Source organism: Lagopus leucura, unplaced genomic scaffold, assembly GCF_019238085.1.
Source record: "Lagopus leucura isolate 7727_CA_CO unplaced genomic scaffold, USGS_WTPT01 Super-Scaffold_73, whole genome shotgun sequence".
Lineage (NCBI taxonomy): Eukaryota > Metazoa > Chordata > Aves > Galliformes > Phasianidae > Lagopus > Lagopus leucura.
The window spans coordinates 46,148,105-46,262,788 of NW_024962252.1; the positions used below are offsets into that span (position 1 = coordinate 46,148,105).

At 37.6% G+C, this 114,684-nt stretch overlaps 1 protein-coding gene across 5 annotated transcripts; it reads left to right on the top strand.

Annotated features, from left to right (window-relative positions):
- The first annotated feature begins 35,896 nt into the window (after positions 1–35,896).
- Positions 35,897–90,531, top strand: TMEM200A (transmembrane protein 200A). 5 transcript variants are annotated; one of them, XM_042895297.1, is made up of 3 exons: positions 35,925–35,948; positions 53,675–53,744; positions 86,235–90,531. In XM_042895297.1, exon 3 carries the CDS (start codon positions 86,251–86,253, stop codon positions 87,718–87,720), a length of 1,470 nt encoding a protein of 489 aa, XP_042751231.1. In that variant the 5' UTR covers positions 35,925–35,948; positions 53,675–53,744; positions 86,235–86,250; the 3' UTR covers positions 87,721–90,531. The 5 variants fall into 5 exon arrangements, with proteins under 5 accessions (XP_042751232.1, XP_042751231.1, XP_042751233.1 ...); XM_042895299.1 differs by lacking the exons at positions 35,925–35,948; positions 53,675–53,744 and adding exons at positions 38,347–38,455; positions 39,645–39,759; XM_042895296.1 differs by lacking the exon at positions 35,925–35,948 and adding an exon at positions 44,417–44,508.
- Positions 90,532–114,684: the final 24,153 nt, after the last annotated feature.

A 114,684-nucleotide genomic window follows, 5' to 3' on the forward strand; every position in this document is an offset into this window, starting at 1 on the left:
GGAAAAAAAAAAAAGGTGTGAAATTCACCACCATCACGCTCATCGGGAAACGGTTGACATCTTAAAGAAAGACACACACAGACACAAAGACAACCAAAAACATCGGATAAAAGTCTGTCGCTTGTGCGCTTATAGAACATCAGGCACATTAAGCCCCTCTGCACAACCAATAGGTAGCCAGGCAAACACTTAACGGCCAATTAACAACAATTAGAAGAACTAAAGCTGACGGAGCGGGGAGGGAACAGCTCCTACTGGCAGCCTCTGGTCTCATTCCTCAGGCAACAGCAAATCATACAGGCAAGATTTTTCAGATGTGAACATGCCTGTCTGAAATTGTCAGCCAAGTACTTCCTTGCTCAAAACGAGTTCATGCTCAAAACACAACCTGGTTTACCAGCTCCTAGGTTACCTAGTGTTGTGGTTGGTGCCCCATCCCGGAGACTTTCAAGGTGAGGCTGGATCAGGCCCTGGGGTATCTGATCCAGCTGTGGTGCCCCTGTGCATTGCAGAGGAGTTGGATTAGGTGGCTCTCAGAGGTCTCTTTCAACTCGAAGGATTCTATGATTCTATGCCTGCGCACACCCAGGACCTGCTGTCAGAGCAACGTTTGTAAACCCTTGTAAACCTCAGCGGGACCTACTCCATTGAACTACCAAGAAAAAAATTAGTAGCACAGCATCATTTCCCTTCAACAGCAGAGATCCCCAAGACAGACACATTCAGATTATGCTGGTACACTTCAGTTACTTTATAGGGTTAAGTTTAAGGGGAATGTCTTGCTGAATTACACAAGTGGATTTAATTTGATATGACAACAGTAGCCATACAACTCCTCCCCCAGGCTAAGCAGCAATAACAGGGTGTGAAAAGTCATTATTTGCTGAGAACTCTGGTGTAAATTAGAAATCACACCTTCTTGTCACACTTTTTACTTCATTGCAAAGAATAGGACTCAAAAAGTCTCAAAAAAACAAAAACAAAAAAAAAACCAAACAGATCTTGAAATATAAAACCTAATGCAAAGCAGAATTGTACTTGCCTTACTAACCAGTAAAAAAAGTAAAGAGATACATTAAAATGGTGGAAAGGTCATTGCTCCACTCTAGAAGAAGGTTTGCATCCTGGAGCATTTCTTGCTAAAGCAGACATGGAGATGTTAACATTCCAAAAAGTGTCAAGCAAACAACAGCCATGCAAAGCCACATATACTTTTATCACTATGTGACCAACTCTACAGCACAATGTCCATTTGCACATGGAAATGTAGGTTGTGCACTTTAGGGGGAATAAAGTGCTGACAGTTTAGAAGTTTATTTAAAGAACTTAATATTAAGGGTCAATACACGCAAACTTCAAAATGTGTTTCAAAAGTGCTTGCTCAATTCCTAGCAAATATTCCAGGCACAGGAGCTAGGAAAATAGCACTCTAGTCTTCCATCAGCATTTGCTTGTGAGAAAGAATCTATGGCATTGCAGACTACAGATACATTAATCCTTAACAGACCTCTACATGACTGTCAATGAGGTCACAATGAAAGTTTTAGTGCATTTTAGGACAAGAGTGAGGAATGTGATGTGTGCACTCCTATATGTCACAAATATGTGACAAATTTTGCACAGAGTCAGATCTCAGCATTGCAAGTGTAAAGTTTAGGAGTTGATGCATATCATGAATAAAACTAAAGTGTTCCCTGTGTGTATTTTTGAATTCTATCTCAAGTCATTTTTATCTTTGTATGCATTACAGAGACGTATTATTTTCCTTCCACTTATTCTCAAACTACTACAGCCATTTAATATAATTAAATCCAAGCTACAATATGGAAAGCAGAATGTCTAATCTTGGATACAGTACATGGAAATGTGGTAAGTTAGCAGGACATCAGTTATCCACTGACCCTTTTAATAGTATAAAGGGAAATACTCTATGAGGAGCACCTCTGCAACTCTCCCAACAACTAGGAAAATAGCAACAGTTTATTGCTGGTGGTTATCAGGTACATGCTAGCACAAAGCATCCATCTGAATTCTTACAGGAACAATTAAATGAAGCGATGTGAGAGAAGGGAAAGAAAATTCAAGTATCAGTGCAGGAATAAATCTCAAAGTGCACACTTCTGTTCTCTTTCCCGTGCTCTATTGTAGGATAGGTAGCTGCAACACATACTTAAGAGCAGACACAACAAAAAATCTGCATCAATTCACAATACACCTGTTTGAGAAGTTCTTGGAAGAAAATTTGCACAACCATAATGCAGATGCAGATGAAGGGGTAAAAGCCAGACAACACTTCTAAACCCTGATCGGAGCTAAAAAGAACACAAAGATTACTGGACTTGTCTGTCAACTGAGCTGACAAAATCCTCTGCTCTAGGAATTAGTTCTGAAAAAATATTTAAAAACCAACTCTCTCCGTATTGTACTTGCTTCTGATTAAATATGAAGCTTCTGCTATCCACATTTGCACTAGATGATCTTTAAAAGTAATTTTATCTATGTTATCTACGGTGTTACTGGAAAAATGTCACACTTCAACTCAAGTACCAAGTTCTCTCTGTTAGACCTGTGCAAGTTATTTGGCAATTTGAAAGCAATAAAAGAACGTTAACTCGACTTGTTTTAAGGTGATTTAATACTCTACAGACAAGACTCTGTCCAATCTATTGCTGGCAGCACTGCACAAGCCATAAAAGAAAAATATTTTATTTTTTATGAATGCAACTTCTGCAAATAAAGCCACTGTAACATAAGATCCATCTTTTTCAACTTAAAAAAAAAAAAAAAAACTTACCAAATTAAAATACAAGGTTACTGCATATTGAGAACAAGAAAAGATCAAGTAATTGTTAAAAATTCATAAACCTCAAAAATGAAATCTCATATATCACAGAAAATGTGATCGGCCTGAAGGTACTCAGAACAATACAGGAACTGCTTCGAAAAGATAAAGAAAAAAGTCATTTATTCTTGTAAGAGAAATCACACTGACTTCTTTTCCCTCAGAGTAGAAGTATGAATTTCTCACCAGGACCACCAGTACTTTCGATGGTGTCACCGTTTGTCTTCGCAAAGGACTTCATCATCTATCCCTGAGCAGCGCAGAGACTTCTGACATATACACCTTGCAACAGAATTCCATAGAAATCTAATTGACAGCTGTCATAATCCTGTCTCTTCTTTGCAGTTGTTCATAGGCTCATGCAATCGGAAGTTCAGGCTGAAAATATATGTGTACGTATATATTCTTATATGGACAGCTTTCAGATGGATCAGTCCCTCTAACTCCCACAACAGATGGGTGAAAATAAGTGGCGTATCCTTAGATTCACTTAGAAGTTGTATAGGTAAAAAATGCATTATAGCAATTGAAGTTTCTGTTTTAATGAAACGTTGATTTATAAAATTAGGCCATCATCCCAAGTTGTGAGTAACATGAACCTCAGTGAAGTTTTTGAGCTCTCCTGGTGTTTTTGATCAGCTGCATGAATCAGAAGACAGAGAAGGGGTGAAAGTTACAGTGAAGACAAATGAGAACACCCTGAAAATGAGTGAATTGCAGTCACTGGTAAAGACAGATGGCTGTACGCAGTCAGTATACGGTCAGTGACATCTTGCCCAGAGGTCCCTTTCAGGTAACCATTACATAACTGGGAAACCTAAAGATTGCTGCACTTTATGAATTGACAGAATGCTCAAAGCTTGTCGGCTCTTTGAAAGAGTCTGTGTTTAAGACACAGGAAAACAGGTCTGAGTAAGTCTGGTGCATCTCTCATTTTTGTTTGTGTGTTGGGTGCAACACACAAGGTAAAATCTTGGGGCTTTTGTCTGTCCCAAACAAAGAGGGCAGGGTATCAGGAAACAACCTGTGGAGCCTGCTGAGGATGGTTGGGTGTGGACAGGCTTGCAGCACCCTGACCTTGGGCCTGGAAGCTTTGAAGAGCTTGGGCATGACTGTGCTCCTCATTCTGCATGGATGGGCAGCAAGGGACATGTGAAATACAAAGCTGCCTGAGCAGTGTGCGGTCTGGAGATCTCCCGCAAATCATCTTTGCCCCTGTTTTGCCAACTTATTTTAGGAGCTGAGAGTGGGGTTGCAGCACTGAGCTGTGCATATCGCCTCCTGTATCTTTGACTTGCTATTTTAGCATCACCAAGGATTGCTGAATTATGTGATTACTAGCTGCTGACAGCACTCCTCCTCCACTTTATTTATCATATGAAGACGATGATGAATAACTGGGTTTTAACACATTTCACGATGCACATTTTTTTGTTTTGCTTTCTACAGTTAACTCCTAATGACTGTTTCGGTCACAGGTTTTTGTCCCAAGGAGTTTTGTTGGCATGTTAAACCAGGTGAGTTGATATGATGAAGTTGAATAGTAAAAATAAAACAGGCTGTCACACTGGCCTATATTACACACCAGAAACAGCACCAGAAGCAGTGCTCTAATTTGGCACCCTTTGCCACAAACTCTTTAAATAAGGGCATTCTAAAGGATGGACCAAGAAATGTATTGGATTTATTTGGCTAATTTATGTCTAGGGTGTACACAGCTCACTTCTTCAGGTTGTAGCCCTTATGGTTAACCAGCCATGACCACAACAAACCAGTGCCCACAGCCCGAGTGTTATTGTCTTGTTGCATACAGCTGATGAAGCCACAACTGATACAAGAGCTTTAGCTGAAACCACCAGTGGAAACACAATCAGCCATTTCAATCTGCAAGATCGAAGGAGGAAACTGGGAAGTTTGAACATCACTGTTTGGGTTATGACAGTGTAAGCAGGATATAAGTAAAAGAATTCACAAAGCTTCTTTAGAGGACTGCTTCATCCTACTTGTCCCCTTTTCATCGGCAGCTTATTTATGATCAACTCAAAAACCAACAGCCCAACCAAAACAAAGAAAAGGTCCCATACATAAGGACTGTATATAATCAATCATTTGTTTTAGTGACAGTGGTTTATATTTCCCAGTCTAAAGATATCCTGGCATTGTATTTTTAGATTTGCCTGTCTCAACTGGCAAATCTTCAGGAGAGGTTTCAGTGGTGGAAATTTCAAGGGAAAGTTAGCACTTCATCCCAGGCTGTAGATTGCTAAAAAGAGCACATTCAGCCCTGTATCCTTCATGTTATTGTCACCTAATGATGTTAAACTTTTTCCAAAAGGCTAGAAGATCTGTGGTTCAGCCTCAGGCAGTTACGAGGCATGTGGGAAAAGGTAAGAGTTCAATGATTTCACTTTGTTTCACTCACTCTGTGCCTCCTAAACCTACACATTTTATAAATAAATCTTTTCTGAGTGTAGGTCTTGTTTGCATTGCACTCAGTCAGACTGAAGCAATACAACACCAAAAGAGGTGTGAAATTCTTTAGGACGTCTTAAGTAGACTGTTAATTTCAAAACATCATTTCACTTTTAAAATGCTAGTAATTTTAAATAAATACATATTCCAAACAGCAATACATGAGTTATATGTATTTAGTTATACACCCTGGTCAAATACATAAAAAGATATTTTGGTCTTGAAAATATAAAACGCGAAGTATTACAGTGCTAGTCGATAAAAAATATCTAGATGAGTAAATTTCACATTTTCAGTTTTGAAAGTGGCTTACATTCCTTTATTTCTGCCCTGCCTCTCTGTATAACTGATCATAAAGCAGACTTCTATTTCAACTCTAGTGCTGATATGGAAAAAAAAGACCTTTTACTGAATTTGTACAAACTTTGATAGTCTGTTTGTTCAAATCCCTAAACTGGTCATGTTCACATGGCTCAGCAGTCAAGGGGAAGTCATATATCAAAAGCTCTTTCTTCACTTTTTATTTTTAATCCAAAGCCTTTGTCACATAGGCTGTCTTAAGCAAAACCATGAATTTTAAAAAGAATAATAATGCTAAAACACTCTGCTTCCACTGCCAGTCACTTTTCCACTCAGCAGACAACCCAGGGCAGCTTATTTGAGACAAGGTCAGTGTTGCCACGTTCATCTGCTTTTCATCTTTCTCTTCCAGGACCCAGAAACATTTTTTTGAAATAATTTTTCCTTCCTAAACATAAATCAGTATACTGATATTCCAGTCATTCTTTTCACATTTGTGTTATCTTTGACATAATACCAAAGGAGAGTGTGGGCTAGTAGTTGCCCACATGCAGTGCGTTTCTTTGCCACAAAGACATGTTAATGAGCATTTATAGATGCAGTAGTATACAAGTAGATGTGCAGGCTCAAATTCATATTTAGGAAACTATAAATTCATAACTTTTATGATCAGAATTAAAATTGTTCTGTTTTCATATTTGAATGGAAGAGTAGAAGAATAATTTCCTGTAAGACCTAAGATCTCAGTAAAAATATTATTTTAACTTGATGTAAGTAAGCTTCTTTGGAATTGTTATTTCTGTGTCTCAGCATATGTGTTAATAACAGTAACTACCAATTACAGCTCAGATGAATACTGAAAACAACATTTATGAGACACACTGCGACATGGAAACCATGCTTATTGAAGAAAGATGTTCAAAGATGAACATGTTTTTGATCCAAGACCGTGTGATAGTTCACAAAACAATTAAAAAATAAAACTCTTATTCCTTTTCTCATTGTTGGATTAAAGAATGAGTCCTCTGTAGTCCCTTTTCTTGGTGGCTTCCTTCTGGATGCTCTGTTGCTCAGATGATGTAAGCACTGAGGTGCTGTTCAGAACCAAGCCACAAAAAAGAACTGTCCTTTTTCCCCAGTGCTACCTCCTCATATTCCCTGCTCCCACTGTCCCTATCCCTCTTGTCACTCTGTATAACCAAGATGTTATAATTGCAATATAATCAAAAGAGTAAGGCAAAAGCAAACAAGGATCGCAAAAGAGAATAAGTAGAAGAGCTTACCCTTGGGTTGAGCTCACTAGAAGATACCAAAAGAGGAGGATCTCCAGAAGAGATCCTTCCCCTGTGGTAGCCAGCTCTTAAATAGGTCCAGGAGGGGTGGAGCCAGGCTCCACCCCTTCCGGCAGCACAGGTGAATTGCCTTCACCTGTGCTCCTCTGGCTGACTCAAGGCTCACCTCAGGTGATTAATCAGAGGTTCAGGCCGTGACTCAGCAGTTCCCATACACACTCCAAGCTCTCTATGATCCTATGAGCCCCACAGGGGACAAACACAATCAAAAACTCAGCAGATGGTTAGTTTTCTGTCAAGTCTGGCCCTTGTCCAGTTCATTGTAGAGACAAAAACAGCTCTACTGATAAAAAGAAGGTGGTGACACAAAAATGGCAATGAGTTACAAGGGGTTTATGTGGGAAGACTTCTTCATTTGGTAGCAGTGTTGGCTTGAAAAACTCCTGCCTGATTTTAATAAGGATATAGACAAACAGCAATTTGGAAAGGAGATGCCCTGATGTGAAACACTACCTCCAGCCACTTACTGTTGCTTGGCAGGAAAGATGTTAAACCCAAGCTGTCTGCGTATTCCAATATATCATTTCAGCTATGCAGTAAGTAATCATTGGCACAGTGTGTGTGGTACCTTAAATTATCACAGCTGTCTTTACAGTGACTCTGATCAAATCTTAACATGCCAAGGTGATGAGTTTTGATCATATATGGAGTCATCCACATCTCCATATTTCCAGTAATTCTTACAGATAACATTGGTGGAAAAGTCTACTAAGTGTGGAATGCAGAAAAGCTAGGCCTTCTGCAGACTTGGGTCTGATTTGCCTGTGAGATCCAATGGAGAGTTCATCCTACCTGTTCCTGGTTGTTTCTGCAGTCCTGGCAATGGCTGGTGTCACAATATTTCTGCTTTTTTGAGAGTGACAGTGCTGCTGCTGTCTGCTCATACTAAAACTTCTGAAAACAGCATTCAGCAGATTCTAGTTCAAAGCAGAACAGACTCAGTCTTTAGGCTTGAGGTGAGTCGTTGGGGCTATATTTAAACATTTGCACCATAAATGGAGTTCAGTGCTTCAGCTGTGTTTCCTGCAGTTTAGGAATTGATTGGCTCATTACTCCCCTGTCTAAGACAGTCAGTGGTAGAGAATGTGTTTGTGACCCTTGATGGATTACACTAACATGAAACCATGGCTCAAATCCTCTTAGTTTAATCCAAGCTGCTGGACTTTGTACTGATATGCTAAAGGTAGGCACACAGGTTTCCTTACCATTTTGATGTGGATGAGATTGTCTTTAACGATAGGTGAGGAAAGGAGATAGAAATCAGCACGACTAAACAACCTGAATACTTTGTCTGCTGGTATTTGGAATTTCTCACATTACACTTGCAAATCTTGTAAGTATGGACAAATGTATATGTTTTTAAATTGTTGTTATTCTTCCCCACATTTTTTTTTCCTCCTTAAATGCAGTTGGAAGTTTAAGGTTTTTACTATCTTCAAATTCTTGAGCTGTCCTCCTGCCACAATGTGGGTGCTGGAGGTCAGACATCCTATCATAACTCTGTGCCAGTGTAAAGTTTTGTCTAGGACACAGCACAGGATGGATTCTTTGTGTACAGTGTGATTCTCTGCAGGAAACAGAAGTGTGTTGCGCTTCATTTGGCATGACCCACCAGTGTTGCCAACCAGCCTGTGCTCTGGAGTCCGAGGTGAACGTGGGGAAGATTCAGCACTGTCTTTGTCCTTTGGTCTGGCACTGAGCAGGGAGATGTTAGGGGAAGAACAGCTGCACAAGTAGCCTCCAATCAGGTCATAACATTTACCTGTGGTCTCTTTCTTTTTGCATGGAAAATCTAACAATATTAATATGGTTTTGTCTATTGCATTGCCTTACTCTATGTCAGCTGTTGAATGTGTGTGTTTTTTCTTGCCACTGGTATAGATACATCACTGGCAAGTAAGGTTAGATGGTTGAATGTATCCTTCCAACCTTAAATCTTATGAAATATCTAAAACTCAGCTATATCTTAAAAGGCTTAAAATAATCAATGTTATGACTTAATGTAATTAAAAAGTGTAATTAAGGCAGTCAAAGTATAGCACAGTGATTGACTGCTAAATGAATTTTCAAATGCTTCCATACAGCAATATTTCTATCATATTTATTCCATAATTTTTCAAAATGCTGGTAGATATGAGGTATATTATCAATTAGAAAGCTGTGCTTTTAGAAAGCTGTGCAAATCCAGTTTTACTGAGAGGAAATGATTAGCTAAATTCCAGACTTTGTCTCTTAGGATCTCTTGACATTAAAGAATTACACCAAACAACTCCAAAGAGATTAACAGCTCATCAGTTTTTTTTTAATGCGTGTCCCTGATAGGATGATGAATTCTGAAAGCAAGCCACCACTAATCCTGCAATACTTTAAAATACTGTGAGCTATAAGCTTGGTTAGTTTAAGAACCGTTTCACAATCACTTCTACTTTCTTTGCTGTGCAGACAACAAATTTCAGAAAATTGACCCCTAAAAACCTATCCAGCTGTCTGTGATTATTTGTGTGTGTAACATTGTTATACAATCTTACTTGCAGTAAGAGTTTTTGGAAATAACTGGATATCATTCTGTATTTGGAAGGATAAAGTAAGGTAACTGGAATCAAATAAAGATTTGGGCAGGAGAGAATGTGAAATTTGGTCCCAGTACATGGGCTGCAATAGGACAAACCCAATGACTGAGGCTAACAGGAACGAAAAGAACAACTGTGAATGTTCAAAAACAAAACAGCAACGCAGAACAGAACTTTTAAAAATAATTGCAGTATAGCCAAGAATGTTAACATACTCATTTGTGCCAAACATGTCTGTCATGGTTTTATGATTTTTGGTCATCAGTATTCCACACCATAACATCATGTAATGCACTGGGGGTGGGGTTTGATATCTGCCGAATGTTCGTCCGTCGGAGAAGAACTACATTTCCCCAGGAGACTTTGCGGTCAGCAAGGGGATATAACTCCAAGCAAGGTCACCTGATTCTTCTTCTTCGCCTGCTCTTCGCTGTCTGCGCTTCGCCATCTGCACTTCGCCGTCTGTACTTCAGTCACATAACTGGACTGCACTTCTCACCCCAGCATTGTGGTGAGGTCTATACAATTCAAACAGACTCTCTCTCTCTCTCTCTCTCATTGTATTTTACTAATACTATATTTAGTAAAATCATTTGTTCCACCTCAGATCAGTGCTGTTGTTTTCAAGTATTTTGGGGTCCCCTGCTTCCCCTTTCCCAGAGGCGCGGATCCGCAGATCCCTCCACCCTGCTGGTCACGGAACTGGGCCGGACCAGCCCATAAACCGTTGACACATGTCTTAAGCCTATTGTTAGCTTTGAACAAGCAGTGATAAAATTTTACAGAATTTTAGCATAAGAAAACGTATCATAGAACGCTGTTGGAGATCACTGCCATATTCAACATAAGCAGGTGGTAACAAAACAGGTTTTCTATTGAAGTTTTTATGGATAATGAATTCCTATTAGCTATTTTTCCTCCATTTCTGATATTGTATAGTTGAAGGGCACTTTTGTGTTTTTTGAAAGTGACAGCAATAATAAACTGCTGGGCTCCATGGATTTTTATGCAAGAAAATAAACTAGCTTCTCATATCTACCTGCTGGATCCTCTCCTGACAGAAAGCCACCCTTTATTTTATAAATATTTTTTAAAAATAGAATGTGTAATTGCTCTGGTGAAGCTTTCTAAATGAAAGTCACTGCCAATTAGCAAAAATATCTTATATTCATCTCTTGTTGAATACTATGCTTTACAGGCTTCAGAAAAGCTGTGTTAAAGAAAAAAGCAAAAGATTGGAAGTGTTGTGCTAGCTTATGTATTGAATGTAGCCAAACTGTTTTTACTAAAAAAAAAAAATATTATTATTATGGTATATTTTTGATACAGCTGAGAATTTGGATTCTAGCATGGCAACACTGAAGTAACACCATGCAATCTCCATGGCACAGGTAAGGTGATGTCAGTAGCACTGTTTTGAAGGCCCTATGGCTATACCTCATGCACCATGTGTAAGAGTTTTAGCTTTTCACATATCCTGGCCTATGGGAAGGGGAGGGAACTAATGGAATGTTTGAGGGGATATTCTGGATAGCTGTCTCAGTCTGGTCAGGAACAATCAGTACAGAGTTAGCTTTAAGCTTGTTGATAGCAGTCTGTGGAGATATCTTCATCTGATACCTAGCATGATTTACTCACTGTATAGGAGACCAGGATATTTATCTCAGCTAGGGATTTTATACCAAAATGCTTTGTTTAGGAGTTAAGTGTGCAAGAACTTGTAGCGAAGCAGTTGACCTTGGTGTGAAATCATGGCAACTGATAGCAGCATTTATGGGGGGATAGACTTTCCTCCTTACTTTTATTTGAAAATTTCAACCCATGCAAACATAAACTTCAGAGCAAATCTAGTCCTTCAGTGGCATAAAGTGTGTCTAAGGGGTTGTACTAATAGTTATCTTGCTGGGTAGATGGAGAGGGAAGATCTAAATTTTAAAATACAGATTCTTCAAGTATACATAGATAAAAACTTTCTCTTAAGTTACACTCTTCCGATACAAGGACTACAGTCTATTGCTTGAACGAGTGGAGATTAGTTCTATAGCAGTACCAGTAGTTACAGATAAAACTACATCTGAAACAATAGAACCACAGAATATCCCAAGTTAGGGTACCCTAAGGATCACTGAATCCAACTTCTCCAAATGTTTTAGTTAAATTTATTACTAACATAATACTAGCAGGTCACGGGAACTGATCCAGTAAACTGGTAAAAGAAAATGTTAACTAAGCCATCTGTCAGCATGATAAAGATTTGAATGCAGGACACTTGCCAGTTATCCTTTCTATGTCTGACATTTTCCTAATTCCATGCAAAATTATGCATTAAATATTTTTGCTATAATCTCAGTGGGTTGCTAATAGCATTTATTTGTTTATTTATATGCAAGCTAAGACATCAATGTTAGCCAAAACAATTTGTTGTTATTTGCACAGATTTGCCAAAACTCCTGGGTTTTTGTAGCTTTCATTTACTTGTTTTTCAGAATTTGTGATTCACTTTCAGGCCAAGGATAGCGTATTCAATTAACATTTAACAAACTTATACCAGTAATTCTATATCTGGAAAAAACTGACATACAGAATGTCTATTCTCAAATAATCTTGATATTAAATCAGATGAGGGATTAAATTTATTTCAAATAAATACAAAATATATATCTCTGTAAAAAAAATTGATGACTACTTCAGAAAATGGCTTTTCAAAGAAGCAGATTTTAAAAGATTATCTGAAATTCAGTGAAGCAGTAGTATTGATAGATGATGTGCCTTTTCCACTTCAGTGATAAAAAGCCTTACTTGCTTTTTGTACGTCTGTTTTTCTTTACATTTCTTGCTGATAGTAAATTTTTTTTTAGGAACTTCTTACTAAATTCGAAGTAAAACTAGTCACGATAAGTTGTTTTAAGCCTTTATGTTTCGGCTTGGGTGTAGCACACTCTTCCAAGTCAACCATCTAATATATAGACAATGGACAGGTAAGTGTTTAAATTAAAAAATGTATTACCTTTTACAAAGGAAATGACACAGTGTCTTTATAAAACACTTTCTTTCTTCTGGTGACAATCATGATCATGCCACTTTTATACATGTTTTATTACAAACAGGTTTCTAAATTTATCACCTGATTAGAAAATTCATCATTCTTCTGAGTTTATTACCAGGTTTTGTAGCCCACATTTCTTGCCAAATTCTTGTTCAACCTCTAAAAATCATTTTTAAAATATTAAACAGTGAAATACATTGTCTAGTATCACATCTTGGAAATATTTTCTGCTTTTTAACATATCAGCTATGACATTTCTTAGCAATTTTCTTGGTTTCACCTTAACCCATTAAGTTAAATTCTCCTGAGCAGAGCAAAGTTAGTGCTGTAGATCTCAAGTCCTGTGGATTTCACAGAGTATAATCAACTTCAAATTGGATATGAGTGGAGGAAAAGTGAAAAGTGTAACATGTTTCAAGAAAAAAATATTTTTATTAAAAAACAAAGCCCAAAGTACTGGATTCAGCGATTAAAAATTTTTGCTCAGTATATCCTTAAAAATCTTTTTGATAATTTGGGTCCTCTAATTCTGTTAAGTTGATATGGCCTGTAAGACGCAAATTGATATATTATGAAGAAAATTAAAATTGACAAATAGAATGCACAACTTTCTTTCCAGGGCACATTAACAAGAGATTATTCAAGCAAAGGGACCTATGGTAAACTTCTGGAAAGGAAATACATATTCTGTAACCTGTCTGAAGGGATACAAACTTCATTGTGCATTAACTTGGCTTACATTTGCAATGGCTGCCCTTTTGGAAGTATTCCAGCCTTGCATCCTCACATGATTGGCTGCTTGGTTTGCCTATGTGGACCCTGCTGTAATGGGGCTGGCTAGATAAATATCTGGAAAACTCTCTCTGCAGTTAAAAGCACTCAAATTTGGGGGTATAACATATGGACAAGAAACACAGCTAAAACAGAGCAGCACACCACCAGTCTCCTTGTCTTCTGGGAAGAGGTGATCACATTAGAACAAACTTCATTGCAAAAACCTTTACAAAATTGCCACCAGCAGGGTTCATTTAACCAGGTCATGTCTGTCCTGCAGCATGGAGCCACAGGGGAAAGTCCAGTACAGTCTTCCCATCTACTCTGAGAACAGTGCAGATTTTGAAGCATGATAGTTGCTGTATTTATCTGAAAACTTGGTCTTTGCTCTTTTAAGAGCACATCATAAAGCTCTGTGAAATCATATGATATAGTATAGCATAATAATACAATCTTTGAAGTTGAATATAGTCCAAGCATAGCATTTATGACAACTGGTGCATACTTAATGAGTGATGGTGTCTCACAGAAAACTAGCAACTCTTGAATTGAACACATAAGCATGCAAAGTAAGATGTTAAGATGGCAAGCTCAGGTCACTGCACCTTCTAAGATTTTCAGAAGTTGCTGCGATTCTATTCATGTCATTGTGTGCATGCCCACAGGAGGTGAAACATGGAACTTTCGTGCATAAAAATACTCTTGTAGCTCTGGCATCAGAAAGAGAGCTGCTATGTTTTCCACATCAGAATAGGTATATCTAACCTTTCATCCCTGAAGAACATCAGGTAGGACCATTCTGGTGAGTTATGTCAATGCATACCTTGCATGAGAAAACTTGCAATTACACTTCCATGATCCATATGGCTGAAAGACCATTTTTTGTAAACTCACAATAGTAGCACTGGACCTGCTTTACCAGGTAGTCTTGGAAAAAATTTCTTCTAAGGATCCTGACAGGACTATTTAGAAACAGTAACATGGTTTTGCATTCTTTCTGGCCTCAGCTTTCCTATCCTTAGGCCTACTCAGTGAATTCTCAATGCAGAAAGGATTCTGTGATGTTTGGATGACTGTGAAGGAGATCACACGTGATTGACTGTTCCCCACTTCACTAGAAGAGCATCTGGATCTGCACAAATATCACCTGACTTACATCACTAGGAAATTTTACTGGCACCTTCAGGTCACAAGCATATCACTCTGCCATACTACAATCTCCATTAAATCCTCACTGAAATTTTACCGCCACCAATCCAAATAGTCATCTGGACTAGAATAATCTTCCTCCAGGACTTTATACTTGCAGTTTCTCTGATACTTACCTGCTACTGCCATTGGGCTACCAGACTGCCTAAATGTTGATTCTGGTGGTGGATCCACATATCATGCTTCACTAGCATCCTTATTTTTAAGATACAATTTTGATTCTATTTTAGAAAGATTAGAAATAAAACCAACTTTATGCAGCTGTGTCTGCAAGAGCAAAATGATTATATATAGCACCATATATACTTCAAAGAAACAGAGATTATGAAGCCAAGCACACAAGGTCCTTAGGAATAATGTGCCTGCAGAACTTCATGTCATGGAAAGCATCTGTGTAAGACACTATTATTAATAAAATAACATCACTGTAGACGTATTCAAAAGTATCCCATAGTGAACTGAGATAGCAGTGAATGTGGAGTAGCTTCGACTTTCTGCTCGGATATTGCTGCTAATTAACAGCTTTCTGAAGTGCAGGGGCGTTTCTTGCTGAAGTAGGAAATGAATGTCATATTATATGGGATTATTATAAGCCATTTCTTTAGTTCACAGGATCTCATGTAATTCCACATTAAGGATTACATACCACATTCTACTACTGATCTACCAGAAATAAAAGCAGATAATTGCCTACTGGAAAATAGCAGGTCTAGAAGAGCTTACTTTATGTACTGAGGGCTCCCAAATGTTTGACAAAGTACACAAGAATTGCTCATTCTCCTATTCCTGTTTTAACATCTTTGAACAGAAAAAAAGGTCTTTATTCACAGAATAAAGCCTTTTTTACAACATTTTTTACAACATTTTTTAATACTGCAGACATTTTTTAACAGAGGTGAGATGAAAAAGTATCTCTTTCAGTTGAAACTTTTATTAGGATAAATTCTAGGATATACTGATTAGCAACAACTCTTACAAAAATGAACTGCAAAGTATTTAAAGACTACAGGTGCTCAAGTTCTTTATTCTACATCTGATATAGAAAATGATATGCTATTTAGTCTCAATAAAGTAGAGGTGTAATTTTCCTCTCAGATTCATTCCAATGCAGGTTTTCTTTATTGTGTGGTTTTTCACAGTCATCTTCACCTGATCAGGCTGATCCGAATGGAGCATTTCCATTCTCCTCCACATTCTCATCTTTGCAATCTTGTCTTCTCCTTTTGGGCTTGGTTTTGCAGCTCTGAAAGCAGTAGATCTTGTTGTGATCCATCTGAGGTGTAACCCTTTGGTGTGTGCTGGTTCACATGTGCTTGCTAGGGTGCTACTGGTTGCCCCTGGAGACATGGCACTGCACAGCCTCACCACCCTTGGGCTGCCAAACATTGTAGAAACCCAAAGCAGTGCTCCCCTAAACAACTGCCCCTCTCAAAAACATCTAAGCACTCAGAATGTGATCCAGGACTGTAAATATTGGATCCGCTTCTCTGAATCTAAATTTCATATATATTTCAGTGTTACGCAAGACTCAATGTCTTAAATTTCAGAGCAACTTCTACTCCCCTGCTCCTGAGTGCTAACTTGCTGTAGACATGCTTTAAACTTGGTCTTACAACACTTACGGAACATATGTGTAACTCCAGTACAAATGCTGTTACTGTGAATTACAGATGTCCCCCTGTGTTTGTACTGACGTATGCTTTGTTGATGATTGATCTGGGCATCTACATGCCTGAACTCTGATAGGATTATAAGATGGGTAGATGACATCCAGACTTGGACCAACCCCCCAGCATTTCAGGCCTGCCAATTCTGTTCCTTCTCTACCCTGTCTGTGCTTAACTAAATGAAAAACACAGATCAACAGCATGCAATGACTTATCTAAGAAACTGGGCTTAGACTGTCTGCAGTCAGAAGGTGATGGGACTACCAGACTGTGGAGCAGCCTGGTGTAAGACTCTTCCAGCATACATCAGACCAAGCCTTTGCTACTGGAGCTGACTCTTCATTGTGAAAGTAGAACACAATTTTATGGAGACAAAGAGCAAACGAGGCAAATCTAACTGCAGGCTGGAAACAAGGAAGCCTATTATATGGGCTTACAATCAGCCTGTTCTCTGTATTTTCCCAGAATTATTTTGCTATATTCATGGAGAATAAGAGTATAGGATGAGGAATTTCAGGATATATTTACAAGATACGAGCAGGACATTTAGGTTGCATAGATTCCATGTAATTATTCACTTATCTGGGAAAGATGCTAAATGTTAGACGACAAAAGGTTATGCTGTGAGTTTCCTCATGTATTGCTGTTTGTAAGAATTGATCTCACTGTGGATTAACTGCTGTTGCTCCTCAGTAATTTACTTAGCACAACATGAAAAAAAAAAAAGGAAGAAGAAAAAAGTCAAGCCTGGTGAAAGCGTGATTTTCTTAGATGAATTACAAGCAATCTTTCCTTCTTAAAAATGTGTTTGCAAACGGGCTGATAAGCTTGTAGGACAGATGATTTCTATTAAAAACAGTTTGGCAAACATATGGATTAAGTCTTGCAGCGACAGAAGAAACCCAGTTCAATTAAAGTAAATGGCAAGTACATTGATTTTAGTTGCACTGGAATACACCCAGGACAGTAGGTAAAACAGTGACATTTTAACTATTAGAGAGAACATATTGAAAGCAAATGTTTACATGTACAGTGAACTTACACCTTAGGAAAATGATTAGTTGTAAGCCGACCCTACATGAGAAGAATATTTAATGATTAACAACTGTGCCCTAATTCAGTGCACATGCACTTTTTAATACTTGTATTTGTCAATCTTAAACCAAATGCTAAATAAAATTGTAATAAATTACATGCTTTTCTTATTTTATTGAAGAAATTCAGTAAAAGTTTTTCTGCCCTCAAAGCAGAGTGAAATCTCTTGATGAGCAGAAGTATTATCTGAGACAGTACAAATTCACTAGGTGGCAGCATAGCTAGCAATTTTCTAAAAAACTTACTTCCAAGTTTGTGCATGTTTTAGGTACGTCTTGACCAATCTAGACATGAAAACAGACAGAGAAATATTCTTTTAGAAAGCTAACATTAATAAAATCTAACCATTGTAAGGGTGGTGTTCTTTCAAAACACATTAATTTCAGGTTATGTTCTGCATCTGAAGCAAATGACGCATATGTATTATGATGTAAGGAAACAAAACAAAGAGAATGAAATTCCTCAAAAGGGATCATATCAGAGCTTTTAATTAGGTCTATAGCAGACAAAATTCAAATCACAGCTTCAGATGGTAAAAACATAATAACCAGCTATTAACAGGTATTATTGGTGATCTGAGTTGACCCTAACCAAGGAAAATATTTAGTCAAGATTGCATTGAACACGGCACAGGGCAAACACATGGTGCCAAGTGGAAGAGAGGAGGGAGTAGAGCAGGAAGCTTACTTTCTTGGCTGACAATTTTCCAAGGAATACCGATGCTGTGAACTTGTAGCTGAACTCTCCTGTCTGGATATGAGACTGGAAATGTATTTTGTTTGCTACAAGATCCTCTCTGATTTCATGGCTTTGCTGTAAATGACAGTTTATTTTTTCCTTCAGAAAAACTAGGTTAAAAGCTTCTCAGCAGAGAAAATGTGTATGAAAATACATTGGTAAATGGACTGAAATAATTCAGTCTTCTGAACTTCAGAAATTCAGATGAACAGATCAGCCTTCCTCATCTCTATATATGCTTTACTATCAACAATAGTAAATTCAGAATGGATAATGATGATTTAATGAAATGTTCTGCAAGCAAGCCATTTCCTGGTGCAAATCAACATAATTATCCAGTACTCTTTGCTCTCCAGTGCTTCTCTCAGCCTTAGCCAGACATGCTTAATGTTTTTCGAGCATGTTTGCAACATTGCTGCTGTTTGTCCATGTGAAGCCCAGGACTGCTGCATTTAATCAGAACACGTTTTCTTTGACCGATTTCCCCTCATTAGTGACTGACAGATCAATTACTTTATATTCCAAACTTCAGGGCTTTAGATGAGAGGTTTCTTTTACAATTTTTTTCTGATGTAACTTTTCAGTAAGCTTCAGGGTGCTTCTTTTGCCATCAACAACTTTCTTTGCAACTAGGAAAGGAAGAGGAGTAGTAGGTAACACAGAGCAGATAACATCTGAGCTAAAATCCAGTCCTGGTGTTTAATCACAGGGACTGGCAATCATTCACAAAGTGCTTGAGCTGTGTATTGTCTGTTTATGACTTCAGCAATGAAACTGGTTGTGTTCAGTCAGGATTGATGCATGTTTTTATACTTTTGGCAAGCAGAAGACGTATGGCTCAGAAACGATGTATAATATGTTGTAAATGCTGCTGTTTATAATGAAATTGAACAGATTTTGTATCTTTATAGTAATTGTATATATTTCAGGGGATAAGAAGATCAGAAATACTGTATTCAAAATAACATTAGTAAATTTTTCTGTTCTGTTTTTTTGAGGAAAGTTCAATTGTTTTCCCTGAATATGGACTCAGTTGCCAAAATGTCAAGCCTGGATAATGCTCTCACTGAAATGCATCAAATTCTTGTCCTGTCCCTGCACTGGAGTGAAGTTTCTTTAGCATCTTTGATTCTCCTCTCATTAACCGGGACTTGAACACCACCTTGCCCTCTGTATCCCGAAAATCAAAGTTCTGAGGTGTCATAGGATTCAGGACAGAACTAGTGCTGCACTTAGACCACTTAGCCCACTCCCCATCATGAGAGGCATGAAATCAAGCTAGCAAAACCTAGAGCGCACCAAAAACTAGATAGGAACTGAGACAATACCAATGTATTTTCCAAAGGAGAAGGGAGGAGTAAAGAAATGCAATTCCTCTATCAGCTGTTGTAAAAGCAGAATAACTGAACACCATCAGCCTTGCAAAGGGCTTGCCAAAAGATAGGCTTTTAGATTGTATAAACAATTTGGATTAAGAAACATTAAACACATTCACACCTGCTTTCAAGCTTTAAATCTGTAGCTCTGCAAAATGTCACATATTTGAATAAAAGCGTATATTATTCTTTCAGCAAACATCTGTTTGGAAATGATAAATTTATTTTTCTGTGTGAACTTTCCTGCTTCACTTACCCATTTATCCTTCTATTACTTTAAATATACATCACTGATTAATACCTGACAGCCATAAATATCCATAAGCTATTCCACTCTTTGCCTTTTCTCCTTGGCTTAGAAGCCAAAGGTTTTTTTAACAATCTACATAAAATTGCTGAACTTTAAAACATAAACAACCTGGGAACCAAAAATAACCTGCAAATAGGTAGTAAGAGCTGGGGAAAGTATTATTTTGCTTTACCGTTAAATATAAGAAAGTCTCATTTTCCATAGAAAGCAGTCAACCTCAAAGTGAATGAAAAACAAATTCAAATTACTTACATGATTCAGAGTCTAATAAATAACAAGCCAGTGGATAAGAGTATTTGAAAGGAGATTTCATGTTATGAGCTATACAATTATAGGTAAAGTATTATATGCTCGATTTGAATCAGAGTCCCAAAGATTAAGAAAAAACAAAGTAATTCAATCAAATATTCATATTTAGAAGCTACCAGGTATTTCTTTAGAAAAGAGTGAACAAGGTAGAAAATTAATGTGACATTTAAAAGTATAAGCTCATCTTAATATTTGATGTATATTCCAAATTTAAGGTTGTGATCCTTGCAACATGTTCCAATTCAAGTAATATTTCTGAGATCAAGGGAGTTGTTTGAATAAATAAAGATACATAATTATGAGACTGTAGAACCAATAGAAAGCCACTGAGATTGTAAGATACATTCAAACTTTTGTATGGTGCATTCACTGGTGTGTAGATCTTTCCTGATGAAGCTGCTGCAAGACCACAAGTAGTGTGGAAAGCGCTGTATAGTATTTCATAACATACACATATACACATCTGCAAAAAGCACTGCTATGTTTTTGAAGAAAACTAATACAAATGGCAGAGAAAATAGAGGAGGAATTGATAATAGAGTTTAGAAACTAATGAAAATCCAAATGGATATATCATTAAGGTAGCTGCAGCTGTACTGTTACAAACATGTATTTGTAAGGTTCAGTTAAGGAACTTGATGCATCTATTCTGAGTATTTGCAATTAACTTAAATTCATAAAAAAATATATGTAGGGTGGACTATTTTTTCCTTTTTGTAAAGGATAGACTCTGGCTTGCTAGCTCAAGATGAAAAATGTCAATTAATAGGCAAGTTAAGAAAAACATTATCCTTGCTCTGTAGTGTGGACAAAAGATAGTTCTACCCATCTCCTGTCTGAGAAGTCCTTCAGTGAGTAAAACAAAGTTTACTAGAAGTCATAGCTATAGAAGCATAGAAAGACTGATGTTGGAAGGGATCTTGGAGGTCACTTGATTCAACCATTGCCCAAGAAGGGACACTCAGAGCAGAGCTCAGGCCTATGCCCAGATGGCTTCTGAAGATCTCCAAGGAGAAGGAGGTTCCACAGCCTCTCTGGGCAATTTTCTATTACACACATAGCACAGAAGTGCTACCTGATACTCGGATGGAAACTCCTGTGTTCCAGTTTGTGCTAAAAATTCTAATCGGAAACATTGGTTGCAAAAGCAGGTTCAAATTAAAATGGCAATACTTTGCGCATGTGTTGAAGACTTCATAAGGGTGACGACTGTGGAACGCCAAGATCCTGTTGTCTGTGGAGTTATGTTATACAGACTGCTGAGCAACACTCTGGGGACCCTGTACTCTAGTGAATCCATTTCCTGCACTGCACAGCTATTTCTTATCTATAATTTGCACTTAGAATGTCACAGGATGTTCATTGTCTGTAAACAAATGACTTCCTATATTTATACAGCAATTTTTACTCCCATACACTTTTAGAGCACTTCCTAAATTTGGGATATTTCCAGTACCAGCAAACCTCTATCTTTGCTGTTCCTATTGTGCAAGAAAAGGCTACCCTGGGCAGATGACAACCATCACTCTTCTGTTCCTAATCCCTGCATTTTTGAAATTATCAACTGAATCTCTTTATTAAATACTGTATGAAGAGAATAATATATGGTTGGATTAACAAGCTCCTACATTTTGACAATGAAAGTTCATTACTCCACACTATCCCAAGGAATCCTGACACAGGAGATTACTTTCTGAACTGGTAATAAATGGCTCTGGTAAAGCCCATGCAAATACCCCAGACATAGATGTCTATTACTCTTCCAAATGGGTAAAATTAACGTTTGTGGAAATATTTCACTCCTGGAGCAGGATTCTCTGTGTAGCTGGTGGATGTAGCACAAAAACAGAGCAAAAAGATCCTTGTCAACCCCCCTTATGTCGTAAAGGTGCTGCCTGTAGTGTGACTGCTTCTCAGCTAGGTTTGGAGTCATCCCTCAGCTAGGTCAACTCTCAGCCAGGTCAACCGTTGGGGCTGTTTGTCACTGTAATCCCTACTTCCTCCCACACACTCTTGATGCTGGGATTGAGGAGGACATCCAAAACAGGAATACCAGCAGGGAAAGAAACAGGACACTACAGGTACAAGGGTTTCTTGGTAGAGTGTACACACTTGGTCTCAGCCTCACAGGACCATCTCCACAGGGTCACTCCTGTGAAGAAGTTTTCCAGACCCATGGTCTTTCTCTGACTCCTCCAGCTCTATCTCCTGCTCTCCCTCTGGTAAGGACTGAAGAGTGGATGTCCCAGAGCAGAAAAACCCACTGCTTCCTGCCATCTTCTCAGCAAGTTTGATATTAAAAATGTGGTTGTTCTTCCCATCTGGGCTGAACCAATGTTTTTGACTTCTTCCTCTGCTGTGAGACTGCATGCCCTAGGGAAGGAGATGTGGCTGTGGCAAGGATCATGACAGCTTAGTCATGAAATCATACTCTCACATATCCTTCAGTCCATGACAGCCCCAAAAGTTCAGCCTAAACTTTTAGGGAAAGACACAGAATTAGGAAACATCACATCACAGCTAAGAGGATTTAATTACCAGCTTTTGGTTACCAGCAAAGTTAATGTCAAATAGATTTTTGTTTTTTTGTAAAGCAGAACCTTTTTATTTTTTAAATGAATAATATGGATTTAAGCGTCAATTGATTAGAGAAACTCTACAGAAACAGTGAGATGCACTCAGAACCCCTGGTAAATAAACTGTAGAGCTAAAATGCATCTGCTGACTGAATGAAAAACAAAGGCTCTTATGTTCTGGTCAGCAGTGTACAGCCATGCTATGTAACAACTACTGGGGAGAACAGGAGTGCTGTGACAATTGGAAACTGTAGAGGAAATCTAAGCAGAAAAAAAAGTAATTGTTTGTTCAGAAATGTAAGTAAGTGGGAGACCAAGGTTAACAGCAGTAGTTTTCTTGAGGTGGAAAAAATACCGGAAAGTGCGTGCTATTCCCCCAGGTATTTACATGAAGGCCTTTGATGACAGATGAAATAAAAACATGTACTAGTCACCTTCTCTCTGTCCACTATCCAGTGCACTAAATTAACACTAAAGTCAACATCAATTTACATGCAAATGGGTACATAATATTTTGTCCGGTCATGTATAAATAACTAACAAAACAACTCTCCCAAGGAAGATGTTATCCAGATTTGGTTAAGCTGTGAAGAAGAAATATATTTTCTGAAAAGATGATAAAATAAACAAACAGATACTGACAAAGTTCCTGATGTTTCATTTCAACACAAGGAATGAATTTATGTTTTGACAAACTACATCAACAGAGGCTCCAACTCTCCTGCTGTGAGCTCTTCTGCAGATGTGCTGAAGCAATTAACAATATGCTAAGGTAGTCAAGCTCATTCTGCATAGCATTTTGTTTCATATTATTTATTTTAACTTACGTATGTTGGGAAATTTGATTAAAAATAACTTTAAAATAACTTTTTTTTTTTGAGAGCACATTTCTCCTAGCATCAGATTAACTTGTTTTGACAAAATCCCTTCCCATCTTTAATAGTTTAATGAAGATATCAATACTTCTCTGAAAGTAATTCCACTGAAAATAATTTTGCTATAATAAACCCTGGGAGAGGTATGTAAATAACAGATAAAGAACAAGCTTCTTATCAAGCTTCTATGTTAATTACCATTTAAGTAAATCTAATATTCATAAATAACAACTCAGTTATACCCACTCATAAATGAGATCTTAGGCAAAATGATGATAAATTGAGGTTTGTGGTAGATTTATATGATTGTTACATAATTATTAATAATGGAACTTTTAAACATCGATGAATGGCTCCACCGTTATTCTTCCATAATGCTCTCTTAAACACTTTATGACATTAATTTGACAGGAAATAGGCAGCAGATTGCGTGCTCATATCTAAATCATCTCTAACACGTATGTACAATTATTTGAGGAAAACAGAGACCATATTTTTTAAAAATGCTTTCAGTGGCACCTTTGTATAAATGTTTGCCCTATCCCTAATTTTTTCCTTTTACATTTCATTTTCCGTAGCAGTCTCTTCTAAGACAATTTCCTGACATAAGTTATGCTGAGAATCTGTTATTTTCTGGATTACTAGTTTGGAATGAAAATGTTGTTTCATGGGCTTCTCAGTCATGGCTACAAAAACAATAGGCAGAAGAATGTGTTTTCAAAAGGAGATAAAAATTGTGAGGATTTCTTTCCATTTAGGTTTTATGGTTTGTTAGTGCTTTTTTTTTTTTTTTTTTTTTTTCGTTTTTTGTTTGTTTGTTTTTTCTTCCTTCTATGTTATATATTTCAGTTTGGTTTGCTTCAGTATGTAATCCTCTAAAAATAACACATCTCCTAGTATTTCTTAGTTCCCGTGGGAAAACTTAAATCCTTAAGCACTGCAAGATTGTTGTGGAATGAGGCAAAATTGAATGTAACACATTCTTTTTCAAGCAGTAATTATAATTAATGTAAATAAATATATATGTATTAAAAATCCACTACTTATAAGTACAAGAGGCCTAGCAGGGGAAAAAAAAATTCTAAGAAGCTGGGAAAAAAGTAAGTTAAAACATCATGTATATGATGGTGGGACATGAGAGTACAGAAATTTCTTGAATTTAGATCCAGATAAGGAAGGTATAAAGTCACTCTGTTCTCTTTCATTTGGGGTTCAGTATATTTCTCCTCTTGTTTATTGCATCTCCTGAGGACAGCTGAGCACCTCATTGCCAAACTGAACCAAATTCTCAAAACTACAGAACTGTAATTTTTATGTAACATTAATATTTTACTAAAACTCTGATAAAAATTAAGGCTCCAATGTTATTTTGATAGCACTAAGACCGCATAATCATTGCTGTGTCAGCTTAGCAGAATGCTAAGAATACTGTCCATGGGTTTTCCAGTTGCATTATTCACTTTAGCATTAAATATGTCTCAAACTGTTTTACTACACAGTAACAACATGCTCTGCTTCTCAAGAAGGCTCAAGCCATATTTCAGTAAAACAAATATTTGGGGTTCTGGAGTTAAAGAGAATATTACTGTCTATTTAAATATAAATGTGATATTTTTGTTAGTTCCATGGTACTTACTCCTAGTTTCACTCTTCCCTTAGTTTTAATAAAAATATAAATGACATTAAGTCCTTAAAATATTAGCAAAAATAGCAGATAGATTTGTGTTGTGTTGGATTCAAAATGCTGGATGAGGCATAAATACTATTTTCATCACGATTCTCATATTAAATATTAATTTCCTGATGTCATCAATTATTCTGCTCTAATTATCACATTTTGTCGTCTTTGTTACTGAGTTATTCATCATTTACCTTTTAGAAGTAGGCATGAAAATTAATAGAACAACCATTCACCATCTATTCCTCATGAAGTCTGGAAATTATGGCTGTCACTTTACTATATGTTCAGACCCAACCTTTAATATCTTGTGTGTCATCTTTAACTATTTGAATAAAAACTAACTTCCTCTAGTTTCCCAGTGGAACTCAGTTATCCAGGGGACTTGCACAATGTCATTACACAGAGAGTCCCTCAAGATGTAATGCAAGCACATTCATTTCTCTAGAACAGGTTCTGGTGCTATTAGCATGATGTTATCCTGAAAATCTGTCCTGACAACCTCTAAGCATAATGGGAATTTATTAAGATACTGGTTTTGTTTTTTGTTCTGGTTTTCTGTGCTGAAGATATCCTAGCATTTTTTTTTCTGGAACATGAACATTTTTCTGAAATATTTCCTATAATGTAAACATGAAGATCTAGCTCTTCAACCAAGGATGGGCAGTTAAAGCATGTGATTACAAAGGATAAAATGCTAATGAATATGAAGAAATGTACTTTCTTTGAGGCAGTTGTCACTTCATAAAATTCACGTTTTCAAGAAGCATGCACATATGGTCATATAACAAAGGGATTTTAGAACATTTGTGCTACTGCAATGAAGCTAGCTATTGTACAATTCTAGTTTCTTTTTTTTTTTTTTCTAGAAATAATAATATTTAGGAAGTGGATTGCTGGTGTCAATGGTTTACAGGCTCAGTTCCATGACCAGCGGGGTGGTGGGATTTCCCAAAATCCGCACCTTCGGAAAAAGGGAACAGGGGACCCCAAAATAATTAAAAACAGCAGCAACAATCTGAGGAGAAACAAACTAATTTACTAAATATAGTATTGGAATGCAAGATAACACACCATAATACAATATGTAGCTATGTAGCGTTTCCACCACAGCATATTCTCTCAAATAACAGATGCCTTTTTCTATATCAGAAATCTGTATCATATCATTTCTTTTTCTCAGGCATCAGATCGTCTTTGAAGGGGTATCTTTCTTTCACAGCTAACAACATCCGCTTGCAGAGGGTGAAGGCCTGGTTCTGGCATGTACAAATGCCTCTGTCAATGGCTGAGTCCCTAGCAATGCCACCCAGCTGATGAGCTTCTCTACTATCTAGCCACACACTTAACCCCATTGTCCCAACATCGAAGTAACCAGGTGACAGCAGGTTCATTTGGGTGACGTGAAAAGTCCTTTCTCAGACTTCGAATTTCATTCATTTTCAGAGATCGATCAACAATGTTAACGATATCTTGCTCACCTCTTACTCTTTCAGAACTTTGTGTTGCCCTCGTAGGCATTCGTGACCGCAGTCTTACTGAGTGCTCCTCCCTTGGACTCAGGGGTGCTTCCCCTGGATCTCGGAGCCACTTCTCTGGACCTCTTTCCTCCTCTTTCTTCTGTTCTAACTGAGTCAAGATTCGTTTCATTTTCCATCCTCTTACAGGGGCGACTGACATCAATTGTGGTGCCTCCTGTGGTTGATCAGGTTGGTCAGTTCCGATGCTCTCACCCTCCAGCTCGACTTGAAGTCTGTCTTGTCCAATTATGAGAGCATTTAGTTCAGATTGGAGAGTGCCTCACTCAGTTTGGAGGGTGTCCTGTTCAGACTGGAGGGTGTTGAGTTTGGATTGAAAGGAGTCTCACTTGGATTTGAAGGCATCTCGTCGAGATTGGAGATTCTTTCTCTCAGCTTGGAGATTTTCCCCTTTGGCTTGGAGACTTTCTTTCTCAGCTCGAAGACACTTTTGCCAGGTTTTGAGATTCTTTCTCCTGGCTAGGAGACTCTCCTTCTTATGCCGAGATTTTCTATCTCGGCTTGGAGACTCTCTCTTTGGGATTGCAGGGAGTTTCTCTCGATTTGGAGGGCATCTCTCTCGGATTGGAGGTCTTTTCTCTCAACTAGGAGACTCTCTCATTCAGCCTGGAGATTCTCCCTCTCAGCTCAGAGTCTCTCCTGGAAACTCTCCTTTTCAGCTTGGAGACTCTTGCTTATTTTGTACTGTCTTCCTGAGACTCTTCCTTTCAGCTCTCAGACACTCTCTCTCAGTTTCACAAACTCTCTCCCTCTCTGGGATACTACAGAATAAGGCCCGATAAGCATTAGCCAGACCCCAAATCATTTGTACCTCCTCAGATCTGCCTGAGCTGCAACATTCCTGTCTCAAATACGTGTTTAAGCTTTCAGGGTCTTTCAGGTGTTCAAGCGAGAAGTTCTATGACACTGAAGATGTCCATCTCCCTAAAATCTCTCCCAAGCCTCTCCACACTCCCCGCCACTCAGTATTCTCTGGCTTTGGGGAAGGTTTCCTCAAAATATGATAAATACAAATACTGAGTGAAATGATGAGCAGTACATTCAGGGAGATTAACAACGTGATCAGATGAGCATTCAAAAACTGGATAAAGGATTCAAAAGAGAGACTGGGAACCTGCTTAGAAATCCCAAGTTCTGTAAAATTAGTGGCTCCCTCTGCAAACAGGTTCAAAAGAGAAAGCGGAATCATTTCTTTTTCTCTTTACAGAAGCAAGATAGCAGTGCTCAAGTTTACAAATATCTCAGAATATTGGCAGTCCGCCTGGACTTTCAAGGTCAAGTTTTCAGTGAGCACCTGCGAAAGAGGTAAACTTTCCCAACGAAACTCTGAGAGCAGAGAGAGATTCGCTCTAAAAAGCTAAGAAGCAGCTTCTGCCCGCATTCTCCATCAAAAATGTCAATGGTTTACGGGCTGTTTCGGCCCAGTTCCGTGACCAGTGGAGTGGAGGGAATTCCCAAAATCTGCACCTCCGGAAAAAGGGAAACAAGGGACCCCAAAATAATTAAAAACAGTAGCAACAATCTGAGGAGAAACAAACTAATTTACTAAATATAGTATCGGAATGGAAGATAACACACCATAATACAATATAATTAGAATTCAAGCTAATAAATCAAATATAATGAGAGAGAGAATGGCCGAAAGGTGGATAGGCCTCACCATAACGCAGAAGTGAGATGTGCAGTCCAGTTGAGCAGCAGGGAGACGAAGAAGAGCAGATGAAGAAAAGCGCATTAGGTGACCTTGCCAGGAGTCACCTGGCAAAGCCCCTGGAGAATGTAGTTCTCTTCCAGACAGGCACCTGGAACTTGAGCATTAACAGTTAAACTCCCAGTGCACTACATGATGTTATGATGTGGAATACTGATAACCAAAAATCGTAATGACACACTTGTAAGTAATTACATATTCTACATAACAAGAATTTATTACGTAGATTTTTTTTCTGTATAGTAAGAGATAGAAGAAATAATTGAGACTTCCCTTAATAATACATCTCAATAGTGGTACAAATATTCAAATGAGAAAGTATCTCTTCAGTTTTCTTAATGGCCAATGGCTATTTCCTACAAGAGTGGTGAGAAGAATTCAAGATGGTGCAAAATAGCATGAAGGCCCAGTTTACGGTCTATCACCACAATGAAAACGACTACAGATAATTATGATTAATCACAGCTAAAATACTTCAATAGTACCTTTAAAAATTGTGAAAAAAGTGTTATGTTTTTCATTATTTAGATTTTCATTCAGAAGAACAACAATACTTTTCCCATTATATTACCCTTTCACTTGCTCCTGATTTCCTGTAAGACCACAGGCAGACAGTATGACTACTGTTCGTGCCAGCATTTGTACGAGTAGCTTACTACAAAATTTTCATGTTTAATCATGCACCGCGTGTCTTTTTGTTATCCTCCTGGAAGTATATGATGAAAAGACGGCATTTCTCTTTTTCTGGCACTACTGCTGGTATTTAATATGCAGAGATAAGCCCTTCTGCAAACAAGAAAACACACTACCTGTGGTAACAACATAGCGCCTACTTATTTTGAAGCAGCCCAAACAGAAGAGCTGTGTATTTTGGTTCCTAGTTAAGTATCAGGAAACCTTAAATGCAGAGTAGACAAGTGTTTGCTGAAAACAATTCAGTAATCTGAGAAAATAATATGTTTTCTATATATTTGCTGATTCTACCAAAATATTTCACTAATATATTATTTATTGAGGGTTCCAGCTATAGTGGACACAAAAACTTACACTTTACTTTATATTTTCTTTTCAAGATAGTACTGCAATTTAAAGATTCCAGCACAATAGAGTGTCTCAGACACAGACCAAAGCTCACAAACTGCACTGATAAACAAGAAATTGAAAATAAAACAACATCTGGAAACCTTTTTTCTTCCCTATCTCACACATTAAAAAAATAATTCCAACTCATATGCATTTCACTTTCTTTATTCATTCTATTCTTCCAGAGTTTCTTCATCTACCTGAGCATAATAAATAACAGTTCTCTTTTTAGATGAGGATTTCAGTGGTTTTTATTAGTGACTGATATTACACATTCCAGTACATATAGGTATTCACAACATTTCTGTTCAGATGAACATTTCAAATAAAGCCATAATAAGATTTCATTATACCAGTGGAAAACATTTAATGAAGTCTGATTTCTTAGATCACTTCACGACATGTTAAAACCCACTAAAATCACAGACTGTTTTCATACTTCAACTGCAAACAAGTATTCCAGCACATTCTTTATGTATGAAATGACATAAATACTTTTGATGCTGCACAGAGAGAAAAATATGGCTTCCTATTTACAGACACTACCAACATATGATCTTCAAGGATTAATTTTTTAACATATACACATTTTCATCATACTTGGAGAGCTAAGTGTTAAATCCTGTTTGTCTATTCTTTTAAAAAATGTTAGATCATATGAAAGCATAAGACGATGAAATTAAATCAGCACTATTAAGCATTGTTGACCACCTGCCAATCATTTGGAAGTAGACATTTCCATCCTGTGTTCTCACTGCCTTCAGAATCTGTTCAAGATAAAGGTCAAGCCAGTAAGTAATATATCACCTAGTATTCCATGCTATTTAATTATAGTTAACATACATAGTGATAGATACTATAATCCTTTTTTTTTATTCCAACATTTACTTGGTCCTGTATTTCTTGGCTTTATGTTGCTATTAACAAATATTTAAACAGTAATTCTGCTGAATAAGACCTGACTGTATTCAGTGTTGCACAGATGCAAATCAAAAAGATGCTATCTGCCATGGAGAGCATCTAACAGGGTAAAGATAACATATAACAGATGAGTATTGAGAGTTGCACTGGACAGCTAGAGATGCAGCAGCCCAGGCACTCCTAAGATTTTTCCTGTAAATATAGGAAGGACACTCACACTGTTGCTCTAAGGAGACCAAAGAAGTAGCTTTACTGATACTTAACAATGAGTTCTATTTAGTGCTAGGGTATAAGACATCACAACAAAAATATTAGTTTCCTGTTGAACATTTTAGCAGCTGGCTGATGGATGCTGGCACCAGGGCCTAGGAGCTGAGCTACTAGTACACATGGGATTAGGCAAGGACATTAAGACATTGCTTATAGACCTCTGAGGGTAATAATAAGGTGGTTTCTGCTTGAAGAGACAGGGAATAGGAAGTAGTGACACTGTCACAAGTTAAACCAACAGCCTATGAGGAACCATTCCTCTTTAATAATAACTTCACTGTCTCAGTTCAAAAGAAAGTTACAGAATCATAGAACTGTAGAGGTTGGAAAGGACCTCTAGAAATCCTTGAATCCAATCCCTCTGCTAAAGCAATTTCCCTACAGTAGGTTACACAGGAAAATGTCCAGATGGGTTTTGAATATCTCCATAGAAGGAGACTCCCAACCTCTCTAGGCAACCTGTTCTAGTGCTCTGACACCTTCAAAGTAAAGAAGTTCTTCCTCATTTTCAGAGAGAACTTTCAGTGTTCCAGTTTGTGTTCATTGCCCTTTGTCACTGGGCATCACCAAAAGGAGCCTGCTTCTATCCTTGTGATTTCTGCCCTTCAGATATTTATAAGCCTTGATAAGACAAGGACAGTAGTTCAAGAAAGCTCTAGATGTTCTTAAGTCCTCCCTACAGAGAGGTCAAGTGGTGTATCCAAGGCCACATGGAAAGTCCAGAAGAGCAAGAAGTTCTTGATCCCAGTTCCAAGTTTATAGGTGCCTATTGTAAGATATCATGCCTTTTAGCAGCATATTGTTAATGTTTTTCCCTTTTAGAAGTTACTGTGTTATTTAAAAATTCTGTGGTTTTTTTATGTTTGTATGTTCCAATATAACATTAAACTTGGTAAAACACAAGTTTCACTATTTACTCACCTGAGCAAAAGTAGAAGTTACCAAAAATTACTTTGTGTTTCATGGTTCAAAAATGAGTGGTGGTTTAGGACATTCAGTACCTGTAAGACATACTGCCTCTTGTTCATGCCAACCACGTATATCACTCAAATTTGAATATGGTAAGTTTGTTTTAAATTCCCGTGCAAGTGAAGATCCAGGGGAAAATATGTTGAGGCCAATGAAGTCTCTTGAGTGATGGACACTCGATCAGGGCTTGAATCCACATGGTATTACCCCAGGGTACAGCATTTACTGCAGATTACAAGTGTGTCTGTTATTGTCATTGCCTGGCCATCTGAGTCAATTGGTAAATATGTAAACAAGGATGTGAAGTAGCAAATGATGCAAATGAAACAAGAAAAAATGCATTGGGTAAATATGGGTGCAGGTTTCTATGTACATAACATGATGCACTTCACCGAGGCATATGCTTCAATATACCACCAAAAATTACTTAAACAGATCTTTGCATAACAAAACATACTGCATTTTTTTTCTATTTTATTCAGCAAAATGGATTGATCTTATTTATCAGAAATGATTTTTCATTTCAGCACAAATAAAGTATATTTATGTTCCCTGTTTTCAAAAAGAACATGGAATGAAGAGGAAGGAATAGAGCTGGGACGCAGAAAAACATGGAAGATCGCTTCAGGTGCGTATGTTAGAGAAGTATCTACACTGTTAACTCCATTTCCTTCTGGAAAACATTGGGATGATTCAGTTTTTTATTACTGAATTTTGCTTACCAGCTCATATAATCTAATTATAAGTTATAGGCTTGTGATTTAATATTAAGACACTATTCAGGTCTTGTCCATGTTTTAAAGATTTTAGACTGTATTTTTACAGACTAAAATCAGCTGTTAGCCAGAGATCTTGACATATTTTGCAGTCCCAGGATTATTAGTTATGAATTAACACTTATTATCACCACAGAACACTTGATATCTTATGGAAACTGAATTTGTACTGATAACACTGAAAAAAACTGAGCATGAATAAATGATAGACAGTAGATTTTCTCCATGTCTTAATCAGAATTAAGGGATAACAGCTTTATAAGAATATTTGAGTTTAATATTAAGTGGAAAGAAAGCTATGTAAGGTAACTGATTCACAGTATTATTTACATTAAGTCTTGGCAAAAACAATTATGTTTGTTCTTCCTGTAGTTGTCCAGATTTGACTACAGCTCTTCACAGCTCATGGGGATCCCTTCAACCTTAAATTACATTCACAATCCTAATTCACGAATTCATATTTACCACCCTAAAGCACATGACAGTTCAGTGACCCAAATTCTAACCAAATTCCAGTAGAAGTGAGTCTGGACCTTAGAAAAGCATCCTGTAAATATCTGCCTTCTTCAATGCATTCAATTTACAGATCTGCTGACCATTTAACCCACCCACTGCCTTGTTTATGGAAGCAAATGAATGATTTCATTTGATGAGCTGAAAGATGCAGGTTGGAAGGGAAACTAGAATAATGCTGCTAACATACCAATTTTCAAACAAAAGTACTCCAGGCCTTTAAGTGAATTAAAAGGAAGGATCTCACTCTTGAGGTTAATTACTGATTCTTTCTATAATCGCAGAAGCAACCACCGTCATAATTAATGCATTAACGTGTTTGTTTTACTGGGATGAGCAATATCCATGTTGACTTTTAAAGCCTGGAATATTGGTTTTGACACTGACTGACTCCAGAGATTTGCAGATGTCTGAGATCTGAAGAGCCTTATTCTCTTCTTCCTTTTCCATTGCATATAGAGAGTAAATCCCTTAAATCAATGGTCTTCAGATCATATCAAACTGATGTAAGTAGGAAAAGGAATAGGCAAGAACTGAAATGTACCAGATAAGAAGCAAAGCTGTACAAGTCAAATCCCAGTCACTAGGATGGGCAGAACTTGCTGTGCCATCATCCACGGCAAGCTCCCACAAAACATATTGCTCACATTTTAAAATCACAACTATCTTATTTTCATACATATAACCCATGGGTAATGTAGAAAAACCATGACTTTGTGGTTCAGTGGGAACAGAGGCTTTGTGCTTGTACCACACAAGGGTCTAACCCACCTCCATCTGACACAGAGATGCTCCCCACCTCGTAGCATTGCTGACACCTATCCCCTAGCCCACTGCTCTGTCCGCACAACCTTGCTGCCTCTGAACTCTCGTTAATTTTTACTTTTTGTGGAGAGGGACTGTTTGAGAGCATAAATCGTCTAAACACTTCCAAAGGACCTGAGGAGCATCTTGTGGCAGGAAAATACAAATGGAGATGATGTGGTGATGCCATACTTGGTCTGGGGTTGGAAAAAAAAAAGAAATCTGGCAGAAACAAAGACAGAGCAAGAACTGAGCAGAAATCTTTCCTCGCAGCATTACCACCCACAGCATTTCCAGGAGACCGTGGTGGAGCTGGTGCTGGCTCACATCATGCCCTTAATCCAGATGTCGTGAACTACTGGTAGAATAGGAGAGTGAAGTTTCCACACCTTTACCTCTGAGGCATTTCCCATAAATTCTAGTGGAAAAAAAAAAAAAAAAAATCTATGCAGAGATGCTGACTCTTGAAAGAGATCTGGTGTGCACAAGCATCATCCTTTCCCTCACCCCCAGGCGTGTGCAGTGGTGTCAGAGAACCTCTGTCTGCAGGATGTCCCCTCCCTTGCTGGCATCAAACACAATTGCTCTGTGATGGGCAAGCCAAAGTACAGGTCTGGTAACATCTGAGCAAACAGGCAGAAACCTGACACTTGTAAGCTGTTCTTTCCTCCTCAAATCAAAAAATGCTGAAGCTGGAAATTTGATACTTCCTACTTCTGCTGAATGTTTCTCTGCCCTTTGCTAGTCCTGCTAGGGCTGGGTGACAGCTGTCTTTTATGCAGCCATTAGGCAGGGGTGCAGTCATCATAATGTGAGCTCTGAGCTCTCTCTGCACTCTCTGCACTCAAGGTGTGAGATCTCACTGCATGGTGGTCAGGAGCACCCAGGCCGCTGCCATCTCAAGCCTCAGGTACACTTAGATATGCAGATTCCAAGTTCAACATCTTTCTGTCTTTTTAGGAGAAGCATTAAGTAGAATAACGGTATGAAAAGCAACGGCAACTTTCAGGTCCAGTCAATTTTTGAAAATCAAATAAAACCAGCTACTGACTCTAAACAGGTGCAGTTTTTTTTTTTTTTTTTTTTTTGTTTTTTGTTTTGTTTTTTTTTTTTTTCCTCACGAGATATGCCCGATGTACACGCTGGGTAAAATCCCGTGCAAGTAGGAGTTATCCCCTCGCCGATCCCATCCACTGGCTGTATCTCGCGTGGCCAGGAGATGCGAGCAGCCGGTAGCCAAACTGTCCCGCGCTGGACACCAGGAGTGAGTGGACAACAACAAATAAGCAGAAAAAAAAAGAAAAAAAGAAAAGAAAAAGAAAAAAAAAAAAGAAAAAAAAGAAAAGAGCTGAATCACAGAAGTGTTGTCGTCCCTGAGCTCTGAGGCGAAACCCACTGCAGTGAATCACTCAGCTCTGACCCCCCACCCACCCGAGCACGGCGAACCTCCCGGCCCCGACTTCCGAGCCCCCGCCCCGCGGCTCCTCCCTCGCGGCCGCGGCCCCGCAGCCCGCTGGGGCGGAACCGGACGCCCTACAAAGATCGCACCCGGCAGGGCGGGGGGCAGAGCGGCACTGGGAGGAGGAAGCGGTGCTCTTTGGGGTGGCCGCGTCCTTCTGAGAGGAGAAGGAAAGTTCTGCCCCAGCCTCGGTGCCGTCCCGCTGCGTGCTGCCTGCCCCTTTCTCCCTCCTCCTCGTCCCGAGAGGAGCGGCGGGAGATTGGAGGGGTCGTTCCCAAGGTGTCTGACCCGCAGCCGGCGGCTCAGGGAGTGAAACTTTGCTGCTGGGACCGGCGTGAGGCGGCAGAGCGCCTTTCCACGGGGCCGGCAAAGTTTCTCGTGGCTGCCGCCCTCCCACGTTCCCGGCCCCGCTGCTATGGCACCCGCCCATCGCCGCGGGGCGAGCAGCGGGCGGCCGCCTCCGGCTGTCCGCGCGGCGGCGGAGGGGGGGCGCGCAGCCCCCGGTCGGCGGGCGTCCTTCTCCGGGCGGCAGTGACCGCCCCGACGTCCGCCTGCCTCCGCCCGAGCCTCGCCGCGGATGGGGACGGGCGAGAGGAGCCTCCGCCTGAGCCAGCCGCCGCTTCACCGGAGCGGCCCCATGTCCTCCTCCCCGCGCCGCGCAGCCCCGCAGCGCTCCCCGCCGTGAGAGCGGCGGACGCCCCGCTCCTCCCCGCAGGTAAGCGCTGATGGGTGTGAGGGGTGCTCCGCGTCCCCGAACTTGCAGTGGCTCCGCGGGGAGATCGCTCCCGGCTGAGCTCCGGCGCTGGGTGGGCTGGAGGCGCTCCTGGAGCCCTGGGTGGCGAGGGGTCAAGCAGGAGGGGGAGGAGAGGCACACAGGGGAGAGGCACGGAGGGGGATTTTTTATTTTTTATTCTTTTTTTTTTTTCTCCCCGAAATAGACTTTGTTCCTCCCGCGCGGAGCCGGCGGCACGCCGGGTCTGCCGCTCCCGTGCAGCTGCTACACCCTCTTTTGTCTGCTTCGGTTCCGGAATACTTTGCGCGCTGCCACCGCCCGCAGCTCTCCGGCCTCGGCAGCTGCCTCAGGGCTTCGCACCGCTGCCTTCCCCGCCCCGAGAAGTTCCCCGTTCGCTTTTATTGCCGCCCAAGTTCGGGTTATCTTCAGCTTTGTTTGAGGAAAAATGGTGGTGTGCTGAGTGCTGGAAGGGTGAAGCGCGGGGACAGCAGGGGGGTTGCATTGCTTCCCTCGGTGGGAGCACACCTCGCTGCTCGAATAAATCTCTCCTCGGGCAGCCAGAAGCCGCTCTGGAGCAGACTTTGAAGCAGAGTGGTCAGGAGCAACTTGGGGGTGCGGAGTGGGCTCTCCTGATATCCCATTGCCACAACCATTGTTGTATTGTCGCTGTATTCAGCAGGCGCGCAGCTGAGATTGCAGGAGTGATGTCCATTGACACCTGGGACTGATTGCCATTAACCACTGCTGTCTGCTTCATACAGAGCTTATAAAAAATAAAACTGCTTTTCCTCTTTGAAGACAAGAGCGTTCAGACAAAAGTATTCTCCTAGTGTGTCGTTTTGTATAATATAAGCTTCAAAATAACCTGTGGTCATGTGGTGGACGCTGTACTTATGGTGCTTATGGGACTGAGGGCTGTATCGCTCAAGTCAGTACTGCCACTAAAGCTGATGTAGCCTCTGGCTCACCCTGTTTCAGTGTCAGTACTCTGGCAACTGCTCTGTTATTCTTCGTCTGCTAGATGATACTTTCCATTTGTGAGGGAAACCGAGTGAGTACCCAGATAGAAGCAAACAGTGCGTTTCTTCCATTAATTGTGGGTTGTTGGTTTTTTTTTTTTGTTTTGTTTTTGGTACTCCTTTGTAGAAGGTACAGAGAAAACCTGAAAATCTTATTTCCACTGAAAGTAATTTGAATTATTTAGCAATGAAGCCAAAAGGTATTTTGAGTTTGGAACATTTTAATGTTCTTCTAGCAAAATACTTGCTAGAAGATAACTTAGACAGTTTTTTTGGCAGTAATTGGAGACATGGGAAAAGATGTGTGGTAGGTAAGTAGCAGTTTAAGAAACAAAATCATATATGATTTTTATTTTCATAGCAAGTTTGTTGCTCGTTTGATTTGCAACAGTGATCCAAACGAAAGCTGGAAAAGGAATAATGATGCAGGAGTTCAGCACACTAGAATCATTTTATTCCATGTATAGAAACAGTTTCATGTACAGAAACCCAATACAGTCTCACTGGAATTGCAGCAGAATTCATTTTTATGGAAGCTCTGTAATCAGATTATAAGTGGTGGGCTGTCTGAATTTAATCCTGTAAAGTAAGGACTGAGTGAGCTCTGTTCTTGAAGCACTGCAATGTATGCTGACCCTCAAACAGGTGAGTACTACCAAGATCCATCTCTAATGATTACTGGTGGTTTAAGTTCTTTGCTTAGAACAATAGGCCAGTAACTCTATTGGTAACTCCATTGAAACTGTTCACTGGTTTAGCAGCATTACTGGACCTTTCCTGGATCAAGCTGTACTGTGATAGGTTCTGCTTCCATTTTCTTGAATACTAGGCGTGTAACACAAAACACCTATGCTATACACAAGTTATTCACCTCAGCCACGTCTTGTGGGTTATATGGTCTTGATTGACTCATGCCTTTCTGGGAACGAAAGGGGGGGAAAAAAGTGAAAATTAGATAAGGACTAGAATGTATGTAGGAAACAGCAGGAGGAGACTGTTTTCATAGTTTGTTCAGTATATTTTAGGAGACAAAAATCTGAAATGCTGAAGATCAGTGAAGACTTTGAGTAGAATCATTGAAACCAGATAAAGGTATGATGTAAGAAGTGTAAAACCTATGAGTTGCTGTCATGAATAGCTTCCTATTTTTTTTTATTTTTTTTAAGAATGCTGTCAGTCTTGTCTACGATAGCAGTAGAGCTGTAGTGGAAATAAGAGCTTGATATCTTAGGTAGTGATGATGTCTACACTTGACTTGGTGCCATTATACTTTTTTTAAAAAGATAAATTACTTTTGCCTACAGGTGTTTGATCTCGTGGTGTTGGAAGAAAGAGAAAATTGCAAATCACTTTTCAGCGTGCAGGAACAGACACTGAAACTATGATTTGTTTGTGAAAGCATGGACATCTTGTCCCAGTTTAGATCCTGTAAGATGTTTCAGATGCTGGCATGCGGCTGGCAAAGAGAATGTAAGGAGAACCTGAGCACTCATAGAAAGGCAGCTAAAGGCCAGATAGAAAATCCAATTAGATAATCTTTATGCTACCATTGTACACAGAAGCCTTTAAAAGGACTTGAATCTGTTCTGCAGAAACCTTGTAGTTAAGATTTGTGATGCTGCAATCTGATGGATGTGGGAAGATATCCCAAATATGCCATTACTGTGAGGATTCAGGGAGGTTCTTCCTGGTGTGTGTTTTCCAGCAGAATCTTTGTACTGCTTCCTGCTCTGCGCCTGCCTTATGTTGCTCAAGTAGTAACGAATAGTAATCAATAATGTAATAATTCTTAGAACCTTCTTAGAAGGTTCATACGTATCTCTTTCTTTTAGAACATATGCACATTCTTGATCCACTAGAAATGGAAGGCATTGAGTTAGTGCTTTTGTTTTAAAATAAGAATTAAGTAAGGAGAAATTTCAGCTTTTTTCACTTACTAACACATTGCCCGCACAATCTATGGGTAATTAGGTTCTTAATAAGTGGATTGTAGATTGCACAGAGAGGTGAAATGCTGACAGTGCTAGTGAATGAAACTGCTGAACAGATGTTTGGCAGAGCTGTTACCCTACCCCCTAGTTTTAGTAGTCTTCATTTTGTGGAGTTGGTGAGAATAAGCATTGTTCTCAATTTCCTTCTTGGGACTACAGTCTGACTGTACAGAAATTTTGTTCTTCTGTTCCACTCCTAGTAGCTTCTATTTCACACACGGTTCAGTACTTGCACTATCACTATATTTGTAGTCTCTTCTCATCTCAGTGTACCCCAGCAGGAGCAGATGAGGTAGACTTGATGGCTGAACACAGTACTGAAGTATTCAGGCTATACTGGCTGGTCTTCTTGTATAGATGTAATTACATTATCCTACCAGAACTTTATTGTAAGATCAGTGGTTTTAAACTTTGTGTTTTTGCTTGGCTACTTTTCCTTAAAAATCAAATGCTTTTTTTCCATAACAAAGCTGCTTGTAACCTTTCATCTACAGCACTGACACAGTGTGCTTGTATCACTTAGTATTCTTATTTTGATCTTTTGATGTTAGAAATATTACGAAGAGCATTTGGTTCTTTTTGAAAATAATTCAATAAGCAGAAGATGTGAAAAGGGAAGATGATTTTCCTTTAAGTCATCGTATCTATTTTTTCTTGTTTCATGCTAGGAAGGTTTGTTGTAGTTGAAGAAGTGTGCCAAAGATGTGCAGAGCCACCTAACCAAAACTGAGCACCTGAGGATCTTGTCATCTTCAGTGAGATCCAGCAAAGAGTTTGGGGAAGGTAATGCCAAAGCAGACTGGTGGGAAATGAAGCTGTGAACTGCTTTTATGTGCACAGTCACTGGGAGTTGTTAGGAGGAATGTTAAGCAGTTGTCGCTTCACTCTGTGGTGTCCATTCTGATAAACATCTCATTATTTGTATCCCACTGGAGTTGTACTCAATTATTCTTTTTATTTTCCTCCAATTAATTTAAGTAGAATCAAAGGGCATTTTTTTCCTACATTTTTGTTTCATTTCTATCCCACCGAGCTTCACAATGATACTCTTACTGATTCTAAGGAATGAGGATTTGATTGTTTCTACTTCAGATGCAAGCTCTAACCAAGCAGATCTTAGAAATCACCAGAGATGGATGACATAGTGTAAGTTATTCTCACCGCCACTAGTTTAAAGGCAGAGAACTCAAGAAGAAAAGTCTCCTTTTATGACTTTATTTTTTTCTTCTTAGCTGTTTCACAAAGATCATTGGACATCCCAGTTTGAAAACCCTTGAGTAAAAAGCATTAATATTTGAGCATTTTGAAACTGTATATTTCCATAAATTCACTCTGGCTGTGAAAGGGGAAGGTCATTTTCAATGAAAGTTTGATGCAGTTGGGCACTAACATCCTATGACTGGAATTGGTTAGCAGCTTTTAATTCTTTAATTCTAAGCAGGAGAGGTTTCCACTTTTTGATACTTTTGACTTATGTTGGGATCTGTGGCATCAGCTGAGGGAGCAGATATGAATTTGAAAGAAGTGGTTTAGTGATTTACAATGATGGTAGCATAACTTCCCCACTAATGGGGGAGGGGAAACTCAAAAGGTCACTTTGATTGTTTTTTTTTTTTTTTTTTTTAACCATCAAAGCAGATTAATTAGGAGGCAGTTAAGAACCTTTACTTAGTCTTGATGAATTTGGTGAGATAGTGATGCAGTAATAGAATTTGATTTTTTTTGTTTTCAGATTTTCCTTTTGAGTGTATCTGAATAAATGGTTGTGCTTATTTGTAATCAGCAGCCCATTGTTGAAGAACAAATTTATATCTAATTAATTTTATCATTTACATCTTGCTATGTATTGAATTGAAAAAGAGTGCTTTTACTTGTACTGCAACTTGCCCATCCATCTAGTTGTATGTGTAAAATTGCAATTCAAAGCACTTGTATTTTTTTCTCTCCTTTGTGTAATTCAAAATAATGAAGGCAAAAGGGTACGTTGTAATTTAAAGCAAACAAAAGAAAGACCAATCAATTTTGATTTGCCATTACTTGAAAACCGTCTATTTGCAATTTATTAGAATTCCATGTGTGAGAAACAGCAGGTAAATGAATAGCTCTCAGAGCTGCTAGAACGTTATACCATTTTTCTATGTACTGGAAAACTCATAATTAAGAATTAACTTCGTGTCAGCAAGGCTTTATCCTCATAGAAGTTGGCAGGATTGTCATGGAATCAGGATTGTCGCATACTAGCCCAGCAGTTGGCTTGAGCCAGTTACTCATTTTTTTCCTGTATCTTCCTGTCTCTGCGTGCGTACATGCACAGATACAATCTATCTTTCTCTCTTGCTCAGATAGGAAGTTCGGCTTATATTGACACTGCAGAGAAATGTAGGTTTAATGTATTACTTTCTGAAGAGGGAAAAGAGTAGCACTGTGTGTTGGGGCAGCGTTCTACTGCAGTAAAGAAGCTTTCCTAATGTAGTGTTAACTTGGAACAGGCAAAGTGTACGCAACTTGGTTGCTACAACTTGTTATTATCTTGTGCTACACAGATAGCATATAAGGTGTTAGGCTACTTCCTGGTCTTGGAATAAGATATGCACCAAGGAACCACACTGTCCTGTAGACATGGATGCCATGGTAGGATTGTTTGAGATCAACTAAATAAACTTGATACTGTGTGCGAGATTTGGTAGATGTGTACTTTGTGCCATAAATCACAGAATCATCTAGGTTGGAAGGGACCTGCATGACAGCGTATTTAACAGTTGACTTGTTTCACCTGAGGTATGACTATATTTCTGTAGGAATAAGAAAGAAAGCAAGGGGTGAGGTAAGGAGGAAAAAATAAAAGGACAGAAGAGGGAAAAAGTGAATGTCAAAAGAGAAGTTGAAGGAAAAAATGAAGGCAGAAAAATTATGAGCTTATAAGTAGCATATTTAAAGGTTAATATTGCTAGATTCAATGATGTACATGGAAATAGGCTCAAATAATAAATAGAAAATTGAAAACAGAATATATGGTGGTGTTTCTTTTCTGATGCATTCCTGTCTTTTGACTCTGAAATGAACTGAAAATGAAGAAATTGCTGTTGAAGGTGCATTTTAAGCAATTTATATTTTTCTTCATTGTGTATCAAAATATATTGATCTACAAAAATGACATTAAACAGTTCTTGCAGAAGATGCACTTAAGCTAATTTAATCAAACTATGAAGATGCTGAAGGATCTAGAGGGCAAGACATGTTGGGAGTGGCTGAGATCCATCAGTTCAGCCCAGAGCAGAGGAGACTGAAAGTCCTCATGCTGGCTGCAGCTCTTCACAAGGGTAGCAGAGGGCAGTGCTGATCTCTGCTCTCTGGTGGCAGTGACAGGATCCAAAGGAGTGGCATGGAGCTGTGTTAGGGGAGGATCAAGGTGTCAGGGTGGGAGTTAAGAAAAGGTTCTTCACCAGAGGGTGATTGGGCACTGGAGTAGGCTGCCCAAAGTACCAGACACTGCCCTAAGTGCTGGAGTTCAAGGAACGTTTGGAAAATGCTCTGATGCATAGGGTTTCAATTTTGGATGGTCCTGTGTGGAGCTGGGAGTTGAACATGACTCTCCAACTCCAAATATTTTGTGGTTCAGTGATTAAAAGAAAGATCGTCAAGGAGTACAGTATGTTTACCAAGACAGGAACTGCTAAGTAATGGCATTTCACTCTGTTCTTGTTAGTTAGGTCAGCTGTTGTTTCCTTTTGCAATCAAACAAATGCCTTGAACTCAAAAGTTGCTACTATGTAAATCTGTGTAATCTGTTTCTGTCTCACAGAAGACTAATGAGCACAATAAGAACAATGGGGACTTTCTTCAAAATAGTGGAAAATTAAATGGTGTTTATTTGAAGGGAGTGCTTAGCTACCATATACTTAGACAGATTTTTGTTTCCAGTATGGTTTTTCCAGGTCTGTATTAGAAAAATACTCAGACATAGGCCCTTTCTCTGGCCTTGAGGCCAGTGAGAGTGATCTGGTTATTTTCATTATGTTTGGATATACAGAATGCTTAGAGTTGGTGGAACATCTTGAGGCACCGCACTCCCAGATGGATTATGAGGAATTTGCTAAACAAGTTCAAACTTTCACACAAAATACATTTCTAACTGACAGTTCCTTTGTGTCACGATAATCAGTGTTGTAACAGTACCCTAGTAAAAAATGACCAACAAATATTAATAATAATGACATTCAGAAGCTTAGCAGACAGTTCAGAAACTTCTAGAGTGGTAGAATCTCTTAATGTCAATTTGGTGCCTAAGTGCTTTCCTCAGATCCTTCTGAGAACCCCTGCAAAATATTTGCTTGTTCTTTGCCAGGCAGGAAATAAATTTATTTCCAAATTATTTTGCATATTCTTATTCTGAATTTATTTCCATTCTTCTTCTAATTCAACTTTATTCTCCTGGGACATGGCCTCATGAGCTAGTGCCCATGGAGAAATAACTATCGGGTCCTACATATGCTGATGGAACATAGTTCAATGGGCTATACAATATTAGGAAGACAAGTCACTGTTTTCCAAACCAAGTTTACAAACAATACGGCTACCAATGAAATTACAGAGAGAAGCATTTATTTATTAAGAACAACCAGTGTTGTGTTTTGCAGAACTCCAGTTTGTAATTTTTTAACTGCCTGTGGAGTTAATGCAGGTAATGGAGAATGGCTTATAGTTAAGACAGAGGTTCTTTTTCATATTAGTTCCTGATATAGTGACATCTTTTTACTCAGAATTTTTTTTCTTGTGGAACCTGGAGATTCTCATGAGGTGTCATTGTGTACATTATGTAATTACTGTAAAAAAAAAAAAAAAAGTGCAGTTATCACACAGTCAGGATTAAATTATGGGAGGCTGAGCCCAGATGGAGTAGGCTTTCCATTAATGTTTTCACCAGGGTATTCCTATGCTGCCTTCAAAGCATACAAATGTTTTATTATTGTGCTTTGTGACATGACTTTGTGATGTGTGAAGTTCATTACATTTCTTGCCTTCTCCAAAGAATTTTGAGAATATTCAACCTTTGTTTTTATGGTCATTTTTTGTCAGTGTACACTATGCTAGGTGTTTACTCTATGATAGAGAAGACAGAACCCAAGAGGAGCACCTGGAGAAGATAATCTGCAGTCCTTCCTTACAAGATTTATGTTTAGAAGTATATTATTCTAATTGTTATTGTACAATGTTTTGAATAAAGCTTGACATGCATGGTTTTCAGATTTGAGTGAAGGAGGATATTTTCAGCTCAGAATATTGAGTGCTGTCGAAACAGCCTAACACTTTGCTTAATATTCAGTGAGAAGCTAGTATTAGCATCAACCACAGGTTAAATGTGTTAAACCTTGTTGAAATGATGGACTTCAAAATTGAATTCTAAGCTTTATTTCCTAATTCAGTAATTCTTCCTTTACAGTTGAAGAAGCATCTACTGGGGAAAATGGGGAAGGCAAGGAAAAAAGGAGAGAGCTCCAGTAGTGCAAGCTGTGAAATCAGATGGGGAGAAAGGTTGGTAAAACCAGAGCCAGGGTGGACAGTGGTGTTGTGGAAAGTTTGGTTTGGAGGATTTTTCTGATGAGTCATTTGTTCTGGAATTAGCTGAGGATGTTGTGCTTCAACAGTGAGACTCCATTGGGGAATACCCAAGTGGCTGAAATCCTTCTAGTACTTTTTTTTCTTTTAGTTTAGAAACAGTTATTGTTTATTGTACAGATCCATCCATTGCTTTATATTAATAATCTTGTTGCTGTGTTCTGCCTAACTGCATGGATTAGATCCAGTTGCTCATATTCAGTAGCTCTGTGCTGTACAGAAAGTTCATAGAAACTGACACAAACTATTACACTTTCTTTGCCTTACGTAAAAAACTTACGTAGTCAGTTCATTCTTTGGCAGCTTCAGGACTGAGAATATAGTGATGCTCTGAGGACAGAACTGTAGATGTAGGGGAAGATAGGTCAATACTATAGTGGTAGCCACAGACTTTAATTAATTTCTAGGGGTAAGCCCTCATTCACAAATAAAGTTGTAGACAAGTAGCTGGGAGACTTCTTTCTTATTTGAGTAACTGGAATTATGAGAAGTGGGTCTTAACATGCCATGTGGCTGGAAATGCATGTGGCATTAATATCATAGAACTGTTTCCTTTCTTTTAGTCAGTCCTTTGATGAGACCATGTGTTGTCACTTGCCACAGTTAGTAATTTAGAAGAGAAAGATGTGGTGGGGTAACACTCAGATCTTCAGCAGTGACAGCAAAGATTCTGACATATAGCAGTAAAAAAAAAGTCCTAGGTCTGGTCTGCTTTTATGGCTATTAGTCATTATGATCAAACTAAAAACAAAGTACGAGCCGCAGTGGGAGTCTGCAAAGTAGACCAAGAAACCATCCTGGATTTCATCGAACCCCTAAAGATGATATGACTTCATGTTGTAGCTTTGGGAGAGTGATAAAATTGTAGCTGATAAATGTCTCATATTAATCATTTTTTGTTTGGCTTGTGTTTTAGGATACTTTATTGCCAAACTTTTAGAATTGCTCTTTCTCAGTATGGGTTTTGTTTGTTTTGGCTAAGACTAGCTGACATAGTGCTGCAAATCTCTGTTCTGTCTGAATAGTTCAAGAACAGGGAGCATTAAAGAAAATATGACTATGTAGCCAAGCTAGTATTGCATAACTGGAGTGTGTCTGAATTTACTATGGCTATTCTGGCTCATCTGATGATATTTTCCATTTTTCCTCATGGAAGAAGTGTCTTTTCCGTATATATATATACGTGTATGCATATATATATATATATATATATATATATATATATAAAATATTTTCCTTATATTGTCTTGTGAGGAGAACTTATATTGTCTTGTTTAGGGAACTGTTTCTCCTTGTTTTGTAAGAAATAAAAGTAAATGAAGTAGTAAACCCAAACCACCCCCCCCGTATTGTGTAGATATGGGCAAGACACCAGTGTGTATTACAACATGTAAGAGTCTTCTGAGCATGATGTTGCATGAAATGCTTGATAATAGCTGACTTTGTTCCTCTCTGAAATAATTCTTTAAACACTTGAGATTTTCCATGTCCGTACAATGCTCTGTCCGGTATGTATATAAGAGGTCTATCCCCTCCTCTTTTGCTTTACTTCTTTCTTTTTGTTCTTTTGCTACTAAGAGAAGCAAATGCATGGGGAAATAAATGCTGGCCTCCTGTGTGACTCCTGCAAAGTTAATGTATAAAGCTTTATAACTTACATCAGTCAGCAAATACATAAGAAAATTGGTTTTCTGCTATCATCGCTCACATTTCTGTCAGTCTGAATCTTTAATTTTAATGGAGTGCTAGTGTACCAGGTCACAAAAATGTTGGAAGATTGGTTAACACACTGAGAACTGGATGATGCAAGTTAGTAATGATCTTTTCCTGCTGTGATCTCTAGAACTCCATAGAAGGTCTGAATATTGTTTGGCTGCTGTTGCTGCGGTGATGTGGTGAGGTCCTAATCATGTGAATTGAAAGGCAGAATTCCCATGCGTTTTTACAAGGTTAGGATTTAATTCTGTGTGTTAGGTACTCATGGTCCTAGTGAATACAGTATACTGGTTTTTACGTGGCCCAAAAATGTCAAAGATGCTTTCTGTGAGTCATGCCTTTATGACACAAGTAAGACAAAAGAGCTTTCTGGAGCTGAACGGGTTTTAGCTCAAAGCCATGAGAATCAGTTTCCACTAATCACTTGCCATCTTGAAAACCCCTGAAGCCTTCTGGAATGTATTTTCTGCGAAGACAAATTTCTAGTTTATCTAAGCTGTATGAAAGTGGTATTTTTGTTGTTGTTTTAATGTTTGTAAACATGGATTTTAAAACATCTTTTAAATTTCTAAATGACATATCTAACATGCCTGGCTGGAATAGTAGTAAAGATTATTTTCATCTACCTTCTTTGATTATAGTAGAACATTATGAATGGTTAAGTAAATTAATCAATGTATGAAATAGATTTTTTTTTTTTTTTTATTTTCTTATTTGTGATACTCAAACTTGTAATGGCAGTGTAATGGAGAAGATGCCCTGGACTGAATGAGACAAATACTTCTTAGAGAACTTCTAGAAGTGCCTTAACACTGATATGAAAAACTGTCTGAGGTCACTAAATCTCAGAAGGTCAGATGTTCACTTGGCAAAAAGCTGCCCATTCATGGAAGTCTCTATCCCCTACCTCAAAAATAGTAGAAAAATCTCAATAACCTTTTAATCCCAGTCAACTTAAGCAGTAAGCTTAGAGTTGTAGGAGAGAGTGTAGAAATGTGCTGATAATTTACTTTCCTTCTTCTGTTTCTGTCCCATCTGTCGGGACAGAAGCACTGGAATTTTTTCCCCCCTCTATGACATGACCTGCTGCTTCGCATGCTAAGAGGCTGTGAGGGTAAGAGGTCTGTGCTAACAAGGCTTCTCTCAGAAGATAGCTATTCTGATAGCTATTAGCTGTGTTTTGGAGTAAACCTATTAAGTCATTTTATCTGCTCAGTGGTGTTCAGTGATCCAGAAAAAAAGCCCTTCCTCCCCAGTTTGGATGTGAAAAGAGGTGACAGAGTGTGCACATGTCCATTCCTACTAGGGAATGTCACTAGGCACAGGCTGAGGTCTTCGTTGTCTCGGCCATAGGTAAGAATTTCAGCAGCTGCCAAGGTGGATTTGTGTTGGCTCTGAGTATGTGGCAGGGATTCATTAGGCTTATACTGTGGTCTTGTAGAAAACAGGTTTAGGAAAAAAGAGTTGTTTAAGCAGAATAAAAACTGTTGCATTCCTGTGCTGAACAGTTTGTACTGTTAATGTAATTCAAGAACCAGTATTAAATTCACAGTGCATTTCTGAGCTGTTTTAAATGTGGTGTTGTATACCTAAGCCTTATACAGCAGTATATAAAAATAAGATGATCAAATCATAGTTGTCTCACTACAGAAACAGAAGCATAAGAATCAGATGATGAGGGTGTTGTTCTTGCCTTGTGGAGAGGTAAACTGTGTCTTTGGACAGCTTGCCTTATTCTGCCTTCCCAAAAGTTCACAGCCACCTCATCCATGTATTATTTTTATTCCTTTGGAAAATATAGTCTCTAGTGTCTTTTCCCTCTGTTTTCCTTTCTGCAAAATGGAGGTATTTCTGTATGAGACTTATCAGTCATAAATACTCATGAGGGTTTTTTGAGACCTTTGAATGAAAAGTGCTACGCAAAATCAAATCAATATTATGTATGCTGACTGAGAAGAGCTCTGTGAATGCTGATGCCTGAACAGAGTTTAGCAGTAGATGCTGTCTTCATGCATCAAACTGTATTGGAAATCAAAATATTTAAATAAAAATTAACAATTGAAATTGGTTACATTTTTAATAGTGAGAAGATTTAATTCTTCAAGTGCCTCCTTGAGCTGAGTTGTCTCTTTTTAAAATACAAAACAAAACAAAACAAAAAAAAACAGCCCACAACCAACGGTATCTTTCTGGAAGATCTAACTCCAGGAGAAGTTATAGGCTTGATACAGAAATTAGAGTTAGATATCCTTAGTTATGTATGCAGCATGCTGACAACAGTGATCTTTTCTGGCCATGAGTATGTTTATTTTTTGTGTAGCAGTTGTATATTTGTACTTAAATGATACTTTTCCATCAAAGCTATTATTTTAAATTGATTATTTAAATTCGTTATTTAGTCAAATGTAATGGCTTAATGTTTATTTTAGGCAAAAATTTCCAGCTGTATCAGTAAATAGCTGTTGGAGAGACTGAAGCTGAAGAGAGAATGCTGCTCTTCTGTGTGTAACTCCTTGGATAAAACTTAGATTGTACAAGCTTGGTGTAGTGAATGGAACAAATGTGGCTGAGTAGTTTTGAAGTTCTTCAGAAACACCACACTATGCCTTTAGGGCATTATTTATACACGGCAAAAGTTGGGTTGATGCTGGCAAGCCTGCCTGACAAAATGTGGTTCTCCATTGTGATGCCTGAGATAATATGGCCACCAGACGTGGGGTGACTTTCACAAGTGAACTCTGCAGGAATGGTTCCAGACATGAGGCTGAATAAGTTCTGCAAACACTGTCAAGTCAGAGACAGCTGTCACACTACAAATATAAATTTAATGTGTAATGCTTCATACCAGCAACTTGGTAATATTTTTGATAACTCAAAAATTTGAATCATATGTTGTCTTTGGCACACAACTGGATCATTTCAGTACTCTCTAAACAGTTTCTAAGTTGAAATAGAAGTCTTTCTTTTGTCTTCCTTTGCATCCTGTAGGAAAATTAATGGAAATTGCATTCCTGATTGAATGTTGGTGTTAACCCTGCAGTGAGCAGGACCTTTAACTAGATGACCACTGAAAGCCTTGTCCAGCCTAAATTATTCTATAATTCAGTGATTTAAGTGATTTAAGAAGTGTGTTTGCTTTCTATGTGAATAAGTCTACACCATTCAGAGACATGTAGTTAGGCATAAATATAGTTGGAGCCTTTCTAAAAGGAGTCTGTGAGCACTTTGAGTGGCTGTGGAGATGAGGTTTGCTTCCACCCTGTGAAATGGAGCTTCTGCCTGCATTCCTGGTTGTGTTGGCTCAGCAGTTTGGGAGTAACTGAACCTCACTTCTCCTTGGAATCAAAGGAATGACAGCCCAGCAATGTGCACTCCTCTTGTGTCTTAGAGCCTCTTGTATTTGGTATAATAATGTTTTTATGCCTAGTGTTACCTAACAGTGCAAGTCTATCAGGGCTACTAACTGATAGATTTTTGACATAAAATTACAAGTCTCCATGTTTGCAGAAAGATTAATTTTGGCATGCTTATGGGATAGTTAACCAGTTGGAAAAGTTTCCAACTGATACTTGCTGTTAGTACTAAGGAGAATTATTGTGTTGCTTGTATATTTTCTGGGTTAGATCGAAGTGTGAGGTGTCTCACTTTATGTTCATTGATCATAGAATCATAGAACAATTTGGGTTGGAAGGGACCTCAAGGATCATCAGATTCCAGTTCCCCTGCCACAGGCAGGGTTGCCAATCTCTAGATCAAGTTTAGATCAGATTACTCAGGGCCCCATCCACCCTGGCCTTGAATACCTCCATTGACAAGGCATCCATAACCTCCCTGGGCGACCTGTTCCAGCATCTCCTGGTCTTTCAGTTAAAAAAAAAAAAAAAAAAAAAAGTCCCCCTGACAAATAATCTCAATCTCCTTTGCTTTAGTTTAAAATCATCTCCCCCTTGTCCTATCTCTCTCTATCTACGTAAAAAGTTGTTTTCCCTCCTGTTTGTAATTTCCCTTTGAACACCGGAAAGCCGTAATGAGGTCTCACCTCAGCCTTCTCTTTTCCAGGCCAGTGATGGTTTCAGTGTTTCTTGTGGTGCATGGGAGAATCAGTTCCAAAAACTATTGGATCAGGAACTGTCAAGCCATCATGGTTCATTCTCATACCTAGCCCGTAGCTAAAAGATCTGCATAGTTTTAAGCACTATGATTTGATTTCTTTCATTTTGATTACCTTTCAAAGCAAAAACATTTGCAATTATTTAGGTCTTCCTATGTTAAATTAAATCTTTCTTGTGAACTGAAGGCATCAGTGAATGGTGAAGGTAGAAGAAAAGTATTGAAGAAGGATTACATCTTTAGTAGATATCCTTGAAAAATATCTGCAGGGAGAATACAGGAGTTGCCAAAGAATGACAAATTTTTGTAACTGTTTTTTTCATTCTAGTGTTCAGGGAAAGGGAAGCAAGTCATATTCTGTGTGCATTTTTTTCCCCTAGTGGACTATGGGAGATTTCATTATGCTCAGTTTGACTTTAACTGCAAAAGCTGTTCATCTGGAGTACGTGTAACTGCAATGACTGTTAGCAATGGCTTCATTTTACATTGAAGTGCTGAGAGCAGAGAATGTAGGAGGCTTTACAGAGAACATCAAGCAGCCTTGATGTGGAGATTCAATTTTTTCATACTGATTTAAAAATGGGCATTCTAGTTTAACGTAGTTTTCCCAAAAATCTAAGAATTTATGTTTAATACATGTAGTTTAAATATTTTGATAACTGTATATTTTGATCTTTTACTTATCTGTTAGTAAATTGCTAGGCTTCACTGTCAGAGGCACTTGGTCTTATACACTTGCCCCAGTACTAAGTTAATATCAAATAATTAGGGAATAGCAAGTGGAAAGAAGTGGAGCATAAAGATCTTTCCTGGGAACTGTTCACTTCATGTCCAGCTTAATCACATGGGTTTATAAAGACTTTGTCAATCATGCTGAGACATGCTGACAGATAATTCCCATTGGATGAATGTGGGTAAGCACTGGATTTCAGAATGTGAGGACAGACATAAGAGTGATTTAACTTGCACTTCCTTTAGGATGCAGCCTCCTCAGACATGGCTGGGCTTGATACCAGCATGTGAAAGGCAGGGCTATTAGTTTTCATAAGAGCCTTTCATCTAATAGCTGGCTGTGCAAAATGTGGTTGGTTCTGTCTACATATTGTGATGTCAGACATTTTATTTATCTGCTTAACTTGCATCATGCCATCTGGAGAAAATACCGCCTCTGCAAGAAGAAATATAAAAGATGTTTTATCCAGGGTGGTGGGATTCTACCTGCTTTGTTGTTGCTGTTGCTTGCTTTTTATAAACTGTAGCTCAGAGTTCAGATTACAGCACCTCATTGCATGGTGTAATTGTGCCCAGAGGCTGCAATTCTGGTTTGTAATGAAAGGGGAAAAGACTCATGGTCTGCTCAAAAGATGTTGGTTCTTTATTGAAACACCTGACAACAGAGATTATCTGATGATTGTTGTAAAGTATATGCTAATTATAAACCCAAATGTTTGGTAATACATGCTAGTTTTATCTGTAAAGCTTTTAGTTTTATCTGAACATTAGGATTTAGTCATTAATTTTCATTTATTGAAATCTTCACATTCACTGATTATTAATATAAAGTACGTTTTATTTATTTCTACTTCTGTAAAAGCTATAGTACCATTCACCTATAGCAGGCATTAACTCAGTACAGTGTCTTTGCCATTTGTATATACTGATGTTTATCAGCCAACCAATCTGTTCAGTACTATGCTGTGTGAAACCCTTCAGGTTTTGGTACAGAAAACTGAGTCATGGCAAGTAGAAGCAGGGAAGCCAAGGAGAAGAGTGAGAACCCATACTGAGCTAGTAATATTATTAAGTCTTTGTTCTCCCTGTAATAAAATGTTGTTTTACTTGCTCATATTTTTAAGATGTTCTACTTTATGCTACGTACATTTAGTGGACCTTAGAGTTTGCTTTGTCTTAAGGTTGCTTTGGATGAGAACCTTATCATCAGTCTTAAGCAGAACATTTCTCTGGGAATATCAGGCAATGCGTGGCTTTCATCATATACCTCAGAATATCATTCTAATATTTAGCATTTTGGAGTGACTTTGATTAAAAAAAAAAAAAAGTCACAGGAATTTTCCTGGTTTCTCTATGGAAGTGAAGAACTTACCAGCCCTATTTCCAAGAATTTGAATATGCACACTAACGCAGAAAAATAACCTTCTAATGAGAGCTCAGGTTTTGTTTTAAAGGAAGTCTGGAAGCAGGCCAAAGTAAAGCTTTTACTTTACAGAAGCATGTGGCAAGCCTAGGTTAAAAGGATATTCAAGGAAAATATTTTTCTCTGTGATCACACTATACTTAACTGCAATCAGCTTGCTGAGCATGAGAATATATTACTGGTCCCTTCCAACCCAAGCTGTTCTGTGAGTCTATGATACATCTTTTAATTAATGTTGAGGATTAGCTTCTCAGGATGGTCATTGCACCGTAGGAGAAAGTGAAAATGTAGGGAGAACTACAGATATATTCCTTTCTTGTGGAGAATGTACACAGATGTGACTTTAGGAAGAAAAGGGGTTGTTCTCTGCAATCACCAGAACTTAGTGAATGAAAGATAGTGTTGAGTTCTTCTTTACTTATTTTTTTAGAATTGAACTTTTCAGGAAAATTGAAAGTATTAAGTGGTGAGAAAAAAAATAATGTATTTAAGGTTTAAGAAAAGAGTACTTCTATTTGAGATACAGGCTGCTGGTTTGTTTTTTTTTTTTTTTTTTTTTTTTTTTTGGTAGTGTAGTGCTGATTAATGAATAAGATCAGGGTGCTATTGTGCCTGTAGATTACCTGCTGCTAATAACCTTGTGGCTAAATCATTTTCATAAGTTAAAAATTGTAGAAACTTTACACAGTACTACTTACATTTATTCAACTTTTTGTTCAAGTGTCTCCTTTTGACTCATTCTGTCTTGTCGAAGTTGTCATTCTTTCAAATAAAATACCAACTTAGAAACATCATATAGCTCGTCTGTTTTGTTGATAAGCAAAACCATATGAAATTTCACATATGATTAGATCTGCTAGTTTCCATGGAATGACAGAACTTTTCCCCACCATTCAAACACTAGAATAGAAAACTGTAGTATTTTGGGCTCACTTCTGCAAATTCTTGCCAGTTCTAACAGCCTTTCATCACATAAAATCACTCTGATTTTAAAGGAGGCAATTCCAGGAATTTAGGTTCAGTAAAGGCATTCTCCTTCTGTCAGTAATGAACAAATTCCAAAATCCAAATTGTAAGACTGTAATTTTATTTTACATACAGTGTGCAGTAACTCTGAAGAATTTACTGTAATAGTTCTATGACCTCAAAATGAAGAAGGAAGCTACTGCAGGTAAGTAGACATTTACAAATTAGGCTCTCTGTAGAAGTTTATGCTAAATTTGTAAACATAAAGCATTCTTTTGTCACCATAGAAATAATAATTTAAGTTCCATAATTCCTTTGGGTACATTAAAATGAGTCTCTTACTTTTCAGGGTTATGAAAAGATCAGCATTTTTAAGTTCCACAGCAATTATTGTATTCTTTAATAAGCCAATTTAATGCTGAAGCACGAATGTTTAAAAACGAGTAACAAGAATGGATCTCTTAGGGTTTGAAATGGACAGCCTCCAAAGACTTCTAAGCTTATAAATAATAAACCCTAGTAGCAGTTATTTTGAAGAGGCAGCAAGGCAAACATCAGGCATTACTGACAAAAAAAAAAAAAAAAAATTGAATCACATATAACATTCTGATCCCATTTGAACTGATGACAGCTCCCTGTTGCTTGAACTTAAGGTTTAACCTTTTGTCTTTTTATGTACTTTTAAAGCACATGTGTGCATTCAGAATTGCTAAGACAGATGATTGAAAGTTATACAGAACTTACAAAACATTGGTGGACAGATGGAAAATCTGGAGAAGAACGTTAACCCTAGCTTACTAGCTGCCCTATCTCTTCCTCACTAAATTCTTCTCCCAGCTTAGGTCAATACATTTAACATTTCAATAACTAAATGGCTGGACAAAGCATGAGCTTCTTCATCTTTATAGCATGCATTGTCTTACCTTTGTGTTTTGTTTGGGATAAATAAGATGGATTGCTTTACTATTCTGTTCCAAAATCCTCAGCAGTGTCACAGGGGAAGGTGAGCTCATCTCAGTATGGATTAGGTTTTTTTAAAATGAAAGGCATTGTATGGGGCATGTGAGAAGACCTTGATGTGACTTAAGCAATGTTGATATGACTGCAGGATTGAAGGCATCTATACACCAGCTTTAAGCAAACTGTTAAGAGATGTTAGGAATGGCCATTCCCACAGTTCTCCATCCCAGACAAGTGGACAGGACCGCTGCTTTCTCTTTTGCAGGTTCCACCACTAGCGAGGCTAAACACCCTTGGGACACGCACTCAGACACCTCCAGTCATACAGACTTTTGTAGGCATGGTGCTGCTTTCAGCAGTTAGACATTGATGTAAGAGCCAAGTCCCTTAAAATCTCAAATCCCTATGATTCTTCCTCCTTTTGGCTGGTAGAGACTGACTTACCTAAGTCCACTCAGCTATTCCCCCAGTTGCTGGCACTTCATCCTTGACTGGATAAAGTAAAATGGAAGAGATGTTTTTCTTCTATTTCCTTGATCTCCTCTTGACTGTCAAGCACAGATCAGAAGCATGGGAAACATTATAGTGGTTACAATGCTAATTGGTGCCAACTCCAAGCATTTTTGGCATAACAGATCTCTATCTCAGATCTTACATTTCTTCCACTAAAATTGGCATCCAGAATGGTTCATCTCCTAAATAGGAAAAAAATGAAAGTTGAATAAAATAAATGGAGAAAGCACATAGCACAGATACGACAGACAGGATTAGTGGCACACAGACCTAAGTACAGAGAGTTATGGGGAAAGGTGAAGTGTGTAGAGGTCCAACTGTCTCCTGAAGGACTAATAAGGAAACATGGCAGTATGATTTGAGAGATCATTGGTGACTAAGTGAGAGGCAGTCAGACCCTTCCTGAGGAAGGAGGGAGATGTTGGCAGATGTTAAGATGGCACGTAGTGAAGTGAAGGACAGGGAAGCAAGTAAGGAAACACCTTCTTCTACAAAAGCATCAAAAGGCATTCAAAGGAAACATCTGAAATGCTGAATGTCGTCTTTTTGAGGCTCTTCAAGGATTTTATAATCTGTGAGTATAATCAGTATTATGTACTATGCGTTACAAGATGTATTTTTCTTAAGAAGTTTAGAAAGCATCTGTACTAATAGTAAGTGCTCATGTAAGTGGCACTGCTCAATTTTACTTGAGCTGTTTATAATACAAGTATTAAGGGCTGCGGAGTGATTTCTTATGAGCTACTGTAATATTCCTGCATTGAACGGAATGTAAATCACAGCAGAATTTCTTCTGTGGTATAGTTATATCCTGTACTGGTCACAGCAACAGAATCTAGCCTCAACCAGAAAAGTACTGATTATGTTAAAGAACTGAATTTCATCCACATCTTTATTAATATCTTTGTTAAAGGGGAATCTTGTTTAGAGTCTCTTTCTTTGTTGAGTTGGATTTTTTTCTCATCTCAGCAGATAACTTGAGAGAATGTGTATGGCTTTAGATACAGCTTTGGATTTTTACAATAGTAGGATCTGGGTGTTCTGTATTTGAGTTCATTTACAGATGTAACTATTTTAATAAGCAGCATTCAGAGACTTTACACTGTTGCCTAAGTGTTTTTCCAATTGTGGAATGTAATCTTGAATTCTGATTTATTATTTTCAACAAAATAATTGAACAAGTGTGATTGTTTATTCACTAACACAGATGAATTGAATAATAAGCAAGCAATATGAACATTTGTGGTTGCTTGGTATATATTTTAAAAATCCTGTGAATGACAGGAAAAAAAATATTCTTAGAGACGGACATTATCTCCTTTTTTTCCACTGACTTTCAGGGCTAGTCTAAGGTTAATATATGGCTGCTTTATTCTAGTGAGTAGAGGCTTTATACTAGGCTTTTCATTACCTCTGATTTCTTCTAATTTTCACTTTTCATTTTTCTGATTAGGTATGCTCATATCTTAATTTGTTATAGTACTTTCAACATTTTCATGCATATGAAACATCTTCTTGGCTGAAGGAAATTGTCTATCTCAGACACTGCCAAGGGTTTCCTAGCAGGGAGTGTAAGGAGTACGTGATTCAGTCATAGGCAGCATGGAGGACTTGGACCCATCTGAGTGGAAGATCTGCTTCTTAGCACAAGTGTGACTGTTTTAAGACATCTGGCTGTTAGAATAACAGATTGTTAGGAAGATTTAAAGAGCTACTTGATGGAGACATGGACAGAGATAAGACCTGCTTGGGCAGTGACTTTCAGTAGCAGTCCATCAAGGCCCTAAAAGTTTTGGAGATCTGAGCATACTGTGGGATGAGGACAATGGGATTTGGCCACGAAAAGTTACCTTTCTACTAAAACTGTAATTAGTTTTGTTTTTAAAAGTCAGTCTATTTTGTCTCCTGAGTTTATAATTGTGGTTTTCAGCATGTGATTATTGGTCTGTAAGATGAGTAGAAAGCTGTGAACAAGTTCTAAGATATTCACAAAATCACAGAATCGCAGCATCACCCGGGTTGGAAGGGACCTCAAGGATCATGTAGTTCCAACCCCCCTGCCTGGCAGGGCCACCAAACATACACATTTAGATCAGGTTGCCCAGGACCCCGTCCAACCCGGCCTTAAACACGTCCAAGGACGGGGCATCCACAACCTCCCTGGGCAGCCCGTTCCAGGGCCTAACCACTCTCCTAGTAAAGAACTTCCCCCTAACATCCAACCTAAATCTTCCCTCCTTCAACTTGGATCCATTTCCCCTAGTCCTGCTATTGTCAGCCCTTTTGAAGAGTTTACTCCCCTCCTGGGTGTAGGTTCCCTTCAGGTATTGATAGGCTGCAATGAGGTCACCCCGCAGCCTTCTCTTCTCCAGGCTGAACAATATTCATGAATGATGAATAGGAAAACAAATTCTAGAGGTTGCATTGGAATAAATTTAGGCATCTAAAAACATTAGAAGTTCAAAAATCACTGATCTAGAATCTGAATATCTTGATAGCTGAATTACAGGTGCTCAGGCTTTCCTCTCTTTACCTTAGTCTTTCCTAAGCAGTGTAGCTTTTGAAAATGGAATTTATTTGCCTTTTATCCAGCAGTTCAATAGACTAATACTGCATCATGCAGTTACTTAAACCTTTTCCTGGGAGACGTATAATTTTTTTCATTGCTGATTTTATGGCACAAGTGATTATGATGTACTTCTAGCTCAAATATATGTTGTCCGTATATTCAAAATTATAACAGGAGACAAAAAGCATTGGAAATCAGTGCCTAATGTATGTTTCAAATGTTGGAACTTGAGTGCTCTGGAAAATGTTAACACTATTTTGCATTCTCTATGTTACTATGTAAAAAAAAATGTTAAAAAGTGCAATCTGAACGAATCACATAGGAAACAGGAACTTACTGTACACAAAAAAAAATTGCCAAATACACAAAATCTGCAATACTAAGAAAAAATAAAATGTGACCACTTTCAAATTCTTTTCAATTGTTAATTTAACAAGTCAAACAAGTAGTATAAAATAAAAAGGAAAAAAAAAACACTTAATATTTTTTTAAATTAGTAATGGTTAAGTTTTAAGAGGCTTCATTAAGACGTTAGCCTTATCCTGTGTGTTTTGAGAACTCCATTTAACCAACTTCCTTTCCCCATGACATGTTGCAGACTAAAAATTTCAGATCAGCTAGAGCCAAAATGCACAGCACATTGCAATGTTGATCCCTGGAAATTGATAGGCCAATCCTGTACCAATTATTATAGTAGTTTTGCTACTGCTTTCAATTGGAGGTCACCTAGAATTATTATCATTCTATGCTGACCTCAGTTCTAACTGATATTTTATTTGTTAACATTTATCCCATGTCAAGTATTTGCAATTATACGCAAGGTATTTTATTCAAATTGATGTAACTTTCATAATCGGAAAGCTGAACATTGTTACCAGTGTCAAAGGTGGGAAATGGAAGTACACAGCAGGTATCAGTTACACTTAGGGTAGGTACAGCGGACATCTGCCAGTGCCAGGGATATTTGTGATGATGCATGGGGAAGAAGTTAGCAATTGTGGGATTGAGAGTTTAACCATAGCCTTTCACCTGTGTCTGGAGATGGCATCTGTTTCCTCCATCTGTTCTATTCCTCTGCTTATCATCCCACGTATGATCCCAGGCTGGAAGCTCAAAACAAGGAACAAAAAGAACTTTAATGGAGTTTCAATTAACAGTGTTCTGAAGTCCCCATGCAGCAGGTGGAGTTTCAGTGGGTACATATGGCCTTCTCTGAAGGGGAGGAAAGTGCAGCAGGCTGCCATAAACTTTAATATCCTGTGAGGAAGCTTTCCTTAGTAACATTCTGTCCAGGATAGGATGTGTACTGTTTGACATAGAATTGTAGTGAAAATAAAGTTAAGAAAGTCAATTGCCCTTAGAGAATATCCATTTGGTGGAGCTTTCTGATATGAAGTAGCATTGCAGCTTCTGCTTAAAATTCCATTCTTCATAAAACCCAGCAAACAGGAATTTTGGCAACCAGGAATAGCTTACAATGAGAGAACAATGAGATACATTAAGGGAAAATAACTGGCTACTTCATAACTGAAGAAATTCACTGCCATAAATATCTTCAGCACTTCTAATAAATCTACTGTATTTGGGCAGCAACTTTACAGCTCTTGGCAAGCTTGAAGGATGTTCCTTAGAAAAGACAAGAATTTGGAAAACCTCATGGAGCAATCTTTGCTGCAATCTGTGACAGGTGGTAATACATGCATCTGAAAATGGTTTATGTATTGTAAAAACGTTTCTGAAGAGCAGCATGATCCAGGGAGAGCAAGATCACTTTTCATAAAAACAGTTAATTTTTCTTAACCTGACAAATGTCAGTTCTGTGCAACGTTTTTCTTTCTTTTGACAAAGTTGTGTGATTTATAACATGAGTCATTCCATGCTCTATTTTGGTTAAAAATGCAATATTTTTGTTAAAAAAGTCACTTTTACGTGTGAAACATTTCACTCAGACTCAGTGTTGACAATAATATGAAAGAAGAGCTGCTGTAGTGTTTCTTTTTATCATCTTTTTATTTAAACATTGTCAAAAATTTGTAATGAGGTGAAACTAAAATAGAGTACACTGCATGTATATTAAACAGCATTATTGCTAATTAATGCTATTTGCAAAAAAGGTGATTTAGTTGTTTGTTTGTTTTTCTTTAAAGCAACTGTATGAGTGTCCATACTAAATTCAGCAAGTGGTTTTGGCTTAAATTAATGACAACTAAAAAACAAAATTTGAAGCAGCCAAAGTAGTTTTGGTGTTTTGAAAATGAAACCTTTTTTCCTTCATTACTGAAAGTAATACCTCTTATTTCCACGGAAACTACAACAGATAGAAGAGAGCACCATGACACTATTTGCTGGAGCAGATTCTCAGCTACAAAACTCTTTTTCAATGTAATCACCACAGTTAGCCATGAATTTTCACCAGTGATGAACAAGAGCCCATGTGCTGCACTCATAAGGATCTGTATGACTGTCCAGAACATGGCTTGTCTTTTATGTTGCTGTCACCAATGTTGAGATGCTTCACCAACCGCCTCACTGTGCTCACATCTACTCTTTGGTCTTCATTATCATTCAGCAAATGTTGATCAATTTATGGGTGCCATTACTTCCATATGGAGGAATTCCAGTTTGTTTCATATGTATTTCTATGTCAGATGCCATTTTGTCAGACTGCCTTTCTGCTGCCGTCTGTTACAAAATGTAATGGAATATTGGTGGGAAGGTTCACCCTCTTCTGCCATACCACCAACATCCTCCTCTGATGTCCTGGGCTGACATAATAAAACAGGAGGCATTATTTTTAGAGCACTTCTCATATTTTTAAACTGGTGATAAGACACAGAAACTCTTTTGTTTGACACAGAAATAGTTTAGATTGATTATGATTTTGGCGGGAAAGCTGAAAGTTATTTATAAATAAGTCCAAATACTTTCCATATTGCTATGTTTTCAGGATCACTGCAGGGCTGCTGTGCCTAAAGTTTTCCAGCATAAAGGCAACTAAAGATTCAGAATGCTGCAGTGTGTTGCACGTGTTGTTGGATGTCCTTTAAAATAGCTATATTTTGTTTTTGAAAAACTGTACCACTGTTAAAAAAATTTCATTCCTGCATGCTTCTTTTTTTCATTGCCTGTGTTGTCTACATTTTTTGTAGCTTCCAAGTTACAACAGCGTGTGTGAAAGGAATGATTCAAAATATACACAAAATAAACTTCCAACCCACAAGTGAAGGTGTTTGGCCTTGTTAAGGTCAATGCAAATTTTGCAACTGATGTTAATAGTTAGAATTTTACCCAGAAGTGTCGCAGACTCGTTAGTTCTTGTAAGTCATCCTATCTAATTTATTATTTTCAATAATACCTCAGAATTCAAGATTCCATTCCACGAATATGGAATGGAAAAATACTTAGGTGATAATGTGAAATGTCTCTAAATGCTATTTAAAACAATTAGAGATTGAACTAAAAAAACCTTTGTTCCCTATTGAGAGAGTACATTCGTAAATATATTTTCTCAGTATCCAAGAGATCTCATCATCAGTGTCTTCTGACCACAAGGTAGTTATTTGGTATTCATAGACCTACTTCATGATAGATGAAAAACTTTATGTCCTTAACACCATTTTGTATTCCTTGTGCATTCAAGTTTTAAATAAAAGCTAATCACATTTTTATATGTACTTAGGAAAGTAGGATTGAGTTTCTAATTGTAGAGTATTTCTCTTTCTAATTTAGTTTGAATAAATTATAGTAAGCACAATCCTATCAGAAATTTCCAGACCAAATTTTACTTGCCTTACTAATGCAGAATTCCTGTTGAAAACTCTGTACTGAGTAAGAGTAGCATTTGCTTAACCATAAATCTTTGAAAAATGTTCTGATTCACAGCAGGTGATTTCAGAGATAAGAAAGAGAAAAAGAGAGATAAAAATTGTACCTATTACTTTGCCTTCTATTTGGAGATAATTAAGTTCAGAGGTACTGAAACAACATCAGCTATGTTACAGGGTGCCCTCCACACCAGAAAATGAAATTAATCAGTCGTTGCCATATTAAGTTAAAATGAATTACATGCAGAGAAACCCTCTACTTCCATTAGTCACGTCAAGATGCAAATATGAAGATATATATCTTCACATAAATGTTCACAGATAAACAAAATAATTAAATTTGCTGCTGTTATGCAACACGTTTTCTCTTAAGTACCTGTTATTTGATTTATGAGAGCACACAGTAGATTCTTTATCTGTATTTTGGCTATGTTGATAACAGAATTTAATTTTTGTTAATCTGAGGTGTCTGGACTCAGGCAGTCACTCAAGAAAACGTATGTGTTTATGTTTAATGCAAAGAGTCCATCTAAATCTCTCTATCTGCAGATTTATTTTAGTTTTTAATAATGTTCTCTTGAGAGTGTAGTTCTGATGTCAGGACTTTGCAAATATCAGTCAGAATGATTCCAGTAATGCCAGTTTTGTCCAATGACTAAGGAACTGAACGTAAGTTTTATTTTTTATCTATTGAAAGGATTTAATTAATTCACGTCGTAGCAAAATTCATTCTGAGTTTTTGCTTTATTTTATGAGATACTTCTAGCAACAGAAAACATGTAAAAAGCACCCATTAATTTATTAGCGATTCAAAAGTGATTCAAAATTCAATTGATTTATTATTCTACTGTCAACTTGGGGGAATGCAAAATGGGAAGGAGTGCGTTGCTACATTATAATGGTAGTGATGTACGTAATCAGCTGTGAAATCCTGCACTGCTTGGTGGACAACGAAGAATCACATTCAGCTTGTCTGCCCTGTAGTTTATAGTCTAACATAGGCGTATACATCTACTTCTTTTATGCTGATGAATGGCAACTGGTAGTAAAAGAGGCAGAAGACTATGAGAAACAGGATTTAGAATGGCAGTGGGAACATTTTCGTAAGAACTGTTCTCATAAAGGATAAAATTATTGGAAGAAACTACTGGAAAGACTGGTCCTCAGATGTAATCGACATGTGAGAGAAGACAAGATGAACATACACAGATTGATGAGTAAAAGGAGTGAAAGACATAGAGCTTAATTAGGGGAAGGTCAGGTTAGGCAGGAAAAGATTCTCCCCCAGGAGGGTGATTGGGCACTGGCACAGGCTCTGAAAGGCAGTGGTCATGGCCTCAATCTGCTGGAGTTCAAGGAACATTTGGACAACGCTCATAGGACCACTCAAAATTCAAACCCTATGCCTATGTGGAGCCAGGAACTGGACTCAAAATTCCTCATGGGTCCTTTCCAATTAGATATTCTTACAGAATATCTATGAGATAGCCTTGAGAGTGTTTTCTCTTCACACACGTGAGATCCAGACTACAGTAAACAAATAACTAGTCAAAAGAAATTATACTTAATATTTCAAGTTTAAAATAAAAAACTTTGTAAGCTTCAAAAGGTCAGATAAATACTGAGGGTATTTCTAGCAGTTACAGTGATAATTAAAATGAAGTCACTTTATGTTATAAGAAAGATAAATAGGGAGAAATTTGTTTTCTGTGGTTCGTATGCATTGCAACTCCCAGCGCAGGGCTTCATGCAAGTGCTGCTATGTGATGGGCAGAACTTATGAGTTTTAATGTGCTGCTGCCATAATTCACCAGTGTGGTTTCCAAAAACAAAGTTTAGGGAAATGATCAGGATTCTATCTGCATTACAGTCAAGTTGCCACAGATTTATCTGTTACAACTGGACAATTGTCCTGAATTTGGATTTTGTAAATTTTTATACAGCAGATATATATGCTTTCATTATGTTATTATCAACTTGTAGTCTGGAATATAAGATGTTGTGTATTCTCTGTTATGAAGGAATCAGGTCCTCGTGGTTAGAGAAAGACTTCAGGATATTTAGTGTTTGTTGAAGATAGCTACGTGTGTTAGCTGAGTAAAAATGTCTTCAGGATTTGGAAAGACATGCCTTGTTTTTGTTTCTATGTAATCGTAGTTAATCATAGTTGTTAAACATGTTAAATGGCTTCAAAAGATAACTGAGATGATAGTGAGGAAAATACAGGGCAGCGTGGAGAAAAATCAAACTCCCAAACAGCCCAGAAATCAGCAAAAGGAAGCAGGTACGGAAAATGTAGCCCTGTGCATGACAGGATCAAATGTTTTCCACAAATGTCCTCATCAATTAGTAAAAAAATAAATTGCAGAAATTGTGGAAATTTTAATTCCTCCAGTCTAGCTGAAAGAACCACTCCCATTCAATAGCAGTTGCTTATGTGAGCTCCTTAGCATCTCTGAGTAGATCTTTTATATAAAAAACATCAGCAGGATTTCTCAGGGAAAGTAATAGGAAAGTATTAGGATCCAATCCAACCCCGATTTCCTGCTGTATTGGCATCAGTCTGCAAGTTATGGAGGATATAATGCTGGCAAGGTCAGCTTCAATATTCAGATTCTTGATGTTCAGTATGCATTTAAATGTATTGGTGGATCGATCAATGAAGTGCTCAGAGAATTTATAAAATGATGAATATGTCCTGTTTAATACCATTGGGAATTTAGAAAAAAAATTGCAACAAGTTATTTCTTTAGAGAGAGAAACAGCAGTGAGCTATTTAAACATCAGATATAGCTTGTCACAAAAATGTAGTTGGGTTCAACTGTCTCAGAAAATATGGCACAAAAACAAATAAGGACAAACTGTCCAGGAATAAAATGGAGCTGGAAGCAAGCAGAGTATTTCTAGATGTCAGGTCAGAGTGTTCCACGTGGGAGGATTGGAAAAAATACTTTACTTTTAAAATGGAGGCAGTAGAATAATTAAAAGATACTATAAAATGATATTGATTTTGATGTAATGAACTTGAGATCTTTTCTGGTCTTGAACATTTTAAAACAACACCTGATGCTATCTTTGTCATTAGTAAAGGAACTAAATTACTTGTTTTCTCTCTAGATTTTAGTTTGACTGTAGGAGCAGCATTGAAGAGAGGTTTTAAAAGAGTTGAGGAAACGTTTTCACTTAATTGAAAAGAGTTTGTGTTGTAGAAGTGTTCTACTTGCATAGTACAAAGCATGAGTTTCATTTTAATTTTGTGTGGAAAAAGAACACAATTAATGGTTACTGAGCAGTTGAATATTAAATGTGAAGTGATCCTTATGAAGGAGAGAGTGTCTAGGGGCCAGCTTGAATATTTCAGCAAACCAGCCTCAGTAAGGAAAAATAAACAAAGCCTTATTTGTTTATTTTCCTTTTGTTTAAACAGATAAAAACTAAATGTAATATGCTCTACTGTGTCTCTTGTGTAATCATTTGTATGACAGTAGAAAGATTCATAGTTCTGAATTTTCATATATTTCAATATTTCTGTTACTAAGCATGTTAATAATATTGATGCCAACTCACCAGCATGAATATTCAGCTGACAGATAGCTTGTGAAGAAACTATTGCTGCTGATCATACTTCACAGTAATATTTGATAATGCTGTTTTCCAAGAACATTTATGATTTATTAGTCTTTTTTCCTTCCTTCATAATTTTCTAGAGAATTCTTCAGAATTTCACAGGTAGTGTATGGATTGCAAGGAAATGTGTTGGTGAAAATTGGAAGACCTTTCAATTAGACTGGGCTCTTAGGAAAAGGATTGGTAAATCTTTAATAGTCACTTTGTTAATCCTTTCTGAATTAATGAAGTTTCCTTACATGCACAAAAATGCATCCTGTGTTTTGTTGTTACATAAAGCCTACTCCAATTTAAAGGAGGAATATTTAAATTTAGGCATAATTCAGCATATTTTGAATTTACTTTTAATTCACTACTCTGGACTGCTGAAATAAATACTGAAAGCTAGAAAAAAAATTGTCTGAAATAATGACAGCATCACCTTAAAAGCATATTATTAAAGCAAACAATACAGCTGACATATCATTCTTTAAATGGTTTAAAATGGTTTTCCACCTTTTTCTGTTACCAAAGACTGATAGAGGGTAAAGCCTTACAGCCCAGATCAATAGATAGCAAGGTGTATGTTCATCAGCTGAAAGCTTACCTGAAGTTTTATGAACCAGTTCTGTGTAAAGCTGATATGCGTGAAGAATAAGACAGAATTGAGGAAAGGATAGCTGTCTAAGGGAACAGTTAGAACTTAATTACTTAATGATTAGTAAATAGGAATTTGAGGGTAGTGTTGTAGGGTCAGAGTAAAAGAGCTATGGCCTGCTTAATAGATGGGAACTGGACACTTCAAGTGCTCAAATGCTTAAAGCTAAAACTTGCCTTATTTGCAGGCTCATACTTTAGAAGTGTCAAAAACATCCAAGTAATCTGGAGACTCAATTTCCTTTTTGAATGAAGGTTCACAGGTAACTTCTGAAAATGGTTCTGGATAGTTCTTCAGAATTTTGCCCTAAGCTTTTTGTTGCATTTTTGTTATGTCTGTGAAGGGGAAACACACATTAAATGTTTTATAGATACTACTGATGATAATCTCCTGATGACATTTTCATAGCTCTGTTCCGGACATCCTGGAACATGATGTTGACTAAAAGTAAGTTTCAGTATGCTGAGGTCTGTTTATGATTTTATGGTTAAGAAACATGAATCAGGACTTTTTAGCCTGAAACAGCATCTATTACTTACCCTTTACATGAGCCAGTGGAGTAAACAAATTATTTGTCATCATCCCATGGGGCTAAAATCAGCCCTCAAGACTTGGCACTCATTGGATGTAACCTAGTTACATTATCAGTGAAATAAAGGTTCATAAAAACTGAGCTACAGTAGAACCACATTACTGACAAGAATAAAATAAATAAATATGTACCAGAATAAAGATGTTCTGAATAGTACATACCTGTTGCAGCCTTATACAAATCTAAGTCTGTAAATCCCTGTCCAAAACATACGTTGAATTTCTACCTGCCCTTCATTCATCTTGTTCTTATTGCCCTTGCTTTTTTAAAGCACTATGTTTTTGAAAGGACTGATTCATTGAAGCACAAAAAGCTGATGCAGAGCATATAGTTAAGCAGTGCTGCACCACAGATGCAAATGGAAGGCAGTGTTCACTGTAAAGGAATGGGGAAGGATAAATGTAGCCTGCACTGCTGAAAATTAGAACAGGATTGGATTAATCAGCATAGCGTGTATTAGGAGGAGGCCAGGGCAAGCCCAATTCAATTGAGTTTCAGCATGTCACAGTTCTCCAAGCCAGAGTGTCTGTAATTAAATTCAGAAATCAATGTTAATGCTCATCTGGGTCACAGAGCTCAGATCAGAAGATATTCAGGAAGTGCTGGAAAATTAAAGGTTTAATAGAAATATTCTGCTGGCTGTGGGTCATTTCTTCAGCATTCCTCGCTAATACTTTTTCGGAACAAGTACTACACTATGGGTAAATGCAATTAGGATTGTGATACTCACCAAGAACAGGTATCACTGTTTGTTCAGGGGTATAACAATAGCTGAATAAAGTAGGGAGGAAGTAGCTTGCTGCATCATGCATGGATTGGGAGTTTCCAAGCTAGAATAAGGCAACACATTCACATCTCAACCTCTAGCCATCTCTCAGATCTCTTAGTATTTGAGGCTTCTGGAGTGGCATGAATATCCCAGCATTTCTGAAAGCTGTTGAAGTGGTCCTGCTTTACTTGTTATGTGATCTCTGTTGTATCTCTAGTGGAAAGAAAGCTGTAATCTCCTTACGTAGGCTGGTCATCTGTGAGGAGGTTTACATGGGAAATTTATGGCACCAGCAGATTATGTTATTATTAATGCTAGTACTTTTTAGTGATGTTTCTGTAATGATCTTAGTATAAGTGAGAATATATTTTCAAGAAATGTTCTTCATGTGGACTACATGCAAGAAAGCCTTGTTTGGTATGACCTATGAGCTAGAGGAGAGATAATTCCTTCCCAGCTAATGTGGGAATGATTTAGGAATCTGTCCCACTGGTCACAAAGTAAGATGACTCATCTAGGATTTTCTCATTTCAGAATTCATGAAGATGCTGCCCTTGTTCCATACAGTATATGCACATACTTTCTTTGAACTTGATCAGTTTTTTGCTTGTCAGATGTGGGATTTTCTGGCTCAATTTCTGGATCTACATATGGACTATGATCTGACAAGTTAGGAAGAGAGAGCACAGCTGTGTTTCTGTTTGCTGATTTAAGTCAGCTTAAATAAAGCAGACAAATACCAACCACTAAGATTCTAAATCTGTGTCCCTGCTTTCAGCATGCTTGGCAGTGAGGAGCTGACTTTTGTGCTTCTGTCATGACAAAGGCATTTAGTGGCAGCCCTTGAGGAACCATCAGGTTTAGAATTGACATTGACTGTTTTTAGGTGTATGGGAGGCTTCTTCTGTGTAAGTGGCACAGAAAGGCTGTCACATTATCACTATGGAGTAATAGAGATCTGCTATACAAACATCTCTCCATGGCTTGGAAAATGAGACTTGGAACTGGATGAAGTGGGACTGTCCAAGTGAAAAATCTAAACACAGCTTTCAGCCAATCTGCAATGCTAGGGATATTCATGCTTGCAATTTGCAACTGACAAGAAGTCCTTCTAATGTCCTCAGTAAAACACTGTAACGAATGGAAATTTGCCAGTAAGAACACCAACAAAAATGCCTGCATGATTTAGCCTATTTCCTGATAGTACAGAAGAATAAACTTTCTGATTATCTTGTTAAGTATCTTATCTTTGGATCTTTCTCCTCCAAATTTAGCTTTTCAGGGCAACAGGATAGACGTTCTGAGTGTCCTCTCTTCTGACCCCTTATTTCACCCACTCAACAACTCAACTGTGAAAAATTGTTTAACTGTGTTAAACATTTTCTCAAATTCACAGCTATTTCAAAGGCAGAAGCATCAGTGTTGGCTGGAATTTGGAACTACTTGATTTGGATGTGGCTCAATTATAACCACACCCTGGGATGTCTTGACAGTGTGAGAATCCACATACGTGTACCAGGGTGATGCAAGCACATTCCCGAGAATCCCAGCTTACATAACTAGTAAATGCTTATGAACTGTTCATAAGACTTCTCACCAATGCAGGCTATACTGCTTGGCTGTGTTGGATCAGCACAGAGCAGTCCATGACTTCTCTGAGGACTGTATTTTTTGTTTTTACTTGTTGGTATCTTTGGTGTGCACTAGGGTAACAAAAACTGCAGAATAAACGAAAAGCCTGAAAGAAGTGTCTGTGAAGTGCTTTTTCAGCTTCTGGGTGGGATCCTTTTAGTAGGGGAATAAACAACAGTATGATGTGAAGGGAAAAGAAGTTTCTTGCTCTACAAAATCTTATCCTCAAGCTGAACTAGGAGGATGTGATCAACTTCCAAATATGCCAGCAGCTGCATCTGACTAGCTAACTCCCACATACCTTGCACATTTCCTACAAATCAAATCAAACTCACGACCAGATGCTTCTCCTACTCTCCTTTTTTGTTTCAGTCTCATATGTTGTGTGCTTTCATCATTTATGTAGGTCATTTTGTTTGCTTTCTCCTTGCCTCCTATCGTGTTCTCGTTTGTTATCTTCATCTTTGTTCATTTGTGTTGGTTAAATTACATTCTATCTCTGACATCTCAGGCTGTTTTCACATAGTTGCATGATCTGGTTCATCTCTCTGCAGGCTCGTCTGCCTTTTTATTCACTCTGGGTGGTCCTTACTGTTTGCAGCTCTATTAACCACTGTTTCAAATATCAAGCTCAGTTCAAGTTGTACAGAAATTTTTCCCTCTAATATTTGCTCTGCAAATTCTTAGTGACATTTTTAGAAAAAAACTAATATTTGTACTTTGGTCTTCTCATGTATCTGACTTATTGTGGCATTGCTGATTGGTTTTGCTGCAGTACTTTCTTTGCCTTAACCAAGCAGTGATTACTTTCTTCACATTTTAGTCCCATAATGAACTTAAACTCATGTATTTGTGTATTAATCCAGCTGCTTAAACCATTTACTTTACCCAGGGTTTTCTACACTGAATATCTTTTCTGCAGAATCAAAACTTGTAAGGTTTCTGCAAGGAAAGGGAAGAGAATACTTAGCATGTGTCTTCAGAATTGACCTTTTTTAGGGCAGTAACTTATGAAACTAGCCAGCTGTTATAGCATGCTCTGCTTGTTGTTAACTGCACTAATATTGATAGTCTTAACTGTTCTGTAATGTCTGCTGTATTTATCTGTTGCCTTTTACTCTATCATTACACTGGTGTTGGTGATGTCTTTCTGCTGAGTGGGACAAGCATTGAATGGTGACCTTGAAAATCCGTTGTGAGACAAGTGGAATCGTGAATGAATATTACTTACAAGATACTCCATGTAATTTTTCTAAATTTTAGTGGATACCCTCAGTTATGCCTGGATAATAATAACTGGTGATGCTGTTTTTCACCCTTTCCCCTATACTCTGGACTGCAAACCTTATGGTAGACTACTGGCAGCTTCCTGCTGCTTAACCTGTAATTGCATTTTCAGTTTCTCTCTACTTCTTCATTGTGCTTTTCTTATACACAGCTGATAATTTTGCAGTAGTTTCTTAAAAGAAAAAAAATAGCCCACACTATATGTGTTGATACTTAATAGTCTGCTAAGAGAGTTTTACTGACCTTTACCTTCTCCTCATAAATGCATCCAGAAACTGGGCTAAAGCTTTAGATGTACCAGACTGACTGATAGCTACAAATGCTCTGTGATGGACTGAGAAGACCCTAAAGCAATAAGACACAGATATAAATTTTACAGTAACTGGTAAAAAAATGGCTCTTTATTTTCTCTCTCCTTGACTCTTAAACTCCTTATTGAAATTATTTTTCAGTCATTTGTGCTATCTATGTTTGCATCGCAAATCAACCAATGGTTTTTAACAAGGTGCTTCAATTAACTTAAGTCAAGCATTCAGTTGAGTTTAAATATGCCTTACTTATATTTCAAGTGCCTTATTGTAAGTGTTATTCTGGCTTTGTGTAACTCTGGATGATTTCCATTAAAAGAAACTGACACTATCTTTGTAATTAACTGTGACCAGACACAGGCTGAGGGAAAGCATGCAAAATATTAATAGCATTCAGATGATGTAAAAATAGCAATACAAGTGAGGCCTCAAGAAGCTAAAAAACATAATTTTGCAAGTCATTTGTGAATAAATTGCAGTCTGTAATACATACATAATGTAAACATTATATACATATATATGTACATATGTATTATACATTATGTATAATAGTTGACTGTCTCCTCCTAAAATTAAGATGTTACCTAACATTGGTCATCGTTGACATCTAACCTGATCGTATGGGTCAACTGAGATTTTGTTTTAAATTATACAGGATAGCTCAAATGTGTTAAAACAGACCTCATAAATGGAGTGCATTGAAGCTGAGCTATCCATGCAACATATCCATTAACAGGGTCATTAATAGGGTGCCATATTTTAGCAAGTGGTACCATTTAATCATTCCTCGTGTATTAGGAATATTCTCATTTTTCTCAGGCCAGATGGCCTACTTCTTCACAAACTCTCTGTTATGGGCTCAATCTGCAAAGGGCATAACTGGAACAAATGGATGGAGCTAAACAGCAGGATAGACATATGCTGATTCATAGATGCAAAATGAAGTAATTGAAACTATTTTAGTGGTTTTGGTGCCATAGAAAAGCTGTGGCCAACAGGATGGAGTGGATACAGACCATTTAAGGGTCACAAAAGAAAGTTTTGTGTTATCTATGAAGTCTACTGTGTGAACACATGGGCATTCTGGGAGCAAGCAAAGGTGAGGAGACAGGACAGCAAGCCATTCTTATGCTCTTTTAGCTGTCTTTACTCTATGCACTGCCCAATAATAACTGGTGACGCTGTTTTTCACCCTTTCCCCTATACTCTGGACTGCAAACCTTATGGTAGACTACTGGCAGCTTCCTGCTGCTTAACCTGTAATTGCATTTTCAGTTTTTCTCTCTCTCTACTTTTTCATCGTGCTTTTCTTATACATAGCTGATAATTTTGCAGTAGTTTCTTAAAAGAAAAAATAACCCACACTATATATGTTGATAAATCACTCTTTTCGTAACAGGAAAGGAAACTGAACAAAAGCACAGGACGCCTAGCAGATCTCCTTTGCTTTCAGAGGTTCCAAGTTATGAATTTCTGTTGCTGCTAATACTTAATAAATCAAGCAGAAAGGTGATCAGTGTTAAGGGATAGACTTTACTGTCCTATAAACCATTTAAGACAAAACATTTTTCCCACTCCTCCTCCTCCACAATGATAGAACATCAGTAGGGTTGTTCAGAGTCAAGTAAAAAAAGAGATTTGCTAAGTGCATCACGTACCTATACTTAGATATGTATTTGTCTGTCAAAGATAAATGTACAATTCCATAAATATGACCTGCACTACTCCAGCATGTCTTTCAGCACCTGATTATTGATAAATCACTTGGCTCTCTGTGGATTCTTGCTGTTTACAGTATTATTAGTTTTGGATATTAGAGCACAAGAAGTGGTTATTATAATGCCAATGGTAATGAGGGTGATTAAAAGTAAAGAAGAAATTGTGAGGGATAACTTTCATTCTGGGAATTAATTTAACCCTGATATTGACATTTCTATAGTTTTATATATATGAAAGATTAATTTGCTAGTCTTTGTGTCTTGGAACTGCTGCGTTTTTTATATTACTTTCTACTTTGCAGTTATGGGTCATCAAAGGAGGAGTGGTAGAAATACTTGCAGGTTCTAATGATGCACCCATATGGAAGTCTGGCTATGGCTATAGACACTATGAAGTCCAGTGTTCAGTTGAAGACCTGGTGGAGTTTTACTGTAATTTAATAATGATTTATTTCTGAGACATACATTAATGAGCAAATTTTGCCCAAAGTATTTTTGAACCATGCTTTCCTTTCTGTGTGAAATGTTGCTTTATTTTTAAATCTAGCATTTGAAATTATTATTGCTAATCTGTCTTCTTGGCAGGGTAGGTTGACTTGCACAAAGGTCTTCAGTAGAAAAAATATTCAAACACTGATCCATTCTTCTTCTCAGTGTTCCTTGGAATATAGTTGTCAAAGGAGATTTCCAAGGGTACTGACAGACCAGGGGAGTATAGCTGTAGCAAAGGGCCACAGCTGTGCTGAAGCAGCTGTTCCTGCTGGACAAACAAACACTCATCATGTGGCTGGGGCACTCAAGGATCCCAGATTCGAATTCTTGTTCCAAAGAGACCCGTGTGTGTACTTTTCTACTGACATGGACTGAAATGACATCATGCAACTAAAAAGTATCCTATTGGTGGAGGGGCCAGGAACCCAGGTTGTCCCACTTCACAGGCTGATGTTTTGGCCATTACTTTGAAATTATTCTGCCAGCGCAAATTGACAAGTAGCAGGGTTACATTTAGATACCTGTAGATACCTAAGAACTTTTCAGTTACGTTCTGGCATTATTTGAATATCTTTGAAAAACTGGTCCTATGTCTCTAAGGATAAACAGAGAATGATTATTCCTGCAGTTTTCAGGCTGTATGGTTTACATAATGTGATGTGTTTTCTAGGTCAGGGGTAAGGCTCTGCTGAAACACCTCAGTTACAGAACAAATAGATTTGAACTCATATCTAATACAAATACTATTTAAACCTTATTTTAAATGACTACTTCAGTTTGTTCCTGCTATTATTTGATCTTACAGTCATTGGATTTGTATACACAGTGAGAAATTACAGTTGTTAGAACATGCTAATTAACATGATTAAGTGAGCATGTAGAGCATAAGGACATTTGTTTGGTCTCCTGACAGCTGGTCGCTGCCCACATTAAGTGTGTGTCTCGCCTCAAGATTTCACTCTGACTAAATCAAGTAACAGATTGGTGGTTAAGCTAGATGATGCGTCACCAAAGGACTACAACATTTTTTGCTCTTATATGCCTTCACAGCAAGTGCCTGCCACTGGCTTATTTATTGGCTATTTGAAATTTTGTGTGCAAGAACTGAAGAACCAGCAAGTCCTAGTGCCTGTAAATGAAGATATTTGTTAACATCTTTGATTTTGTTTCACATTTATTTTATAGGGGAACTGAGCTTACTCATCTTCTGGCACACTGAGCTCTGAAGTGTTAGCTTTTCTTTTGCAATAGGTCACAGATAGCTTTTACAAAATCAGTCCTTCAGAAACAACTGGAGACTCTTTATATTATTTATTTCAGGACTGTGTGATTAATGTCTGGTCAGTACTTTAATCTGCATCCTGTAAGCTTGATTCCAAATTCCAATTAATTCAGTGCATTTGGAATTTTAGTTCTAGTATTGCTAGGCTCTGATGCTATCTCATAGTGTTCACTTTCTTCAAAGGAAATGCCTTCATATTCTCTGAAATGTCTGAAAGGTAAAATGAAAAAAAGGCAAACTAGAATAAATACATATAGACCCACATGCTTCTTATACACATTTTAAATTAGATTGTGCTCCTAAAATGATAATTTTTTCAATAAAAAAATTTCTATTTCTATTCATACTGAAAGCAAACAGATGAAGATCATAAAAGAATTAATAATCATTTAGCCTAAAATGTAACTGTCCTAGAATCTCTTCTATTACCTGAATGTGAACACCAACAATGTGAATGAATAAATGTTTCAAAAATAACCCTGAATATTTGGCTGAATAGCCAAGTCTACTTCCAGTTTTGCAACTTGTTTTCACCAGGAAATGGGTTTTATTCATATGAAAGTTTTAAAATATGTAGGTCACTCCAAAAGTAATGTCTCCTATTTATTTTCATGCAAACTACAACAGATGCAGAGCACAGTAACAGTATTTCATAATGCAAATTCTCAGCCACAAAACACTGTTTTAACATAGTCACCACCATCAGCTATGCATTTTCACCTGAGCCTGCATGCCACACATTTAAGAATCTGCACCAGTGAAGCTGTTTTGCACTTGCTATGATGGCATTGGTGCTTGGACAATGTTGCCCAGCAGTTTAACTTTCACTGTGCTCACATCCACTCTTTGGTTTCCATAAGCATTCAGCATGCATCAGTAGATGTACTGACAGTACCGTTTTTCTACATGAAGGAATTCAATGACACACCTGTGCTTTGTAGGCACTTGTCCAATGTCATTTTGTCAGGCTGACCCTCTGCTGCCATCTGTCACATAGCAAACAAGTATGATGGGATATTGGTGGGAAAGTTAAACCTCTGTTCATACCACCACCACTTGTGACATTGTGGACCAACATAATAAAATAGGAGGCGTTACATTTAAAGTGCCTTCAGAGCCTAGAAAAGCCTACACTTTATCACTTTAGTCATTAAAGACAGTTATCACCTTACTCAGTTTAGGCTTAAAAAATCCCCAATTTATTGTTTTTTTTTTTAGTAGAAAAACACAACAAAACCAAAACACCTGCAGAAAGCAAGCAAATACAAGCAAAGTAAAGCCAACCATATCAAAGTTTGTTTTTTTGTGTGTGTGTGCATATTCAAGTTTTTCCTTCTGCAGAGAAAATAATGCAAGAATATTATTAGTCAGTCTGCTCTTAAGCACTTTTTCTTCAAGTCTTACAAAGTTTCTTCCTATTTTTATTTCTGCAATCTTTTTTTTTTTTTTTTTAGCCGTCTCTTGCTTTTTGTTATAGTTCTTTAATGTGTATTGGAATAGGACATGATATACCATGCATAATAAGAGAAAAGTTCTGTGTATAAGTGAGGAAGTTATCAATGCATACTTCAGAAAACAAGTTATAGATAATGTAATGCAGTGAATACAGATAGTACAGTAGGCATACAACAAACAAATGTGTCTAGTATCTAAGCACTTGTATTTCTCTAATCCGTCATCTAACACCTGTGCTAAGTGGTACAGCTATGCTGAGCAGAATGCCTGAACATTGTAGACAATGTGTGGCAGTGATTCAGGCTGATAATGCATGAGATAGATGTTCTGTGGCCATGAAGAGAACATGCAGTTCATTGTATGGTGACTCAGCAGCTGTTTTAGACGTTGGATACCTGATGCCAACCTCATATTTTACACTGATAAAATTTCTGAACTTCTGTAAACTCACCAGATTTCCACAGTATGTCTGTAGATGTAACTGAGGAAGGAGCAAGTGTAAAAGTGAGTGCAGCTAAGAACAGGCAAAAGCCTGTAGACCAAATCTAGGCCAAGTCATAACGCAGTATTTTGAAAGGAAAGTGTAGAGCTCAGGTTACTTCTTTCTTTGATGTGTGCTCTGTGCTTTTGTGAGTGGCTAACGAGCTCTGTGTAATTCTGCCAATATTGGATGCTGCTGATATTGCACAGAATTATCATATCTGACCCATTGTAAGGATCAGGCTGGAAAAGAGATAATAGCAAAGAGGACAAGCAGTTTGGGCATTCATCTTTCTACAGTATTGCCCAATGTTCACTTTGCTTTTGACCTTGGCATATTAATTGGAATAATTAATATACATGGCAGATACCGTAGGTAATGAAGGCATTCAAAAGGGATTTTTCTTTTGTGTAATTTAAAGAATGAAGTCAAGACATTCCCAAAATCTGAGTAACAGGTATTCTTACTTAGTGTACAATTATATTTATCAATATTTCTGAGTTTGGTGTTCTTAGTTCAAATTGCATATTTAGTTATTGATAGACATTTCAAATCAAGTTTACAGCTTAATAAAATCCCAGAGAATTTCCAAAAAGAAATTTTGTACCAATAAAATTTGAGAAAAGACATTCACAGACTCGAGCAATTTCAGCTGGGGGTCTCCCATGTTGCTTGGGGAGCCTTGCCCTTGCCCTGAGAGTAGACTGAGGAAGCAGGGCTGACCACACAAATGACTGTTGTGAGAAGAAGGTTGGTCTAGAGATCTCCTGAGTTCCACTGGGCCCGAGTTACCAGTTAATGATAGTGTAGCCACATTGTGTATATGAACCTAGACTCTGAACTGCTAAGTCCCGAGCAGCTGTCTCGAGCAGAATTTTCCAATATTTGTTTTAAAATATAAAAAGGCACTGCACACTCACTTCCATGAGCTTTCTAAAGGAAGAAGAGTCTTGCATTCTTTGGACACAAACTGAACAGCTGTGAGAGTTTGGGTGCTGATCAGTTGTGCTTTTGTGACCAAGTTCTTTGCCAGTTGACAGGTTCACTTAAACACTGAAAGTGCTATTTTATAAGACTGTTTTTCCCCTCTCTCTCTTTCTTTTTTTTTCCCCAAAGGAACAGTGAAGAATGAAGGTATTTTTGGAATTGTTGTTTAGTGAATTGGTTAATTTTATAACCTGTCCACAGAGTCATAATGCAGACACTTAGTATAAAAGACTGGGGAAGGCTCATTTAGGAAGTTGGTTGTTCACAGTCATACCTGAACTTCCTAGATGTGAGAGCCCTACTTTAATGCAAGAATAGTCATAAAAGTCAGAATAGAGAATGCCATGGCTCAGAATTGCTAATAAAATAGAGCAAATCTGAATCTAAATGGGAATATGATATATTCAATGTGGTTATGAAACATGAATATACTGGAACAAGTCACAGAAATGATGAGGGAATTGGTGCATCTTCTGGACTGGCTAAGAGACTATTCAGTCTGAAGAGGAAGCTCAGAGATGATCTCGTCAGTATCCATAAATATCTTAAGGGAGGGTGCAATGAAGACAGAGCCAGAGTCTTTTCAGTGGTGGCCAGTACCAGGACAAGACATAATGGGAACAGACTGGAACACAAGAATTTCCAGCTAAATATCAGAAAGCACTTCTCTGCTATGTGGGTGATGGAGCACTGGCACAGGTTGCCCAGATTCTGTAGAACCTCGTCACTGGAGATCTTCAAAAGCTGCTGGGAGGTAGTCCTGGGCACCCTGCTCTGGGTGTCCCTAATTGAGTGGGGTTTGGACCGGATGGACCCAGAGGTTCCATCAAGCCTCAACCATTCTTTGATCCTGTATGATTCTCTGATAAAGCAAATATATGCAAATAACCACACAATTCTATTTTTGTCACTTGAGTGGCACTTATAGTAGAATAAGGGAAGTTCAACAGCTATTTACCACTTGAAAGTTACATCAAAATCATTTTTATAAAATAGAACTGTAACTCTATATACAGCAAAGGTTCCTCTTCTGTGCATATGCTCTAAAGTACTAAGTAGCTATAGAAATACGTATAAAATGAGATCTGTTCACTCTCCTAACAGCCTGTATTTGTTTTTGTTTTTTGTTTTAAATATTTTCCCTCACTCAGCTTGTTTCAGTATTCTATTTATAATAGTAGAAAAATTACCTCCTTCTCTTTCCTTCCCAACATCCTCTAGACCCTCTGTAGATCAGTGGCATTCTGTCCTTCATACTTTGTGATCCCCCTAGATTGCTTCAAGTAGAAAAAAAATATATATATATATATATATATTTAAAGAAATGGCTATAGATAATGCTGTGTGCCATTCCTTAGTTATTTTCCATTGATTTTTTAGAGGTAACTAATGAAGACCCTTGACATTGCTTGGGCCAGTACAGTACAGGTTTGGAAACTGCTGCCAGATCTAGGTCTTTTAAATGGGTGGATCACAGTCAGGTGTCAGATTTCCTCACAGGTTTTGATATATCCTTAATTCCAAGCTTTTGTTTTTTACAGTGAGTGCAAAGATTTTACTGTTTGATATGTAATGCAAATACAGACCATTTGATACAGGTCTACCAATATCTGGGGAGTCTGAGCTCTTAATCCTTGCTATCAACCTTTTGCCTACTGCTGCCCCTTAGACACCCTGGATTCTTTCATTACCTGACCCACATGCAGCCTGCCTTTTCCTTTTATGTTGGGAAATGGCTAGCATGATTTGGCCTGCTTCCATAATCTGACCGGCAACCAGGAGGTTAAAAAGATATGATTAGTCCCTAAGCTTATCCCTTTGCAGCCTTAAAGAGGCAACATTAAAGGGAGTTTGAACCCAAAGGGTTTGTTTCAGCTGAAAATTTCAAAGCTTTAATGTTTTAAATAGGCATGCAATTTTCTGTCCTTGGCTCTGCTTGCATGACTTCAAAATCCCAGCTGAGGTTATGAAAATTTTTAATACCACATTCCACATGCTTTCATCTCACCTATTGTCAATTAAAGTACACTTAAAATACCCCATAATCACGAATACAAAAGATACCTTTCTCGCTTTTCTTCTTTAACCATATTTTGAGGACTAGATATTAGGAGAGAGATGCATCGTAATGTAGTCTCACTGATGTGTTAGTCAATTGGAGAGGACTGCTTGTTAAGCAACTAAATAGAAATGGAATTTGGGATGGTTTTTCTGTTTCTTGTGGAACTACTCTCTCTTAGGCTATTGCTGTGTTATCTCTTTCAGAAAGATTAATATCTTTGTGCCTATAAAAAATTGCTTTGAAAGAATATATCTTTTCCTGTGGGAAAAAAATGATGGTATCAAATGATAATGTCTATGCAATGGTTACACATGGATATATAATACATCAGGAATAAAGTTTAGATGTATTCTGTTAAATTCAACTTAATATTGATTTGTTTACTCAGTTATGTTACCAGTTCTCTTATTACTTTATCATTTGCATTCCTGATTAGAAGAATTTACACATACCTCTTTAATTGCTAGGACTTCAAATTTACCAAAGATAAAGGAAACTTTCCTTGATGTTAAATTTTGTCATGTCAATTTGAAACTGAGACACTTAAACAGTAACAAATTGTACCAACAGGAAGTAAATTTCCTAATCAGCTAAAATAGCAGAATAGGTAATGCCATGGTAATATAAATCAGTTTTTTTCACACTTCTTACTGTGACAAAGTTTAATTCTTTGCTGAAATACAAAATCTGATTTTTTTTTTCACAAAGTTTTAGATAAAACTGAACTATGGGGAATAGCATGTACAGATAACTTCAAATAATGAAGTTTCAATAATTTTTCAAACAGTAAGTGTTCCAGTTTTATAGCAAAAGAAATACTCATGCTAAAAGCAAAGGTCATAAGTGTTAAGGGACACTGAAATGTATCTGGAATAAAACAAGCAATATTAAAGAAACATATTAGTATCCTTTATTTCACTTCCCATCTTTGCTGTTGATATGCATTTTAAATGAAATGTAAGAACTCAGCATATTCAAATGACAATATATTTATTCAGAAGACTAAGTGGTAGGTAGTGGCAATAACTTTTATTGTACCAACAATAGTTGAAAACAATGGATTTCAGTTTCAGGCACTTGAAATAGAAATGTCAAGTTTCAAGCTAACTACTGATTGAAATTTAAAATAGTTTCTGAGAGATTAATTAGATACTTAATGGCCTGACCTCTGAAAAACAGTTAGTTAGTTGGTACCTATACTGATTCTATGATTCTATGATTCTACCTATACTGCTAAGATTATGCCAGTCGTTAGGGAGGAAAGAGGGATATTACCCATTATAGGGTAAAGAGAGAAATAAGGAGTTTGTAGTTTGTGGAACCACAAGAAATTATCTGGAGTCACTACCACATGCTGCGTAGTCGACTCCTTTCATTGAATTTTTGTTCTTGCATACACATCTTTCAGATTTTTCTAGGCTGCCTAGAGGCAGAGCCATTGTGTAAATAGCTGATATTGTCTTAGTTGTGATTAAAACAGAAGTGTGCAATCTGTAATACATTCTTGCAGTTGACACATTTTATATGTGGGATAATCAATCAGTGAGTCAACTGGGCTCTAGTCCCACCAAATCCTATCCCACCCATTTTGTCATTTCCTTGGCTTCCAAAGGATAACTGAGCATTACTTGTGTAGGTGGTTCTTAGCTTCAAAGAGGCTCTGAGTGACTGCTCTCATCTGTCACACTTCCCTGTGGACATGTCCAGGCTGTTCAAGTTGCTCTTTGCTCTGCAGCTGTCTGGAGACACCATCTGCTCTAGTGAGTCCCCTGGTCACCTGCCTCTGGCCTCCCTTCCCTCTCTAGTTTGACAAATTCAGATATGGGTAACACTATAAGTATAAACGCCGTATTTCTGTTTAATCATCCATGAAAGCTTGACATACTAATACAAATTAAAATAGAAAATAGGGATCCTTGTCCATCTGTGCTAAATTACAATTTTTCCGTGATGATTAATCCCTGCCTTACCTATGTTTTATGAGTTAATCTAGTCCATTTATTTGTTGATTTGAATTTGACTTTCTGACTCAATCAGCAAAATCACAGAATCATAGAATAATATAATATCTGGAACTGAAAGAGACCCTCAAGAATCATTAACTCCTTGCTCCACACAGGACCACCCAAATTCAAACCTTATGTCTGAAAGCACTGTCCAAACACCCCTTGAACTCCAGCAGCTTGGGGCTGTGACCACTGCTCTGGCGAGCCTATTCCATGCCCACTGCCCTCTGGTGAAGAACCTTTTCCTAACTTTCAACCTGAGGTGGCTCTGTGCTGTTCCCCTTGGGTCCTGCTGCTGTCATAGAGAGCAGAGCTCAGCACAGCCCCTCCACTCCCCTCTTGAGCAGCAGTGTTACCCAAACTTGCACTCACTGCAGGAGGTGAGGCCTCACAGTGCAGACCAGAGTGGGACAATCCTTTCCTTCACCTGGCAGCAGCATTTGGCCTGATGTACCCCAGGGTTCAGTTGGCCACTTGGGCTCCCAGGACACACTGCTGGCTCAGATTCCACTTATTGCTACTGCTCTTTCTTTGATCAGCAGATACAAGTCCAGTGGTTACCAACCAAAAACTTCTAGGAAAGCCATTTTTTTTACCCTCTTTCACTATTTTCTTTTATGATAAGCTTTCTTGAGCATCTTAGCAACTTTTGCCCATGTGGAAAGGTGATGAAGGAGGATCCCTTTCAGCCTCTCTGGTAGCCTTGATCTGGGCAGTCAGTGTAACATAAGAAAGAAGCAGATGTCACTCCACATCTCAGACTGATATACTCTTATATTCTCTTATTCTCTTATAATTACCCAACTGTTTGCAAACCTTTCCTGTATGAATTATTATTCTGGCTCAAGTATACTCTTAGATACCTTGCATCTCCTCTCATGGTTTCTTATCATGTAAGTGTTTCCAAGTGTCATCCAGGCTTTTCCCTCAGGCTCCCTTTCTTTGTCATTGCTGCATGGATCTCTAAAGGCCCTTTTGAGGCTGCCATCACTTGTTACCTGAGAAAGCTTTCGGGAGCAGCTGCTGGTGGGTCCTTTCTTCAAGTTAAAGGACACACAAAAACCTGTTACTCCACTTGCTGCTGGATTTCTAGGAGCATCTAGAAACCATGACAGATGCATAGGACTGCACTTGGCCCACAGCCCATCTTAAATGTGAAGTACATCTTGCTAAGGGCCATGACCTGAAGCATTAAGAGCTCGAGTCAATTCTGCTTTGTACAGATGTTGAAGAGTGAGCATTAGCAGTAGCTACTTTAGAGGATCTGCACCAAGATATGCTTTTCTTAGTTGATCTTGGAGTGGCTGACAGTGATGGTGCAAGTATCATTTGGTAACAGCAACACAGTACAAAGCAGTGCTAGATATAGGAGTAAATCTGGGCCACTGTTTCTTTCAAGACTAAACCCATAAAGTATTAAGCCTTTGGTTCTGTTGTGGCTTAATCCAGCAGGGAGCTCAGCCCCACGCACCTATTTGCTCACTGCCCTGCAGTGGGGTGGAAGAGAACATGCGAAAAAATGGAAGAACTCAAGACTTGACATAAAGACAGATTAATAGAAGGAAAACTAATAACAACAACAAACAAACACAGAACAAATGATGCAAATGCAATTGCTCACAAGCCACTGACAAGATGCTCAGCCAGTCCTTGAGGAGGGGCTGCACCTTCAGACAGCTCTCCCAGTTTTTTGTTCAGCATGAACAATATGGGATATGATAGGACTTCTCTTTGGCCTATTTGAGTCAGCTGTCCTGCTTCTGTCCTTTCCCACCTCCTTGTGCATCCCCAGTCTCCTTACTGGCAGGGCAGTATGGGAAGCTAAAAAATTGTTGACTCAGTGTAAGTACTGCTCAGAAACAACTAAAACATCAACGTATTATTAACATTCTCATCCTAAATCCAACATACCAGCCATTATGGAGAAAAAGGCTCTGTATGGGCCAAAACCAAGACAGGTACTGATGTTCTTGCTGAAGATGAAACAAACAGAACATCTACAAGATTAGGGAGACAGAATCTTGGGGAAAAAAAACAACAACAACACCTTTGTTCTTTAAAAATAAGACTAACAGCTATCGTGCTTTGGAATCAGCAAGATGGTTATGTTTTATAGAACAGTTTACAGACTTGTCTCTATATTTTTTCCTCTTAATCCACATCCATTTTACTGTTATTCGATGCATTTTAGAGCAAGACTGTGTCATTCACAATGCTACCAAAATATTCTGTCAAAGCTCCTAGCATAATCTGATTCAAAATCTTGTAAGGTTTGTTTGTTCAGAAGCTTCAGTTCTCAGTTTAGAGTATACTCAATTAAGAGTAAATGTAATCATTGTAGTAAGCTAAATAAGAAAATTAGCATTTGTCATTGATACTCACAAATCATGGCTATTCTGTGGTGCATCTAAACAGATCTGCAAGATAATTTATGTGTCTACAAAGTCACTTTCTTCTAAACATAGCATTTGCTAAAAAATGATTTTCCATCTTAAAGTGCATTTAATTGTAGTAGGCTTATGAAAAGCTTTCTAAAATCATCTCATATCAATATGTCTGCTAATACTGTGGATCTTATTAGATGGAGAAGAAATCAAAATGCAGCTGTTAATATTAAGTATTAATATTAGTTAATATTTAGTTAATATTAGTTAATAAGTTAATATTAAGCCTTACCCAGCACTGTGGCTTATTAAAGATTATTACTTATGCACTTGGTAGTGATTTTTTCCATGAAAGAAAAGAGATTTAATAATATTGATGTCAACTGAAGAAATAGGAAAGAGTCTTTTGCTGTGTATAAAGTGGTTTTTCATCTTGTTGCAGCCAAAGTTGGTTTCCCCTACATCCAATTTCTGCTGCAGGTAAAGTGAAAAGAGGGAGAGTGCTCTCCTGAAATGCTGGGAGGAAGGTGACGAAGTGGCTCAAGAGATCTCTTTCTCACTTCAAGAGATCTCAGTTTCTTTCTGTCCTTCAAGTTATTGTATACCAATCAGTAATTAGATTTATGTATTTTTTCCTGCAGTATTTGTAAATCTTGCAAATGATATTTTTTTCCATAGGAAGACACCTCAAGATATATTTTTCAATGTGCATTTCAGAGTTAGAGAGGAACTCTTGCTAAAAGTGTGTTTAAAATATTTAGCAATCAAATCCGAGCTTATTTGGCTCACTCTTTGATGCAATCCAGGTAGATGTAATAAACACAATACAGTACACAAAATATCAAATCCTACTAACGAGCAGAGCTTTGATTTAGCACTACCCTGTGCAGCTTCTTGGCAACCCTGAGATGGACAAGTGTGGGTTTATGTGTGCTGCAGTATGCCACAGGAATATGGAAGCTCCAACTCTGCAAAGATCTTGAATGTGGAAAAGAGTAAGGGAGCTAATTAGATAATAGCTAAATGATCTATTCATTTCGGTAAAGATAGGTCATAATTATCTTAATTTATTTCATAGAGAAAACTAATTACTTTTAATTGAGTAAGGACAAATTACAATGGCTTTTTTAATGAGTAAGTCCTACTTATTTCTGCCCAGAGACTCAAACATTGTTTTACGGAAGAATAATCTTTTGCTTTTGGCAGAAACTCTTATAGAAAAACATGTGAAAAGGTTTGTTTTCATTTTTTTTAATACTACCTCAAAAAACTTTCTTTGGGGGATTTGAAAATTTATTACATAAAATATGGCTTTTTGTGAAGCATTCAAGAAATTAATTGACATGAAACAATTGCAGTTGCCCAGATAGCATAAAAATGGAAGTGAGTTACAATAAGAGAGTTTAGGAACAGAAACCTGACACTACAAGTGAAATTGCTGAAGTTCTTTAAATAATCCTTTCAAGTCTGCTTTCATAAATTCAGAAAATGCTGTATACTTAGTACCTCAGGCTTTTTTTTTTCAGTTTTTCCCTTCATAAAGGAAAGATTTCTCACAGAAGGAGAGGAAGCACTCTGCCTTTTAATAATGATGGTCTAGGGAGAGAATTGAAGTTGCCACTTTTTGTCTATTATCTGAATTACTGCTGAACAAATAATAATGAACAGCGGATACGTTTTTTTCTGGATTAGTACTTCCATTAGCCACTGTCCTCAAACTCCCTATTAATTTCATAGTCATGAATAATAGCAGTCTGGAGCAATTTCTGTTTAGAAATATGCTTACCTGATACTTGTTGGAAATTCATGATAATGTCCGAATAACAGTCTGTCTATTTCTCATACCATAATAGACCTTTCCTTTTTGCGTGGATGTCACTGTTAGGATTTTTAAAATCTAAATATTTAAAGATATCTGATGAAAATTATTTTCTGCAAATTGCAAGCAGTCACTGGTTTGCTTTTACTTTGCTTCCCTGCCTTTCACTTTATGCTCTCAGTCTAACTTCTACTTTATCTGCTTGTTAAACCATCCCCAGCATTGACATTTCACCTTTTTCTCTGCAGCAGGCTATCAGCCTTTCTTTATCTCTGAGCTTAGCAATACCATCAAAGAAAACATTTTTTCATACCCAGCGTATTGCATCTTAGTTGTATTTTGTAATATTGTCTAGTATTCATTCTAATCCATTAATTAAGCCTAGAATCTATTTTGAAAATAGATTCTAATTATAAGACGTCTTTTAAAGTAATGATTAATATTCTGAATATCCTGAACTGTGTCATTTTATTCATTACTTTTACTCATAAATAAATGGCCAAACTTGACTTTCTTTTTATAAAGCCATGCTGGTTCATGTTTTCCACATAGCAGACACCCAGGTGTAAAAAGTCTAAAATGAAAAAACATGAAACCAAGTCATAAAAATAGTGAAGGTTTGAATTCATGAGCTTGAAAACCGAGTTTGTAGTTGGTGATGTAACAGTGGAGATTGTATGCAAGGTATGCAGAGAGAAGGATCAGCTTTATTCAGGAACACAGAATTTATTCTGTAGTTGAGATTCAAGTGGTCTTAATAGGCTTAATAAAAGCTTCTTTGAATGATAGAATAAGAATATATTAATGTATGTTGAAACATAAAGGGCAAGATCTCTTAAAGATGATGTGTGGAATGGTCTGTAATCATAATAATTGTCATGGAAGATTTTAAAAGAACTACTAGCTAAAGTGGTAAAATTATCTGAAACGCATGCAAGGTGATAATATGTTACTTATTTTCCTGGAGATCAGTTCTGACATAAACCATCTGTACAAATTTATGAATATTTTTGTCTTTAAGCCTTATATGTCGTCACAAAGAGCACTAGTTTTCTTTATATGTCTGCATCGTTGATGGAGGATTTATTGCCTGTATATATAGTTATAAAAGATACATGAAAACATTTTTAAAATGCCACGTGAATCAAAACTTCTATTATGTTCTAACTGGATTAAGATGTAGTAGCTTTCAAAAAGTACTAATAATTTAATTATCAATAAATATTTTTATATTAACAAAGCGTACACAAACTTTCATTGCATCAATATTTCTGCTTTCTTTTTCCCCCAGGACACAACATAGAGCTATGATAGCAACCGGAGGAGTCATAACAGGACTGGCTGCCTTGAAAAGGCAAGACTCTGCCAGATCTCAGCAGCATGTAAATCTTGCCGCAGCACCAGCATGTGAGGAGAAGAAACCAGTCAGACGCCGACCCAGGACAGATGTAGTCATTGTCAGGGGCAAAATTCGACTTTATTCTCCATCAGGATTCTTCCTTGTTTTGGGAGTGCTTATTGCATTCTTGGGAATTGCAATGGCCGTCCTTGGATACTGGCCCCAAAAGGAACAGCTTTTGGCATCTGAAGATAGTGTATCAGTTAATGAAACCCAGCTCCTAAGAAACCAAGGAAGCATTTTACTTCGTTTCTTTGAGCAGCATGTGCACTCAGATAAGATGAAAATGTTGGGCCCTTTTACCATGGGTATTGGAATCTTCATTTTTATTTGTGCAAATGCCATTCTCCATGAAAACCGCGACAAGGAAACAAAAATCATACACATGAGAGACATATACTCCACTGTAATAGACATCCACACCTTGAGGATCAAGGAACAAAAGCAGTTGAGTGGTGCCTTTGCTGGTTTGTTAGGGGAAGGAGAACTCAGGCACAGTGGGAGCTTGTGTGCATCCCGGCTGGCCGCTAACACAATTGCACCTTTCTCTGGCTTCAAAAGTAATTTTAGAATGGATAGTTCTGCTGAAGAAGATGAAATTACTCTAAATGAAGATAGGACCACTGCTAGCCTACTACCACCTCTGCTGACTGACCAATCTGGTTCAGTCTTTGGACTTTGCCCTCATTCCAGCAAGGCTTCAGATGACAAAAATACTAGTTCTATAAGGTGTGAAACAAAATCCATTGTATCATCTTCCATTAGTGCTTTCACACTGCCGGTAATTAAACTGAATAATTGTGTTATTGATGAGCCCAGTATAGACAACATAACTGAGGACTCTGAGATCACAAGGAGTCGATCCAGAAATCTCTCGATGGACTCTTTGGCCATTCCATTAACTGATACCAATGAATCCTGCAAGCCGGCCATGCTACCACGACATAATTCATTTGTGGACACTCAACATGATCAGTTCAAGTCTTCTGTGATCCTTGGGCCAAGCACAGGAAAGCTTTTATCCCCTGGTGCTGCCAGGAAACAGTTTGGTTCCAACACATCTTTGCATCTTCTGTCTTCACATTCAAAGTCCCTGGATTTGGACAGGGGTCCATCTACACTCACTGTCCAAGCTGAACAAAGGAAACATCCCAGCTGGCCCAGGCTGGATCGGAGCAACAGTAAAGGATATATGAAATTAGAAAACAAGGAAGACCCAATGGATAGGTTACTTGTGCCACAAGCAGTGATAAAAAAAGACTTTACCAATAAGGAAAAGCTTCTTATGATATCAAGATCTCATAATAATTTGAGTTTTGAACATGATGAGTTTTTGAGTAACAATTTAAAGCGGGGAACTTCAGAAACAAGGTTTTAATATTTAAATTGGAATCTACAAGATATCATACAGTATTTAAAAAACAAAACAAAACATTTTGACAAGTGTTTCCTTTTCGGTGAAAATTGTACAAGCCTGTTTTTAACCCAGTGCTTAATAGCATATTAAAATTGGCTTGTGCAAACAGATCTTCATCTTTGTAAGGCCAAGTTTTTTGTCATAGTACCATACAGTTGCAATATTGTACATTATCAGTGCTCAGAGAGTTTTGGTACAACTGTTCCAAATTTTTTCCAACTCATTTTTCCTTCTGTTCTATATAGGCATGTTAGTTTCTACCAATTTGACTCCAAAAGCCTGCATTAGAATAAAAGCTCAATTTATTTATAAGTTCTTTTATTTAACAACTGCAAGACTCTAAAAATTGTATTCATGTTCTAGAATGGGAAGTGAGCCGCAGTTCATACTGGAATTGTTAAATTCAGGCCTTTATCCTGGGTGTTGTCTTTCACATATGGTACATCTCAGTAACTATAATCTTGCCACTATCATTTGAGAAACTTGTTTACATATTGAGGTGGGTGGTTAAAGAAGAGTGAGTATAATTAAGAACATTTCTGTTAATTCATTGTTATTGATCAAGTTGAATACTAGTGTTGTGAATTATTTACTATACTTTGTACAACAATGTTTCTACATACATTATAGTTTATATAAACCAGTAATTCCAGAAAAAAATATTAAAGAAATCTGAAAATCCTTCTGGGGTCAGCTCTCTAAAGCACTTTGATTGGCAACAGTTTTAAAATCAAACTATTTGGATTCATTTAAAATCATAGGAACATAATGATTACATGATTTTAGAAATGTGATATATAGTGAAATGATATTGTGACATTATTATGAAGAGAAAAATGGAAAGTGAATACATTGCCTCTCAATAGCAAGAAGATAAATAACTAGATCTCTATGGTCATAATAGCTGATACAAAGCGTACAACTCAATATGCCTACTAACCCAGTACGAAAGCCCCTTGCCTGAATTTTGCTTTAGATTTCACATTGGCATGGTGGATCACTGAAAGCTTAGCTGGAGTAATTTGCATTACAAGATATTGCAAAAGTTTGTGACATTTGGAACAATGTTCTTCTCATCGCAGCAAACTTCTCAATTGGCAGTTGTAGGCTGTTTATAAATAAAGTGAGAATTTGGGTGTGCATACCAGAAAGTTTTCATTCATTTCATTAAGGTATTTAGGCTTTAATCCTGCCATGACTGCTGTAGTAGAGAATGTCACTTCTGGTTGCAAGGCTCACCTAGCAGGATGCTGGTCTTAATTGGTCACTTCGGATATGTACACTTAACTTAAATGCTCAGGAATTATTTTGAAAGGCTTTTCCCAAAAAGAATCAAACCCGTAAAAATGTTGTTGTACTTCAGTTGGTTATGAAAGATCAAAGATAAAAACATTCTTTTTTTTTTTTAATATTCAGCTCCGAGTTTCAACTGCGCAATGTTTATGTATCAGGAGCATTACTTGCTCAGTGAATTGAGGCGTAGTGTTAACTATTAGAACCTCAAGCCTATATATTGTAATAAAGTTGGCTAAATATTTTGCTATGAAGCTTTTAATAACTTTCTGGTTTGTGTTCTTAAGACATTTGCTATTTTTTGAAACAAAAATAAAATGTGTATCTATGTATCTTTTCTATGTAAGACATTTTTTCCTCAATAATCTCAGTTCTTCCATTTTGAAGTATAATTAGGTATCATAGTGCTATAAATAATATTATGCTAAATACATTAGCCCACCACTAGATATTTGACTATGACTGTCAGTGATACCTCTTCATGTGTAGAGGCTGAATTTACTGCTCTTCTGATATTTATTTTTTTAACGTAGTATGAAATTTATTCAAAATGCTTTTGATAAAAGGAAATTTTGTATTACAAGAACATCCTGTCCTTTTTAGTTTCACAATAAGGAAGCTTAGACACTATTAGACACTACTATTAGACACTAATATTAGGCACAAATGACGTAAACTTTTATTTCATGAATAGTTAAATTAAGTCTTAGCTTAAAAGACTATTTGTTTTTGCTCCCTGTTGTACGTGAGAATTGTCCTTTTTGTAGGTATGTCAGGTATTGGGCTTTTAATTATCACATTACACTATCTGGTACTGAAAAACTTACTTCAGAAAAAAATTACCTGCTTGGGAAACCAAGGTGAAGTCAGTGACTTAAATTAGCAAGAAATTAAAATAGCAAATACAAAGTTGTGTGATTGACAAACTGATTACAGAAAGATTCCCAAATTACCCTAAAATTGAACATTTCATTCAAGTAATGACATGTAGAAGTTTCAGAAATGATCTCGTCTACTAAATATTAAGTAACATGATAACTCTTCAAAGTAACAATATCCTTGTTTTGCTGGGTTTTCAGATTCAAGACTTTAAAGATGTGTGCCAAGTCATTCATAAGGCATAAAGTCTAAGGTGCTGAGTCTGATGAGAGGTATAATGTTTTTAAAACATTTCCAGGACTCTATTTCTGCCCAGATACACTAACCACAAGGTTAGGCATCAGTCTGGAAATGAAGGGCATTGCATCTTTCCGTATTCCTTGAATGGTTCTGACTCAGTCTAGTCAGAAAAACTTGTAGACATTCAAGAGGTGTGGTCACTAGCCTTCATATGTAGAGGTCAGAAACCTACACCGCTACAGGTGCAGCGGTCTGAACTCTCTGTTGCCCAAATTTGGATGGCAAGTAAGGACCCTGATGAAGACAGGAATGTGTCCTAAATCTTGTTATCTTTAGAGAATAAATATTATATTCACTCTTGCTGATTCAGTTCGCAGACTTTTTTTATGGATGTTGCTCATTTCGGTTATTGATGCTCTATACAGCCCCCACAGTGACAGTACAACTGCAGGATGAAAACGAAGCCAAAGACAGGAAGTTTTAAACTAGCTTTCTTATCAGGGAAAATAAGTGTACAACTGCACAACAAGCCTTTACATGCAATAAGAAGCTAAGCCTTATATCTAGCACTCTGAAGATGTTATGGTACAGCATTTTGAAAGTATTAATCCAGGAGAAAATTGTTGATATTGTACAAGCAATGAGCTCAGCTCCTTCCTCTGCATAAGTCCATCTAAAAAAATGCACATTTTCTTTCTCATACAAAGCATCTTAATCAGTCCATGGCTTAGGGTGATATTATGATCTGTCCCTTCCTCCTGACAAAGCTCATCGGGCAAGACATCATTAAATAAAGAGTATGGCTGCAGCGATGGAGCAGAAAGGCTGAGTTGTGTTTTCCCTTCCAGGATTGCTTCTGTTCTTCCCATGGAGTACTCACTGGATAAAAATCTTGAAGCAGGGCCTGTGCTCTAGCCACACTGATATTTTAACTGCTCCTCTGCAGAGCCCAGTTCACTCTCCCTGTGAGCCAGCAAACTCAGCTGTTACACACAGAGCTGAACAGAGTTCAGCAGCTGAGGCTATTAAGCACACAGCTGTAAATAATATGGTTTAATAAAGGGGAAGGTCTTGGCTTGAGGTTTCTCAGGAGCAAAAGGATTTTGATATGGTGTTCCTTATCCTGACAGCGGATCTGATGGTTATGCTGTGTAAATGATGGAAAGGTAAGCTGATGTTCACCAATCTGGTTCTGAAGGAAAATGGAAAGTAATGTTATAAAAACAATTTTGGAGTCTACTGGCTTTGGAGGTAGGCATTTACATCTGTCCCTAATCATATACTAGACAGCTACCTAATTTTGGTGTAGCTATATTAGAAAGACTTCTGCAGATGCTGATTTTAAAATATAGAAATACAAGTCCTTCAGTTTCTCCTGAGTGAAATTTGGGAAATAGTTTCAACTTGAAGCATGTCTTCTCTCTCAATAGCTTTTATGGTAGATTTTGAACTCCTGGATTGCTTTAGTCTTAAATTCTTACAGATACGCTTGTTCTTTCTAGGAGAGTTTCTATGGTCCTTTTTGGGGAATTCTGCCTTTTATCTTCCCAACACTGCCTTTTCTCTGTTTTTGATTTTCATGCCAAATATAATAATATCATGAATAAGTAGAAATACTTAAGCAAGACTGTGTGCGTGCATATCAGAAAATGCAAATGGTATAAGTGGCCTATTATAGTACAGGAGTGCTTCAATTAGTATGACTTAGCTACTCGTAGGCAAGTTCATGCTCTTTGTCAAACCAAACTGCGGAGAGAATTAGTTGCAGTTATCGGAGATATCACATGTTAAAACAACATGCCTAGAATAATCTTGTAGGTATTGATATTTATTTCTGGGGATTTTCTATTTTTAAATTCACCAAACTAGTTGCTCAGTTATCCTGTGATTCACTGTAGAACAGGTTTAACACAGATCTTTCTGTCCTCAGAATAGGTTTATGCTATGTAGGAAATATTTGTTTTAATCTCTGAGTACACATTTTTTTTCCCACTGTTATTATTAAATTTCAGCTCATTAAGACAACTCAGTGTTCCTTCTCATCACTCTCTTATTAACAGTGCATCCCTACTTAGGCTATGTTAGCAGTCAGTGCAGCCCAACAGGAGCAGATCTGCAGCTAGAGATGGGGTCCCATTATCCACAGCATATGCATTTCAGAGGGTTTTCTTCAAACTAGCTCCCACCTGGTCCTGTTAGACTGAATGTCCACTGTCCACTGAAACATGTCTCATGCTCCTGGAGCACATCTTGTTTTTCTGTCGCAGGAACCAAATCAATGCTATGAGGTTGTTCTTTGATGCACTGCCACATTCTCTGAGGCGCTCAAGGCCAGGTTGGATGGGTCCCTGGGCAGCCTGATCTGGTGGGCCACAGCCCTTCCCACGGCAGGGGGATGGAACTGGATAGGCTTTAAAGTCCCTTCCAACCCAAGCCAGACTGTAATTCTGTGATTGCATGAAATGAAGTATGGTACACATGCCATATGGTAAGATTAACTGCATGATGGATCCTTGAAAAACTCCATTAATTTCCTTACTGAAGCCTCATGATAGCTACCCCTACCAGCCGATCTGGCTACTTCTGAATTTGACAGTGAATACTCAGCTCATTTTTCTTCTCCTAATTCTCTTAATTTTCAGTATAGCTAATAATTTCCAGTGTATTTCCAATGCACTATGTATCAAACCTTTTAGATATATTACATATTTTACCTAGGAAATTGTTATTATTTCAAAAAATATTGATTTAGTGTGATATGATCTGTCTTCGACACATCTCAGCATTTGATCTTATTTCCTATTCTCATTCTCAGTTTAGGTCTTTGTCTTAAGCCTACCATCCTATCTGGATCAGGCTTATATGTGTCCAGATAGCTCCTGTCCTTCTTTCTGCATTCTGTAAATGCAGTTTAAAAGATTACTATTATTACTATTTTCAATACTTATTGGCTTCCATCTCTCTCAACTCACTTATTGAAATTCCGTGCAAAGATGTGTTTTCATTTGCCAGCTTTTTCAGGCAACTGTAACAGAGATTGTGCTTCCACAGAGTGAGAGCATTCAAGGCTTTAGCATTCTCACAGGTGAAGATTTATACATCTTCTGTTTCCACAGTTTTTTTTCTTCAACTTTTTCACACTTTTCTATCTCCCATTTCCAGACTTTTTTTCCTACTATTCATCATACCTTTACACCATTTCTGTAATAATGCACACAGCTGAAAAAAAGAGATAAAGTTATCACTTAGGTGTAGGCTATAACTGGAATGAGCTTGTCTCTTTTTATGTTTTTATGCATTTCTTTTTTCTTTTGCAGTTTCTTTCTTTTAATTAAAGATTAATTAATAAATTAAAAAAAAAAAAAAAGTTAAAGGGCAGTTAGGTTTTCAAACCTTTTCAGAAGCTTCCTATAGTGAGGGTATAAGTTTGTATCTGTTGGTTTGGAAAAGGTATCATTTACCTCAAATCCCCAGCCTTCTTGTCTGGCTGATTTCAATAATTTATTTTCTTCTGAAGTTATCAAACTTTGTTCAGCTCAAGTCAGCACCTTACCTGGAGTCCCCTATAGTTTATCCTTGTTCCTTGAAGTTAATTGGATCAGCTCAGGCGTACTTGAGTGAGTGTGTAGGAGCATCTTGTCTATGACATACCCAGCACTTAACAAAAGCCAGTCAGTGCTTTCTGTGATTACTGTTTGTGGTGACATCTGTTCACTCTTCTGTCTAGGTGTCTCTGTGCTTGGTTGTTATAGCCATCATTTGTTCACAGTCTTATTGCTTCTCGGAAATTAAGTTTTCTACAAGGCAAGGATAAAAATTCAAAGTGAAGGCAAAGCACTAATCAATGTACATCTGCTTTTAGTTCATTCATCACAGGGAAAAATATTCTCGTGCCTTCTTGCCATTTGACTTTCTGAAGGCTTAAATATTTGTGCACTATATTCTTGATAATAGCCAAAACTGAGTATCTAGGATGAGAGTATAACTTTGTTACGCAATGAAAAATCTTATTTTCAGTATTATTCTCCATACTTAATTGAGTCACTTTTCTTTGTTTGTTGCATTTTTCCAGTGGGATGTCGCCACTGCTGTGTCTTGCTTTTCTGTGTAAGTGCAGTTAGTTTTGAAATGATCGCAGTACAGAACCACTTCACATAACTTTCCATGGTGCATATCATTGCATTTTTTGAATAATTCTAAATTTAAATATATACTATTCTACCTTGAAGGAATATCGTTCCAGTTTATTTTTATAATTGTCTAGTTAAAGCCACTAGTTTTTCAAAGGTCTCACAGGTTTCAAAATATGTAAAGAACAGCTATTATTAAACAGAGGTTGCAATATAATTAAATTCATCTTGCACCTGTACAGAATTCATTATATTTTAACAGACAAAAAGTACTCTGATATTCATAGTGAACACATTGTATTATCTCCAGCAAACAAGTGTTCTTTATTATCTCTTTATGGGGACCAAGAAGGGCACTAGAATTATAACTAAATTAAATGACAGTACTCTTTGAATCTTATGCAGAAGAGTCAGGTGAATACAATAGATTAAGAGAGGTTACAAATTAATAAACTGAAAATTAGATTCTCATTAAACTATGCTTCCTACATTTGTAAGCTTTATATCTTGCACTGAAAAGAAGACCTCTTATTGTCAGAGAAAACACTTCTGGTCATTCTTCTAAATAATAAAGTACGTTTGTTTCTTTTCCTCTGACTTGTTGGATAAGTATTTTTTCCCTATGAATGACATCAGTACCTGTTATCTAGACTGGCAGTTTCGCAAAGCTTTTGTGCCTTTCTTTCACATTTTGATTTGCTCTGCATTTGCTCTGCATTTAACGCATCTGGGATGCATTAAGAAGAGCGTGGCCAGCAGGTCGAGGAAGGTGATTCTCCCCCTCTACTCTGCCCTCGTAAGGCCTCATCTGGAGTACTGCGTCCAGTTCTGGGCTCCCCAGTACAAGAAAGACAGGGATCTCTTGGAAAGAGTCCAGCGGAGGGCTACAAAGAGGGTGAAGGGCCTGGAGCATCTCCCCTATGAGGAAAGGCTGAGTGAGCTGGGTCTGTTCAGCCTTGAGAAAAGAAGACTGAGAGGGGACCTGATCCACGTCTATAAATATCTGAGGTGTGGGGGGCAGAATGGCGAGGACGGAATCTTTTCAGTGGTGAGTGGAGACAGGACAATGGGAAACAGCCAGAAACTGCAGCATAGGAAGTTCCACACAAATGTGCGCAAGAACTTCTTTACAGTGAGGTGACGGAGCACTGGAACAGGCTGCTCAGGGAGGTGGTGGAGTCTCCTTCTCTGGAGATATTCAAGACCTGCCTGGATGCCTACCTGTGCGACCTGGTGTAGGGAACCTGCTTTGGCAGGGGGGTTGGACTCGAGGATCTCTGGAGGTCCCTTCCAACCCCTACAATTCTGTGAAAAAGAGTTATTATGTACTTAAATATATGCCTTATTGATAAGTCATTTGTTCAGCTTCAGACTGATTTCTAAAGGTAGGCATGGGTGATTGCCAGCAACTGTGTCCCTGAGCCCTCTTGAAAGGTGAGACATCTTACTGATTTCCAGAACAGATTGAAAGGATTATTTCTGAATTAAATTCTTTCACTTGAATTATTGTGCTAAATCATATAGCACAAGATCTGCACACACATACATTTATCTCTGTCTACATACATGTTTAATTGAATATGAAAACTGACCTACTTCAGAGTATATTACCTCAGAGCAAGCTGGTTCTGTTGCTCAGCAGGGACTAGCAACATGGTACAAAGTGGGTAAGGAGAGCATGAGCCCAAAGTGCTGGGTTGCCTTAACTGATTCCTGCCTCGGTGGAATTAGTTGCAGCACCATCATGAGAAAAGACTCAGAAAGAATAGACAACTGTTAATGAGATTCAAGTGCCTTTTTATGGCTAGTTAAAATTCTGAAGTGTGCAGGCTAACATATTACCAGACTGAGTCTTAGGGGATACAGTCTAAAACATTATCAAATTCTCTGTTCCAAATAAGGCAATCCCCTTGTTATTTTTGGAGAACCTCAGAAGAGGAGGGGAAAAAAAACCTGAACAAACAAACAGTGAATTGAATCAGAAAGAGATGTTACTGGGAACAGACTTGGCACTTACATACACACTTCTGCTGTTATCATAGTATTGGTTTAAAAAAAAAAAAAAAAAAAAAAAGGAATGGTTTCCTTAATACGTGGCATAAGCCATTAGTAAGGTGCACAAATTCTTCATTCTCCTTGGCAGAGAAATCTCCTTCATTTGAATTCCTGGAACAGAAGCTTGTGTGCCCTTGAAACCAGTTGATGCAATTAGACTGTGACATTTGTTTTCCCCCTTTTTTGAGGCAGGTATCTTGGAAGATCAGGGAGTGAAAATCCTTGCAGAGTTAATGGTTATAACAGAAACAGTAAATTCTATGGAACTGCAGTCCCTTTCTTGTTTCTTTTCTTCCCTGACACTGGGAAGAGTGTAAAAGTAAAGAAAGTCTGAGTCTTTTTGTATTTGATGATGCCAGAATTTTGGCTTTGACAGCTTCTAAGGTGCTTTTATGCACCTATATTATTACAGAACAATGATTTGTGGCACTAAGATTGGAGTTAGTTTAAGAAACAGTGGCATGAGCTTCAGAGATAGTCTATGCTTTCAACAGTGATCTGCAGATGAAAAGTGTTAGTTAAGGAGGATGCACAGGTTTCAGTGGAAGCAAAGTAGATGGATGGCTTGCCAAACTCGTGACATAAAATACAGTGGTCTGTTCCATGACTAAAATCTTGGTTCAGAAAAAGAAAGACAGAGCTGTTTACCAAACAAATAACGTGTCACAGTTAACCTTATTTTCAAGGATATTATTTGTATTTGCTTTTGAAAACAGTGACAGTTAAAAGTACTTTCACAGGACTACAGTACTGTGCACTACTGCGGTGCACACATACACAGATCATGTCCAGATAACATTAACGTTTGGTTTTAAATAAGTGTCTACAGAAGACTATATACCTTTCATACAATTTGGATGTCTTCATGATAATCTATCTTAAAAGTGTTTTTATTTAATAAAATACAGATTCAGCACAAGCAAGCACATGTAATGAGAGACAAAAGGATTGGTATTATTTAAAACCTGAGCACAGGAAGATTTGAAGAGGACACTGAGTGAAATTCAGTCTAGTAAAGTTGATACATTCTCGGCAGATATTTAAGATCCTCCAGGTTGAATGCTATGAGAAGAGTGAAGGATCATTTCTAAGTTTCCAGAAACCTCAGCTCAGACCTTCAGACCTGATGTGCAAAAATGATTACTTGAATGTCCTCCAAAACAACACAGGGCCCTCTGCTGAAATTCTTTTATTATTTATAGATGGGAAACAATATCTGCTAGTATCAAAACATAAATCAGTATATAACCATACAGACTTGGAGGACAAACGAGATGAGTATTTTGTCTTTCCTCTTAATGTTAATGTAGTCTTTTTTTCTTAGTATTCCTAGAACACGGAAGCAAATTATGTCATAATGGAATATAAAATAGCTTTCAAAACCAGCTGCTCTGTGATGCAGTTCCATCACAGAACCTGTAGAATGAAAATGGTTTTTAAAGACTCTCACCCCTTGTCAAAGCCACAATTTCAAGTGAACTCTGAATATATTGAATGGAAAGACGTGACACCAACTGATGGAAAAACAACTTTAAAATGATAGCTGGTGTCAATTTCAGTTGGTAGAATGTCAGTTTCTTGACTACTAATAACTTGGGAAGAGCTGGGCAATATAAGAAAGGGCCATCAAGACTAGAGGATCCAGAACGTGAAATTATCATTGTTTCCACTGAAGTTTGGGACCAGCGTAGTCCAATTTACAATAATTTCCTTTAGATTTGTTTGTTTGTTTATTTATTTATTTTTGTTACTCAAGCCTATGACTTGACATTCTCAAGCTCAAAATGCAGCATTTGCCTTTTGCAGTACAAAGGAACCATCTGTTTTTTCTCCTACACAAATAATACAAAGAAGACATACAACTTCTGTAGCATTATCTAAAAGGAAAGCAACATTTCCTTTCTCCAAGTGACATAAACAACATATTGAAAAATATGTGAACATCTTCAGCATATATGTAGTTGGATATCGCAGAAAATTAGTTTAATACAGTAACAAAAATACAATTTTCTGTTAGTAGGAATTAAGGTTCATACTGCCTTTTCTCTTAGCCCTGTTACTGTTCTGTGATTTCCTGTTACAGTGAAGGCTGTCTTTAACAGATAAGAAAATGAGAGGGAATCATTTTGCTCAGACTAAATTCTTTCTATTTCAGCCACTTGGTGTTGTAATTTCTACCCTTTAATTAACTCTTTCTCCTAACTATGAACTCCTTCAAACCAAGAATTGATGTTACTGGGAATATTTCTTAAGAAGGCACTAAAAGAGGTCATCTTTATGCAGTCACAACAGGACATTGCTCATACCTGAGCTTGCAGTTACCTACCTGGCACTGACTGCTTTCTTGAAAGAAAAAATCCAAAAGAAAGAGAGCATGATAGGCATGTTTTTGCAGGTTTGAAGCAAATCAGGGTTTGATTTGCTTCTAATTGTGAAGTCTTGCAAACAGAACATCACCCCCCCCATTCTTTGTGCAATATCTCCTCCTGAACATCAGCATGATGAATTTCTGTGTGCTGTTGTTTTTCCTCTGCATCTGGGACCAGACTATCTGCACTACTGTTCCCCAAGCAGGGCAGCAAGTGTGGGGAAGCAGCAGGGCTACAGCAGATTACTGCAGAAGCTCAGCCTGAAAAGCTGAGTGTCAGCAGACAATTTCAAGTCCAGAGATTTCAGATTTCATGCCCTAGTTTATGAACCGGGTGGGAGTTTGGTGACAGTAAACTGGGCATGTTGCTGAGCAAGCAAAAAAGCTGTCAGAGGAGTGGCTTTCCACATAAGAAGCACAAGTTGGCCCAGAACAGAGCTCAGGGGAGTCCCTCAAAGACAGAGGCCCTGTAGAGAAATGGGAATTACACATTTGGGAAAGAAAGAGCTTGAGGGCTAGTGGAAAGACTCCTGCAAAATAACAGAAGCCAAACAACTTTCTGCCGTACCTGCTCTTACCACACTGCTGTGGTTTGACTGTAAATCTTGCAGTATTTGTAGATTTTCTTGCTATTTTTGGGAACCTGTTCTGGTTGGAGAGGAAAACTAACTCCAGACAACACCTCTATTTTTTTACCCTGATCCTGCAAAAACTCTGGGAATTGTGGCTTGAGAGTTCTCTGAATGCTCAGTAGTGGAAAAAATGATGGAGAAATAATTTTAATTTTTTAAATTAATCCAGTTTTGAAGACCTTGAACTGGGGAGACTTGGAGCCAACTGCAAGGTCTCTGCTTCATGAGGTCAGCTTCTTCTGGAAACTCCTTGTAGAGCTGTGTGCACTTGAAATAAAGATACACTTTCATCGGGGATCTGATAGATATTTATATATATCTCAAGGAAGATGGGAGGTAAATAGATGAGGCCAGGCCAGTGTAGTGTAGTAGTTCTCAGTGATGTGTAGTGAAAGTACAAGGAGTGATGGCATAAAACTTGGATATAGGAAGTTCTGTGCAAATGTGCAGAAGAACTTCTATACAGTAAGGGTGACAGAGTAATGGAATAGGTTGCCCAGAGAGGTTGTGGAGTCTCCTTCATTGGAGAGACCCAACTGGATGCCTACCTGTACATCCTATTTCAAGGTACCTGCTTTAGCGGGAGGGGTGGTGGTGGGGGTTGAACTCGATCTCTTCCGATCTCTTCCAACCCCTATTCTGGGATTCTGCTATGTGGAAAAAGTTACAGGTGCCCCAGCAGCAAGCCTGAATCTCTATCTTGAGGCTGCACATGGTGCTGATAATGGGATTCATAACATCTAACTGAGCAGATAGGATAGGTTCATGCCTGCTGAATTAACCACACTACTGCACATGCAAGGGGAGAGATTTCTACTGTACTGCCTTTTTCCTCATTTTTTGCTTTCTTTGGCTATAGTATCCCTTCAAGAGAACATGGAAGAGAGCAGAAATGAAAGCTTATTTCAATGTGTTATTTCCATGCTTTTGTGTAGAGATTTATTTCTGGATTGGATTTCTGAATTATCTGTTTGGTTTTTTTTGCTCTCATATGACGGATGTAGTTAATTCAGTGAGTGCCAAATCAAAATATGGAGCTGGTGAAATATGAGTTTCTTGGTTGTATGGCATTTCCTTGTTTTCTTTCACTGACTTCTGATCCCTTATTTATTTCCAAGAAGAGTTTTGATAAAGCAACATGATCAATTGACTTGTGAGCTAGAAAAAGGTAAGAATATTTGCCTCCATGAAGTAGGAGCATCTGCAGGCTCCAAAGATCAGCAGAAGCATTTAAATATCTACAGAACCTTGGCTCACCAGATTTTCAAGTGAGGTTGCTCAATATTTGGATTAACTCTTGGTGTGCAAAGACCCTCAAGAACCTTTATGGACTTCTATAATATTTTGTTCCTTGGAGGCTACCAGAATGGAGCTATTTGCATTCTTGGTGCACAAACCAGATATCCATAGGTATGCCAGCCTGCAAAGGGTCTGAAGAAACAAGGTACTGTGTTCTGCTTCCATCCCAGCTCGCAAGTCAAAGACTTGCTTTAGCTAGTGCTGGTGGTGGTGATTGATGGCAAATGTGCATGGAATGAACATCCTTAAATAGATGCATTCACTGCCATTTCTGTGTACACTGCCCTGAAATCTGGCCCTTGTTTGCACTTGACAGACAGAGTGGCTCCTCAACAACTGTTACTTGAGAGCTAAATATACAGTCTTACCCACACAGTGTGCTATCCTGCCTTGAAAACTGCAGTACAGCCTTCAACCCCTCAGAGACGGGAGACAACAAAACAAAGAGATATTGTATAGGTAGTAAAAACACTTGAGAGACTCTGTGGCAGAGAGGATTACATACATGCTGTGTCTTGAGGCAAACAACATGAGAAAGGATGATTCTTACACAAGAAGCACAAGTTACAGGATAAGTGCATTTGTGTTTTGATTTTTCCCTTCAAATGCAGACTGCAAGACATCACCGTTTACAGAAGGAAGCTACTGTCATCATTTGGAGAGTATAACAGAAAATGCATCCCAAATAGAGACAGAATGGCTTTTCGGCCTGGCAGAGCCCTGGCTCACACTGTTTCAGTGGTGAACATCCAGGGTGATAATCCCTGCAAGCAATCACTTATCTGGTGCTGATCCTCCAGCAGGCTGGAGGAGCAAAGGTCATCAGGTGAAAGTAGAACTTAATTATTTTTTTTAATAAATGGAAGATTTATGGGTGACAAAAAAGGATTTTATAACCTATTAAAAGTAGCAGTTGCACTTGTATTGAGTGTATGCATGCCTTTGGCATTTTGTTCTAATGACTAAGAGACTTCTGCTGTTAGAATGTAAGGAAGGAGGTTAGGGAGGGGACAGTTGGATCAGCATTTTGCTGGTCTGCTTCATAATACTAGAATTTATCTTCCAGATGTACGTGGGTCACTCTGAAAGTAATGCCTTCTATTTATTTCCATGGAAACTACAACAGACACAAAGAGCACAATAACACTTGTTTATAGAGCAAATTCTCAGCTACAAAACACTATTTTTCAACATAGTCATCACCTTTAGTTATGCATTTTCACCGGTGATGAACAGCAGCCTTTGTGCCACACTCATAAGAATCTGCCTCAGAAGAGGTGACTCACTGTTTCATAGAGGCTATGCCAATGTCATTACTAGGAAAATGTTGCCCACACAGTCCAACTCTCACCGTGCTCACACCCACTCTTTGGTCTCCGTTAATGTTCAGCAAGAGTTGATGAATGTCAGTAAGTGCAATTTTTTTTCTGTGTGGAGGAAAAAATTACACTCATATCTGATACATTTTGTCAGACTGCCCCTCTGCTGCCATCTGTCATATGGCAACAAAATATAACGTAATGTTGGCAGAAAGGTTCAGTCCCTACTGCCATACCACCAATATCTACCTCTGAAGTCTTGAACCAATGAAATAGGAAGCATTACTTTTGGAGCAGCTCTTGTATCAGTTATTCTCCCCCTTTTTTTTTTTTTAGGCAAGTGAAGAACTTCAGTGAGGTCCTACAAGTGTGAAGAGAGAAAATGGCTTCAGCCTGTCATTAAGGCGTTTATTTTATAGATCACATTTGAAATGTGGGTAAGGAATTAATTATGCTGTTAGCTGACTGATAGTTTATTGATCAGCAGTTCCTGTGATGAAATGCTTTTCCGTCTTTTAGGAATTAAGCTGCTGGCTTCCTTTCTTAAAAGCTTGCTATCACTGCTGTTCTTTGGGATTTATGTGTATATCTCCATGAAGGCTCTTATAGCTTATCTGATACGTGTGCTTGATCTGCTATCTAACTGCTGGCAGTATTTACTAATTTTACTAACTATGACTAGGCAACAACAAAAAAACAAGCCAAAACAAAAAAAAAAATGTTACTCCTTTCTTTCTCCACATTTTCTCAAACAGCATATTTACCACTTCTGCAGCCTCTTTGAACATGAGAATTTTAGTGGCTGAGACACAAGCTTTATGCTGGTAAGAAAAAGACTTAGGGCTATACTTTTGTTAGTCCCAACAGAATTCAAAGCTCTCTTGATAGACCTCAGAACAGTGTTTGATGTGGAAGTGCTACAGCATGATTACGATGGAGTCTTTTCCAATGTATCAGCATTTTTTTTATCAGAAGATTTCTACATTATTGAGCCTCTGGGAATACAGCTGGAAATTACAGTCATACCACTGGAAATGTGCCCAAAGATTTGATGTCACATAAATGTAGGAATGAAAATTGTCTATATAGGGGTGAAGCCAAATTTACACAGTTCACTGTAGAGGTTTTAAGGCAGCTGTGGGAAACAGGCACCCAGAGTATAAGCTCTCCATGAGCTCGTGGGCACGTTTCCTCTAGCCAGGATGACTGTGTAGAGTCATCTAGCAATAATTCTGCTGCTTTGCAAACTTTGTTTGGTCTAGGCAATAGTAAGACCTTACATCTTTTTGCTCATCTCAGAGGTAGTGTGAACTTCATGGGAGTTCACATACTTCCAAATACTGTGCATGAAGAGCATAAAATCACCCCCCATGTTTGTTAGATGCAACAGTCTACTGTGCTATAAGGAGATGTTTCTTTCCTGTCCAGCTGCTTAGCATTTCCCAAAAGCATAAAGCTATTTTTGCTGGGAAATTTTCCTTCCCTTTTTTTCTACTCCATTCTTTTACATCTGATTATAAAAAAGGAAACTATAGGAAATCCTGGTTATGATGATGTTTGCCAATATCTTACGGTAATCTAGGGCTACATATTTCTTCAGGTGATTAGAGAAAGCGAAGTGGAATGTGAACAAAGAGTGTATCATGAGAAACCCTCATTTTCTCCCCTCCTGCCCACACAGCATGAGCTGTTCTCTCTTAGTGCATCCTAGGAGCTACTTTGTGTGCTGGGTATTGGTTTAGCTTTGTTCCATTCCTCTTCCTTTCCTCTCTTTTGAAGATTTTTTTGTATGTATTGTAACAGTATATAGCATTTAGCTGAAAGCAGGATCAGCTACCAGTGGCCTCTCAGGCTATAAGATACTGAAATAATAATAAAGTGATACAGAACTGAAAGAGATGCATTGGTAACTTGAACAACAAACAATGGAACTGGCTTGCTGGCCAGCAGCGATTCCCTATTGCTTCTGATATTAGTTTACTGTTGATAATGTACTTATTAAAAAAAAAGAAAGGACCTTGCTGAGTCAGAACTTTAAAGAAAGTTGGAATATACATACACTGCTAGGCGGATTTTGCCTCTCCACCTACAGGCGGGTAACAGTTGGCAGTGGTAGCATGCAGCAATTGACTTTTACAAAAAAAGAATACTGTACCAGAATGGTGATTGGTAAAAGCTTGACTTCCATTAAGCAGTAGGAACTGTTTCTTGCTGTTTTGGGCAAAAAGGTTTTGTATAATTAGACTTGTAATTAGAAATGCCAGACCTAATGTTCTGTTGCCTTCCTTGGTTTGATGACCATGGAAAAAACATTCACATCTGACAGAAGTTTGCACCTACTAATTACTTGTAAAAAGATTTGGATGGAAAACAGAGCCTCAATCTTCCAGTAGACGGAAAGGCAATTAAAAGAAAAAAGCGAGCCATTATGTTATTAATTTCTCTGGTTCATCTGTGCCATTACCACACTGTTATCACTCAAACAGTGTTCCCTTATTAGTGACATTAATTCTGACTTTTATTTATTCAAATGTCTCTGAACATAGCTTTGTCATAACAGTGATGAAAAATGGGAATAAATTGTATTATAATGAAAATAAGACTTGAATGCCAACTGACAAATAATTCCGTCCATCTTTTCAAAATGTTCTGAGAGGCTAGGAAAGACAGATTTGAGGGTTACTTTAATTGAAAAGCTTTCACTGGTTTGTCATTTCCTCTTGAATCAATAGCTCTTGCTGCCAACCACAGAAGTTAGTTAACAGATGCTGTCATACAAGACTATTGTGACTTACCAGTTATGCAAAAAGTTTGAAACTTTTTCTTTTCATGAACATTTATGCACACTTAAAACAAACTTGGCAGTGAGCTTAGGTTGCCCAATGTATTATATTCAATAATAATAATAATAATAAAACCTGCAAACTTTACTGCAGGTGATAAAGCATATCTAAAAAGCTAATTACCTTTCAAGGACCCTATTTCTTTCAGTTATTGAGGAAGGTAACTGTCAGGAATTACTGATCCTAATTAGGCAGTGTGGGAATTGAAAACTTGTTGGAAGTCAGAGAATATATGATAGTTGTAAATACTGAGGATAGCACAGAAGTGATCATTCTGTTCATTTAGTAGTACAATCACACAATCACAGAATGATCTAGGCTGTAAATGAACTTTAAAATCATGAAGTCCAACCATCAGCCTGACTTATTGAGTCCCATCACTGAACTATGTCTTTTCGTACCACATCCACAATTCTCTTGAAATCCTCCAGGGGTGGGGAACTCCACAGCTTTCCTGTGCAGCCTGTTCCAATGCTCAACCACCCTCTCCATGAAGAAATTCTTCCTAATGTATAATCTAAATCTTTCTGAGGTGGCTTGTGATCATAGTATCACAGTGGATCAGTACTATCTAATTTATTCATCTGTACAGTGGCATAGTTTACATGTGTACATCCTAACACATGGCATTTTTGTTAGAATTAAGAGACACCTACACTGCTACAGTGACAGACTTTTGCTGCTTCTATTGTGATTTCTTCTTTTGCTGCACTCACGGTTACAGCTTTAGTGAAAAATGCACAAATTTAAGTTGTTATATATGATTGATGATTAGGATAAAACCTTAGCTATAATCAGTAGATGTCTATGACCAATAATGGCCTTAAAAGGATATACCAAATTCAGAATTAAAATGAACTAAGACAATTTTCATTTCTTTTATGAATTCTTGGAGTCCTGTCCTCAAAGAGCAGCATACTGCGTTTTTACTTGTTTGCTTTTTATTGTAGTCCTGGAAGGTAAGTCTCACACAAGATTTTCCAAAGAAATTTGGCTGGCTTCTCTTTCCAAAAGGCAAGGATGATGGTGATAAACACAATTTCATGTTTTTCCCTATAAAGTAAATAGTGCTTGTTCTTGTTAAAACACGGTCTGTTCATCTGTAGTAGTTCACAGGTTGAAATCTTTTGCAACTTCATATTGTTACATGGAGCACTGTTAATGCTGGGGCTGTGTATGGCATGTTCTATGCTGAGTTTCTCATGTCAAGTGAAGCAGGTGATTGAATTCAGCAGACTGTCTTCAGTCCAATATTTTTGCTGCATTAAAGTGACATTCACTGTAATGAAATGTTGGTCTTCGCTGAGAACACTGAATGGTGCAGCCCGGTAGCCAAGCTGCTTTATAGTACATGCAGAGCATGTACTTTTTAAAAATTTTTATTCCTAGCATGGTTGCTTATGTGGGGTTTATTTTCCACTTGGTCTTTTTTCAGTGCAATGTCACCTATGGAGCTGAAAAGACGCAAGCATTTATCTTTTCAGCTATTGGGTGATAAAAATACCATAGGAAGATCAAATCTCATTAAGTTTCTGTTACCAACAGCTATACCAAGGAATAAATTCTCTTTCTCTTCCCACAAAAGCTTTGTACGTATGCAATCGCTTATTACATCATTCCTGATACAATTTAAATAATAGTTCACTTTCTTTTCCGAAGTTTTTAACTTTCATCTTTTAAACATGTATCCTTACAGTAAAAGATATACTAGCTGTTTGTAAATGATTTTTATTGCGAAATATTAAATTGGAAAAAAATTTTGAAATATACAAATATTTTCCTTAATATCCACTCCTAATTCAAAATCAGGTTCATCTCGAATCAATTTTGTTTATATCTTTGTATTTAGTCCCAAATGGCTTTTTGCAACCTAATTTTTCTTTGATTTATTGATTGTTTTACAATACTTGAGATGTTTGGTTGTTCATCCAGGCTAGCTTTCTTAGTAGAATTCATAAATTTGTGAGCTCTATTGTCAAACAATTGACTTGTAAGATACATTTGGAAATTGCAGTCCTAAACTGTATAATACTTCCTTTTATGTCTGATTAGTTGTCAGAAATCTTTTAAACAAAGAAAACATGAAAAACAAATACTGCAAATACTGAATAAACTTATATGCACAAGTGTTATCAGTAAATAGAAATACCAGCATACAGCAAGGAGCAGCAGCTCTCAAGTACCTAAGCACTTACAATCCAAACTTAGCTTTCAAAAATGTTTGCCTAGTATCAGTGTCTCAACCAGCAGTTCGGACTTCAAATGTCTACACTACATTTTATTGTCAAATAGTCCTGAATTTGATGTGCAAAAGCTACCGTTTGCTACAGTGCCTCCTGTCTCCTTCATGAACAAGGCAAGTTGATAGCTTCTGTAGATGGTGGAGGAATAGAAGTGTAGCTGGGTGAAAAGGCTGATGTGCCCAGTTACCTTTGAAAATGCTTTTTCCAAGAAGTGGAGCACATTGCCAGATTCCCTATGAGTAAGTTAGGTCATATCTGTGAACTGGGTAGACAGTGCTGAAGGCACTTTCATCTCATATGTTTCACAAGTAGTAAATTCATTATGAAAGGATTAAGCAGTTTAGCCATCATCCCCCTTTTAGCAGATACCACTTTTATTGTAGAAATTCTTGGAAAGAGTGTCTTATGTGAGTGATACACAGTGGTTATACTCAGTTGACAACATCAATTTAAGAAACACAGCCATGACCCCAAGATTGCTGTTCTTCCTTAAGTACTTCTAAACTAGACAGAGCTGTGCTCCTTTAAGGAAAAAGAGCTAATTTCAGTCTCATTGTTATTAATGTAATGTGCTCTTTTATTTTTGATGAGGAAGGATATCCTCTTAAATGAGTTTTAAATCTCTGTATTTTACTGAACACATGCATAAGATATGGCAGCCTGAGCAGAGAATGACTCGATTCTTATTGTGTGGCATCCTCTTAGAGAAAATGAGTTTTTAACTTTTGCTTTGATTTATGATGTACTCGGTGTGACTAAGGATCTCGGTTAATTCTGGCCTGATCATATCTACATGTGATTCACATAATGTATCTAAATTTAGAGCAGCTACAACAGGGCCAAAGAACTGATATTAAAAATACATTCATCTAAACCTTTGGCATTTCTTTGATACATGCATTTAAGCACTGAGCTGTTGGTCATGCAAAATTCAGGCAGATAAGATTGTGAGGTTGTCTTGTCTTTCCAAACTAAAAAATATGAAAAGTTTCCTTGTATAATTTATTACACCCAAAACAAGGTGCAGTATGCCAGCACATGAGATTAATGACAGGAAATAGGTAGTAATCTTGTTGTAGATTGTTTAACAATATAAAGTAATCTTCCTGATGAATATTTCATAGAAATAAACAATAACCTACATATTATGTACCAGATATCAATGGAGAAGTGTAAGATTACCTACTTTGGGTTGAAGATTTATGATACTGATGATAATTTATTTCAGCCATGACTAGCAAAAATTTCTGAAGAGTGATGATAAGTATTCTCAAGTTTTCACAAAACTATTTTTATGAATTCATTCTTTGGTCTCATTTTGTCTTTTTTTTTTTTTTTTTTTTTTTGTATTAGGTATTACTGAGTATATCCCTATTTAATTATATCAGATTGTTGTGAAAAGGAGTCATACTTTGAACAGTTTTTAGCACTATATTAATCCCCAACATTTTCTAACACCATATTTCTGTAATTCCTGGTGGGTTCTTTTGTTTGTTTGTGTTTAGGTTAATTAATTATTTGGTGTAGGTTTTGATATAGGTTTTCAAACATTCAAACTTACATTTCCTGTAGGCTCTGAGTACTTGCCTAAATGTTCCTTTGTGCATTCGCATCTTGTGTTCAGATTCCATTCTGGAAGACAGCACTGTTTAAAATGGAGATGCAAACTTCTCAGAATGAGTTAATGTTCCCAAAGAACACATTTGGATAAAATAAACTGTCAGAAGTAGAGTTCAAATGAAAATTTTCACTTTGCCTACCCGTGCTCTTATGAATAGCAGCCCAAACTGCCTCAAGAGGCAGAAACTGCCTCATCTTCCCCAGCTATTCTCTTGTTTTTCCATCCTGCTAGATGCCTGGACTGTCATTGTAGTTTTGTCAGTAATGCCTCATTCCCGCAAAAAAATCTTTATAGTGAACCCCTGAACTTCACTTGTTTTTGGCTTAGACTCTATGAATGACTGGAATAAGGTTTAGATGTAAGTGCTGAAACAGGCATTTTAAAGTTAAAACAAAACACAGACAGCAAAACATGAAAGAAAGAATAAAAATAAGAGAGAGCTTTTTTACATTTTTGTAAAAAAGAAGTATATGAGCATGAGGTATTGTGATATATGCATGCCTTGGCATTGCAATAAACATGTTTTTGAGAGTTTGCACTACTTCGTGGTGAAGTAAGTTCAGATTTTCTGCACGATTCAAGTACAGCTGATGTTCTAAGGGCTGTCTGCTTCTCTCTCATCAAAATAAAAGGGGAAGTAATGCATGACATACACACAGTGGAAAGATAGCTAGTGAAGCAGGAAAATGAAATGCTCTCTAGCTACCTCCAATTTCCCCTTCTCCTTCCCCAATTACATTATCAATAATTCATCTAGGTTTTTTTTTGTTGTAATTTCTTTAGTGCTGAGTCAAGTATAATAAGGCTTTTCCACAATGATAAATCACTTCTGGGAATTTATGGAAATTTAAGGATGTTTCTTCACTCTTTACCCACTCCTGGAACAAACCTTTTTGCTCTGGAACATGACTTAATGGGATCTAATGAATCTCAGACATTTTTTTCCATGATTGAAGCAGGAAGGATCACCTGCGGTGAAGCAAGAGCTTCTGGGGAATGGCTCTGCTGGGGCACCCAGAGTAGCAGGGACACATGTGGGGTGCAGGACAGCCCAGGCTGTGGTGATGAGAGTACAGCCAGGCTTTACCTTGGCACTGGGAGAGGACAAAGGTTCCAGAGCCGGTCCAGTAGTAGTTTACACCTTTCATTAACCAGAGCAATTATCTGGAGCAGCTGGAGAGTGGAAATTAATTAAACAAGAGAGGATGATAAATCTGAGTCAAGCCTCTCTTCAGAACCATCTTTTTTCAATAAATGTTTCTAAAAGTCACAGGGAAAAAGGAATGGCAAGGAGTTTGCACATTGTCAAAAGAAGAGCTTAGTGATTGAAAATATGGTGTTTTCTTTGCTTAACAAAATCCAAAAGGGTTTAAACAGCTTTGATACAAAAGGGCAGCTTTAGCGCAGACAACCCTTCCCATCTGAACATAGAATAGGGTTTGTTAATTAGTAATTATTTCTGTAAAGGACAGGTTCATACTGACAGGAATAATGAAAAATTCATGACAGAGATTTAACATTTCTAATCTGCTGGATTACTGTAAGGAGGCTGCCAAACTTCGGTGACCAGCCACAGCTAGGAACACAAACAAAAGTCATGGTTCCCATAGTAACTGGGATCACCTTGGAGATGATTAATACCAGTCTGGCTTACAACTGGTGTTCCTGAGATATCACTCTCTACTGATATAATTATGACCCACTGAACTGTAGCTGAGCATCTCCAAAGAAATAGAACTCTATATTTCTCAAGTTCTTCCTCCTACTCTTTGATGATGGTCCAAAAAGGATATTCTTTTCCTTTTATACTGAGAAGAGAACATACTGAGATAAAACAGAAAACCATGTAGCACACATTCCAGAGCTATGCATGCTAAACGGGAACATAAATAGATATACTGGAGACTATTTAGAAATATTCATAGTATTCTGAACAAAACTAAGCATTGACAGTTTTCATACCTAATCCAAGTACATCAGTTGGTGCTAGAAGCTTTAAAATCTAATGTAAAAGTGGAGTTTTATGAACAGTATCCTATTCTAAGGTTTTACAGTTTTAGCTAAAAAAAATAGGATAGTTAATTTCACAAGATTCTGTCCAGGAAAAAAATCCAGTTGTCAAAAATCAAAAAACATTTTAGACCTTGTTAGCACTACAGTCAGAGAACACAAGTATTCTTTGAATAAAACTCTTGTGGTGTCATTTAGTACTTCAGTTTCTACTTGAGTAAAAACCGTATAACAAATCTCATACATAATTTGCCTGAAAGTGCTAGAGCTATATGAAGAACTTATCACAGAACTAACACAGCATTCAGTTTTGCTTCAATTTCCTATTACTTTCCTGAAACATTAAAAGGTTTAATTTTAAAGAGTGACCTGTAAGAGGTACGTGTTTACCAAGAAAAACACATCTTGTATTTACAGAAAATATTACTGACACCAGTAGTTAACTTTGTTCAAAATATTGCAAATTTTTCTTCAGTGCTGAGCAAAGCAATTAGCTTTCACCATTTTTAGATAAATACTCATAACATTTTTTTTTTTTATGTTGAAATATTTCAGTATTTACCTGTTTTCAGAAAATTGAAGAGAATAAAACTATTTCTCCTCATTCATTATTTCTCCCTAGAATTACAGGACATTTTCCTGTTCAGAACTGAAGGTATATAGTCTTAACTTTCCTTCCCCCACCCCAGTTTTGTTGTTATTTGTATTAAGCAATCTGTGACAAAAAGGATAGGGAGGCGTTAAAATATCAGAAAAGCTATAATCACTTTTAGCTTTTATACTTTGTGAAATGCTGGATGATAGACCAGATTCTGAGAAACAGAGAGTTCCACATAAAATCATAGTACCAAAGTTGAAAATTATAATTTCCCCAATGAAAGGAATAAAGGAAATGTATTAAAACCCAAACTAACTCTGCCAACAATTCTGCAATGGCCTCACAAAATAAAACAAAGAAACAATGAACAAAAACAAACAAACCAAATAAACTCTAGAAAGCATAGATAAAGCAGAAACAACACCAGTTTTGCAGTATGCATTTAAAAGTTGAAGAAACGCAGTGTACAAAATAAAATATGTAGAAGTTTGAAAAGATATACAATGAAAAAAAATAACAAACAAAACCTAAAAATGCTTTTAAAAATATGTTACCTCTTATGAGGAAGACAAAATATTTGCCAGCTATTCAAGAGTAAAAGAAAGATAATAAATGAAAGAAAAGTCTAAAGTAGGCTTTTTGAAAGACTAATCATAAGCAATCAAGTAAAAAGAGTACAAATTCATGATTTATTTTTTTTTTAAATGAAAAATGTGAAAGTTTCTTGGGCTACTTTATTTAAGATTTTCCGGATTGCTTAGCAATTCTCAGGTTAGTTTAACTAGTCTGAGAATGGACATGTCTACCGAAAGTGGTGATCTGAAAAACTGGGTGATGTTTAACCTTGTGAAAGAATGAGGAACTCTAGTCATAACCCTCTTTAAAAATGAGAAAGAAAGAGGAACCAGAATTTTTACTCAGCCAATTAAACTTCTGTCTTGTGAAAAATTATAAGATAATGAGGAAAATATTTTTCATGAAGAAATCATGTCAGACTGTTCTAACTTCCTTCTAGGACAAGTCAATATGCTTTGCGAGTGGGAGAAAAATAGATGACTCGGATGATTCAACGTTGTTTTATTACATTCTCACACAGTCCATCTAACAAAATATATTCTCACTGAAATTAATTGAAAGCTGTATGAAAAAACGGAGTTCAAGGCCATGCTGCATATCAGTGGTTCAAGACGCATCAAGTCCCATTGAAACCAATCCAGCAGTGGGAATGCACATCAAAAAGGAAAGACTGGAGGTGTGTATGTAATAAAATGAAATAAACTGAAATCAAAGCAAGCAAGACTTGTTTTGTAATTAAGAGATGAAAGATGACTAACAATTTGAATAGTGACAGATATCCTACAACAGGTTTTCTCTAACTCTTTGGAAATAAAATTCCTTCTGGATCATTTGCTTCCCTGTGACTCCTTTCATCAAAAACATTCATTCATCCTCAGGAAGATATGCTCTACGCCATCTGCTTCCCATGAGGATTCACAGGCAGTGCTCACAACCCATGCTACCTTCAAGATGAAGGGGGGGGTGGTTTTAAACTAAAGGATGGGAGATTTAGATTAGATATTGGAAGGAAATTTTTCTACTCAGAGTGGTGGGGCATCAGCACAGGCTGCCCAGAAAAGCTGGGAATGCTCCATCTCTAGGGACACTTAAGGCCAAGTTGAATGGGGCCCTGGGCAGCCTGAGCTGGTGGGTGACAGCCCTGCCTACTGCAGGGGGTTGGAACTGGATGGTTTTTAAGGTCCCTTCCAACCCAAGGCATTCTATTATGCTATGACCCTGCACAAAAAATTTAAATTACTTTAAATTTAAATTCTTAAATTCAGTTCTTATCACTAGTAGCCCTTGCTTCCACCAAGATTTGCAACTGACACATTATTTTTCTGGAAGGAACAAAGACCATATTCTCTCAACGTAAAAGTACATCTATCCCAAATATTTTAGTGAATGTCTATACATTGTTATGAATCATATCAGATCGCTTCTACATAATTTTTTTTTTGTTTTTGCTAACACAACTATTGTACTAATTTTGCAGTTAGGCATGGAGAAGGGGCTGTCTAATCACTTCAAAATGTATTCTCATATTCACTGGTGCTACCTCATTTATTCTGAGTTGCTCCAATGTAAGTTAACATGATGAACCAGCTGTGTGCTCCATATCTGGAGCTATATTAAAACTTCATTTTGCTAAATTATATGTGCCTTGAGGCTCACAATTTATTCTTTGAGCATCTCACATATTTTTATCTATGTAATAAATGGATTGGATTTCCAACTAAGGCATGAATCCACTACAAACGCTTGCCACAGGCACAGAAACAGAGGACAATAGATGTTATACCAGAGTCTACCCTTCTTTCAGCTTATCAACTGGAAAAGTAACAGTGCTCTAACTTTATGAAGACCTGAGTATGTTTTCCTCCACTTGCAGTCAGGGGATGCATACCTCCTTGGAAAGGCAAGGTTTTACAGAGAACACATTCAAAATTCTCTTCCCATTATTCATAGTGGAAAAAGCATGCCTTTGTGTTTATAAAAATGATGTCATGTATCTTCATATAGTCTTGTTTTTTCTTGGGGAGAAATAGGTAACACAAAGGTGTTAATCAATGTGGCTGTTACCAGTCTGTGCATATTGAACTTTGCTGATAAGAAGAGCTTTAATGGCTTCAGCAGAGCCACTCAAGGAGAAAATTAAGCATGTGCATAGACTTTTCCAAGTCTGCCAGAAATTATGCTCAACAGTTTCTGAAAAGCAACATTTCTTGGGTTAAAAGTCTAGTGGTGATGTAACACACTTTCTAGAAGTAATAAATAGTGAATTTTTGGTCATTAGTATTGGATAAGTTGCAACAAAAATAATTTAATCAACTTAATCAACAGAGAGTAAATCAAATGAAAGCTGGAGTAGTCCAAACCCTCTATCAACAACAATTCCAATTATGACCTCCTGCCACTAGATCAATTTTTGGAAACTTACTGCTTAGAGTATAAATTCTTAAAAGGCTTAAGTTAATATATGTACTTTAACATGTCTTCTGTAACAAGTATTTTTTGAGAATAAGTATGTTTAATATCAAGAGAAGCAATTAAAAATTCAGTAATTTGTTTGTAGGTTCCTAACAGGTTCCTTGCTGAGTAATGGGATCATTCTACATTGATCTTAATTCAAATTATATAACAAATGGAAACAAAACATATTGAAATAAATCACAGGCCTTTAAGTATCTTGGTAATGTTGCGTGTTTCCTAAAGCCATCCTATGATATCACAACAAATTAAATAGGAGGAAATTTTTTAAATTATTTTCTTCATTTCTAAAAATAGCAAGAAAACCACATGCCTACATGAAAATGCACCCTAAAGACTGATAAACT

Bases quoted from the DNA above. Each gene is read 5' to 3' on its own strand.
- TMEM200A (XM_042895298.1), top strand. From the start codon at position 86,251: ATGATAGCAACCGGAGGAGTCATAACAGGACTGGCTGCCTTGAAAAGG.